The 143,408-nt window shown below is 42.3% G+C and overlaps 3 protein-coding genes and 1 long non-coding RNA gene across 12 annotated transcripts; 2 read left to right on the top strand and 2 right to left on the bottom strand.

Moving 5' to 3' along the window:
• Positions 1-15,085: 15,085 nt before the first annotated feature.
• SPRYD3 (SPRY domain containing 3) lies at positions 15,086-37,408 on the top strand. The gene is made up of 11 exons (XM_074270291.1): positions 15,086-15,200; positions 21,341-21,490; positions 22,390-22,465; positions 22,871-22,995; positions 23,376-23,511; positions 24,514-24,702; positions 33,726-33,875; positions 34,292-34,349; positions 35,387-35,506; positions 35,588-35,760; positions 36,049-37,408. Exons 2-11 carry the CDS (start codon positions 21,363-21,365, stop codon positions 36,181-36,183), a joined length of 1,290 nt encoding a protein of 429 aa, XP_074126392.1. The 5' UTR covers positions 15,086-15,200; positions 21,341-21,362; the 3' UTR covers positions 36,184-37,408.
• Positions 37,409-37,674: 266 nt separating this feature from the next.
• TNS2 (tensin 2) lies at positions 37,675-65,858 on the bottom strand. 6 transcript variants are annotated; one of them, XM_074270280.1, is made up of 29 exons: positions 64,268-65,858; positions 51,689-51,797; positions 50,861-50,898; positions 49,919-49,957; positions 49,644-49,682; positions 49,457-49,506; positions 48,658-48,829; positions 47,944-47,994; positions 46,837-46,959; positions 46,672-46,736; positions 46,415-46,498; positions 45,158-45,270; positions 45,017-45,077; positions 44,677-44,752; positions 44,402-44,531; positions 44,168-44,233; positions 43,925-44,041; positions 41,310-42,521; positions 40,969-41,125; positions 40,230-40,822; positions 39,939-40,028; positions 39,699-39,824; positions 39,489-39,581; positions 39,269-39,346; positions 39,044-39,121; positions 38,791-38,959; positions 38,641-38,709; positions 38,488-38,517; positions 37,675-38,288 (listed from the first exon to the last, which is right to left on the bottom strand). In XM_074270280.1, the coding sequence occupies exons 1-29, from the start codon at positions 64,322-64,324 to the stop codon at positions 38,150-38,152; spliced, it is 4,224 nt and encodes a 1,407-aa protein (XP_074126381.1). In that variant the 5' UTR covers positions 64,325-65,858; the 3' UTR covers positions 37,675-38,149. The 6 variants fall into 6 exon arrangements, with proteins under 6 accessions (XP_074126381.1, XP_074126385.1, XP_074126380.1 ...); XM_074270284.1 differs by lacking the exon at positions 64,268-65,858 and adding an exon at positions 58,640-58,746; XM_074270279.1 differs by lacking the exon at positions 64,268-65,858 and adding an exon at positions 58,262-58,551.
• On the top strand, positions 55,294-60,141 carry LOC141544290 (uncharacterized). The gene is made up of 2 exons (XR_012482575.1): positions 55,294-55,377; positions 58,971-60,141. It is a non-coding gene; the product is annotated as an uncharacterized LOC141544290 (long non-coding RNA).
• Positions 65,859-65,861: 3 nt separating the features above from the next.
• On the bottom strand, positions 65,862-102,919 carry EIF4B (eukaryotic translation initiation factor 4B). 4 transcript variants are annotated; one of them, XM_074270286.1, is made up of 15 exons: positions 102,720-102,919; positions 91,832-91,972; positions 87,343-87,551; positions 85,241-85,357; positions 83,571-83,625; positions 82,659-82,799; positions 77,646-77,759; positions 77,198-77,371; positions 71,777-72,005; positions 71,484-71,575; positions 70,612-70,831; positions 69,980-70,041; positions 69,407-69,512; positions 68,779-68,851; positions 65,862-68,014 (listed from the first exon to the last, which is right to left on the bottom strand). In XM_074270286.1, the coding sequence occupies exons 1-15, from the start codon at positions 102,730-102,732 to the stop codon at positions 67,934-67,936; spliced, it is 1,827 nt and encodes a 608-aa protein (XP_074126387.1). In that variant the 5' UTR covers positions 102,733-102,919; the 3' UTR covers positions 65,862-67,933. The 4 variants fall into 4 exon arrangements, with proteins under 4 accessions (XP_074126387.1, XP_074126386.1, XP_074126390.1 ...); XM_074270285.1 differs by having other exon boundaries at positions 69,407-69,515; XM_074270289.1 differs by lacking the exons at positions 91,832-91,972; positions 102,720-102,919 and adding an exon at positions 91,026-91,241.
• Between the last annotated feature and the right edge of the window lie 40,489 nt (positions 102,920-143,408).

Below are 143,408 nucleotides of genomic sequence, written 5' to 3' on the forward strand. Positions count from 1 at the left end.
TTTCACCAACAATGCATCAGTGTCCCAGTTTTCCCATAGCCCCTCCAATATTAGTCCAATATCTTTTCCTGTCATCTTACCCAGTCTGAGAGATGAGTATCTCAGAGTTGTCTTAATTTGCATTTCTCTGATCAATAATGATTTGGAACACCTTTTCATATGAGTAGAAAAAGTTTCAATTTCTTCATCCAGAAATTGTCTGTTCATATCCTTTGACCATTTATCAACTGGAGAATGGCTTGATTTCTTATAAATGAGAGTCAATTTTTTATATATTTTGAAAATGAGGCCTTTATCAGAATCTTTAACTGTAAAAATGTTTTCCCAGTTTATTGCTTCCCTTCTAATCTTGTCTGTATTAATTTTGTTTGTACAAAAGCTTTTTAACTTAATATAGTCAAAATTTTCTATTTTGTGATTAATAATGATCTCTAGTTCTTCTTTGGTCACAAATTTATTTCTCTTCCACAGGTCTGAGAGATAAACTATCCTATGTTCCTCTAATTTATAATCTCATTCTTTATGCTTAGATCATGAACCCAGTTTGATTTTATCTTCGTGTATGGTGTTAAGTGTGGGTCAATGCCTAGTTTCTGCCATACTAATTTCCAGTTTTCCTAGCAATTTTTGTCAAACAGTGAATTCTTAATGCCAACAGCTGGGGTCTTTGGGTTTGTCAAACACTAGATTTCTATAGTTATTGACTATTTTATCCTGTGAACCTAACCTATTCCACTGATCAACTAATCTATTTCTTAGCAAATACCAAATGGTTTTGGTAACTGCTGCTTAGCAGCTTTTATATTAAAAAAAATTGAAAGGTTTGGAATATGATATTCCAGAGAGCAAAGAAGCTAAGATTATAACCAAGAATCACCTATAATTTTTCATGGAGAAGGGGTGAAGAGCCATCTATTGAAGTAAAGTTTCAAACATTCCTGATGAAAAGACCAGAGTTGAATAGAAAATCTTATTTTCTTATATAAGACTCATGTTTACCATCAAAAGGTAAACATGAAAGAGAACTCATAAGGAAGTCAATATGGTTCAAATGTTTACATTCCTATATGGAAAAATGACATATGTAATTCTTAAGAACCTTATCCTTGTTAGGATAGTTAGAAGGAGTATATATAGTCAGAGGGCAGTTGTGAGACATATGTGAGTTGACTCTGATGTAATGCTATTAAAAAAAAATCAAAATTAAGGGGTAAGAAACAAATATGTCAGCAGAACAGGGAAGTAAGAAGTAGAATGGGATAAGTTATCTCAAATAAGAGGCATGAAAGAGCTTTTATAATGGAGGGGGAGATAGTAGGTGGGGTGGAGAGTAATGCTTGAAACTTATTCTCATCAGAATTGTCTGAAAGTCACTGGGAAATGAATGTAAACTGTTATTTTTACCTTCTGAATCCAATTCTTCCTGTGCAACAAAAAATTCGGTTCTACACACATATATTGTATCTAAATTATACTGTAATATATTTAACATATATAAGACTGCTTGCCATCTGGGGGAGGGGGTTGGGGGAGGAAGGGAAAAAATCTGAATAGAAGTAAGTGCAAGGGATAATGTTGTAAAAAATTACCCATGCATATGTACTGTCAAAAAATGTTATAATTATAAAATAAAATAAAAAACTAAAAAATAAATAAATTAATTAATTAATTAAAAAAAAAAAAAGAATTGTCTGAAAGTGGGAATAACACACACTTAGCTATAGAAATCTATCTTTCCCTTTGGGGAAGTAGGAGGGAATGGAGTTTAGAGAAGAAGAGGGCAAATAAAAAGGTAAGCAGATTGAGAGAGGCAGTGATCAGAAACAAAATACTTGAGGAGGGATGGCGAGAGAAAGAGAAGAATCAACAGAGGAAAAACAGGATAGAGGGATATATAGAACTGGTAATCATAGCTGTGAATGCAAATAGGATGAACTTACTCATAAAACAAGCAAAATAGCAGAGTAAATCAGAGTAAATTAAAAACCAGAAGCCCCACAATATGTTATTTACAAGAAACATTCTTGAACCAGAGATATTTATATATACAGAGAAAAAGGTAAGGGGACAAAGCAGAATCTATTGTGCTTCAGCTCAAAGTAAGAAAAGTAGAAGTAATGATCATGATCTCAGAAAAAGCAAAAACAAAAATAAATGTAATTAAAAGAGATAAGTGGGGGCAGCTAGGTGGTGCAGTGGATAGAGCACCAGCCCTGAATTCAGGAGGACTGGAGTTCAAATCTGCACTCAGACACTTAACACTTCCTAGTTGGGTGACCCTGGGCAAGTCACTTAACCCCAGCCTGGGGGAGGGAGGGGAAGAGAGATAAGCAAGGAAATTATATCTTGAGGAAAGTTCCATAGGCAATGAAGACACATCAACACTAAACATATATGTGCCAACTGATATCATCCAAATTCTCTTTTCCCCTCAATAGTATTTTATTTTCCCAAATATGTAAAGATAGTTTTCAATATTTATCTTGTAAGACTTTGTCTTCCAAATTTTCCCCCTCCTTCCTGTACCTCTCCCCTCCCCAAGAGAGCAAGCAATCTGATATAAGCTAAACACATCCTTTTAAATATATTTCCATATTTGTCATACCATTCAAATTCTTAAAGGAAAAGTTAAAGGAGTTATCGGAAGAAATAAACAATAAAACTATAGTAGTGGGGGGAACCTCAACTTTCCCCTCTCAGAACTAGATAAATCTAACCAAAAATAAGCAAAAAAAAGAAGTTGAAAAAAATGAACAGAATTTTTAAAAGTTAGAGATGATAGATCTCTGGAGAAAATTTAATGGGAATAAAAAAGAATATGCCTTTTTCTTAACAATATATGGTACTTACACAAAAATTACCATATAGTACAGCATAAAAAATTCACAACCAAATGCAGAAAATAGAAATGTTAAATATATCCTTTTTAAATCACAATGCAATACAAACAACATTTAAAAAAGGGCTGACAAAACAGAGATTGAAAATCAATTGAAAATAAAATAATCTAATCCTAAAGAATGAGTGGGTAAAAGAACAATTCATGAAGATTTGGATAGCACAATACTTTGTTTCCTAAAAAACTCAGTAACAGATTCAAGTACATTCAACTGTTTCTTCAGTAGTAATAGCTGGTTCAAAAATATACTTCACTACATATTAATTATTAACAGATACAATTGTAATGGAAAATTATGTAATTTTCCAAATGATCTTAAATGAAACTTACTTATTATTCAAAGCTTAATTCGCAGATATTTTTACTTTGGCTGGAAGAGGTCCAGTTCCTTAGATTACAGTGCTACAGTTTCACAAAATGTTGCCATGTCAGTAAAACTGTTAAGTTTATATCTCTCACACAGATATCATAAGAGGATTTTGCTACTCTTTTCTCACAACAGTGAGTTAACATTATTTTCTAATTTAAATAAAATATACCTCTTATACAATTAGCAGTTTTCAAACATATATAACAGATATAGTTATAATATAACAATATTCAGTTTAAAAGCGTAAGTAACTTGCCTTAACAACTTTTCTCAGCTTTCATCATACTAGAAAAAATTTTGATATGCAATAAATTATCTTACAGAGAAAATAGTTCATTCTAAGAGCATTTTGCAAAATTCAATTATGTGCTTCTCCAAACAACCTGGGAGGTAGGTAAAAATGTTTATTATTCCCTTTTATATCCAAATATTGACTAAATTCTCTAATGTATTACAATTATAATGTAAGTTTCAAAACAAAAATTTTGACCAAATCAAATCTTGATTTATAATTACTACACTGGTAATACTTAAACCTCATTTTTCTCAAGGGTTCACTGTTTTAGTTAGCTCAAGTTAAAAGAAATGTCACTTATTCCTAATTGTCTTGCCCCTTCTCCCTTCTCTGACATTTCCTTCTCCCCTCTCTCCCCAGGCAGTAAATGCTCTTGCTCTGAGAGATCTAATCTCACTCTTTAATTCTCCAACATAAAACTTTAAGCAAATACATTCCACTTAAAGCTCTGAATTGTCAAATTATTTAAACCCACAGGAGTTTTTTTTTTACTCTAATTTCTCCCATACTATTTTACCTTTTCATGGTTGTGAGAAGGTTTGCCTGAAGATGATGTTGAATCACAGAGATAGATAATAGGTCTTCCACAGGTGCAGACTTAGCTGCATCCTCACAGGCATTTCCAAGAGAAATAGGATCAGTTCCATTATATGAGCAGAGCACTGTACAAGATCAAGTGCTCTGTGCAATTTTACAGCAGAAAAAGATCTCTAAGTCAAAATGGGCAATTACTTTTCCAGGGAAAGTCAAAAATCCTTTTTGTAATCACAACATGCTAATTGCATGGCGTACTCCAAAAGTATGACAAGAGTCAGTATACATGGTGACAAACCAGCAGCAAGGCAACAAATCTGACTGAGAGCAATCCTGGAGACCTTATATCATCAGTTCAGTGTCCTGGGCACTAAGGTGGGAAGCAAGTGAGGCTGTGTGTGAGTACTCTGTGATCAGAAACAATATCAGTTCCTATAAAGAGGGCCAAATCTGGATTATCTAAAGGGATATTAATACGGTTACTATAAGACTTTTCAGCCAAGTCACAACTGAGGCACAGTCAGGTTTCCCTGAGGTAGGAAGATCAGAGAATAATGTTGCAGGGTTTAAGGACAGAGAACCTTCTAATGGGGACATTTTCCCTTCCAAGTAATTTAGCAAGCTTTTGGTCAGAAAAAGCTTGAGTGTGATGATATAGCACTAAGGCCTCAACTTTGTGAGGGCACTGAATGATTAAGGGATTTCCCACGGCCATAGCAGAAGCCTTATCTACTAAGAGGATAGTGGTGGTGAACCAGCAACCATACCACCCAGTTGAGCTAAAAATAAGCTATGGAAGGACAGCTAGTTGGTTTTACTTAGTGGATAGAGCACGGGCCCTGAAGTTAGGAGGATCGGAGTTCAAATCTGGCCTCAGACACTTCATCCTTCCTGGCTGTGTGAGACTTGGGGCAAATCATAACCCCAATTGCCCTCAGGAAAAAAGAAAAAAAAAAAAAAAGCTACGGGAGTGTGTGATGGTTGCCAATGACAGTATGAGGACAGCCAAATCTACCTCCCTTTGTTCTTGTACAAAAGAGTGAAGGGCTTACTATAATCTTCGAAGTCCTAGAGCCAGAGCAGACACCAATACTTTCTTAAATTCTATAACAGCAAGTAAGATGCTCAGACTCAAGATGTAGAGGTTGAGGAATTTGTTTTTTGCTCTGAGTAATGAGAGGTTTAGTTATTTTACCAAATGATGGAATCCATTGAAGGCAATATCCAATGGCAACTAAAATGGCGCAAACCTGCTTCCTTGTCTTTGGAATTGGCAGGTATCAAATTGCTTATATGCGTTTCTGAGAGACAGAATGTGTTCCAGCAGATAGAACAAACTCAACATGCTCTACCTGAGGCTTGCATCCCCTATACCTTTGACCTGGAGATCTTGCATCTACAGTAGTAAAGCTGGAAGAGAAGATGACTATCCTTTTGGCACATGCTAAAACTAAGTAAGGCTAATAGAAGATCATAATATTGGACTAAAACTGTGAAGAAAATGGAGGCTAAATCTTGCTATAAAAATTGAGAGAACAGAGTAGGAGACTCACTAATACTTTGAGGCAAAGGAGTCCAAATCCAATGTTGATTATTCTAAGTAGATATAAGCAAGTATCTGGATTCTGAACTTAGAACAATGCTTAAACAAAACAAAACAAAAAAACCCAACAACATGGCAAACAGATCTGTATTATTGCTGCTATTATCTGTACAGATATTATTATCTGAATTATTACCATTACTGTAAATCTTCATGAGGAAAAGAAGAAACAACTGTGTCAAGGCTGAGCACCACAGGATGCTTTGCTGTAGCATATGCTTAATGACATAAATCTTGAACAGCCTAGTAAACAGGTTTTCTATAGGGCATGATCTAGGTTTCTTTCTTCTTTTTTAGATTAGTTTTTTTTTTCTATTTACATGTAAAGATAGTTTTCAACATTCATTTTTATAATTTTTTGAGTTCCAAATTTTTTCCCTTTCTTCTTTCCCTCCCCATGGAAAAAAATCTGATATAAATCATGTTAAATATATTTCCATATTAGTCATGCTGTGAAAGAAGAATACAGATGGCGGTGGGCCCACTTTGGTAGTAATGGTGGCTCCTATGAAGACTTTTAAAAGCCCACATCAGTGGAAGAAATAATGGACAAACAAGTTGGGACATCCTGGAGAACACCGGGTCTATTACTATTCCCTGCCTCTCTCCCCACACCTTCATGCACCAAGATTTCCTTTTGTTCATATTCTGGATCCACACCCACCCGTCACTTCAATTAAAGACTGCCTGAATCTGATCTTCTTTGGTAGAGCATAATCTTGCCTGGGAGGCCATTTTAGATCTCTTCCCTGGGTTCTAGTAACCCAAGGACCCCTATGTGACATGTACTGGTCATATACTTGAGAAATTGAGAAAGTAATTCTTGTTTTTAGACAATGACTGAGAAAAGCTGAATTAATATCCTTGCATCCCATTGATTTAGGGGACTTACTATAGCACAATGATTTCCTCTCTTCGTTGTTGTTCTTAATTCTCGAAGAGGACCAGAATGACATCACTTTGTTAGAGTCAAGTTGCAGTGTGTCTCCGGCTGATATATTGTTATGATTTCCACTCTTAACATAATATATGGGATATATGTAAGAATCATAGGATTCTCATTGCTTTCCTGAATGGTCTCCTGAAATTTACTGAAATTATCTGTTCTCTCTGCCAAAAGTTTCATATCTCCAAGTTGGGCATCTCTCGTGTGTTATAGCTAGGCAACTGTTGCAGGTTGGTTAAAATCCCAGTGGAGATCTTATGATGGCCTGGTTCCTTGACTTCATAGACCCACAATTTGTTTGTCTGTAACTTGAAATAACACTTGCTCTTTCTCCTGAAGATAACAGGGTCTCCATGAGATCAGTCATGTTACCCCATGCTGGGTTATACATATATGAAAGATAGCTTTAAATCTAGGTATATCTTTCCTCCAGTTAGAGAAATCTGATGATCTAAAAGGATGATGCTCTTTAATAGATTTATTAAGGCTTTCCCCCTGCTGTTTGGTGTATTTTATTTATAAGAAGAAAAACAGGAGACGCTGTTCTTCACCAGCAGAAGATGCAGAAAGACAGAGGAAGAATAAAGAAGACAAAGTTTTGGTAAAGCTCCATGGATAAGGGTTGCTTGCCTTTAGACGGAGCTTCTTAGAAATACCAATAATTCACCTGCCTTACACTAGTTTAAGGAGATTAAAATTCTGTAACTCTAAAAGTAGAAATAGTCAAAAGTTCTATACTTTTGCCAGAATCATTCCCCTAAACCCTTTGTAGTTTCATACCAAATCTTACATAGCTTAATAGCTTTTCCCCTTGTCATCCTCTGTTGGAGGAGACCATTCTTATTTCATGCCTAAATGAGGATCCTATAAGATAGTTTCAACTTGACTCCAACTCTCCTGTGGGCATCCCTGAATAGGAGTACTGCTCCTTGGAGGAACTTCTCCTGAATGAACTAGATTTCCAAAGGTTCACGCCTTTTGTCTTATTCTGTCTGAGAAGTTCCCCACTGAAGGCACTAGAGATGACACTGCCCCCTCCTGTTATGGATCACAGGGGGCAATCTTCTACTCATCTAAGTCCTATCTATATGAATGTAATTTCCACAGCTAACACTCCAATAGTCTAGGGCTGTTTTGGCAAATTTCTCAAATACTGCTTTTAATTTTAGGGCCAAACCTCTCAAGCTTTAAAATGTTTAGGTCATTTAGGGCCCAAAGGTTCTTTGTTAGTGACTAGAACCAGGTAGTTGGTGTCAGGAAACTCCGATGTGAAGCTAAACTGCTCCCTATATCTTTAAGGAATCATAAAGGTCAATTCCCTTCAACCTTTATGAAAGCTTTCTGGAGATAGTCACATACTTGATGTCCAAACTTATGAAACTAAGAGGCCCTAACTGGGAACTCTCCTGGTTATTTATGGCTGTAAATGGTGTTAGGACTGATCACCCTTGCTTTCAAAGCCACTATCAATAAGAACTGCTTGTGTTTCACTATCAGCCCTTGCTTTCTATAGTTGGAATGATAGTGCTTCTCCTCCAGTCCCAGGTACAATTGCCAGCAATAATGCCCTTTCTCTTTCATGTTATGCTCATCTGTACTGAAGAGATCGAGAGACTAAGCTTACAAACTATCTTTAGTTTAGATCCAATTATACTTCAATAAAATTGATGTCAATTTCTCAGAGGAAAAACTTCTAAATATACAGTTTTATTTACCAGTAGCAGCTTAAAAAGAAAATCTATTTCAACTCTCCTGAAAAAGAAAGCCTGTTAGCTAGTTGGCTAAGAAATAAAAAAGGAATAAACTCACTGTTGACTTCATTGAGCAGAGTTTCTTTTAGCAAAATGAAGAAAGTAAAGAAAAATTAGGAAGGAAAAAACCAGTTTAAGTTTTAAAAAGTAAGATTATGACCATGAGATACTTTATTTTTAAAAAGCTTTTTATTTTCAAAACATAAGCATGGATAATTTTTCAACTTTGACCCCTGCAAAACCTTCACTTCCTTCCTCCTACCACCTCCCCTAGATGGCAAGCAATCCAATATATGTTAAACATGGTAAAAAAAATATATATGTTAAATCCAATATATGCATACATATTTATACAATTATCCTGCTACACAAGAAAAATCAGATCAAAAAGGAAAAAATGAGAAAGAAAATAAAATGCAAGCAAAAAACAACAAAAAGAGTGAAAATTTTATATTCACACTCAGTTCCCACAGTCCTCTAGCTGGGTGAAGATGGGTCTCTTCATCACAAGACCATTGGAACTGACTTGAATCATCTCACTGTTGAAAAGAGCCACACTATCAGAACTAACCATTGTATAATCTTGTTGTTGCCATGTATAATGATCTCCTGGTTCTGCTCATTTTACTTAGTATCAGTTCATGTAAGTCTCTTTAGGCCTTTCTGAAATCATCCTTCTGATTGTTTCTTATAGAACAATAACATTCCCATAACATTCATATGCCCTAACTTATTCAGCCCCTCTCCAACTAACGGGCATCCACTCACTTTCCAGTTTCTGGCCACTACAAAGAAGTCTGCCATAAACATTTTTGCACGTGGGTCCCTTTCCCTATTTTATGATCTCTTTGGGATATAAGCCCAGTAGAAACACTGCTGGATCAAAGGGTTTGCACATTTTGATAGCCCTTTGGACATAGTTTCAAATTGCTCTCCAGAATGATTGGATCAGTCACAAGATACTTTTAAGTGCTCTGGAGATTATACATTAAAACAAATCAATCATAAATTTGAACTGTCCTTTTTAACTTAATTAGCAATCTTACTTAAAAGATAAGAATTTGGAAATAAATCAAGGCAAACTCACCAATCCATGACTTTTTTTTTCATTACCTCAGGCTTGAAGAATATAGGTGTGAACAGCAAAAGGAATCCAACCTTACAGAGCTTGAATTTATCATGGAGCCAAAAGTGAACATTCCTCTGACGACATGCTATCTTTTAGGTCCCTTCCAGGTAGGAAAGAATGTAGAGATAACACCCAAATTACAAAAAGAGAAACTGAGGCAGAGCTTCAAGCTAATAGCACTTTATTAAAGGGACTAAGTCCCCTCTAATTAAGTGGACCTTTCTTGTGGTCTAGTCCCCAGGATGTTGTTTTTATAGGGTTTTATACCAAGTTCAACACTTAAACACTCTGAAGGAGCTGAATACAGAATACAGAATCCCATTGGTTGATAGACCTTGCTTCAAGGGCCAAAAATGATTCATTAGTTAGAAATGGTATTTTGGGGGATAGGCATCATGAATTTGGTGAAATATGGAATATCTCCACTGGCTGATTATAAAATGGATGAGCTCTTCAGATTGAACAAGAGGAGAGGCTACAATTGAAAGAAATGGAGGCTTTTCTGTATCACATTCTCCATGCTTCTCTTGGTTATGAAATTTGAGCAAAGCAGAAGATATCTTTATTGGCACCACCCTGCTAGAGTCCTCAGGCCTCAGACACTTAACACTTCTTAGCTGTGTGATCCTGGGCAATTCACTTAACCCCAATTGCCTCAGCAAAAAAACAAAAAAACCTCATTGGTTATATTATTCAATGTTGCTCATTTGTGTAAGGACAAAGTTGAATCGATCTTTTTCCCATCTCTAACCAACTCTGCTCTCAACTAAGTGTCTGAGGCCAGATTTGAACTTAGGTCCTTCTGAATTTAGGGCCAGTGCTCTATCCAACATGCTACCTAGCTGCCCAATATTGTCCTTTAAAAAAAAAAATGAAGTATGTTTATTCCATTGGTAAAGTATTTGAAATGGTTAAGGAAGTCTTAAATATGGTTTTCTTTGCTTTTCTGAAACCAACTAAAAGATTTTGCAGTGAAAAGATTTTTTTAAAAAAGGGAAGGAAAAGTACTCTAGCAGGGTGGGGACCAAAACTAGCAGGGATAAGAAGGAGGATCAAGAAAACAGAAGGAAAGGAGCAGAAAGAGCCAGAAAAGTCTTTGAAAGTCATTGCAAAAAGTGAACTGAGCAGATAAGAAGTTTCAGTGCTATGGGGATTTCCTCAAGGCCTTTGGGTTTACAATAAAGATATTTAGCCTGAAATAGAGACCTCATGGAGTGCTTCCTAAAACTCTTGAGAAGGGATCTCCTGGGAAGGAGAGAGAATCATTAGCTTTTACTTCGAGCATTTTTCCCTCCCTATTCCCATCCTGCCCCCCACTTTGTCCATAGGAACATCTAGGGAGCCAAAATGGGTTTAGAGGGTTTTTGCCTTCTTATCTTTGAAAAGGAAATCAATGAATATTGATTTCTTTCATTTTTAGTTTGATTATAGGATTAAGCTTCTCTCTTTTGCTGTCAGAGTCTTTATTTATTTATTCATTTTTATTACAGCTTTTTATTTTCAGAACATATGCAAGGAAAATTTTTCAACATTGATCCTTACAAAACCTTGTCTAAGCAACACAAACACCACATAAAATACTTCCAGCAATCAGTAGCTGTGAATGGCTACCTGTGTTTTCCTGGTTTTGGCTTACTTTCCTCTTGTTACCATATATGTATTTGTGGAAGATCTGTCACAGATTATTATGGGAAGATGTTTTATAACAGTTGCTCTTACTGAACTACCTAAGTAAATGTTTATTTGTTTTTCAGTTATATCTGACAATTTGTGACCCCATTTGGAGTTTTCTTGGCAAAGATATCGAAATTATTATTGCCTTTGCCATTTCCTTCTTTAGCTCATTTTACAGATGAGGAAACTGAGGCAAATATAGGTAAAGGAACTTGTTCAGGGTCACACAACTAGTGTCTGAGGCCTAGATATGAAGTCAGGGAGATGAGGCTTCTCTGTATATGGCACTCCATATACTTCATCATCTAACTTTCCACCTTAGTGAAATTCTCAACTGATAATCTTGGATGGAAGCATACTGGTGGGGACTTGAATCAATGACATTGTTACCAAAAAAAATCAACAACTAATGACATGTGCCTACTTTCTCATTTTTACAAAATCTTAATGAGAATAGTTTATACACATATTAGGGAGATCCTTATGAAACTATGAGAAGTAAATAGATTATACAGATTTTTTTTTTTGGCAGCAGAACACATCTTTACAGTTACCCAATTGACTAAAAGTTACAGAGAAAAAAAAGTGTATATCAAGCAATTTTAAAAGCTTTCCCTCAATTAAGTTTTTCCTATGCATATATTAAAATATTATCCACAAAGATAATTCAATAATTGTCTCATCATTCCTTCATAAAAATAAAATGAATATAAAAACTATATAAGAAAAGTGACTAAAATGTAAAATGTTCATACCATTTAACCCAATAATTCCATTACTTGGCCTTAAGCTCCACAAAAACCAAAGATGAAAAGAATACTTGATTTATACTAAAATATTCATAGTTAGGGATAGTTTGGGGTAGTATAAAAGCTGGAAATAATGAGGGTATCTATTAACTGGTGTGGACAGAGGGTTGAGCTTGGAGCTAAGAAGACCTGATTCAAAATACTGCCTTAGACCTTTACTACTCATGTGACACTGAACAAACTTAACCTTCCTATGCTTAACCTTCCCATTGGTTACATCATCTGTATATAGCAGATGAGTTAGACCTCCTCTATCAAATCTTACTTGAAATGGCATGTTGGATCCCCTGAGGGTGGTTACCATGCATCCCCTTGGAGTTCTAGGGGTAACCCTGAGGGGTTAGGGGTATATTTCTAATGCTATATAACATAAGCTCCTGTCATTGTGCTCCCCTCAGTGTTTATCAATTCATGTCAATTAGTCAGCCACACTAAATTAGCCTTTAGAAAGGACTTTATACTAAGATGATAAAGAATGGTTGATCCAAAACAACTTTATCCCCAAGTCTGTGACACACTCTTCCACAAGTACAGAGTCTGGGAGAAAGTTGGTTCAACTTTAAGGACCATGCTACAAAGGAGTAAATTAATTTATAATCCCTGGAAGTCATTTTGTTGGAGTCCTCAAAAATGTTTCTCTTTGATACAATGTAGCTTTCTACTGAAACTTCTTTTCTTTTTTTCTTTTGCTCATTGTTACATGAGTAGTAAGGATCTTTTTCTTTTCCCCCTTTTTTTCTTTTCTTTCTCAGACTGAATGTAAATACCAGTCATTTCTGCTTTGACCAAAAGGTCTTCTCCTGCCAGATTTATTTTATTTAGATTTTCTTTTTGGACTAGGTGAAAGAGGAGATTCTTTGTCTCAGTTGCTATCCAGCCTTAATCACTGAATGGGTGCAGCCTCAGTCAAATTGGAACCTTTTGAAGACCTTAGCTTAAAAAGGTTTCATCCAGAGCAATATCCAGTCATCTTGATCTATATCTGGCCACTGAACCCAGATGACTCTGGAGGGGAAAGTGAGACAGGTGACTTCGCCCGGCTCTCCCTCACTTCAATCCAATTCACTTACATGTCATGGCCTCCCCTCCATGATGTCATGGTCCTCTTTGAGAATGAAGGACAAGTCTCTTTTAGGCTGCCATAAAAGTCATGTTGCAAAATAAGATCTTACCCCCCCCAAAAAAAAATCTCTGAAGAAAAAAAAATGCTTCTGTCTGTGTTCAGACACAATCAGTTTTCTCTGAGTATGGATAATATTTTTCATCATAAGCCATATAGTCCTTCAGAATGGTCATGAATCATTGTGTTGCTGAGAATAGCAAAGTCATTCATGGCTGAGCATCCCAGCTGTTCTGTACACAGTACATTTCACTTTGCTTGAGCTTATGGAGAACTTTCCAGGTTTTTCTTAGAGCCTCCTGCTCATCATTTCTTATAGAAAATATTCCATCATAATCACATATCACAATTTATTCAGCCATTCCCTAATTGATAGGGCATCTCCTAGATTTCCAATTATTTGCCCTGAGAGAAGAGCTGCTATAAATTTTTCTGTAATCTAGGTTCTTTCCCCTTTTTTTTAAAAAAATAAAACTTATTTTAAACTCAAGTAAGGTATAAAGCAAGATACATATACTTACTAAACATTTGCCATTTTCACGGAAGAAGTGCAATGCAGGGGGTATTCCCTATAAATGTCATAATTCTTCTTGGTGATGATATTGAGCTAACTGCAAATCAAATCCTTGAGATTTTTCTCAATGAGATTCACAGCTACTCAAGAGATATTGGCGGACAGCTAGGTGGCGCAGTGGATAGAGCACCAGCCCTGAAGTCAGGAGGAACCGAGTTCAAATGTGGTCTCAGACACTTAACACTTCCTAGCTGTGTGACCCTGGGCCAGTCACTTAACCCCAGCCTCAGGGGGAAAAAGAGAGAGAGAGATTGACCTAGTAATCCACACAGGGAAAAGCAAGTGGGTGAAGACTAAACCTTGGCTAGATACATAGTAATTAGGAGTATTCCTTCCACCGAGGACATTAACAAAAACACGGACATGTTTCTGAACAGCAAGAGCAAATGGCAAAGCTTTTTCATCACATGCAAGCATACCCTTAACGCGAAAATCTGCCTTTAAAATAGTCTTATTGATGTCTATTGTTTTTACAGAACAGATCATTGTCTGTGGCGCCATTACTTCTCTGGGCTGCCCTGGAATTAAACTGTCCCTCTGTTTTTAAACAAAGGAAGACAGTTAAGTGAAAACAATCAATAACCAACCGTATCTGAGAAATGCTTGCAATATTCTACCGGCAGGAGGGAAATGTGTTCTTCAGGATCAATACTAGGAATCATCAAGTATGCGTTTATTAGTAACGATAAGCGCCGGCCTCGCGCTGGGGAGCCTCCGCTCCCGCGCTCAGAGCTGGTCTCACACACGCCGTGTGCCCAGGGCCCGGCACTGAACCCCGCTGCCTCAACTACCTCGTTTATAAAACGGGCTGGAGAAGGAAACGGCAAACGTTTTGCCAGAAAGCCTCCAATGGCGTCAGGAAGAGTTGGAGGAAACCGAAAAATGCTTTTTAAAAAAAATTCCCGCCTTCATTTCCCCCCAAAAGGGTGATCAGGAGGGGACTCGGACAAGGCCACAGTGCCCGTTTGGACACCAGAGAGTGGGGGTGGGGTGTAGGAAGGAGCACGTGCCAGGCGGGACTGGAGCGGGATGGGCCGGAAGGAGCTTGATAGCAGGCCTTACAGACGCAGGGGATGGGAGTAATGTAGAGAGTGGGTTTGTCCCCGATCCCCCTTGCCCGGGGGCCGCGCCCCTGCTACCTCCTCCCGCATAGCCAAGTGAGCTAGCAAGAAAACCCAGGCCGTGACGTCACCTCACACCCGTCCTGCCAGTCCCGCATCACGTGATAAAGACTCCCCCTAACTCGTTCTAGCGACCGGTGCTCGAGCTCAAGACCCCGCCTTTGCCTCCCGCCCCTTGCACTCTTGACTCTTGGATTGGTCGCTTCTGGCGCCTGTCAGCGCGGCATCGCTGATTGGCTAAGGTGGGCGGGCTGGGGGCGGGCCAAGTGCCTGGCCCAGTAGGAAGGGTGGGGACCCGGATGTCGGTTTTGGAGGCCTGTAGCCGAGCCGCGGCGAGGGTCTGGCAGGCCCATGGAGGAGGACGAGGCTGCTGGGGTAGGCGGGGATCAGGGGGCGGGCTGCCTGCGGGACTGGTGGGCGGGTACTCAGCACCCCCGGCCCTGGACCGGGTTCCTGCGGTCTGGGCGAGGGAGAAACTGCTGTTGGCGCTGGGGGCCCTGCTGAGAGAGTGAGGGAGCTCGGGCAGCTGCCCAGGCCCGGAGGGGGGAGGTGCGGCCCAGGGGCTGGGGCCCTCCCTCTGGAGTAGGGGTCCCGGAGGCCCGCGTGGGGGAGCCTGCGTCTGAAACCGGAGTCAGGGTGTGGGGGTCCCGAGACCCAACGTGGGGGAGCCTCCGTCTGAAATAGGGGTCAGGATGCTGAGGTCCTGGGGTCCCCATGTGGGGGAGGGGAGGGTGTGGAACCCTGCAGCGGCCCAGATGTGGGGGAAGTCCAGGTGCAGCTGAAGGCCCGGGTCCAGATGTGGGGGAGCCTCCATCTGAAATAGGAGTCAGGGTGTGGGGGTCCCGAGACCCAGATATGGGGGAGCCTCCATCTGTATTAGGGATCCTGGAGGCCCATGGCTGGGAGCCTCTATCTGTAATAGGAGTCAGGGTGCTGAGGCCCAGATGTGGGAAAGCCTCTACCTGTAATAGGAGTCAGGGTGCTGAGGCCCAGATGTGGGAAAGTCTCTACCTGTAATAGGAGTCAGGGCGCTGAGGCCCAGATGTGGGAAAGCCTCTACCTGTAATAGGAGTCAGGGCGCTGAGGCCCAGATGTGGGAAAGCCTCTACCTGTAATAGGAGTCAGGGCGCTGAGGCCCAGATGTGGGAAAGCCTCTACCTGTAATAGGAGTCAGGGTGCTGAGGCCCAGATGTGGGAAAGCCTCTACCTGTAATAGGAGTCAGGGCGCTGAGGCCCAGATGTGGGAAAGCCTCTACCTGTAATAGGAGTCAGGGCGCTGAGGCCCAGATGTGGGAAAGCCTCTACCTGTAATAGGAGTCAGGGTGCTGAGTTCCAGATGTGGGGGAGCCTCATTGCCTCCATCTGTACTAGGGATCCTAGGGGCCCATGTGGGAAAGCCTCTACCTGTAATAGGAGTCAGGGTGCTGAGTTCCAGATGTGGGGGAGCCTCCATTGCCTCCATCTGTACTAGGGATCCTGGGGGCCCATGTGGGAAAGCCTCTACCTGTAATAGGAGTCAGGGTGCTGAGGCCCAGATGTGGGAAAGCCTCTATCTGTAATAGGAGTCAGGGCGCTGAGGCCCAGATGTGGGAAAGCCTCTACCTGTAATAGGAGTCAGGGTGCTGAGTTCCAGATGTGGGGGAGCCTCCATTGCCTCCATCTGTACTAGGGATCCTGGGGGCCCATGTGGGAAAGCCTCTACTTGTAATAGGCGTCAGGGTGCTGAGGCCCAGATGTGGGAAAGCCTCTATCTGTAATAGGAGTCAGGGTGCTGAGGCCCAGATGTGGGGGAGCCTCCATCTGAAATAGGAGTCAGGGTGCTGAGTTCCAGATGTGGGGGAGCCTCATTGCCTCCATCTGTACTAGGGATCCTGGGGGCCCATGTTGAAAGCCTCTACTTGTAATAGGAGTCAGGGCGCTGAGGCCCAGATATGGGAAAGCCTCTACCTGTAATAGGAGTCAGGGTGCTGAGTTCCAGATGTGGGGGAGCCTCCATTGCCTCTATCTGTACTAGGGATCCTAGGGGCCCATGTGGGAAAGCCTCTACCTGTAATAGGAGTCAGGGTGCTGAGGCCCAGATGTGGGAAAGCCTCTATCTGTAATAGGAGTCAGGGTGCTGAGGCCCAGATGTGGGGGAGCCTCCATCTGAAATAGGAGTCAGGGTGCTGAGTTCCAGATGTGGGGGAGCCTCCATTGCCTCCATCTGTACTAGGGATCCTGGGGGCCCATGTTGGAAAGCCTCTACCTGTAATAGGAGTCAGGGTGCTGAGGCCCAGATGTGGGAAAGCCTCTATCTGTAATAGGAGTCAGGGTGCTGAGGCCCAGATGTGGGGGAGCCTCCATCTGAAATAGGAGTCAGGGTGCTGAGTTCCAGATGTGGGGGAGCCTCCATTGCCTCCATCTGTACTAGGGATCCTAGGGGCCCATGTGGGAAAGCCTCTACCTGTAATAGGAGTCAGGGTGCTGAGGCCCAGATGTGGGAAAGCCTCTATCTGTAATAGGAGTCAGGGTGCTGAGGCCCAGATGTGGGGGAGCCTCCATCTGAAATAGGAGTCAGGGTGCTGAGTTCCAGATGTGGGGGAGCCTCCATTGCCTCCATCTGTACTAGGGATCCTGGGGGCCCATGTTGGAAAGCCTCTACCTGTAATAGGAGTCAGGGTGCTGAGGCCCAGATGTGGGAAAGCCTCTATCTGTAATAGGAGTCAGGGTGCTGAGGCCCAGATGTGGGGGAGCCTCCATCTGAAATAGGAGTCAGGGTGCTGAGTTCCAGATGTGGGGGAGCCTCCATTGCCTCCATCTGTACTAGGGATCCTAGGGGCCCATGTGGGAAAGCCTCTACCTGTAATAGGAGTCAGGGTGCTGAGGCCCAGATGTGGGAAAGCCTCTATCTGTAATAGGAGTCAGGGTGCTGAGGCCCAGATGTGGGAAAGCCTCTACCTGTAATAGGAGTCAGGGTGCTGAGGCCCAGATGTGGGAAAGCCTCTACCTGTAATAGGAGTCAGGGCGCTGAGGCCCAGATGTGGGAAAGCCTCTACCTGTAATAGGAGTCAGGGTGCTGAGTTCCAGATGTGGGGGAGCCTCATTGCCTCCATCTGTACTAGGGATCCTAGGGGCCCATGTGGGAAAGCCTCTACCTGTAATAGGAGTCAGGGTGCTGAGTTCCAGATGTGGGGGAGCCTCCATTGCCTCCATCTGTACTAGGGATCCTGGGGGCCCATGTGGGAAAGCCTCTACCTGTAATAGGAGTCAGGGTGCTGAGGCCCAGATGTGGGAAAGCCTCTATCTGTAATAGGAGTCAGGGCGCTGAGGCCCAGATGTGGGAAAGCCTCTACCTGTAATAGGAGTCAGGGTGCTGAGTTCCAGATGTGGGGGAGCCTCCATTGCCTCCATCTGTACTAGGGATCCTGGGGGCCCATGTGGGAAAGCCTCTACTTGTAATAGGCGTCAGGGTGCTGAGGCCCAGATGTGGGAAAGCCTCTATCTGTAATAGGAGTCAGGGTGCTGAGGCCCAGATGTGGGGGAGCCTCCATCTGAAATAGGAGTCAGGGTGCTGAGTTCCAGATTAGGGGGAGCCTCATTGCCTCCATCTGTACTAGGGATCCTGGGGGCCCATGTTGAAAGCCTCTACTTGTAATAGGAGTCAGGGCGCTGAGGCCCAGATGTGGGAAAGCCTCTACCTGTAATAGGAGTCAGGGTGCTGAGTTCCAGATGTGGGGGAGCCTCCATTGCCTCCATCTGTACTAGGGATCCTAGGGAAAAGCCTCTACCTGTAATAGGAGTCAGGGTGCTGAGGCCCAGATGTGGGAAAGCCTCTATCTGTAATAGGAGTCAGGGTGCTGAGGCCCAGATGTGGGGGAGCCTCCATCTGAAATAGGAGTCAGGGTGCTGAGTTCCAGATGTGGGGGAGCCTCCATTGCCTCCATCTGTACTAGGGATCCTGGGGGCCCATGTTGGAAAGCCTCTACCTGTAATAGGAGTCAGGGTGCTGAGGCCCAGATGTGGGAAAGCCTCTATCTGTAATAGGAGTGAGGGTGCTGAGGCCCAGATGTGGGGGAGCCTCCATCTGAAATAGGAGTCAGGGTGCTGAGTTCCAGATGTGGGGGAGCCTCCATTGCCTCCATCTGTACTAGGGATCCTAGGGGCCCATGTGGGAAAGCCTCTACCTGTAATAGGAGTCAGGGTGCTGAGGCCCAGATGTGGGAAAGCCTCTATCTGTAATAGGAGTCAGGGTGCTGAGGCCCAGATGTGGGGGAGCCTCCATCTGAAATAGGAGTCAGGGTGCTGAGTTCCAGATGTGGGGGAGCCTCCATTGCCTCCATCTGTACTAGGGATCCTGGGGGCCCATGTTGGAAAGCCTCTACCTGTAATAGGAGTCAGGGTGCTGAGGCCCAGATGTGGGGGAGCCTCCATTGCCTCCATCTGTACTAGGGATCCTGGGGGCCCATGTTGGAAAGCCTCTATCTGTAATAGGAGTCAGGGTGCTGAGATCCAGATGTGGGGGAGCCTCATTGCCTCCATCTGTACTAGGGATCCTGGGGGCCCATGTTGGAAAGCCTCTACCTGTAATAGGAGTCAGGGTGCTGAGGCCCAGATGTGGGGGAGCCTCCATTGCCTCCATCTGTACTAGGGATCCTGGGGGCCCATGTTGGAAAGCCTCTACCTGTAATAGGAGTCAGGGTGCTGAGGCCCAGATGTGGGGGAGCCTCCATTGCCTCCATCTGTACTAGGGATCCTGGGGGCCCATGTTGGAAAGCCTCTATCTGTAATTGGAGTCAGTGTGCTGAGGTCCAGATGTGGGGGAGCCCCATTGCCTCCATCTGTACTAGGGATCCTGGGGGCCCATGTTGGAAAGCCTCTATCTGTAATAGGAGTCAGTGTGCTGAGGTCCAGATGTGGGGGAGCCCCATTGCCTCCATCTGTACTAGGGATCCTGGGGGCCCATGTTGGAAAGCCTCTACCTGTAATAGGAGTCAGGGTGCTGAGGCCCAGATGTGGGGGAGCCTCCATTGCCTCCATCTGTACTAGGGATCCTGGGGGCCCATGTGGGAAAGCCTCTACTTGTAATAGGAGTCAGGGTGCTGAGGCCCAGATGTGGGAAAGCCTCTATCTGTAGTAGGAGTCAGGGTGCTGAGTTCTAGATGTGGGGGAGCCTCCATTGCCTCCATCTGTACTAGGGATCCTGGGGGCCCATGTGGGAAAGCCTCTACTTGTAATAGGAGTCAGGGTGCTGAGGCCCAGATGTGGGGGAGCCTCCATCTGAAATAGGAGTCAGGGTGCTGAGGTCCAGATGTGGGGGAGCCTCATTGCCTCCATCTGTACTAGGGATCCTGGGGGCCCATGTTGGAAAGCCTCTACCTGTAATAGGAGTCAGGGTGCTGAGGCCCAGATGTGGGGGAGTCTCCATTGCCTCCATCTGTACTAGGGATCCTGGGGGCCCATGTTGGAAAGCCTCTATCTGTAATAGGAGTCAGGGTGCTGAGGTCCAGATGTGGGGGAGCCTCATTGCCTCCATCTGTACTAGGGATCCTGGGGGCCCATGTTGGAAAGCCTCTACCTGTAATAGGAGTCAGGTTGCTGAGTTCCAGATGTGGGGGAACCTCCATTGCCTCCATCTGTACTAGGGATCCTGGGGGCCCATGTTGGAAAGCCTCTACCTGTAATAGGAGTCAGGTTGCTGAGTTCCAGATGTGGGGGAACCTCCATTGCCTCCATCTGTACTAGGGATCCTGGGGGCCCATGTTGGAAAGCCTCTACCTGTAATAGGAGTCAGGGTGCTGAGGCCCAGATGTGGGGGAGCCTCCATTGCCTCCATCTGTACTAGGGATCCTGGGGGCCCATGTTGGAAAGCCTCTATCTGTAATAGGAGTCAGGGTGCTGAGGTCCAGATGTGGGGGAGCCTCATTGCCTCCATCTGTATTAGGCATCCTGGGGGCCCATGTTGGAAAGTCTCTACCTGTAATAGGAGTCAGGGTGCTGAGGCCCAGATGTAGGGGAGCCTCCATCTAAAATAGGAGTCAGCGTGCTGAGGTCCAGATGTGGGGGAGCCTCCCTCTGTAATGAGGATCAGGGCCCTGCAGCGTTCCAGTTTGGGGCCAGATTTTTACCAGAGCCTTACCTAGTACCAAGTCCTAGGATTCACAGCTCCCCAGTAGTTTGGGAAGAGCGTTTAAGAGATCATTCAGGAAGTTGCCTCTTTGTTTTACAGATGGGGGTGCTGGGGATTTTTGCGGTCAGCCCTGACCACACTCTTTAGTGGTTTGGGACATGAGGAACAAGATAACTTCCCCTTTTTCCTCCCTTCACTGATAGAACATGGTAGTTTGCTGTTGGGGTTTAACCGTTATGGGACCCAGGGAGCACGGCTCATTCCAGGAATGGAGCAAACCTGCATGCCGGCTTATGCCACTGTGCCTTGGGCAGAGGGAGGGCTCCTGCCTCGGGCCTTAGAGAGGCGGCCTTCCTTTTGCCGCCTCCTCTCTGAGTCCCTGCTGAGGTAGATTGTTCGTTATCCACAGCAGGCCGGCTCACCCAAACAAGATGGATGACCTCAACCTGCACTACCGGTTCTTGAATTGGCGGCGGCGGATAAGAGAGATTCGAGAGGTTCGGGCTGTCCGCTACCAGGAGAGATTCAAGCACATCTTGGTAGAGGGAGACACGTTGAGGTGGGTGTGAGCAAGGGCTTTCATACCTTCTTCTTGCCTGGGTTCTGGGAATGGGCAGGAAACGGGGGTGTCTGCTTTCAGGGAGTGGGACATCAGCGGATCATGCCCTTGGCTGGGCTTCGTGGTTACTTTGGACTGGGTCCCTGCCCGGTCTGTGCCAGGAGAGCTGGTGGCGGGCAGAACCCACTTTTTCTCTGAGTCTCCCTCTGCCAGTGCTCAGGGGACAGGGTGGATGAGGTTGTTCCTGCCTTTCTATAGGTACCCAGAAGATGTTGTTGAGTAGAACTGAAAGGTATTCTGCCCCCTCCCCGTGTCTTTCTTTCAGCCTCTGCTCTCGTGTATTTGTATATGCTTTCTCTCTTTCCCTGCTTGAGTCCCTTCCGTATCCCTTTTCCCAGCCCTAAGTTCTCTCCTAAAGTTGTCGCTGAAGGGGGAAGGAAATAGGGTTATTTAGCCTGGAGAAGAGAAGGCTGAGGAGAGGGGACTGAATAACCATCTTCAGACCAACGAAGGGCTTTGGTACAGAGGATAGAGACGAGCCGTTCTCCAGATCTACTGAGGACAGAGCCAGAGGAAAAGGGCTGAAGCCACAACATGAGGGATTGAGGTTAGACAGGGTTGTGAGATTCCACCGGGGCTGCTAAGGGAGGCTTCACATTGTGCTCCCCTGGAAACAGAAGAAGCCAGACCTCTGTGTGGTCTGGGTTAAAGCTTGGAAAGGGGAGGGCTGGGATGGCCTCTTAAGTATCTTGTAGTATACATCATGATACATATGATTCAGAACTACGGGGCTGGTTTTTCAGTTCTTTCCCCTTTTCCTTGTGCCTGCCCCTTCAGGGTGCTGAACTCTCCTATCCTGGAGAGCTGGGTCAGTTAACTAATTTATTTTCCCTCCACAGTTACCATGGCAATTCTGGTGAAGTTGGCTGCTATGTGGCTCCCCGACCTCTGACAAAGGACAGCAATTACTTTGAGGTGATGGAGACAGTGGGTAGGGGTTGGTTGACCTTCAGTGGATTCCTTTTATCAAGTTCCAGGCCTAGTCCTACTAGACTATTGTTTCAGGTCCCAGGCTGTTGTGGTCCCTAAATCTGAGAAGAAGGTGACCTGGGTTCTTGCCATTTTTTCTCTTTTGACCCTCTGCTTCCCTTCCTCAGCCAAGCATATCATATCTTGATCTCCCTCGCCTCCCATCTTATTTTCAACCCATCTCTTGGTACCCCTACATAGTGGATCATGTCTCTTTCTTAACCCTTACACTTCCATTTCTTCTCACCTAAACTCCTGTTGAGCCCCTGATGCTTTTACTCACCTTGCATCTAGTTCTTCTTACCCTTGGGTGTCTTCAGCACCTGCTGATTATGCTTCTTTTCCCCTTAGGTGTCAATTGTGGACAGTGGGGTGCGGGGCACCATTGCTGTGGGGCTGGTTCCTCAGTACTACAGCCTAGACCACCAGCCTGGCTGGCTGCCTGACTCAGTTGCCTACCATGCTGATGATGGCAAGTGAGTAGCTTGCTTGGGCCATCAGACCTCTCTGCTAGGAACAGGGGTAGTGGGGGTTTTGTGTTACAGGAAATGGCTGAGGTGGATGCGTCCTAGAACATTGTAGCAGGAGACTTCCTCTCTCTCAAATACTGAGGGCTCACTAGAAGGGGGTGGAGAAGAGATAGGATTTCTTCCTACTGGGCACTGCCAGTGTGGAGAGAGAGACAGGACACTGAAGGTTACCGAGATGAACATGGAAAGGAGTGACTGCTGGACCCAGCAGGGCTGTGGCATGGGGAGGATTAGGTTTAGTGGACAGAGGACGAATCCAGGAAGGGACCCCCCTTGCTCCATGTCTCAGCTTTTGCCTTTCTATTTATTTATCCATCTGTCTGTAGGCTGTATAGTGGCCGAGCCAAAGGCCGCCAGTTTGGGACGAAATGTAGCTCTGGGGACCGGATTGGCTGTGGCATCGAGCCCGTCTCCTTTGATGTGCAGACAGCTCAGATCTTCTTTACTAAGAATGGGAAGCGGGTGAGTGAGGGTCAGTGCCCTGTGAGAGGAGCTAGCCAGGGCTTACAGGCTTCCCAAGGGGGGACGGGACCATACCATGGTCACAAGTGCAGCCACAAGTCAGCCTTTTTCAATGACCCTTGGGACAGCACTGAGGGAATTGTTTAGCCCCACTGCATCATCAGTACCATATCTGCACCCTGTCTTTAGCTTTAGGGTGAAATCAAGATAGAGAAGGTGTAGTCTCAGCCATCAGAAAGCTCCCAATGTGCAGAGAGAGAAGGCCCTGAGTTGCCTCCCAGGGCACTAGCCTGACCAGAGCCTTCACATCTAGGGATGGTGAGAAGTAGAGGGCATCCCTGAGGACAGAGGGAGCAGAGTGTGCTGTGGCCACTGAAGGGATATAAGGTGCCCTTCTTGGACTTTTAGACTTGAAATATCTTTGTGGCTTCTATCCTTTGTACAACATTTTGTCTGATATTCCTTTGCCTCCATTCGGACTTGTCATCCCTTCAGAGAAGGGCTTATAGTGAGGGTTTAGGGCAGACAGGCAGAGCTCTCAATCTCTAGATATGTTTCCCAAAGTCTAGGATTGCTTCAGGACCCCAGGCCCAGATGCTGAGCCTCAGTTTTAGTCCCAATTTAGAGGTGCCCATTTCTATCATTAATTTTGAGCAAGACATTGAGCCTTCTTATCCCTCATCTGTGAAGTGCAGATGATATGTCTTTAACCCATTTTGTGGGGGTGCTGAGATGTGTTTGGAGATATAGTGGGTGATGTCAAGGAAATAGTGCTTGATTTAATGTCAGTAGATCTGAGCTTGAATGGCCTTTGATGCTTACTTACCATGTGATCTCTCTGAGCCTCATCTTCATTAGTAAAGTGAGCACTTGCCCTACCCCCCCTTTATACAGTTATTGTAAAGAAAGTGTTTTGTAAACCTTTGAGCATTAAAGAAATGGGACTTACTAATATTTCCTATATAAATAAGGATCCTGTGAATCCGTTCTCTTGTCTTACAGGTGGGCTCTACCATTATGCCTGTGTCCCCAGATGGGCTCTTCCCTGCAGTGGGCATGCATTCCCTGGGGGAAGAAGTGCGGTTACACCTGAATGCTGAACTGGGTAGTGAGGAGGATGACAGTGTGATGATGGTGGACAGTTATGAGGATGAATGGGGACGATTGCACGATGTCAAAGTATGTGGAACGGTGAGTTGGGAACTGCCTTTGAGGATGCAGTATGGAGCAGTGGAATTGGGAAGATGGCAAGATTTATAGTGGTAGTGGGACCACCACAATTTGATTCCCCAATTTTATCTTCCATACCCCTCTCTGTTAACCCTTCTTTCTATCAGTCCCTAGTCCTTGTATGTCTGATAGATGTGAATGAATGTCTCTAGCCTGAAAGATCAGAAAGATCTCCTTAATAAACTGAAGCTTTGGATGATAAGGAGATTAATGCCAATCCTTTTGTGTCCCAAGATGTAATTCCCTAAGCTGTATTCTCTACCTCTTTCTTAATTTGGGAGCAGGGTGATTGTAGTAACTGCATTGAATTCTTTGGTCCTTGAAACCAGTACTTTTTCTTTTTGTGTGTCTTCCTTGATGCTTTTAACTTCAGGTTACCGAAGGTTCCCTACATTCATCTTGTTTGTTTAGAGGAACATGTCTTATTTAGAGGCAGAATACCTGAATTCCATTTTGTTTAATGTTTTAATACTGCTGGTTTTGGCTATCCCTACTTAGCTTTGTAAGACTATATGACATAAAAATGTAGATTTAAAGTAAATTTGTATGGTTTGTAAATCATTCTTATTTCCACCATTCTCTGGGCTTCAGATCCAGTACAAATCAGTACATTTTTTCTTTCTATCTAGCTGCAATCCTTTTTGCTGGGTTGAGAGTAAACAAAGATTGAGCCCACTGTTCCAGGTCCTAAGGTGGCTACTCAGGATTTCCCTGGTCTACTGCCTGATCTTGGTGGGTGGATGTGACCTTTTGCCCATGCCAGTCTCACCAGAAACTCTCTCAGAAACCATGATATTCTCAAGATAATGTTCTGTGATTGAAAATACAATGGTAGCCAGGTGGGGTGTCCAGTGTAAGAAAAGTCCCTTGCAAACTGGAATTTTGGGTGAGTCGGGCCTAGGACAGATGAGGAGAGGAGGGTGCACCCTTGCTACAGTGGGAATGGTGCTACCCATCCTGTGTTGGGGTTTGAGGACTAGAGATTTTGTGTTGTCTTCTAAGACACCCATCCCTTTGACCCTCACCATTTTCCCTTTTTTCCTTCCCTTCCCATCATCATTTTGACAGCATCTGCAAAAATGAACTTAGTATAAAACCAGGAAGATATTTCAGTTTTCAAGTTTGCATCTCTGACCTTTCCTTAGGGAGTTTTTTCCTGGCATTCTCTTGCTGCCCTCTCCTGCCTGGACCTGTCCTTGCTCCCCTCCCAAAGTACTCCAGCTCCTCCCAACCAATCCTTTCTAATTGATGGAAGGTCCTGTCCACATTTATAGTCTTCCCTCCTTCCTGCCTCCACTCCCTTCCTTTCTCTGGGCCCCCTCCCCAACACCCCTGCAGGCTCAGGAACGCTTTCCTTCTGTTGTGAGCTGTTGAGCTTGGCTCTTCTCTCCTATTCCCATCCTTTCTTTGGGAACAGCGTTGCAGGAATCCTATTCCTGAGTAATTTTTTTCTCTCTGGCACTCACTCACACCTAAGGCATCTCTCCCCAGGGCCTTGGGCCACCATATCAACTGTGTCTTGAATTGAGGGGAAACTTCACTATCCTTGTTTATTTTTTCCCTAGTCCCAAATATGATCATTTTCTTTCCTTTTAACTTCTACCACAGTTTTATCATCCATCTCTAAAGAGTTGTTAGTCTATAAGGACCTGGGAGGAGTCATCTTGGCATATTCTTGCCTCCTGTTTCTAAGGCTTTCAGAAAGAGAATACCATCGTTAGTTTGCCTGTCTTTTGTAATTTTCACTGTTGATAAATTCTTACCGATGTCACCTCTAGAAGAAATGTTTTTTGAAGCTTTATTGCCTTGTGCTCTTGGTGGAAATGGAGGGCAAACAGAACCTTTCCTCTGTCAAATATCCTTTTAAAACAGAGGTTCTTAACCTGAGAGCCCCTGGTACCCAAGAGGTACATGGACAGATTTCAGGGAGACCTGAAACGTGTGTGTGTGTGTGTGTGTGTGTGTGTGTGTGTGTGTGTGTGTGTTCTGGTGGTATTTTATTTTTCCAAATACATGTAAAGATAGTTTTCAACATTCATCTTTGTAAGATTGTGTTCTACATCATTTTTCTCCTTTCCTTACTTCCTCCCTCAAGACAGCAAACAATCTGATATAGATTCAGTATGTGCATATTTAATTAATAATTATGTATTCATATATAATTAAATTGTATAATGATTAAATAATTAAATATTCCATATTTGTTATGTTGTGCAAGAAAAATCAGATTAAAAAAAAACAACACAGAAACAAAAATGGTAAAAACCACAATGCTTCAATATACATTCAATTTCACAGTTCTCTCTCTGGGTGTGATTGGCATTTTCCATCCCAAGTCTATATGGAATTGCCTTGAATCACTGCATTGTTGAGAAGAGCCAAGTCCATTACAGTTGATCATCATATAATCTTCTTATTACTGTATACGATTTACTCAGCATAAGTTCATGTAAGTCCTTCTAGGATTTTCTGAAATCAGACTGCACATCATTTCTTAATAGAGCCAATAATATTCTGTTACATTCATATATCATAACTTAACCAGTCATTCCCTAACTGATGGGCATTCACTCAATTTCCAGTTCCTTGCCACTACGAAAAGGACTGCTACAAATGTTTTTGCATACATGGGTCCTTTTCCCTTTTTTATGATCTCTCTGGGATACAGGCCCAGTAGACACTGCTGAATCAAAGGGTACACAGTTTGGTAGTCCTTTGGGCATAGTTCCAAGTTGCTTTCCAGAATGGTTGGATTCCACCAATTCTGCCAACAGTGCATCAGTGTTGGAATTTAGTTTTTAAAATATTTTGGGAGGCAGCTAGGTAATGCTGGATTGAACACTGACCCAGAAGTCAGGAGGACTTGAGTTCAAATCTGGCCTTAAATACTTGACACTTTCTAGCTATGTGACCCTGAAGAAGTCACTTAACTCTGATCGCCTCATCAAAAAATAAATAAATACAATTACTTCAATGTAATTTGTTTCCTTTGTGATCCTATGTATTTTATGCCTTCAAAAATATGATTCTGAGAAGGTCCATAGGTTTTACCAGACCATGGAAGAGAAGCCCTATGTTTGAAATCATGGAATAGGAAAGGAGCTTGGAGCTTAGGAGAAAGTGGGACTTGGCCAGAGTTCCATAGAGCCGGACAGAGCTAGGAAGAGCATCCAGCCCTGGCTTCCCCTGTCAGATTTGGAGCTCGTGATTTGGGAACCTATAGTGTTAACATTTCAATTCCAAGACATTATGTGTACAGAGCACTGTTAGACTGTTGCTTCTGCCTCCGGTTTCTATTCAGCTTTTTTTTCCCTCTTCTTCCTAAGATAAAGCTCGAATCCTTGAACTTAGCTTTCCTTTCTGGCAGCCCCTGCCCCGCTCCTTTTGGCACTTGAGTTCACGTGAGTGCCTCCACATTCTCTCTTCCCTCCAGCTCATTTTTGGGGGCTCCTCCTAAAAGAATCTGAAACATTCCTCCCTCTCTTTTTCCCTGCCCAGTTTTGTTTTAATAATCCTTCAATTGATGGGTACCCACTTTGTTTCCAATTCTTTGCACCCACAACTAGTGTTGCTATGAATTTTTTGGCATACAGTGATCATTCCTTTCTGTCTTGAAGAAGTAGTGAGGCTGCCAGGTCAAAGGGAATGGTTAGACAATTTCGGCTCCTTTCTTGCTTAATTCTAAATTGCTCTCTGGAAGAGTTCCATGAATTAGTGTGTGTTTCTTCCTTCAACTCCAACATTGACTGTTTCCAGTTTTTGTCCTTTTAACCAGATTGTGTGGTGAGAAAGCTGAAAGCTTGGAGTTGGTTTAAATTGCATTTCTTTTACTGTTTGTGATCTGACCCATGGCTTCTTCGGGTGGGTCTGGGAAGTGAGTCTGGTATTTGTTCAGATCTTTTGCTTATTTGGTGATTCTTGATCCCTGCGATGGATTTCACTTTTTTCTTCTACAAAACCATGCCCCTGAGCTCTAACTTTCTCTGAGAATTGCTAAATGGTAGTGAACACACCTGCCTTCTCCTTGCCTCCAGGCTTAGTGCTATGAGGTAATGCTTGGGGAGGGGAGGGCAGCTCTGGGGGATTAGACTAATTTCATTCTTTATTCCTGTTGGAAACTCCTTTTGACAACTCCTTAGAGACAGGGCAACAGCTTCCATATACAAAGTGGAGTGAGCTCTGGCCCCCACCCTGGGGTTATGGGGTGGGGGAGGGGCCCTCCAGGAGACCCACCCCTGAAGGAAACCGTGTTGAAGCCTGACCTGTTCACGTTCATGTTTTCTGTGCAGCTGTTGGGGAGGAAAGGGGGGAGAAGAGGGCAGAGGACCCTGGGGCGCTGCACCTTTGCTTACTCTTGTCACAGGGGATTAGGGTCTGGGTTGGTAAACTGAGAGGGCAGGTGCCAATAGGGGAAAGGAAAGCAGGGAAGGTGGTGATGGATTGGGGGCAAGGGGCGTGGGAAAGGGAGCAGGTTTCTGGAGGCACTTCTCAGTTCTACTGCTCTGTAGCATCGGGCCTCTGTTTGTCTTTCCTGGTCCTCCAGGGCTTTCTTAGAGAAGGATTGCTAAACTGGTCCCCAAGCCCTTTATATTGGAGGCCTTAGTGGTATAGAGCCCAAAAGGGAAGATTTACTGGGATTAAGCAAATAGTTTACTGGACAGTGGAATAAATTTGGGATTATACAGGAAGAGCTAGCAACCAGTGATTGGGGAGCCAGGTAGGTGGGAGATGATGGTAGAAAGGAAAGAGAGCGGCTCTGAGCACCTTCAGTGGCCATACGATCTAGAGAGACTCCTGAGGGCCTGGCATCTCTAATTCTGGGTAGTACGTTACAGGGACTGCTGACAGCCCTCTTCAAGAAAAATGCAGTGTATGCATTGGTTTTTCTGAATCATTTTTTTCCCCTCTCTTTTATAAGAAATCTCTTTTTTGGGGTGGGAGGAGAGCAGAGAAGAGGAATATTTGGGAAAATTGAGATGATATAAAAACAAAATAAATCAATGAAATCTAAATAAACTATAGCACCCATCCTATCACATTATAGACTCTATTCAGTTCAGTTCAACTAAGTAGAAGATAGCCCCTTGAAGAATCAGACTAGGGGCACCCAGAGGCAATAGAAGTATGTCTGGCGGGCAGAAGGAGGTGGCAGCATCAGCCCACAAATGTTTACTAGCATCAGTTAGGAAAGTGAAGCTAACAAAAGGGAAGGGTTCCTACCTTCAAAGAACCTTCATCTTTCTGGGGACAGGGACAATATCGGTGCATACATAGTCAGTGCAAAGTGTAACTTTAGTAAGGACATTGGGAGAGACCTCCTGGAGAGGTGTCCTGTGAGCTGAAGCTCCACATTCTCAGAGGCAGAGAGGAAGAAGGCATGCTGCTCAGGCTTGGCAGGTGGCCCATGCAAAAGCACCCAAGTGTTGTGGATGAGAAACACATTGGACAGTTTGGCTGCAGCTTGGGATATGTGAAGAGGAGGACTATGTAATATGCTAGCAACTGTCTGTCCAACTGATGAGTGAGTGTTTTATCCCAGGATTTAGAGAGTCATGGGGGTATTGAGCAAGGAAATGACATGAGAAAGCCAGTGAATTAGGGAAATTGCTTTTGCAGCTGTGTGTCTTTATAGAGAGAATATTGAGGTGGGGAGATCTTTAGGAGGCTCTTGGGTCCATGGGAGAAGTGGGAAGGGCCTGAATTAGAGGGGGAGTTTGTGTCCTTGGAGAAAAGACACTGTATTACCAGTGGTGACGCGAATTTATCCCATTCAGCAGGAAGGGCAACATTAAGACTTGGTACACCTGGCAGAGAATAACCAAAGCATTTATAAGTGGTTTTTGTATACCAGGTGCTGGGCTAAACTCTGGGAATGCAAATACAAAATCAAGGATCCCCGAGAGGTGTTTCTGGGTAACAGAGGAATAATGTGTGAAGACTTAAGGGATTTGATTACACGCCCTCTCCAGAAGCTGTGGTGGTGCTGGTTTGATGTTAGCTCCTAGAGCAAAAAATGAAAAGGGCAGGAGATGGGACTGGCCTATCTGAGCAGACCTGCACCACCCCAGGATAGGAGCTCCAACAGCATTAGCTGAGTAGGATGACTTGAGGCCAAGGAGTGTATGGGCAGCTCAATCCTACCCTCCTCAGCCACACAGGAGCAAGCCAAAGGAAGGCCTGCAGGGTGGTCGGTAACTCTTCTGGGGAGGCTGTCAACCAACTTGGACAAAACTCATAGAGGATGACAGGGCGTGGGTAGATTACAGTGTGTGCTAGAGAGTTTCCAAACTGGTGAAGTAGAGTAGTGTGTCAAAATGAAATCTTTCATTGTCTGTGGAGACCCATAAGATACCATGAGAGAGAACAGAAACAGAGAGAGGGAGGGAAAGGAGAGAAAATGATTTATTATAGTCATCTGTGCTTATCAAGCCTCTGAAAAAGTAGGAACAGTATTTCTCTGAGTGCTTCTCAGTCTCCTCGTATTATCCTCTCACAAGAGGAGATCCATTCTGGGTTAGATTTCCAGCAGCCACTGTCAGGTGGCTCCCATGTATTCCAACACAGCTTCTGTCTTTTCTCAGTTTCTGGATATTGCATAGAACAGGGTGAAAGGTATCAAAAGAGAATCCTGCCTTGTCTATTCCTATCACCACAGTGATACTCCTTCCTGAGGAAGCAGAACAGATTCGATTAGAACAGAAGATTGAGTTTTTTTATGCTTTTCCATTCTTCACCTTCCCCACCCACACATACAATTTTTCTCATCCATCTGAACTGGTTGAAGAAGGATTGATTTTAAGGTACCATAGAGACTTGAGAAGAAGTTGGGTTTTTTCTGGGATAGGAGAAAGCTGAAAGTACAGGACAAAAAGTTCTGTAGTGGAAGACACGACTAGGTTTCCAGGACTTAGGAGGGATTTATGCAGAATACTCATCTCTCCTATATTACTACATTCCAGATACATCTAGAGACCTTTTGATTTCCCCCATTTCCTGGCTTTTGGAATTTCCTTAGCTCTTCTAGTCCATAAAGCCTCATGTTCCTTGGATAGAGCTACAACAGCTGCCCTCCCTAGGGCTGGGGCAGAGGGGAATTTTGAAGCATGTTTTTCTGAGGGATCGAGGTCTGGACTAGATGTCTCTTGGCCTGGGACTGGGGAACGTTGTGTTTCCTACATTGGGGCCAATTGGATAGTGTGGGTTAAGGGCAGCTGTGGTGTGGGGTCCCCTACTCCCATTCCCTATGCTGCAGTATTGGAAGGAAATGATAAGCTGGGAGCTGTTCTTGAAAGATGAAAATAGCACTCTTTATCCTGCCCTTCCTCCTTTTCTCCTGGCCCCACAAAGCCTAGAAGAAGGGGACATTGAGCCCAGTTGATGGGAAAGATGAGGCCTTGTGTGAGATGGAGGGAGGAAAGGAAGGACAGGGGAATACCACATAGGCCATTCATGCTGAAGAGATGGAGTAAAGGAATGAGTAGCCTTAGGAGAAGACCCGCTGGAGGATAAGAGAGTAGAGTCAGCTGGGAAGGTGAGGAGCAGAGCTGTTGCTGTGGGAGTCTCTGCCTGTAAGAGGCTATCTGACAACTACTGCTGTGACATGGGAGGAAGGGAGAGCTCGTGGGGAACAGCAGGCTTTTCCCAAACTCTGCCTGCCTCCTCCGGTCTCACAGCACCTCTTCTCCAGGGAGGCTGAGCAGCCAGGTTTGAGGTAGTGGAGCTTTGAGAACAGAAAGCCAAGGGAAAATTGTGCTCCCTCCTTCCTTCATCTCTGAGGGGTTAGGAGAAGGGCCGAGAATAACTTTTTGGGTGTGTTGCGTTAGGGGTCAGAGTAGGCAGGAGATCCCCCTGTCATGGAAGCTAGGGGACAGTAAAAGGATTCCAGAGGGTTTTAGAAATCCTAAGAGGTGGGAGGATTGGTGATTTTCCTGAGCACATTTTTTTTTTTTTTGAGGGGAGGTGGATCTCAGGGGGTAGTTCTGGCTAATTAAAAAGGGATTAAGGAATCCCAGGTGATATTGGAAGAAGGGAGTGAGTCATAGTCCTCTGTTACCATGGCATCTGATAAATAAACACACCCAAGGTAGGGGGTGTTCAATCATGCCCAAGGAGTGCCATTGTGGGAGTAAGGAGCCCCAAGAATCCACAAGCCTGCTTCCCTTAGCAATTTAAAGAGGGATGGAGGCTAGGAAGAGGAGTTTTAATTCCAAACTTGAAGATGAAGTGAGGGAAGGGACCCCTGAATGAAAAGGAGGATGCCAGAAGTATCTTGGATTTGACCTCTCTCTTTCTCTGCCTTAAATTTGAGTGAAACCAGGAGTCCCGGGGCCTACATTCCCTTGGCTTTTTCCTGGCTCATTGGCAAGTAGAAGACCCTGAAAAATTGTGTTGATCCCAACCCAGACAGAAGGCTCTTGGTCTTCTTCCTCCAGCATCTGGAGTTCCTCTTTCCCCTATCCCCTGTCCTCCTTCTGGCCTTCTCAGGCCAGACTAGCATCATACCTAAATTGCCCTTAGTGCATTGCCTGGTTTCCTGTACAACTTCCCTGCTTCTCTGTCCCTTAAAAGTTAAGGCTCCTTTTAGACATGGAGAAGCCCACCACACTGGCTGGAAGGTGGTGACATGGGCAGGGTAGACGTGGCAGCCTCTTGATGAAGATTCCTCTGGGCAGCTCAGCCTCTAACCTTGGTTTTTGTGCTATTCCTCACTTTTAACCCAGTTAAGACAAGAAAAATGTTGACCAACCCCAAGAAGACTCTAGCTCAGGGAACAAGCTGGGGAGCAGTGGGGAGGAAGTGATTCCAGTCCTGGTTAGCCACATCTAGTACCGTTTCCTAAATCTGCTCCTAAACATTCAAGCAGATTGTACCTCTAGCAGCCACCCTCTACTCAGAGAAGACTTAAGTTTGGCACTGGACTCTGGGAAGTTTGGGGTGGGTTTTTTAGCATCAACCACCCTACCATTACCTGTTTCCCTCCCCAGTTGCTGGAGTACGTGGGGAAGGGCAAGAGCATCATTGATGTGGGGCTGGCCCAAGCCCGCCACCCGCTCAGCACTCGAAGTCACTACTTTGAGGTGGAGATTGTAGACCCCGGGGAAAAGTGCTACATTGCCTTGGGGCTGGCAAGAAAGGTGAGAGGGTAGATCTAAAATGGAGCGGGAGGGCTAGGGTGGGCCCTGTGGCTATGAGAGGGAAGAAGGGGGGGTACCGAGCCACAGCTGGAGGCTGGGTTTCCCTGAGAAGCTGGAAGAGCTTCCTTTTGCATACATGTGCACACTCATACATATACCTTCTCAGGCCTACCTACATAGAGTCACAGACTCAAGGACTTGGTGCCCAAAGAGTACCAGCTCTTGTGCTTTGGTCCTTTGGCATTTGAGTACCCTGTCATTTCCCCTAACACTCACTCTCACCTGGGGAAGTTTTGGCTGGGGTGGAGGTGGGTGATTGGCATTTTTTATAAGATTCAAATGTGGGTGGAGAAAGCTTGGGGAGGGCCTTTCCCCTTTCCCAGTACCCCAGACCTCTCTCTTCCTGCCTTGGCCAGGATTATCCCAAGAATAGGCATCCTGGCTGGAGTAGAGGTTCCGTGGCATATCATGCAGGTAATTGGAGGGACCTGGGTCCTTGGGTTGGGGGTGAGGGCCTTTTCCTCCCTCCCTTGGTCTATCTTGGAGGAAGCCAGGGGGTGGGGGTGGGGAATGATGTAGGGACATGATATGGAGGAAAAACCTTCTGTTTCTGTGTGTCAGTCCCGTGCCCCTCACCCCCACCCTACCTCTGAGCCTGCTTTTCTTCCCTCCCTTCTACCCTGAGTGTTCTGCCTTATTTCTGTTCCACTTCTCTGAGCACTTGGGTATTTTTCCTTCCAGCCCTAGGAGCAAGACGGAAGGGGGGGACCTGGGGGCCAAGCTCTGGGACATTCCAGGGCTCTGAGTTGGCTTTCTCCCCACCCCACCCCTGCAGATTCCTTTTTTATTCCTTGTGTTTTGTTCCCTTTAAACACTTTTTTCCAAACTAAATTTTTCTTTTGAATGTTTTCTTTTTTGGTATTACAAACCTGACAAGCATCAGAACAGAAAATGAGGATTCTATGAGAGACATGACTCCCTCCTGAGCTTATTTATTTCTTAAAGTCCATGTTACATTTAACCTGGTAGTCCCAGCACTCACTGCTTTACTTCAGTGATCCACTGTTACTCCTTCTACTCCCTTCAGGGTCTTTTTAAATGTGTCATTTGGAGTCCCCATGAGGGGCCACATTCTCCCTGTCTCCTCTTCACTGCTTATTTTGGGCCATTTATCCTTTAGGCCAATTCCCCGGAGCTCTCCATTTTCCAATCCCTCAGATGACCAGTCTGAAGTAGACTTGAAGCTGGAAATTGTGGATTTCAGGTCCCTATTTGACCTCTGACAAGCTGTGTGATTAAGCAAATGACTTTTAACTTCTCTGACCCCATGTCCTCATGAATAAGAGGAGGACCATAAAGCTTGCACATTCCGCAGGATCCTCGAAGGGTTTTTTGTAAAGTTGAAATGATGTCTATGGGATCTCTTCAGAAACGCATTAAAGTAACAGCTAAACCTCGGCCCACCTCCCCACAAATGAGTCTGTTTCTCTCCCTCCGCCTCTCTTAACTAGATGATGGCAAGATCTTCCATGGCAGCGGTGTAGGGGACCCTTTTGGGCCGCGCTGTTATAAAGGAGATATCATGGGCTGTGGGATCATGTTTCCCAGAGATTATATTCTGGACAGTGAAGGTGAGTAGGTGGGAGGGAGGAAGCGGGGCGAGGCACAGACCTTGGGGATAGGACCCCAGCCCCTGCTCCTTGCTCTTCTAGGAGACAGTGATGACAGTTGTGACACGGTGATCCTGTCTCCCACTCCTCGAGCTGTCCGAAATGTAATGTACCTGCACCAGGAGGGGGAGGAAGAAGAGGAGGAGGAGGAGGAGGAAGAGGAGGAAGAAGATGGGGAAGAGATGGAGCAAGAGCACGAGGGCAAAAAGGTGGTGGTAAGTGTGGGCAGCTGAGTATTTTGAGGGAGGTGATAGGAGGGCCTTTGGGGGACACTAAGATGTCAGGGAGCTGGGCTGGGGCTTGGAGGAAGCCACAGGAGAGTGGCCCTGGGTCCGCCCTGGGCCCGGATGTTCTGGGTGGCTGGCCCCAGCACGCCCCCTCGTGGATGCTTTGTGCTGTTGGCCCCCGGTTTGCCTCCTCCCTGTGGGGGCGTGGGGAAAGCTGGATACCTGAGCCCCTTGGCCCAGAGCGCTTCAGACGCAGCCCACTTCCTGTCCCCACAGGTGTTCTTCACTCGAAACGGCAAGATCATCGGCAAGAAGGATGCCCTTGTGCCCCCCGGAGGCTTCTTCCCCACCATTGGGATGCTGAGTAGTGGGGAGAAGGTCAAAGTGGACCTGCACCCTCTGAGCGGCTAGGGCTCCTGCGGCGCTCCCTCTCTCTCTCCTTCCCAGGACCGTACGCCCAGTTCGTGGCCGCTCTCCCTGCCCTCTTCCTTCCCCTGGCCCCTGCCCTCCTCCTCCGGGTTTGAGGAGGGCTGGATTCTGTCTCTTGCCCTGGCTTGGTTGAGTACCAGGCCGAGCCTGCCGGGCCAGGCGGTTCTCCAGCATCGGCCTCTCCGGTCCTGGTGTCCCCTTCCTCACCATTCCTTAGGGCTGAGGCCGCAATACTACAGGGATGTACCAACAGGACCACGCTGCCCTTGGGCTGCCCTTTTGCCGATGGCTCCGAGGCCCTCTCCCTTCCCGGGCCCCGATCGCTGGCCTAATAGGGCCAGGTGTGTGCCTCGGTGTAAAGCTACAATCTCCTTCCCTTGACCCAAGGGCTGGACACTGCACAGAGCAACTAGCAGTTTTTAAAATGCCAGCTTTGCCTAAACCTGGGGCAGTTCTCCGAGGTGGGACTGGAGAACCAGACCATTCCAGGTGGTCTTGCTCCAAGATCTCTGCTTCCTTCCATCTCTTTGTCTACTGAATGTCTGTGATATTTGCTGCTTTGGTCTGTCCCTCTTCCCGCCCCTGCTGGCAGGGCTTGGGGTGAGGCTCTTTGCTTGTACTGACTCTTGCCCCAGGTAGTCTAGGGACGCCCTCTTGTTGTACCATTGACCCACGGAGAAACCCCTCCATTTCTCCAGCCTCCCCAAACAACTCGGTGCCAAGTGCTGGGGAGATGCGGCTCCTTGGCTCACTCTGGAGCTTCTTCCTGGTGCCAGCCCCAGGACAGGTGTGGGGGAGTGCAGTGACCCGAGAGCCCTTGCTCTAGGCCCTCCCTCCCTTCCCCTGTGTCCCCCTCCCCACTTTTCCTCTTGGGGGAGTGGGATGTCTGCTTGCTGCTTGTTCACGTTGCCCAATTTGCGTCAGTGTTTGATTCCGACTCTTATGCTCTCTCCCCTACTCCCACTCTGGGCTCTCCCGTTCCCCTTTCTCCTCTCCGTGACAGGAGACGGGAGCTCCTCGTCCTGGTTGGCACAGAAGGAATGGGGCCTCTAGGGGAAAGGAGGGGCTGAGCTGCTGTGCTGCTGGGGGACCTAGACCTCTGGCCTCCCCCACCCCCACCTTCCCTGCACTATGATGTATGAAATGTATGTACAGACCAGAGATGTTTATACAGCCAATAAAGATGGAGTTTCCATATTTATCAGTACGGCTGGGACGCCCACATCCTTGGTGGGAGACGTTGGCTTTGCAGTGTACTGGGGCACAGGGACCTGACGGCTCTTGGTAACGGGCTAGCACTGGGGACACGAGGAGGTCAGCTGTGCACAGTTGTGTACTTAGGTGCAATCACTGGAAAAGGGGAGGCACATGCATGATCCTACAGCCAGGCAGGGAGAGGGAGGTGGAGGAGACAAAAGCAAGTAACTGGTCCCCCTCGGCCCTCTGCAGCTTCAGTACATCACCAGCTCTCGCTAAAGCTCATAGAAATTCTTTATTAGACAAAAATAGACTCTTTTCTTTTTCTTCATATAATTCCCATCCTGCTCTCTCTGTTTCGTGGGAGTAAATAGGGGGAGGGATGCAGTCCTCTCCCCTTCCCATTCTGCCTCTGCTCCGGCCCGCAGCTGGCTGCAGCCCCCCCAGGCCAGGGTCCTCTCCGGCAGACCCCTCTGTGGCTTAGCTCCTGACACCACCCCCTCCTGTGCCCTAGCTCTCCCCTTCCCCTCTGCTCACCTACAGTCGCCATCGCTTACGCTCATCTGGTCTGTGTGGCAGGCTGGGGGACGTGGTGGGGGTGAGGAGTGGGGAGTGTCACAGGGAAGCCCCTTGCTTGTGCTTGGGGGTGAGGGCTGCGGCCTTTTCCTTAGTCCACGTGAGGGGAAAGGTCAGTGGGAGGGGGCCGGGAGAAGGGGACGTTAATTCGGGATTGGACTTCATCATCCCCTCTTCACTTTCTCTGGCCCAGCAGAACTTTGGTGATGAAAGTGACAATGGCCACTGCGGGCTGGTCGGGATCAAGCTCCGAGAAGAGATGACATACATTTTCCCAGGGGCTGCCTGGCTTCCTGGCCACAAAGCCAAAGATCCTGGGAGAGGAACAGGCAGAGATTGAGGGTGGACGGGTCCACGTTAGACATCGGGCTGAGGCTGTCTGGGGGCTCTCGGGTAGGGGGAGGGGGAATGGAGGAGGAGGATGCCCGGCTGCTCGGCTAGGGAGGGGAGCAGCGTGGGAAACGCCCTGCGGGACAGGGTGGGCTCGGGTTTCAGGGGGAGCAGGGAACTTACTTGGAGGTGGTTCCGTCCGTGTTGGTCCATCTGCAGTGGAAGAATAACTCGGTTAGGGGCCTGATGTAGTAACACTGAGGGCGGGGAAGGTCCCCAACTTCCTTCTAGGAGGGACTGGGGGCACAAAGCCTTGGCAGGGGGAGGGGCCGTTACCTTCGGTCCTGAGGGTCCGTGCTACAGAAGGTGATGCTGCTCACTGGGTAGTGTCTCCGGAAGAAGAGCCTGGAAATGGGATATCCCGTCAGCCTGGGGGGCCTTGGGTCAGAGTGAGAGAAATCGGGGGCTGGGCCCACCAGAACTCACTTTCGGTGGTTGTCGGTCAGCGTGATGCCTTGGGCCGACACCTTGAAGTGGACCGTGACCGGCGCGGGGCTGGGGCTGCAGCTCAGGGCGGCCGAGCTGGCCCGAGCCACCGCCTGGGGGCCCGTCAGGGACTCGGTCTCCACGGAGGTCAGATACAGCACGCTGCAGGCTGGAGGCGGGAGGGCGGTGAGGGGCCGGCAGAGACAGCTGCGGGCCCCCGCCCAGCTCCCTGCAAGGGGAGGGGGGTTCCTACCTGCTCCCTGCCGCAAGAGGTCGGAAGCCGTGCTCATGTTGGTGTGCACCGAGACCTCGGGGGTCTTGTCCAGGGGATCTAGCAGGGAGGGGCCGGAACAAAGGATGGAGTCAGGAGCGAGGCGCTCCAGAATCCCGGCTGCCTCCCTCTCGGGGGCAGGAGTCAAGGGGCTTCCGGCCAGGTCCCTGCAGTCACCCGCGGGGGGGGGGGGGTCGGGGTACCCACCTTTACTGGGGATTCGGAGGCAGCAGGGAAGGGAGATGGGGGCGATGGAGTGCTGGGAGACCAGCGCTGACAGGCTGCCTGCGGGCGGAGAAGGGCGTTAGGACCCCGGTTTCTCCTCCCGTCCTCACCAGCCGTGCGCCCCACATTTCCCGCTGTGCCATCCTTAAATCAGTTCTTGCCCCCCTTTCCCAACGGTCTAAACCATCTCCGGCCTCCTCACCAAAGTGGGGCTCACTGGGGCACCCCTTGATTTTCACTCCTTTGGGCCCTGTCTCAATGAGGAAATGACGGACCAGCTGTTCCAAGGGGTCACCTAAGAAAGGGAGGGCAGGAGACGCTTTTACTCCAGAATTCCCGCCTTTGGCTGGTTTCCCTGGGGAAAAGGTCCTTTTCCCCCCTCCTCCTGTGGCGAGCCCCCAAGCCCCGTCACCTTTGCAGGCCTGGGCGCCGGGAGGGGGCGTGGCCACTTTGAGGGCCAGCCCGTAGGCCCCCTGGAAGGAGTGGCTGTCTCGGATCAGGAACGCGCCGGGCTCCTCGTCCTTCAGCAGGGAGATGGCTGGGAAGCAGGAGGGAGAGCTTGCAGCCGCTGCGCACTCCCCGCAGAGAGCCCGCCCGGCCCAGGACGGGCAAGCGGGCCGGGGCGGGGCAGAGCCTGAGGGACCCGGCTTACCTTGGTCTCGGGACAGGTGCGGTTTGTACCAGAACTTGGACGTGTCCTGCACAAACTTGACGTTGCTCTGGCTCTCCTGGGGAGGGGGATCTAGACACAGCGGGACAGTGGTGAGATCTGCCCTCCCTCTCTAGCCACCCCCCCACAAAAAGGGCTTTGTCAAAGTCAAAATCCTTGTCCGGCGTCCAGCGGCATTCAGGGCCTGCTGTGCGCCAGGCACTGCTTTAGGCTAACCCAGCCCTCCTCTGGAGCCCCCCCTCTCTGTTGCCATCCCAGTGCCCACGGGGATACCTGGAGAACCGGGGTCATCCTCCGGAAGCAGGGGAGCAAAGGTGACGTGGTGGGCGGCCCCTCGGCCCGGTGGAGACGCGCGCTCCCCTCCCCACAGTCGGCCGCCCTGCTGCCCCCCTGCTGGGGGGTGCCGTTTCTCAGGCAACGGGGGCTGGGCAGTGCCGTTGGAATCATAGGAAGCGGCCAGAGGGAAGGCGGGCGTGGGTGAACACTGTGGGGGCTCGGGGGCGGGCACGAGCCAAGGCATCTGGGCAGGCACGGGGGTGAGGGGCGACCCGTCGGGGCTGTCGGAGGGAACGCGGGGACCCTGCCAGGCGGCGTGGCGCAGGCCGGGCAGTGTGGTGGGCACCGGCGTCCGGGGGTGGGCACTGCCAGGGTACACGCCCTGGCTCCTCTCCTGAGCCCAGTCCCTGGGGGGGCTGGAAGGGGAGGCCGAGCGGAAGGGGCTGGAGGCTGGGGGGTCCTTCCCGGTTGTGGAAGGCAGCTCGGGAGGCTTTTCTGCGTTCCCCTGGGGGGCGGGGAGAGCTCCGTCTGCGGGGGTCAGTCTCAGGGCAGCTGCCAGGTTAGGGGATCCATTCCCTTGGTTCCGAGGGCTGTGCAGAAATGGACGGAGGGACTAAATCAACATGGAGACCCTCAGTTTCTCATCACCTCCTAGAAACTGAGGGGCAGAGCTCGGATGACGCTGACCTTTGGGCTAGGCCCTTCCCGGGGTCCCCAGTGCCCGTGGCTTGTGTACCTTTCTTTTCCCTGGACGGGGCTGCTGGTATGGAGAGGGGTGGGGGAGCCCGACAGATCGGACGGGGCGCTCTCCACACCCTGCGCGTTTTGGGCTGGCCGGGGAATGGCAATGTGCCCACCGGGGCCCTCCTGCCATAAGCCTGGTTCCGGGGAATCTGTAGAAAGGAGGGCACAAGTGAAAGAAAGTAAAATGGGGACAAAAGACTCCATCTCCCCGGGGCCGGGATCCATGTTTAGTTTCCCAACCTCCACCCCATTCATCAAAGGCCCCCCTGCTCTCCCGGGACCCCCCGCTTTGCCCTGGCACCTTCCCCCACCTCCAACCACAAGGCTACTCACCTGTAGGTGCCAAGCTGCCTGTCTGAGCCAGGTGCCCCGGCAGTGGGTACCCATCCCCTCCCTCCTCTGGAGGGATCTCGTAACTCAGCTTGCTGGATGGTGGGTAGGAGGGGTTTCCTGGCAAGACGGAGCCAGGACAGGGAGAGTGGACTCCAGGGCTGGGATACCCTCTGCTCTCACTGGGTGACACATAACCCCGGGCCGGCCGCCCGTATGAGGGGCAGTACCCGGGCATCGCTCCCCCACTGCCGTATGCCACCAGGGTGGGGTACCCTGGGTGCCCGTACCTTCCTTCAGGGCAGAGAGCATAGGGGTACCCCTCGTGCCCATCCTCTCCGGCCTTAGGCTGCTTCAGGCAGTTGTAGTCGGGCACTGCTGCATGGTGGTGTCCATAAGTGGGCATCAGCAGGGGGACCGGGTGCCTGCTCCGCAGAGGGTGCAAGAGGGGCTTTCCCGGCTCTCCTGCCCAGCCCTCCCCCGCCTCCCTCTCCAGGCGCAGGCCGTACAGGGCGGCTGTGGGCAGCAGCTTCTCTTCACAGGCCGGGCAGGAGCACAACGTGGGCAGACCCCCGTCCTCCAGGATCACTAGGTCTCGGTAGCCTGGCAGGCGGTAGCCAAACTCCCCGTTGGGCTGCTTGCCCAGCTTCGGCGGGTAAGGGTACGGTCCCTCGGACAGGGATCGGCAGAGCGGCCTCTTCTCCAGGGGGACCTCCCCGTAGGCCTGAGGGAGGGCCTCGTACGCCCCGTAGGCCAGCCGCCTTCTCTCTAAAGTCCCCTCCGGCCTGTAGTAGCCACCTCCATTGGGAGCCCCGCAGGGCTCCCTATAGCCATGGCGACAGGAGCAGTGTCGACTCAGGCCGGGCCGCTGGCCCTGGTAGACTCCGAGTGGGGCGCCACTCCCTGGGAGCAGCTGGTCCTCCTCATCCAAAATGGCGGTCTCCCGGCCCACTCCCCGGCTCACCCCACTTATTCCACAGCCTCCCAGGAGCCGCTCCAGCTCCTGACGCTCCGCGGGAGTAGGGGGAGGTCGAGAGGGAGAGTCAGCTAGGGGCTCTGTGGTCAGGGTAGAAGAATGGCCTGAGTCGCTGCTGACGGAGAGGAGCGGAGGCGGGGGGTGCTCTGGGGGGGGCCTCGGCGGGGAGGGCCGGGGGGCCCGCCGTACCTGGGCATAGGGGCTGCCATCCAGAGGGCCCCGAGTGTGGGATGGGGAACCTGCAGAGGGAAAGACAAGTGGGCAGGGCTGGCAGACAGAGGAGGGCCCTCACAAGATGCAGAATGAGACAGACAGTTTAGAAATAGCCAAAGTGGGAATTAGCTTTGCTTGACGAAGTTACACAGGCTTTGTTTTTTCTAACTGAGGGATGGGATAAGAGGAGATAATGGGGAAAAAGGAAGGAAGGGAATGAAGGAAAGGAATAAAAGGAAGAAGGAAGGGGAAGACAAGGAAGGAAGGGAAGGAAGAAAGCAAATAGAACAAACGAATGAACAAAGGAAGAAAGGAAGGGAGGGAATGAAGGAAGAAAAAAGGAAGGAAAGGAAAGAAGTGAAAGGGGAAGACAAGGAAGGAAGAGAAAGAAGGAAGGAAGGGAGGGAGGGAGGGAGGGAGGGAGGGAAGAGGAGGGAGGGAGGAAAGGAGGGAGAAAGGAAAGGAGGGAGGGAGGGAAGGGGAGGGAGGGAGAAAAGGAGGGAGGAAGGGAGAGAGGAAGGGAGGGAGGGAGGCAGGGAGGGAGGAAGGGAGGGAGGGAGGGAGGGAGGAAGAAGAGAGGGAGGGAGGGAGGGAGGAAGAAGAGAGGGAGGGAGGGAGGGAGGAAGGAAGAAAAAAGGAAGGAAAGGAAAGAAGTGAAAGGGGAAGACAAGGAAGGAAGAGAAAGAAGGAAGGAAGGGAGGGAGGGAAGGAGGGAGGGAGGGAGGGAGGGAGGGAAGAGGAGGGAGGGAGGGAGGGAGGAAAGGAGGGAGGGAAGAGGAGGGAGGGAGGAAAGGAGGGAGGGAGGGAAGGGGAGGGAAGGAGGGAAGGGGAGGGAGGGAGAAAAGGAGGGAGGAAGGGAAGGGGAGGGAGGGAGGGAGGGAGGCAGGGAGGGAGGAGGGGAGGCAGGGAGGGAGGAGGGGAGGGAGGGAGGGAGGAAGGGAGGGAGGGAGGGAGGAAGGGAGGGAGGGAGGAGGGGAGGGAGGAGATAGGAAAAGCTGAGGAATGGAGGCATCCCTTTAAGAAATCAGAAGAGAATAGGAGGAAATTCGAAAGAAGCATAGACAATCAGGACAGCTTTGAAAACTACAGGATGAATTTATTATGTGCTTTAAAAAGAAAAGTAAAGTATACATAATAGAGATCTTCAGATTTGTGTACAATTTCCTTTTCCCTGCCTACTCTGTAGGTGGAAATATATCATTTTGTTTGGCATTTCAGAATCTTCTTTAAAACAAACAAACAAACAAACACAAAAACAAAGAGCACCTGTCAGTATAAAGGAAGAGCTAGGAGAAATCAAAAAGAAGAGAATGAGAGCACAAAAAAAGGTGGTCACGGGGGCCAGAGGATCATCAGGGACGCTGGAATGATCTCACACCACCTCGTCCTTCCCCTCGGACCATCCCCACTCTTCTCCTGCCCCTCATACCATCCCCACTGTCCTCATGGTGTTGGTTAAAGTTTTCATAGGAGTCCCAGCGAACAGCTGAATCTGTGGTGTTGTAGTCAACAGAAACAGATGCGTCATTTCGTGGGGGTTCCCGACCTAAAAGAGGGGGAACAGTAAGTACTCGTTTCAAAGGGTGGGCAGGCAGGAGACCCAGAAGAGGGAAATGGGAACTGGGGAAACACGGACAGCAGGACAGACTGAAGCACCAGACTTGGGTCTCACCTTTTATCTTCTCAGGGCCAGAGGAGAAAACAAATTCCACCGAGGCTTGGAAGGGGAATCTTTCATCTGGGGAAGGAGGAAGACGAGAAGCCTGAGCAGAAGGACCTTGGAGATCACCCCAAGACCCTCAGCCACTTCTGCGTCTGAGTCCCTCCCCTTACGGTCAGCATGAACATGATGTCTTTCCCAGGTGTTCCCCCATCCCAGTTCCCTGCTCCCAACACACACACTCACCAGTCCAGGCCTCATCCAGTTGGTCTTTGGAGAAGGTGAGGTGGGATCCATGAATGGTACACGTGTGGAACTGAACCCGGAACACCAGGGTCCGCTCTGACTCCCGGCCCCCCTTATGATAGCATGTCACCTATTTGGGGCAGAGAGAGGAAAGGGCCTTTAGGCAGTCAGCTACCATCTTTGCTCGCCCACAGAGAACATCTTCTGGAGACCCCCTCCCCTGCTTCAGAGTCTGAATACTCTTCTCAATGCCCCCAAGATCTTCCTGTTCTTACCAGGACATCACCTTTGAGGAGAAGGGCAGGCTCCAGGCTGATGCAAAGCTGTTGGGGTCCTGGGTTTGAGATGTGACTTAGGGGAAAAGGAGAGGAAAGGCAAGAATGAGACAGAAGGCTGACTGTCTTTGTGTCTAATGAGATGGGACCCAGATGCCTAGGGAGCTACGCCCCAGAACCTTCTGGGGAGGATGAGACTGAGGCTTTGGGGGGTAATTTGGGAGAATCAGGATAGAATAGGGAATGAGGTTTCTCAACTGGGGACAGAGCCTCTAAAAAGGCAAGGGATTGAGGGTAGGAAATAGGTATGTGGGGGAAGTAGGGGTGGATGACAACTCACTAGACTCCAGATGTATAGACTAGCTGCATGGACTGATAGATCTTGAGGAATGGTTGATAGCCTGATGGGGAGAAGAAGGGGGTGAGGAAGAACCAGAAAAAGTCCTGCCCCTCCCTGAGCCCGCACCTTCGTGGGACCCACCTGTGCCTGGCTCAAAGGCAGGTAGGACGGGCATGAGCACGTGGTGGAGGAACAGGGGGCTGCTATTCATTCTGATGGAGCCAGACAGGAGACCACTGAAGTAGCTGATGTACCTGGATGGGTCAAGTCAATTCACATGTAATTCAGGGAAGGCACTGGGCAAGGCAATGAGAGGGAGGAAAAGTGCTAGACTAGTAGGGAAGGTGGTTTGGGCACACAGGTCATGAGGTTACAAAACAAAAGTGCACGAGATGGGGGAGAAAAGTTTCATGAGGACCGAGCACGGAATGAACATTTCTAACTGGAGTCAACACGGCTTCCCAGCAGAGGTGGCTGTTTCAGAGAAGGGAACTATACTCCTCTCTCTCTATTCTATACCAAGCTTCAGTTCTTAATCTTGTTGTTTTTTGTTGTTGTTGTTGTTGTTGTTTTTTTTCAATCATAAAAACCTGTGGCAGCCCCCTTCCCTGAATCACAGCTTGTTGTTTCTGTTTTATTTTGGCTTTTTAAAAATTCACAATTGAAATGCTGAATTTTGATTAGAGGTTAATAAGATAAAAATGTATGTTTTTTTGTCCCCCCCCCCCCCATCTAAGTGCATCCTCTGAAATCTATTCACAGCTCTCTTCGGGATTTGCGGACTGACTCCATGTTAAGAATGCCTGTCCTGAATATGTTAAAAACCAATTTACATATATAACCTACATCAGATGGCTTGCTAGCATGGGAAGGAGGGAGTAAGGGACAGAGGAAGAAAAAAAATTGGAACTCAAAATCTTACAAAAATGAATGTTGAAAATCATCTTGACATGTAATTGGAAAAATAATATACCACTAAGACAACTTTTTTTTAAAGATCTATAACTGGAAGATCATCATGAACAATAACTGCAATGCTGTAATGATGATCAATTAATTGTGAGTTTTGGCTACTCCAATTGGATCAATACAATCCAAGACAATTCCAAAAGATTCATGATGAAAAAATGCTATCTTCCTCCAGAGAGAGAAATGAGAAATTCTTATAAATTTGACACAGTTCTTTATGTATTTTATAAATGAGACCTTTACCAGCTTTGTTCAAAACGGATTAAAGTAGAATTTTTTCACTTTAAGAAAAAGAATTTGTGTCTTGGATCATTCCAAAGAGCTCTTTTCCTAGCATCGAATCCTGCTTCACTTGGGGCCCTAGCTTCCCAGCAGCCAGGCCCACATTCACCTCCGGCCACCATTCCCTCCCTGGGGGTCCTCTCTCACCTTCTCTGAGAGGGCTGGAATTCGGAGGCCACCTTGTCTTCACAGAACTTGCGCATGGTGAGAGTGGCCAAAGCCTGGTCTTCGCTGGAAAGAGAGGGATGCCGGAGAGTTACGGAGAGATAGTCTGAACGAGCATCCCGACCCGTTTCCCAGTGAGCCCCACAAGGGCTCCCCAGCAGGGAGACGAGGCGAGGTGACCATAAGGGGGTGGCGGTGAGGCTGTCTGCAGCAAGCTTCCCGGGCCCCCACCCCAATACCTGGCTGAGATCTTGCTGTAATGCATGTAGGCCGCCACAATGACGCCCAGCTTGGCCTTGTTTCCCTGAGGCGGGGAGAGACAGGGAGAGGGCTGGTACCCCAGATGGAGCCCGCATCCCCGCGGCTTTCAGCCCTCCCAGCCCTCACCCTCCCGCTGGCTGTACCTTGCAGTAGAGAACCACCACGTGCTGGGAGCTGGAGCTAAGCCAGTTTTCCATGGCTTTGCAAATCGAGCACAGCTTGTCCAGGGGTGGTGCATGTAAGTCTGGCCAGCCAAAGTCCTGGACCTGCAGGAATCAATCAGTCAACAGGCATTTATTAAATTCTAACTATAGGACAGGAACTGTACGAAGGGCTATTATTGTTGTTTGTCTTTCGTTCTGGAAAGGGGACTATGACATCAGGAAGGAGATGTCGTTTCCCACAAGTTGTGAGGTGGGGCTGCAGAGTCAGCAGCTTCAGTCTCTCCTCCGGAGCCATCTGGGTCCAGGGGCAAGATACAGATCAGGGTGACTGGAGGCGGCCCCAGATGCAGTGGGCGACCTTGACCTTGTTGAGTAAGGTCCTTCCCAGGCTGTTTGTCTCAGGCAACGCCCAGAAAAACACTATACAGATATTATATTAGATTGTTCACTAGTGTGGGGAGGGGGAGACAAGGAAAGGAAGGAGGGAGAAAAAAAATTGAAACTCAAAGTTGTATAAAAATGAAAGTTGAAAACCATCTTTACAAGTAATTGGAAAAATGTATTATTAAAATATTTTTTTAAAGGATAGGTGTAAATGACTGGAGTTCTTGGGGGTGTCATATAGAGTGACGAGTGTGAACTGCTGGAGGGTGGGAGAGAAGAGATCCTGGGATCTTCTTTGATGGTCTGTGCTAACCTTAGATCCCAGAGAATCATAAAGGTGGAAATATCCTTAAAGATGACCTCAAGGTCGGCTAGGACAAACCCCCACTTTTCAGATAAGGAAACTGAGGCCCCAGAGAAGTCAACTGAGTAGACCAAAGTCAGATAGGCAGTAAATGGTGGAGGGGGCCTTTCCTCTGTATTTCCTGTAGCCTGGAGCCCAGCTCTCTGGCCCATCTCCTCCCTCACGGCCCCTGAATCTGTTCTCTCTGGCAGATCACAGCAACCCTGCTGTCAGAGTATATTGGAGGGCTGGGGAGGTCCCCCGAGAGCCCAGCTTCTGCAGGCGCTGTACAGGGAAGGGGCAGGCTGGGCAGGTTTCCTCCAGCTGGAGGCAGAGTGCCGCCGTCCACACTGTCCTACCTTGGGGTTCAGTCGGTTCAAGTCATGCCGTTTCTCTGACAGGTTGAAGAGCTGCAAAAGATAGGGACAGAAGAAGGGTTGGATTTGTGATTTCATTGATATAGGGAATTCCCAGGGTCACAAAATACACCTCTGTTCTGCAACTTGCAGTCTTCAAAGAGAGCTGCTAAGTGACTTCCCAAGTCATACAGCCAGTATCTATCAAGCCATCTAAGTATTTATTAAGCACCTACTATATGCCAGAATATAGTATATATAGTAATATGTATTAAGTGCTGGAGATACAACTACATATAAAAAATGAAATAGAGAAGGAGTAAGCATTTTTTTTATAGTACTTTCCATTTCCGTTATCTCATTTGATCCTCATAACAACCTGGGAAGTATCAGGTGCTATTATGAACCCCATTTGAGGAAACTGAGGCAGAAGTAAAGTTATTTTCCCAGGGTCACAAGCTAGGACATGTCTGAGGCTGGATTTCAATTCGGGTGTTCCTGATTCCATACCCAGTACTCTATTGAGCTACTTCAAGGTCTTGAAACTCTATTCTCATTTTATAGCAGAAAGAGGGCTTGAATCCAGATTTTAAAATTACAAATCAAGCTTTTGGGTCACTCCACCATGGGGCAGCCCGAAGCCATTAGCCTTGGAGCTCGTGCCCAGCCAGGCCGGGCCCTCCTCCTGGTCTCCTGGGTACCGCCTCTGTCTCTCACCAGGTAGTTGTCTCGGTGCTTGGACTGCAGCACATGGGCCAGCTCCCGAAGGTGGCCCCGGTGCCTCTGCTCATCGAACCTCCCCGGGAAGGCGGCGGCCAGGATCCGCTCGGTCACATAGGTCAGATCCAGGTCCCAGCGGCGCTCCATGAGTGGGTCCAGGCTAAAGCTCCTAACAGTTACAGAGGAGGGATGCAGGAAGTTATATAGTGGTAGAGGAAAGTTATAAAGGAATTCTCTAGGAGGAATGACAGTTAAAAGGGCAAAGACGTGGGGTTGATCTCAAAGCCCTTGGGAGGAAGGCGTTCTAGGAAGAATTTCCCTCTCATCGGCATGTTGTGAGGGCTCTATCGCTCCGAATAGAAAGGGCTTCTCCCTGGAGCTTCCACTCCTCTAAAATGATGGAGGAGTTCGGGTGGTCATGGGTACTGGGGAGTCAATGGCAGATGTCACAGTGGGGGAAGGATACCAGTGACAGAATTTAGAGCTAGAAAGAGACCATGTAGCCCAACTTCTTTATTTTATAGAGAAGAAATCTCCTAAACGATTTATCTGAAATCACACAAGCTATAAGTCCCGGTTAGCTGGCATTGGAATCTAGATCAACAAATTGATCGATCAATATTTATCTGACTCCAGCATCCTTTCCACTGCATCATGCTGGACGTTGTGCAGGGCTGGGAGACAGATGGCTAAGGGACAGGAATTGCTCACCCCCAGCTGGGCAAGCAGGTATTGTCTACTCAGAGTTGGGAACTGAAGGGGGTCAGACCACCCCCCACCCTCCTCACCCCCCTACCTAGGCAAGGTGCTCCTCTGCTTGGAATGATTCAAAGACTTAGTGGATCCCTGGTGAGGAGAAAAACTCTGATGGGTCTCCCGGCCCTCCCCTCCTCTCCCACCTCCCTACCAGCCCCTTTGTAGGTTCGAAGGCCATTGTTTCCCTCAGTAACTCCCTTCCTCATTCCTTCTTACTGCCATCTTACCAGGTGCTCGATGCGTCTGACCGGGGCAGTGTTTCTCCGCTAGGAGGGAAAAGAGGCATTGGGGGAATTAGTGGGGGGAGCGGTCCGAGATAGTATCCAGGCAGCTAGAAAACTCTATGCCAGGAGAATGAGACAGAATACGGATGGGCACCAAGATGCCAACTGCTCCCTGAATGTGCCTACAACCAATATTCAAGGGTGATCCAGAGGACTCAACCCACCCATCCTATCTTGTACGGCCAGAGACTCTATTGGGCGTCTTTGTCCATACTCACCAGCTCCACAGGAGGCAGGGCCTGGCAAGCCGTGGTCACCTGGAAGGAGGCCTTAGTGAAAGGGGTACCTATGCCACCGACGCCCACTCCCTGGAATGGGGGTGATTGGAGTCCCCCCCGTTCAAGGTGAGATGCTGAAGGGCTGTGGGCACTGGCTGAGCACCGACTCTATATAACGGAGCTCTTACAGTCTCCCCTCCGGCCTCTCGGCCTCCCACCCCCCAGACCCCTTGCTTGTTGCTCTTGGCTCCCCGCCCCCTCCCCACACAGACCCCCATTCATCCCAGCCTAGGGCCGAGGAGCTATATATAGCACAGCACAGGCGGGCAGTGGCTGAGTAGGGACACTGGTGTCTTTCATGGGGGAGAACCCGCCTCTAGGCAGCGCTCCCCCCTCCTGCTGAGTCCCTCCCCCTTCTCCACACCCTCCATCCCCAAAGAGGTGACATTGCTAGGTGGTGGGGCTCTCTTTCCACGAGGCTGGGGGGCCTGGGACTGGAGGTCTGATGACCAGCACTGCTCTAGCTCTGGGGGCCACTCTGGTGTCCAGAGGCTTCTTTCGGAAGGTGAGGAGAAAGCTGAGCTATCACCTGGAGCCCCACGCTCGGCTCGGCTCCCCTTCCTCCCCGCCGGGCTCACCACCCCCTCTGCCCCCCTTCTCTACTGCCGTCCTCAGTCCAGCTGCAGCCTGGGCACATCACCAAGACAAACTCCCAATTCCCCCCTCCACCCAGCTCGTGACACCCCCTGGAGGTGGAGCCTGGCAGCTCTTAAAGGGACAAACAGCACCCTCCCCCTGACCAGTGTGCAAGTGGGGGTACCGAGGCAGGGCACGAGAGGGGAGAGGACAGGGCGCTCCCTGGTGCCAGGCTGGGGGAAGCCTGGAGGGTCAGCTAAGCCCAGGGGTATCCCTGGGTGCCAGGCCGAGGGGCAGGGGACTTACCTTGGTCTCGCATTTCCGGTGCGCCGCTGCTTTGCAGACTGAGGGGGAGAAGGATGGAGAGAAAAAGGAGGGAATAAGAAGAAAAGCGATGGCTTTGGGCCAGGGCCTTTCTCCTTGACCCTGGAAGGGAAAACCTAGGGATGCAGCGGGATCGAGCCTACCGGGAACACAGGGAGGAAACAGGGTTTCCTCAACAGCGGATGTTGACAGGGATGAAAAAGGGAAGAGGGATGGTGGGTCTGTAAGTGGAGAGTAAGGAAGAGGAAAACTAGGGCTTGAATATCATGGGCTGGGGCTTAGGAGATTTTAGAAGGGAGAACAAGGCTGGGAATGGCGTGTGAGGGGCAGGGAGGAAGGGGCTGCTGGTGCTGGGAGTCGTCTGAGTGATAAAGAACATTGACTAACAGCCTCTCTCTTTTCATTTTATATATCTTAGTCCTGGGGGTTGTCTGAGTGATGAGGGACAGTGAGTTTTGTTGGCTAGTTCTGGAGTGAGGCTGGTTTTGAGAGAGAGGGGCTCCCAACATGACTCATAAAGAAATGTGTATAACATACATGTATAAGCAGAAAAAAACCCAAATTTTTTAATAAAAAGAGAGAAGCTATTAGGCTCTGGAGTGAGGGGGGAGAGGACGATGAGGGGTCATCAGTGAGGTCTGATGGATTTGGAGGAACAGGACTGTTTCTAAGGGGCAGCTGAGAGAAAGAGGGAGTAGGGGTGGGAGAAAACTCCTGGAAGAGGACAGCGTGGGAATATGGGGAGGGGGCTGCCCAGTGTGAATGGGGGTGGGGAACGTCCGAGTGAGGGAGGAGGCCGGGGGCTCTCACCTCGACACACCAGCCCGGTCCCTTCAACTGTCACCTTACACGCGGTACAGGCTGGTGGCTTCTTCCGGAAAACCTTCTCCCTAAAGCTGTGTGGCTCAGCCTTCCCGGGCTGGGGACACAGAAATGGACAGATATTCATTACAGTTTGGATGGGATGCTGTCCCCAGAGCCCAGGCCTTGAGCCCTTCCCCCTCCCCTATCTCTCTATCAGGGCTGGGTTTGTCAACCGGAAATTATAAAGGGCTACAATACACATTTCTTTCCTTTCCCGCCCCCCCATCTCTCAGCTCTCCAAACCTCTAGCCCTAGCTCCCTGCCTGGAAGGCATACAGACCCCCCTGGGAAGCCGCTAATTCTGGGGAGGAGCCCGGCCCGGGGCTTTCAGTCTCTCCCCTCTCTCCTCCCCGGGGAGGTGGAATGTGCTTGGAATCTGCTTCCTTTCCTAACCCGGGTCGGACATCTCGGGCTCCTCCCAGGGTCACACTTGTGTACATCACGTGGGCATCAATGGTACAGTGCCCTCGCGCTCCCTGCCTACCTGGCCAAGCTGGAACGCGGGCACCAAGCCCGGGGAGGGGCCAAGAGCCGGTTACCTAGATCTAAGCCTGAAAATCAATCTCCAGGGCTCCCTCCAAGGGGCTCAGGGGCCGCCTCAGCTCTCTGACCCCGTCTCCATTTCCTCTGCCCCAGGGAGGCCTTCTTTCCCTTCTTTTCAGCCTCAGCAGTTCCTGGGAAAGTCACCCGAATTCAGCAGACGGGCCTCCTGTGGTGCTCCTGACTCTAAGGTTTGGGACATCTGGATCTCATCTGGCCCTCATTAGAGTGGCCTGAGCTGGGGATTTCCCTCCGCAGTCCTTGTCGCCCCTCAGACTGGCATGCCCCCTTACACCGGACAGCCCTCCTCTCTCCCCTTCCCGGGGCACTACCAGCTGCTTGCTTAGCCAGGTTTGCTCACTGACTGGCTCTAAGAGTGAGAAAAAAGAAGGAAGGAAAAATCGGGGTAGTACAGAGCCAGAAACACTGCTGAACATCCTAATGGCGCCTACCTCGGGGCTGTGCATCTGTAGTACAGGAGACTTACACTTTGTCAATGTTAGTGGTTATTATTACGTAGGCCTAGGACGCAGCCTGGAGCTTCTCGGGTTGGACGGATGCCTCCGAGTCTGAGAGACTACACTCGTATTCCAGGACTCTCCTTCCCATGACAAAAACTCAGAAATTTTGTTCTGTGACCTGAGGCCTCGTTCGTAAAATGAAGGGGTCGGGTTCCCCGAGACTTTCCTTGCTTTGCTTTTTGGGCTCAACATCCCTCTCCTCAGTGTATGGACTTAGGATCACAGACAAATCAGTGTTGTAACTGATGACATCTTCAACCCTCTCCCAATAACCCAACAACCAAAAACAAAACAAAAACCCAAAACCCTCTTGTCCCAAATTCAGTCTGTTCTAATATGACTAGCTCTACCCCACCCCATCCCCCGAAATATCTTTCACTAATTTAGAGCTTGAAGGGACCTGACGGAGAGGTCATTTAGTCCAGCCCTTTCTCATTTGACAGATTGGGAAACTGAGACCTGAGAAACTGGTCACACTGATACCAGGGCTGGAATTTTAACTTGATATCTGGTTCTTTCTACGACACTGATCTGCCTTTTCCACAACTAAATTTCCGTTTTAGGTCATAGCCCCAGCCCACCCATACTGACAAAGATCACTTCCTGTTAAACAGTTCAGGTTTAGAGAAATGTCGGTGCTTCAGTTTTCCCTGTCATTTGAGCTGTATGGCCTCCTCCTGTCCTCCCAAGGACAGGGGATCCTCCCATATCCAGGCTTACGGGATTGGAGGCAAATCGCTCTTTCCACAGTCCCACCATGGTTTGGAGGGGTCTGGGATGAAGGACTGGGGGAGGCAGGTCTTGCTTTCTAATTCCCCGCCCCACCAGTCTCACTACTGCCTGATCCATCGTGTTCCCAACTCCTGCCGCAACAGCCTCCCCTTTTACCCTCTTTTGCAATCCCCTAAAATGCTGGATGGAATCTAGGAGGAGTTTTTCCACGCTGGGTCAACTCAACCAAACCTATGGGTTTTCCCAGAAACCCAGGCAGGATCAGAGAATGTTGGTACATTTTGACATTTAAGATGCAAACGCACATAAAAGTGAGAGCTGATTATGTCCTCGGCAAGAGCACAAATTCTAACCTAGCCCAGGTTCCTATTCCATATCCTGGGGCAAGAAAACTGCATCCTAACTCCAGTAAATTTCTCACTTCCATAGAGTCCTCTAAGAGGGAGCTGGGAGGAAAGGGTCGCTCCTGTCCAGCCTTCCACCTTAAGTGGAGGCCGACCAGGGAAGCAGAAAACAGTCCCAAAGAACCCGGGGCTTAAAAGCTGAGGGACAAACTCAGCGCCCCCAGCCCCAAGCTAGGGGGAGTGGGAGTCCGGGGGTTGTGCCATTGCTTTCTCCCCGCTGGGGAGTCACTCCCCCTCCCGGTTTCTGTAGACTCCAAGCACCCCCTGCTTTGTCCGCAGATGGATTGAGAAAGTGGCTAGTTTAACAGGAAAATTAAAAGGTAAAGAGGACCTGGGAGGGACCAGGTCAAAGAGTTTCAATACCCATTTCTCAATACCCATATCTTCTCTCCCATTCCACCCTCTGCCAGGGGACCATGCCCTAAAGAGAAATCCCCGCTCCCTCATTCTGCTTCTGTGGGATTCTCCCCTTCTTCCCAACCGGTCCTCCAAGCTCAGTCCCACTTAGGACCCCTGCTCCCCCCCATCCCGCCGTGCCTGTCCCCTCCTACCCTGCACACAGCCCGGGCGCTGTCCCTCCTCCCCAGGGCTCGGAGCAGCCTCTCCACTGGGCTGCTGGACTTCATGTTTCCCCGGGAGGCCAAAGGCCACCCAGGCTGGGATATCTGGGGCAGTGCTGGGTGGACACTGGGTGTCCGGCTGGGCGGGGGAGCCGGGAACAATGAAATGACCGGGCCTGGGGCTTCCTGGAAGCCGCAGGATGGAGGCGGCTGCTTCCCTTGGGCGGGGGCTCGGACTAGAAGGGGGGGAGGGTGGGTCTGGCTTGTGTGAGATCTGGAGGTCCACCCCTGCCTGGAGGTGGAGGGGAGTGCAAAGTGGGAGGGGGCACAGCTAGGCTTCAGGAAGTGGGGAGGGCAAGAGAGGATGAGGAGAGGGGGTGGGGACAATATCAGATTATATTCCCAAAATCTATTCCACTGGGTCAGTTCAAGGATCCAATTGGATCATATCCTTCCCATCTAACGGATGGCGGCTGTTTCTAGGGAATCTATCTCACGGGGAGGGGCGGACAGATGGAAGGGGAAGTCCCAGGAGCTCATAGTTGGGGTTTGCCTATGTCCGATCCTTGTCAATCTCTTGGGATCTGGAGCTGGTCCCCCTGACCAGGATCCAGATGTCAGGGAGTTCGTGAATAACGTGGAGGCAAAGGAAGAAGTGGGGACAGAGTGTCCTGCTTAGCCTAGCTTGTTCTGAACATTTTGTGCCCCCAGGGACTTCCTGGCCCCTCCCTCCATAGGCAGGAAGGCCCTGGGAGCCACCTTCGCTTCTTATCACCTTCCCCTGCCTCCCCCTCCTCCCTACTCCGCTGTAGTCTGGCAGGAACCTAGGAATGGGATGGTTGCAGGACCCCTGGACACCTGAATCCTTCTCTGGGGAGGTGGGTAAGAGGGGTACCTTTGATCTGCTTGTGCCAGCTGGCCATGCTATGGGGGCTGGGGGGTAGTTTTCTGACCCGAGGGACCCTTAGCCCAGATCACCAAAGAGCCCTCCTCTGGGAACAATCTTTTTGACCCCCGAGTTCTTCCTAGTGCCATTGTAACCATAGCCCTTAAGCATCCCGATTCGTCTCCCATTGGCTGACTGGTTCAAGTCCTGGTTTCTTCTCCTCCCCACGCCACCCCGGCTTCATCCTCGCTCCCCAATTCACAGTGACAGGAGATGAGAGCCTAAAGGTGGCCTGAGGGGACAACCCCTCACCTCAAGCCCATTTCAACCTCTTCCCAGCACTCCGAGCCCTCCTACCCACTCCTATTCCACCCCATCAACCCTACTCCACTCCCTCTCGTCACCTTCATGGTTGCCCTTGAATTGCTCCCCTCTCTTCACCCAGCTCAGCTGCAAGAGTCCAGGAGGACAGGACCAGAGTCTCTCCCCCTCCTTCCCACCCTCCTCTTCTCTCCCCTCCCTACCACAGGCCTCCGGCCTCCTGGGAATTCAGCCAGCTTCCTGTCTCAGGAATGGGGTGGAGGTGGGGGGTAGAAGGGGAGAACGAAGGAAACCCTAAGTTTGTCCTTGAATACAAGGGGTTCAAGACCTGGATTTCCAGGATTAACTGTTTAGTTGCCCTAACCCCGACCTGAAAGCTTTGAACTCCCAGGACCTGAGCAATCACTCAGAAAGAATGTGCCACCCCCTCATTCATTTGCATCTAGTTTGCATGGTATTTACTGAAGGTCAGCCTCTGCCCAGGCTGTCTGCCCAAGCCCTCCTTTCAGACTGTATCTGTCCTACCTCTGATTCCTCCCGTCCCTGCCCTCTCTCCCCTGAAATTCCTCACCCGCCCCCTCCATGCTTGATCCCAAGCCCCATGTGGGGGAGGCCCTGAGTTTGTATATAGAATGTTATAGACTGGAAAAGATCTTAGGGTCCATTTAGTTTACTAAATTGTAAACACCGAGAAGGCAGACACCTTGACTTATCTAAACTGTCTCCCCCAGAAGTTAACAGTGTTCTTCTTTCAGTAGATACTTAAAAAATCTTTGTTGAGTTAAATTGTTGGAGTAGGCCTGGAGAAGGGAAAAGGATTTGCTTGCCCCGGCACTCCTCGCTTCCCTGTTTGGACTGGCCCATGCTGAAAAGTATCTTGGTCCTAGGCCCATCCTTCTCCTGCCCAGCTGTCCCCTTTCGTGTCCTAGAAAACCATTGGGATACTAACCTCAGAGAGCTAGGAAACCCCCACCAAAAATCTTGATCTTTTCTATTTTTATCTCCTCCAATTCCTAACTGAATTGAGGGGGTGGGTGCTGCTAAATCAAGCCAGAGCCTCCTAATGTCTCTTGCTTCAGGCAGTATCCGTCCAACTGTGCCCCTTCCAGAGAGGATGTCGATGAAGAAGTGGGAATGAGGAATGAGGACTGAAACATCCAAAGAAGTTATGTGCTCTGCACTGAAATTCAAAAGGGGAAGGCACTGGATCTTGGGGCCCCTTATCCTTCCAAAATCCTCCCCTCAGTTTTCAGTTACCTCCCCGTGTTCCCCGTGTTCTGTGCCGGGACAGACCTCCTCAGGGCCTCAGTTACCTCCCCGTGTTCTGTGCTGGGACAGACATAAGGCACTATATCCTAGAAGTGATTGGGGTCAGTGGGATGCCCCGGACTGGGATCTGGAGAGAGATCGGTCTACTTTCCCTGCCATATTGTATGGTGAGAAAACTCACCTTGACGTGGCTACCTAAGGGTTAAGGGAGGAGGACAGCTAGAATATTCGCCCCCTAGCCCACAAGAAGCTCGGTTCTCAGCTGGACTATCGCTCTCCCACTGCTCCCTCCTGTCTAACCATCCTTGCTGGGCACATTCCAGTGTTTGCCTGCCTCCTCCTTCCCCTGATTTGGCCCCCTCATATGCTGGGCCAGGAAGTCTTTGGTTTGTTTGGAGAAGCCCCCTCCACCCCTTGCTCCCCCCCTCCTGGAAATAGCTGTGGTTGGATACGGAGGCTGGAAGCCCAGGCCTGGCTGGAGGGGAGGGGGAAAGGGTGAAAGGGCCAAGGAAAGAGGAAAGAAGGATCCAGGCCTTCATCGGGATGGGTGGGGGTAGTGGTGCTGCTGAGGGCGGGAGCATTAGAGAGGCCAGATAACTGGGGAGGGGGAATCAATCGAGAGGAGGGACTGGGGGGACTGGGACAGAAGCATGACAAAGAATGTACGATTTCAGCTTTCGCTTTGGCCTTCCCCTGCCTCAGTTTCCCCAAACATGAAGGGGGAGGGGGAGAAAGCAGTCCCATCCCCTGCCAAAGACCTCCAGACATCTTGGGTCCAGAGTAACTTTCCTGGGGCTGCGGGACTCCCGGCGCCGCTGAGTGCGTCTGGGAGGCTTACGTGCCGCCAGGTAGCAGTCAGTAAGAGGCTGCCCCTGGGGACGTGCGCTCACTCGAGCGCCCCAGAGGGCTTGGCAGGACGCGTCCCGGGACGTGGGGTGAAGGTGGGTGTGCTGGTGGGCAGGCGTGCGTGGAAGGGGGTGTGCGCGTATATCTGCTGTGTACGTGAGTCGGTATCCCCGAAAGCCCTGCCTCCCGAGGTCGGAGTTTGAACGTCGTTGCGGAAGAACAAACTTTCCAAGTCCCGAGCTAGTAGAAACGGGGGTGGAAAGAGGGGCTGACCCCCCAAGTTGGGCTGCGAAGCAGGGTTCCCCTCCCCCACCAGCCCCCCTCCGCGGGGCTCCCTGTCTCCCAGGCCTCGCCCCGGGCGCCGCCCTCCTCCCCTCTTCTCCTCCTCCTCTTCCTCCTTGGCCCGGCGACCAACCGTGACGCAGCCGCCGCCCACTCACCTTGGGGGGCCGTCCTGCGGGGCGGGAACGCGGGGGGCAGCAGCAGGGGGAGCCCCCCGCCCAGCCCATCCCGCCGCCGGGGCGGAGAGCGAGGGATGGAGGGAGGAGGGACCCGCAGCCGCCGCCACCGCAGGAGCCACCTCGGGCCCAGAGCTTCCAAGGGCAGCTCCGCTCGCCGCCCGCCTCAGCCCGCGCCCTGGGTTCCCACTCGCTCCGCCGCCCGGCCCGGCTGCGCTGGGTCCGGCCGCTCTCTGCCCTCCTGCGCTCCCTCTTTTCCTCCCTCCCTCTTTTCCTCCCTTGCTCCCTCCTTCCCTCGCTTCAGCTCCAATCCCCACTTCCCGCCCCGCTCCCCGCCCCCTAGTCCTCTTTTCTCCCCACCTTCTCCCGAAGACTAAACGAGACCCAGACTGGAGAGAGGGGATGGGGAGAGACCCCGAGACTCTGCCAGGCCTCCTCCGGGCGGTCAGGGAAGTGGGGGCGCCCCGGCCTGGCCTCTCCCTCCTACTCGCAGCTGAGGCCTGGGGGTGGGGGGGTTGGGACCCAGCCATTAGGTTCTAGGGTCCTTGTGGTCACCCCCTTCCCCCGGCCCACCCAGGGACGCTCCCAGGCCCCGCGTCGGTGCACTTGGGCTCGGGGTCAGGCCTAGACGGCCTCTGGCTTCCTGTTTCCCAAGCACTTGGACACACACTTCTCCCCCCCTCTTTCCCAGCCGGGCCTGGCACGCAACCAGAGGCGATATGCAGAGGACGGATCAACAGCCTCCTGTCCTAGTTATTGACGTCGGTGGCGCTCCCGAAAGGAAAAGTACTTCAGAGGGCTGGGGCTGGGAAGCCTCTAGCTTTCCATCCCGGGACGTAGCAAGAGTCAAGCGCACAGTGTTAGCGCCGGGTCTGTGCTGAGAACAGTGTGCTAGGTGGGCCCTTGGGCCTGGAGTTTTAACTATGTATTCCCTGCCCCAGGGAGCTTGCAGCCCAGTACTGGTATCAGATACAAACTCGCAACTATGGTAGCAAATAAAGTACGTGCCCGAGGTGAGCAGTAGCTTGTAGGCGGCAGGGAAGACCTGACCGAGGAGGAGTAAGTTTGGCTTGGCCCTTAAAGATTAAGCAGGCGCTTCTTAAAGAATATGCCTTGGAAGGCAGTCAAAAGACGGAATATACCAATGTATGCAGGAGAGCAGAGACACTGGTACATTGCTGGAGGAGCTGTAGATACTATTGGAAGGCAATTTGAACTGTCTTCACAGTTACTAAAGTAGTAATCTCCCATAATCTCAGGGTGATACTGATACTAGTATAACTCCCCAAAGAGATGAGCACCTACAAACTCAAAAATATTGATAGAATATCTTTTTTTGTAGTAGCCCCAATTGAAATTAAGAGGATGTCATCCTGTTCAGAAACAGCCCGACAAACTGAATGTAATGGAATGTTGTTCTGTCATGAGAAATCACAAAAGGGACAGTTTCAAAGGAAATTGGAAAGACATGTATGAACCGATGCGGTGTGAAGAGAGCCAAACCAGAGCGACTTGTACAATGATAACAGCATAGGGGGGAAAACCACTTAGAAAACCTTTAGAATTCTGATCAATGCAATGATAAACCCTAAATCCAAAAGAATGAGGATAAAACATCTTCCTCAGAAAGCTTAAAATAAAGAAAAATACATTTTTAGACATGTTCATTCAACGTGAAAATTTGTTTTGCTGGATTAGGCACTGAGGGCTTGATTTTTCATTACTTTTTTTTTTATTTGCTCGAATGGGGAAGTAGAGGGCCATATTAATAGATTTTTTTCTTGAAAATGTGAGTATATGAATGTAATTGAATCATATCATGCAGTGAGAAATGCCAAATAAAATGTAAGTCCTCAAGCATAGGTCTGATCATGTCATTGGTCAAAGGTGGAAAGCATACACACAAACACACAGAGTTGAGGACAGAAATACATTTCAGTCAACATAGAAAGAAGGAAAAGAAGAGAAGAGAAAGGGAGTGCATTTCTGGTGGGATTAGTTCTAAGCAAAATAAACTCTAAGGATGTACCAAAAAATCTATAGTTCTTTTTGAGATGGTAAAGAATGGCAATCTGTAGGGGTCTCATAAATTAGGGAATAGATGAACAAATGATGGTATATAAATAAGATGAAATATTATTGTGCTATATAACAAATGGCAAAGGTAATTTTAGAGAAATTTGCAAAGATTTATATGAATAGAGGCAGAAGGAAGTGAACAGAAGTAGGAGAATAATTTATACAATGAAAACAATATGGCAAAGGCAAATGACTCTGAATGTCAGGTTTGGAACTCTAATTGGTTTAATGACCAATCATAATCCCAGAGGATTAATGATGAAACATTTAACCATCTGCTGACTGAGAGATGAAGAACTCAAAGTGAAGGATGAGCTACATAAATTCTTTTGGATATGGACAATGTAGAAATTTTATTTGCTCAGTTATACATGTTTGTAACAAGAGTTTTGTTTTTCTTTCATTCAGCAGGATGGGGGAAGTGTTGGATGGGAAAAAGAAAAGATGGAGTTTTGTTGTTTAAAAAATTTATTGTAAAAATAAAAATGAAATTGAACATGAAGTAATGGAAAAACTAATGAAGGATAAAGAAACAGAGAGATTGCTCTTATAGTAAAAAGGTTGTGGGGACTATTAAGATGGAATATTGCATAAGTTATCCATCTGTATCAGATCTTTTCCTTTATTTTGGTCATAAGGGAGAGCTTTATATGGATCTGGTGGGTGGAAGGAGACTAGTGTTAAGACAAAGGACAAAAAGCATTAATAAAATATATATGTAAATACTTAAATATGTATATATTTCCTACACATATATTTGCATATTTATTTTAATATTTGTATATGTACATATTTGAATGCCAGCATGGGTAGGAATACAACAAATGGATAAACTCAAGGTTAGGGAACAGAGAAGGAGAAAACATTTAAAGCCTAAGGATTATTATTTAGGAGAGTACATAATAGAAGGTTGGAAAGTGATTCTAGATTGTGGAGGGCCTTGAATGCTGGTCTTGTCAGTCAGTGTCTTTCAGGCTGAGGTGAGCAGGAGCCAGCTTTAATTGGCTCTAGGCTTTTCTCAGTTTTCATTGTGGGCATTTATACCTCAGAAACCAGCAAATACTCCAAATTGAGGCTTGTTTTATTGTTTCTTTTTTTGATTGTCTAGATTTAAAAAAGTAATTGAGAAAATTACAATAAGGTAGATTAAACTTTATAGTGTGTCTTATATTCTCTCCCCCATCTCCAAGTAAAACATATACCACTATTTTGCTGCTTTTAGGTCAAGTCAAATCATGTTGCTGAATTGAATTGAGTTGAAACAGAGATGAGGACCCAGGAAGAGATTTACTTTTTCCTCTCCTTCGCCAGGATGTTTCCCACTTTTCCCATCAGTTCTTATCAGGAAGGAAAATTTATTATTTTTTAAAAAGGCCCAGGGAAAGGACATGCTAAGGGAAAAAATCTAGAGATCATTTCATCTCTCTCCATCTGAGCAGGGCTATTATCCTGCCTCCTTCCAATCACTGGACAATCTCTTATTTTTAAAGATTCCTTCCTAACCTTTGTCTTTTCCCTCCCCCATTCCACAAAAAGGCTCAAATCTAATAAACACTACATATACTAGACACTTCGACGCTCTTCAGATATAAAGACAAAAGTAGCCTCCAGGAAGGCAAGATGTAAATAACTAGGTGCTGGGGTATCTGGGTGGCACAGTGGATAGAGCACCTGGTGTCAGGAGGACCCGAATTCAATTGTGACTTCTGACACTAACCAGCTAAGGGCAAGTCATTTAACCCCAACTGCCTCCAAAAAAATAAACAAAAAAATCAAATAACTAAGCACATATAAGTTACATACAGTGTAAAACCAAAAGGTAATCTCACAGGAAGAAAGGCTCTAGTAGTTGTGGGTGGGGACCCAAGATTTCCTGCAGAACTGAGTATTAAAGGATACCAGGAACCAGGAGGTGAGGGAGTGGGGAGAAGGGAGGCATTCTGGACAAGGGATAGAAAATGCCAAGCCACAGGGTCCATATATGGGAGAATCCTTGTGCAAACAAGATTGGAGTAGCTGGATCCTTGAGGACAAGATGGAAGAGATGAAGGAGAGAATATGAGGTTTGGCTGGGGGGGGGGGGAGGGAGGAGGTGGGGGGAAAGCCCAAGCAAAAAGCAGAATTGTGAATTAGGTTGTTTTGTGAGAAACAGTGAGAATTGGTGTGGAATCATGGGTGAGAAGACTGGAAGAACTTTAACTGCCAAACACGGGACTTTGATCCCGGAGGTTACTGAGTATGAGGATGACTAGAGCTTTAGGCATCTGGACTGAGGATCGATGGTTGAGAGGAGAGTTGTTGGGCAGAGATTATTGCAATAATCCAGATAAGAGGTGAGGGGCTGGACTAGGATGTGAGACAAAAATGCCTAGTATCTAACCTGGTTTTTTGTCATTACAGATGACTGGAGGCAGATTAATAGGCTGTGTGTGTGTGTGTGTGTGTGTGTGTGTGTGTGTGTGTGTGTATTTGAGCTACACCAAACCCTGTTCAGAATAACTGTCTCGTCCCAAAGTTCAGTACCCATCATTGTTCCCAGGTTCTCTTGCCTTCCTTATTTGCTGTTAATTCTCCCTACCTTCCATGATGAAGGCAAAAGTGAGACTGTGTGTATGGAGAAATGGACATTGACAGATGAATGCCCAGTGAAGAGAAAGCCCCTAACAGTTCCAAGGGCTGCCTATCTGGCCATCCTTGCCTCTATTCTGTCATTTTCTTTCCTACCTCATTTTGTCTTTGGCAGGGACTGAAAAATCTGGTCTTGCTTATGAAGGGGTGGGTCTACAGGGCCAAGCCAATTGGGCCTGAGAGTCCCTGACTCAGAGCTGGATTGGGGGAACATGCTGCAGAGGTCACCCCTGAGGCCTTAGGAGAGGAGTTTATGGGTGTGGCTGGGACCTAGGGACCCTTGATTCTCATTATTCCTCAAGGAGAGGGGCCCAAGAAAATATGGTCATGCATTTTGGTCAGTCTTTGGAGAAGGGAAAGGCTGAGGGGAAAGGATGGGGGAGAACAAGAAAGGGGGAGAAAGCCTGGATAGAGGGAGCAGCGGTTGGGAGGATATCCAAGAGAAGCTGAGCAGTAAGGACAAAGCATGTGGCAGGTCTGGGGCTGTCCTTTTTCTGCTCTTGCTAAGAGCCTGCTATTGCAGTGGATTAAGTCCTGGGCATGGGGATTAACTAAAACCTCTTGAAATCCTACCTCCTTTACTACCTGGGACTGACTTTGATTGAGGCAGCCTCTCTGGGCCTCCAAGTTTCCTTTTAGCTCTTCCTAGACATAGGAAGACTTGAGGTAAGTTACCTGATACTATCTGCTCACTAATTAGCTGGCTGTGTGGTCTTGAATAAGTCACTTCTCATAAGGTTTCAGTAAAACAGAGAACTTTCAGCACTAAGAATTTATAAGGCAGGAATGTTTATTGATTGAATTGGACTCATTCTTCAGGGACACATTAACATTTCTCGAAAGCATGCTATCCCAGACCCCATCAGGAAATTCATTTATTCAACATCTCCTCAAGGACCAAACACTCTGTGCCAGTCACTAGGGCTAGCTCTAGGTTGGGATAACGATACCCTGACCTTCCAAAGAGAATCTAGTGGATATGGGATAAAGTCACCAGGAATCTGGGCCAAGATGGTGACAAGAGGTATAGCTTTAGCTTGGAGGAGGCTGCAGGGAGGAAGAATGGGGGTGAAAGTGGGTGGGGGGCAGAGATGACATAAAGAGTGCTATAAGTGAGAGGAGGTAGTGGAGTGGTGGAGGTGAGGAGTGACTTGGCACTCTGGAATTCAGCTCAGAGCTGAGCCAGGGCAGGGGCAGGCAGTTGAATGGATGCTGATGAGCTGATGCAGCCCATGAGGGGGGATTCAGGGGCCATCCCATCCCCATCCAATCTATGCTCACCTTTATTCCACAGAGGGCAGCCCACCTTGTCATAGCAGGAACATCCCCCGCTTCCATGATCTGGAGTAGGCACCTATTTCCCTGCAAGCACTTGTCTTGTTTTTCCAAAGACTGGTGAGGATCCCTGGTTCCACTGGCTGAGATGGGGAGAGTTCAGCAGAGTTGCTGAGAGGGAAACTGGGAAGTGGAGGGGAAGGGACTGAGCTGGCTCCAAGGGCGGATCTCCAAACTGAAGACAAAGGCTGCATTGTCTGAAGGAAGAGTGTCCAGCTTGGCAGGTGGAGAGCAACACGGCTACATCCTCTCCATCTCTTCATCTCCTGAATCTGAGATCTAGAGTAAGGAAGGTGGAGTCTCGCCACCCCACCCCCAGCTCTATGGGCCATATTGTTGCTAGGAGACAAAATTTATTTGGCAAACACACTTTTTAGGAGCAGATGTGCAACCCTAGCAGCGCCCTGGGAAACCAGATGCTGTTGGCTGATGGAGTTAAGACAACGCCCCCAACTTCATGCTCTGGGGGACCATTGTGTCCTGGACATAAATTTTTTGGAAGGGAAGATGACCATCCAAGTGGGAAAGAATGTAGTCGATTGGCCCAAAGACATAACACCTTTATTAAGATTGCTCTATTCCTATGACATTCATTCTGAGAACAAAATCTGAAGCTCTGTAGGGCCTTAGAAGCTAAACATCTACAGACCCATAGATTGTGACTTTCCCAGACACATAGGCACTTAAGTAGCTGATCTGGGACCAGGACCAGGGATAATAGCTCCAAACTGGCTTATTTTTCATTTCTACCCATTATCAACCCAATTCCTAACCAGGCCAATATAGCTAAGGCTACAGAAAGACATTTATAAGTAGCTAAGGCTGGATTTAAGAGAGGTAGAAAGGTAGTGTTCTCCCTACTCATAACTTCAGGCTAGCCCTAAGCAGGAGCTCCCCTGGCTGGGGACACCACTGACCCTCTTAGAAGGGAAGTAACCACAAATGTCAGCAAGCCAAATGAAATCCATGGCTCCAGTCCCATCGCCCCAGCTCTGATGCCTGAGGTTTTCAATATTCCTTTCTTCCTCAGAATTATTTGTTCCTAACCTATCTTTGCCTCATTAGGTCACAAATGATGCAGTTAACTGCAGTCTTGAATCTTGGCTTTTTATATGCAGACTGTCAACCTCTGGTTTCTATTGCAAGTGAGAGGGGAGAAAGTACCCCTTTTTTTCAGGTATTTGAAGATAAAAATGAAAATATGGAGAAAAAGAAGTTATGACTATGCTGATCACACACTCTCAAGAACTCCTGAGACTGAAATGGGCTGGAATAACCTTAGAAAAGATATTCAAGGGCAACACCATGGGAAATAGGCAGAGACCAGTATTTAAATACTCTCAATTCCTAGTCTGCATTCTGAGATGCTGCTTACAGTGGTCCTCTTCAAAGAACAGCATCCATTTGTAAGCTATGAGAATATGAACTTTCAGTAACTCAGGGGGGGAGGGGAAGAGGGGCGGGGGGGTAGTAGGATGCCCATGTACCAAAAATTTATAAGCACTAAATGTGCAAATAAAAGAATTTCAGCATTAAAAAGGAACTTTAAAGATTAGGTTTATTTGGAGAAAACAAAACAAAACAAAACAAAAAACCCGGAAAAAAAAAAAAAAAACACCACCAAATCCCACAGCCCAAAGGATGGGGATTTTACATCATAAGACATCTCCCAGGTAGTAAGTCTACAGATTACAAATCATTTTCATAGAAGATATCTTTGTACAAATTTTACATGTCTTCAGGTGCTGGACGCAAATCAATCCTTGTACCTGGTCTAACAGAGGGAGCAAGAAGGGAAGTGGAGAGAACAGCTTCTTGGATACAACTATTTGGAAGGAGAGTAGAAATGAAGAGGGCAATCCCTACCTTATCAACACCTATGGCAGATGGGCGGTAACTGCCTAAGTCTGGATATGCCTTCTAAATGTCCACTTCCTAGCTAATGGCCAATCCATACCAATTACTCGTACTTAGTAATTTATTCAATTTGTCTACCTTTTATTTCCACCTTATAAAATGATTCAATATACCCACTGCTGCAGCCGCACAAACACCAGCCCGCCAACTTGGCTGGGCTGGGAACAATCTAAGACTGCCTGGAGAAGAATTGTGCGAGTATTAGAGACTGGGGTGGCATCCTCCTCTCATAGTTGCTAATATTTGGTGAAGGGGAAGAAAGTATCGACACTGAGCTGACCCTCACAAAGTTGCACATAAAATCAAGTACAATGGTCTTTTGTGTCGCAACAGAAACCAATGCCCTGTTGAGTAGTTCTCTTACAATCATCATTTATTCTCTCAGGGGAAGATAAAAAGCCACACACTGGTCTAGGCCACATAATAAATCTGAATATTAGTGTGGGGTTCCAGTGGAGAGAAGGACAAGTCCTAAAAACAACAATCATCAAAAGGAATGGAGAAAATGGCAGGGCAAAGACTATCAATTTAATAGCCTCTATCAATCCATTCCTTGTTCACCTGCTAAGATCACCTCTTCCAGTTTGCTGGTGCTCACAAGGGATCAAGGAAGCTGGTGCTGTCACAGACCAGGGTGAGGAACAAGGAATAGCAAGAGGGGTCAAAAGGGAGCAATGGGTGGCTCTTTGCTTTAATTGCAATTCAATTCCTCACCTGACAGCTCCCTGGTATCTGAGGCCCAAGAAATGACCTGTTACATGACATAAACAGAAGATGTTAGTTGGGAGACTGCAGAAAAGGGGAGTGGGTAGTAAGGAAGTACATAAGACTTTAACTGTACTTAAGGCCTGAAATTCCTAAGATTCAGGATTTGCAACAGTTTATGGATGAATCTAGAAGTTCCCACACCTATGTTCCAAGAAATAATTGCTTATCTGTTTCCTGGAGATTCTAACCTTTCACTGTTATCTGGTCCAAAAGGATTTACATCACCCTCAGAGCCAGATTTCCCTCCCCACTGCATCTGGTCACCAAGCAGTATGTCTTGTCCTCTCGGCACCAATTCCCAACCACCCCCTTGGGGGGTAAAACTGGACTGACATTTCCCTCTGTTACTGGCCCCCAACAGCTTGGGATAAAATGAGAGGAGGGGGCTGGCAGCCTCCTGGAGACTAAAATAACCTCAGAGACTAGTTATCCTACCTTCAAGGATGGAAGTTTTATTCAGATAATGTTTCAGAATTCATATATGCCATAATAAGATAGCAAGAATTAAGAGGGAGAAAACCCACCTCCTTCCTTGTATCTGTCCTATCGCCCAACCAGCTTTCAGAAACCAACACATTAATATTATTAACGTTTCTGCTAAAAGGAGGACCTTAGGCACTAATCATACAGGCAGTTATATGGTGCTGCTAAAACACATCAGAACTTTTCCTTTAAAAAGCTGTACTTCTTTCTCTCTCTCTGGCTACACTGGTTGGAAATTCTCCAGTTAGTTTAATACTTTAAAGGCTGCAGCAGCATGCAAAAGAATTTCATTTTGTTTTCCTTTTTTTTCCTTAAAAAAAAAAAGTTAAGAAAGGTCTCCAGGAGATGGTGAGTTTTATTTTGTCTTGTCTGGATAGAGGTTTGATTTGCTCTCGAATGTTGCAGGTTGGTGAGAGACGGGGAGAAAGCACAAGATGTGGAGGTTTATTCGTTGTAGTCTTCGCCCTCGTTTTCATCCTCACCATCAACAGAGAGAGCTGCGTACTTGCTTGCAGAACTGAATTTCTATAAAGAATCAAGAGTGATCATTTTTTTTTGGGGGGGGGGATCTGATTTTTTTCTTGTGCAGCATAAAATGTGGAAATATGTTTAGAAGAATAACACATATTTAACCTATATTGGATTACTTAATGTCCAGGGGAGGAGGGATGGGGAAAGAGGGAGAAAAAAAAAAAATTGGAAAACAAGGTTTTGCAAGGGTGAATGTTCAAAACTATCTTTCCATGTATTCTGAAAAATCAAACATTATAAAAAAGACTCAAAGTGATGGTGTGGATGTATCACATGACACGTGCTTTATGTAGGGACTAAGAGATTTTTCAATCATATCTCACTATCATTGGGATCATCTTAACACAAAAAATTAGTGAAATTCTGCCTTTATATCTCAAAAGGTTATTTGTACTGTAAAATATAGGCCTTGGCTAGTCAGATAGTGTCTGCTATCCTTTCCCTCTGTGTCTTTTGCCTTTTAGTATTACTGCCAATTTTTCTTTCTTTCTTTTTAAAAGCTTTTTTCCCCATCTCAGAGGGTGGGAAAAGGGTTAAATATATTAAGCACTTTTAGTGTTCCTCATTCTATCCTCAATAAGACTCAGAAACGTCAGTTCCAACAATAAAAAACAAAATAAAACAAAACACCAAATCCACTCCCATTTACTTTTATCATGGGTAAGCTAACTCAATTGAAAGTTATAAGGTCCCAAAGAAGTAAAATTTAAGAAAGATGCAAGCAAACAAAAACTAAAAATTAACACACTAATACTTACAGAAGCCGGATTTTCTTCAGGTTTCTTTGGCTCAGATGCAGGTCTTGAGTCTTGATCTTTTCTGCCATCTTTCCTGCAAAAGGAAATGAAGGGGGGGGGGGGATAGAAATGAACATCCTCTTTTAGATACCTGTTATCCTCATTCCTGTACATTCTGAAATTTCTAATCTAAACCTGAAGTTGCCTAGTACAGATGTTACCGAATTTAGCAAAAATTTATCCATGGGATCCTAGACTCATGGATGCTTAACTTTGGCAGTTACAATCTGAGACAGCAAAAGAGGCCACATTTGGACAGGCATGATTGAAAACACAAAATAAAAGTGGGCTCAAAATCTCTACGCTTGGACAAGTTATCTTCCTGGTGTCTCAGTTTTCTCATCTGTAAGGTCAGAATTGAACTAAATGATCTTAACCGTCCTAAATCCTACAGTGGGATAAAATTAAGGTTTGTGTTGGGAATTATGGTTTCTTTGCTACAAAGCCATTCATTTATTTTTTTGTGTGATGTCAGACAAATTCATGACAGAAAGGAAGCTGATTTTTTTGGGGGGTGGGGGTGGGGAAGGAGGTGTATGTTTCTGAGAAAGAGAGGAGAGAGAGAAAACACAGGAGAACGCAACTATACCTATCAGACTCCTTCCAATGGTCTTTGCTTCCTCCTTCCACTGGACCACGGTTGGAGTTCCCACTTTGGCCTTTCAGCATGCTCACCCCATCTACCTTATTCTCATCTGCTAGAATAGAAATTACAAAATTATTGAAGAGAAGTAATCACTCACCCTATTTCTAAAGGCTTGGGTGAAGGGGAAAAAGTGGTTTAGAATGGACATGACCCCCTTAAATCAATACTTGAATGGATTAATTAAAGGTTCCTTCTCACTCTCTTTCAAAAAAAGCCATGACATTTTAAAGTGACCTTGGCTTTGGTCTTTCAATTCTGACTGAGAATGTTCATTTCCTTCCCTTTGTTTTTTCTTCCTCCCTCAGAGATGAATGTTCTACCAGGAAAGGGCAGGGCCCTGGACTGTCTCAAGAGAGCTTTCCTGCCCTCTAGTGTCAAGCAAAAGGCACTGACCAGGCATCAATCAGTAAAGCCTTAGGGGATAGGGAGGCATTTTATGTAGGTTAAAGCTAAAGATTTATTTATTTATTTAAATTTAAACTAGTTAAAGAACTATTTCCAGCAAATATACCTTACCTTTCCTTGAAATATTAGTTGGTCCTTCCTCAGACTGCTGGGATGTTACTTTTCCTCCACCACTAGAAAAAAACAGACATTAAAGATTTATCAAAATTGTCCAAGAAGACCTATGTGGTAAAATTTAGAAATATGGTGAACATTACAACGAATATCATGATATTTAAAAGAAAAGGGAAGTTAACATGGTAATCATTGCTAATGTTTTATCAGGGGCAGTTGGTGACACAATGGATATAAGTGTTTGAACTCAAATCTAGCCTAAGACACTTCCTAGTTTGTCTAAGCCCAGGAAAGTCTGTTTTCTATTGTAAAAGCAGCTGTTTCAGAAAGATCAATCAGGATATTTGTAAGGCGCTTAATATATAGTCCCAGTCCCAAAATGCTTTTATCCTCTCCTGTTTTCCCCCCTTTTGTGAGGCACTTGGGGTTAAGTGACTTGCCCAAGGTCACACAGCTATAAGTATTATGGATCTAAGATTGGATCTGAATTCCAGGGCTAGTACTCTATCCACTGCACCATCTAGCTACCACTACATTTTTACTGGTAATCTTAAATCTGTGGTATTATAGCATCAATAAAATAGCCATCATCAAGGAGACCCCAATCCCCACAGCTGAGCCAGACTCGCCTTGTGGGAGACTGCTGCTCTGAAGAATCTGAGCTCTGAGACCGCGCAGGAGGGTTGGAGCTCCGCTTCACCCAGGCATTTTCCTTTGGTGGGGGTGCGGGCATCACCTTTAAGGGAAGCTGATCTGATTTAGAAGGCTTGGAGGTTGGAGACTGAGAGTCCTCTTCTTTGTTGAATGTTTCATTGTCTAGGGATTTCTCACTCTCCCTCCTTCGTGTGTCTGTAGGGACAGTATGATATTAACCCATCAACAAAAAGGGTACAAGCTCATCACAGTGACTTTGTTTCCTTTCTATCTATTAATGTTACAGCAGGATGATAAATACTTCACAATCAATTTCAATTTTTTCTCATTACTGTTTCCAAGAATATTGTCAATGTAAAAATATTTAAAAGAATAAATAATAAGTAGTAAGGTACTACTTAGTATTGGTAAGCCACTATGATTACTGGCCTTATTTTATAGATGACATACACTCTGACCTATAAAACTAGGGTTTATATCTGAAAAAGAAGCTATTTTTAAAAAGAACATACTTCTAGCAAACTCCGACAATATGCATAAAATATTGACATACAACTTCAGCTTTGAGGCCTGTTTTATATATTCCCAAATATGAAACATTTAGATGGAGAAACTTAAACATGGTATATATAGACTTGGGAAAGAAAGCACTGCAATACATTAAACTCAATAACTGAAAAAGTTTATTCTAAATAAGCTCTAGTATTTGGGAATACTAATTAAAACATGTTCTTTGGATAATCTGTATAGATTTCAGTTCTGCATGCTATTCCTGGCTTCAAAAAATACAGAAAACCAAGTTGGTCACAAGGTACATTTTCCTTCTTTTTATCTGGTTTTAACTTACTTCTGCCAGAAGGAGCTGTATTTCCAGTCTGTGAAGACTCACTTCCTGTCCTTGATCGTTCCTGAGTTTCTTCACTTCGCCAACTTGGGTGTCTATGTGAGAGAAGAGGATGCAATATCAGTACCTACTGTCCAAATGACAGGAGCTTGGACTTTCTGGAGTCATTTAGTACCACCACTTGATTTCAGTTTAATTACACATGGATGAGGGCAGGAGCAGACTAATTTTTTTCTGAAAAAGATGATCAAACATAGTCCGAACAGGGAATTCCTAGTATGTATTTCCCACCTCACCTCTCCCGGGGCCGTCTTTCTAGTTTTGGCTCCTCCAACTGACGCTGCAGTTTCTCTTGCTCCTTTTGTAGCCGCTCCTCTACTTCTCGTTCCCTAGCAGCTGTATCCACTGGCTTTGCTCCTCCAAAGATGGAGGCAGCTCGGCTAGACTGTGATGTGCTAGCTGATGAATCTTCGTCCTTGGGGGCACTCCGGGGCTTCAGATTCAGTTTGGGTCTCTGGGGGGGACCTGAATTAAAGAAAACCCTAGTAAGGTCTCCTCAAATCTATTTACTACAGGCTCATTTAAAACTAGATTCTCAAACACAAGCATCTGCTCCAGATTCTAACCCAATGACTGGCCCACCCAATTCAATATCATCTTTTAAAAATGGCAACAGTATGAGCTGTTCTCCAGAGCTTTCTTCCATTCAGATCAGCTTCTTTTCCCATACTTGATCCTTCTAAGTTTCCTTAAGCTAATTAACTAGAATCTTTTTTGTTTCATATCCAAACCCTACTGAAAAAGTCACTTACACTTATTGTCTCCATTTTCTGTCTGCTTTCACTCATTTCTCAAACATCTGCAATCTGATTTCCAACCTCATCACAACCAAAACTACCTCTTCCAAGATCAATGACTGATTTCTCCTCCTACTTACTTGACTGCTGCCACTCAGAGTACTTTGTTGGATCTTTATTCACAACTCACTCCAGTGCCCTAAAAGTTTTCCTCTGGCCCATCTTTTCTTGCTGTACACCTTCCTTTTGATCCTCTTTATCAGGTCTCATGGGTTTTATCACCTCTAACTAGATGGCAACCTAAACTAGATAGCTAGCCCCGAGTATCTCCATAGCTCACTCTAGCACTGCTCTGCTGATTGCCTATCTGTCAAATTTCTTCAAATAGATATATCTCCTGGCTATCTCTAACACACCTAAGTAGACACTTCCTATTTCCCTCTAAACCTACCAAACTAATAGGTATACAAATCAAACATTTACTGTCATAATCCCACATTATATTATAAGACCCCATATGACATCTGTGAATCAGTTTAAGAAACTGGGTTCTAGACACACTGGTTTCCCTAAACTTAGTATGCCATCATCTAGCTCTGGGAAGAAAACAAAACCTGCTCTGCTGCAGAGTCCCCTCAATTTTTTCCAGGTTCAGTTCATATGGCATTTCCTATAGAAAGCTGTTTCTGATCCCCTCAGTGAGCTCTCTTTTTAAAAGAGCTTTTTAGCGGCAATCTGGCTGACATTTATTGCAGCTTGGGTCCACAGCCATCTCATTTAACTTGTTTCTTTAACTGTAACATGGGGGTTATAGCAGCACCTTCCCCTCAGAATTGTTGAGAATCAAATAAAAGAACATTACTCAAGTACTTTGCTTGCACTAAATAAATGCTAACTATCATTAAGTATGCTATAATATATACATGTTTATGTTACATCTATCAGTTGAATGTTAAGTTCCTTAATGGCAAAGCTCACTTTTCGTTTTTGTAATCCAGGAGCTTTGCACATTTAGGCAAGTAGTTAAATATTCCCTTATTTTGTAGTCCCTTTGCTTTTATGCGAAGATCAAAGTTGAAAAAAAAACTACCAAAGCAAAAAATAGTTACAATGTGTTCTTTGAAAAGACAGAAAGAGGACTTAGTTTCTGAATATTTAAGTATACAATGTTTTGGAGTTTCTTACGTCTCTGCTATATGAACCACATACTACTTACATATTTATGAAAGACATTATGGGGCTTCATGAATGATTATACTAGAGTGAATAACCTACCCCAATAAATCACTAGCATATTCTAACATTAGAGAAATATAAGTAGAAACCATAAAACCACTTTCTGTGACAGAAAGGTCTTACACATACTACAAAAGTCAGGGCTTTATTCTTTATGGTAGCAAAAAAATTAGAAACAAAGGAGTTGATCTCCTTTATAGGGATACAAAGAACAAATTTCTGTGACATAAAAACCACCACACCAATGAATATTAGGGATATAGAGAAAGATGGGAAGATTTGAATTAAATGGCAAAACTGAAGAAAATAAAACCTAAATCTTAGTGTAGTGAGCAAAGGAAATATATAGTTGCTTTTTTAGGCTCTACTTAACTATTTCTCTTCATTAATAAGGCTGACTGAAAGGATGATGGGGGACAAGACAGAGCAATACTTAATAAAAAGAAAAAAATTCTATGCAAGCAAAACCAAACCCTGTTAAGAAAAACTAGTATAAGGAAAATTTAATATCCTTGAATAAGAGTTGCTCTCAACAACTGGATCTGGAGAAGGAGGGCCTTTTTCTGGCAGGGTTGTGAAGGAGGCCTACAAGCAGTCTGAGGTAAGTTAGAACTTTGGAAGAATAAGACAGTTCTGATACTGTTAGACAATAAGTTTTGTACTTACTTAAAAGGGAATCTTGGCATAATTTCTGACTCTCCCTCCTTTCCATCCCACTCCTAACCAATCAGGGATTTTGTCATCAACCCAGTCATCTCCTTTTCACTTCTAGCCCATACTCTAGGAGCCCTGGCCCCCATTGATTGCTTTTCTTTTAAAAAGATGGTTTATTAATAATTCTAATTCACTCTTGATGAATTTCCCGTCTCTAACCTGCTTTCCCCAATGTTCTCTCTGTCACTCACTTTCCTATAGTCCATTCTAGTTAACCTGGAGTACTATCTGTTCCACTTTCTTTGCATTCTGTTCTTTACCTCCTTATACTGTGATCAGCTGTACTCTAGGCCAGAAATTCAGCTCATCCATTCTCTGCTTTTCAGAATCCTTATCTTCCCCCTCAAGGTCCAGTTCAAAGGATATTTTTTCAATGGAGCTTTCTTTGATTTTCACAATTATTACTGTTTTCTTCACCATCTCCATTTACATTACATTTACATTGTGTATTCCTAATAGAATTTAAACTTTCTGAAGGCAGGAATGCTTCTTTTTTTTGAGGGAAGAGAAGGGGAAATTTTTAATCACCAATCCATAATAATGCATTGCATATTAAATGGCTGGGGGGGGGGGGAGAGAGAGAGAAGAGGAGGAAGCCTAATGAAACAAAAGAGGGCTGTGGCAGTCATTGCTAGCTTGAATACTAGAGGAACAAAGGAAATCCCAATGGAAGGGAGAGCAGTCAGGACACTTAATGCTGCCCAATCCTAAATAGAATAAAAACTCTGCACTATCAAACTCCATAATCTCTCTTTTCTAGGAGCACTAGTAAAAGCAACCACCAAATGGCCCTTCTTTTTGGGACAGACATATGACATGAAGGGCTTTAGAAGTAAAATTGGCCAGTCTTGAATGAGGTGCAGGACAACAGTAAAACAACTGTTGGGGCAGTTTGATCCTGTTTAAAATTAAACTACCTGAAACAATACAGAAGTTTACTGAGGGAAAGAAATCACACTTTTCCCACAACTATGGAAAACATCTAGGCCAAAACTTTACATGTTGTATGGAAGGGTCAGATAGATCTTCCCTCCCTCCCCCCAGATTCAAGAGACAAATTGTGTAAGTTTTGGAGAACTAGAAGTTAAGTCTTTAATAAGATTTTTAAACATTTATTTTTTTAAAGAGTCTTTTTTTGGATAAAGGAAAGAATCCCTCCACAGTTTTAGAGGAAGAGGTATCAAGTCAAAATGAGAGGTATACATTTCTCTAACTCACCCTCCTAAGGGACTTTTTTATTCCAAGAAGTTAAAAAAAAAATGTTTTCAATTACTATATTATTAATTGCACATAGAGAAAATTTAGGAGATATCTTAGTACCTACCTGTATTAACACTTTATAATCAGACCTTTAGAATGAAAGCAGGTGGTGCAAATCACTTGGGGTAAGCAATAATTTTGACGTAAGTCTCATATTTGTGAATAATGTGTGGTTCTATTGTCATCTGGGTGACTCTGACCTAGACCAGATGAAACTGGATTGAACTGATTTCTCTACTTTTTAGTTAGTTCTCTTTTAATTCTGTTGGCTTTCCCCACATTGCTCTTTTGCTAAGTATTAAATTGTTAAATTTTGAAATTTTAAATTCTTCAAAGAATGTATATCCCTTGATTACTGCCCAAGGAAATATTTGATGGTTGTAGCTCTTAAAGAACACAAAGACTTTCAAAGAGGGCAGGGTTTAGTGATGTGGGGAAATCAAGAACAGTAAAGATCACTTTAAGCCCACAATGAAGTAGAATCAATGGCACAGAAGATGTGAAAAACAAGATTTTTAGAGAACTTGGCACCTAGCTTATACCTAGGTTGTTACTGAAGCTAACCATTGGTAGAAAAAACTTGTCATGGGCAAAAAAATAAAAAGACCAGAATTCCATTACTAAAATCCAAAGCCTGCTAAACCTGGGCATCAGACTGTGAAAAAAATATTTTGTGATTTTCTGTGGAAATCTTGTTCTTCAATGGTGAATTAGGACAAATAATACTAAGGTAATGAAAAACAGAATTGTTCTGTGTTTACAAAAATTCCCAAGTGGAGACGGAATACTGAAACATTATGCTATAGGTTATATGTAACAAGTTTATCTAACGAATAGAGAAGTCAACTCAATGAAAGATTCCATTGAAAACCTATCATCTATAATCAAGGCTAGATTTGGAAAAACAGGCTACTTAAAGTATGCCTAATAACTAATGTTTGGTTCCATAATGAAGAACTAAAGAAATGTGCCAAAATCTTAATAATAGCAGCAAAAAGCTTTTTTTAAAAGATGTAAAAATTTGTAAGATTTATTGTATTGTCAATAAATTTATTTTACTGAGTTCCAATTAGTTTGCACAGAACTGTAAAAGGACCTTAAGATCAACTAGTACACAAATCTCACACTTAACAGATGATTAAATTCAGGCCCACAGAATTTAATCGACTTCCCCTGATTTGTACAGTAACATGTATGAGACTAGAATTCAGATCTCTTCAGACCATGTGGTTCTCTAATGTGTATAAATCCATTTATGTCCATTTCATTGGACTTTCTAATCATAGTAGGTATGTGTCTAAATAAAGTAACTCACAACTTGATGGTAAGAATAAAATTTAAGATGACTGTAATACATATTTATGCCCAATGGTAGTCTTCTCTAGGGTAGGGTAAGGAAGGAGGGAGAAAAAAGTACACAGGCAAAGAATAAAAGAAAATTTAGAAGCACAGAAAAGGATGGTAGTTTTGAAAATGTGTACTATTTATAGGTTTATTATTATTATTATGAAATGGAAATCCATGATTTTATATGGATCTTATTTTTATGTTGTTCTGTGTACCCAGAACTGTTCTTTTTTTGGTCTTTTTGCTTTGTTTCCAAAGGTGGCTTCTGACTGGATATCTTTTAAATGTTTTTACATTATTCATTCTCTAATTAAATTTTCTTTAGCTGCCTTGCCCTGAAAAAAAGTAAAATGAGTAAGTTACCTCTGTCTTCACGCCTAAAATCATCTCGGCTGTAATCATCTCTCGAATTCCATGACCGATCATCTCGTCTATCGTATCTGTCTTCATAGCGATCTCCTCCTCCTCTGTAATCATCATCTCGACGATACCCACTACCAAATGCTCTTCTACCACTGCCTATCCTAGAATCAAAGCCTGTGGAACAAGAGAATAGCACTGACAAAAAGATATGACTGTCCTAAAATGAAAATGACTATGTTAGTGGAAAGGATGCTTGGAAGAAAAGAAAATGCCAATGAACTCTTCAATAAGATCACAAAGTAAGTAAGCTTGCAATATTGTATAGAAACCCTTCCTAATATTGGCACAAAGCCTGAGGTCACCAGAAATTACAATAATTAAAACAATCTTAACAGGATTAAAATCTTTTATTTTCTTTCAATCTATTCCTTATGAGCAATCCACATACCTCTATCATAGTCTCTGCTGCCCCTGTCATCATAACGATCCCGGCCTCCATATCGGTCCATGTCCCGTCGTGGACCATCACGATACCGGTCTGAATCATAACGATCACGATACTCTAGGGAAAAACATGGATGTAACAATACTGATGACAGAACTCAATACCTTTGGATCATTTAGATGCTATTACTAAATGGAAATTCTGAAGTTTTATCCTAAAACATTAACACAATTTCAAAATTAAATTATATTAAATACTTACTATGCATAAACCACTGAATTCTATAAAAATACACGAAGCTAAATAAATTATCACCATAACATGCCATCATCTGCTTTCAAAAAGTTTATGATCAAACAATGAAAATGTGTGATAGATACAAATTAGATAATTACAAATGAGGTGGCATTTAAATTGGGCCTTCCAAGAACTCGAAATGGAGTAGATGCCCATCAGTTAAGGAATGGCTGAATAAGTTATGGTATGTGAATGTATGTAATGGAATATTATTTTTCTATAAGAAACAATCAGCAGGATGATTTCAGAAAGGTCTGGAGAGATTTAGATGAACTGATGCTAAGTGACATGAGTAGAACCAAGAGAACATTGTACAATACAACAATAAGATTGTGTGATGACCAACTGTGATGGACTTGGCTCTTTTCAACAATGAGGTGGCTGATTCAGGCCTATTCCAATAAACTTGTAATGTAATGGAAAGATCATTTGCATCCGAAAGAGGACTAGAAGTGAATGGGGATTACAACATAGTACTTTCACCTTTGTTGTTGTTTGCTTGCTTGTTTTTTTCTTTCTCACCTCCCCCTTTTGATCTGACTTCTTGTGAAACATGATGAATGTAAAAAAAAGTTTAGAAGAATCTACATCAGATCACTTGCTGTCTAGGGGAAGGGAGAAAAATTTGGAATACAAGGTTCTGCAAAGGTGGATGTTATCTTTGAATATATTTTTTAAAAATAAAAAGCTATTATGAAAAACAAAACAAAACAAAATGGGCCCTAAAGGATGGGAAGGATTTCAACAAGTAGAGACTAAAAGGGACAAAAAGTGGAACAAGACAGAAATGGAAAGCCCAGTCTAATTTGAACATTGACCAGTGGTTAATAATGCCACTAGGTCAAACATGAGATTAAAGAGAGAGCTCTGACCAGATTACAATCCGTGAGTACCAAGATAACTTACTACAGTGAAAGGTTAATATGAAGGCCCAATTTTTTTTCAAATAGGGAATAATATAGTCAGATCTAGAAATTAGGGTAATTTATGCTGACAAAAGAGCATAGAGCAAATTTAAATGAAGAGATGGGATACTATTTCAACAGTCTAGTTATGAAGCACTTAAACTTAGACTTCAACAGTCTAGTTATGAAGGACTTAAAGCCTGAGTGGCTGACAGAAATATTAGAAAGAGGAAATAAAAATTAAAGAGGTAAGACCTAAATGGAACTTGGTAATTGGCTGGATTGAGCTGTATGAAGAGTGAGAGATTTGAAAATGATTAATCCTCTAAGCTCGGAGTATTTTTGATACCATTAAAAGTGCTCAGGGATATGAAGAGTTCTCAAAAGAATTAAAAACTTAAACCATATCAAAGATTGTTCCAAATTGCTAATAAGAAAAATGCTGGGAAAAATAGAAAAGTCTTGGCAGCAAGGATTAGATGGAACACTTTCATACCATATAATACATTCTAAATATAGGACTTTAATATTAAAGTTCATATAATAAAAAATTAGAAAGGAAAATAATTTTTCATAACTATTAATAAATATATTTTTAACCAAAGGATAGAAGCAATTATAAAAATAAAACAGATTACAAGAAATCAAAAAGCTCTGCACAAACCAAAATGTATTAGAATAATTAATACAGGCATGCATACAAGCATGTAGCCAGTAGCCAAAAACCATTCTTCAATCAATAAATGGTCGAAGGATATGAGCAGTTTTCAAAAGAACTATTAACAACTGCAAGAAAGAATGCTCCAAATCATTAATTGATAAGAAATAAAATCAAAACAACCCTAAGGTTTCACCTAATATAGCTATGGGAAGACAGGTTAACATATTGTGGGAACTGTGAAGTAATAAAATTTGAAATGCAATTTGTTTGTAAGTAAAACAAAGTGAGTGGAAAGAATGTGTTACTACCCTCAGACTCCTTGGTTTACATTTTAATGAGGCCACTGACAAAGAAGGATCCACCTTAAGGAATTGGAAATTGAGTAGATGCCCATCAATTAGGGAATAGTTGAATAAGTTATGGTATGTGAACATACTGAAATATTATTATTCTGTAAGAAATGACAAGCAGGTTGATTTCAGAAAAACCTTACATGAATTAATGCTGAGTGAAGTAAGCAGAACCAAAACACAGTACACAGCAAAAGCAAGATTATATGATGATCAACTATGATAGATTCAGCTCTTCTCAGCAATATGGCAATCCAAGACAATCCCAATAGACTTGGTCTGGAAAATGCCCCCTGCAACCAGAGAAAGAACTATGGAGGATTGAATGCAGATCGAAGCACACTATTTTCACCTTTTAAAATTTGCTTTTCCCCCCACTATCTTATAGTTTTCCCTTTCTATTCTGATTTTTCTTTCACAACATGACTGATCTAGAAATAAATTTACAATGACTGCACATGTGTAATTTATATCATGTTGCTTGCTGTCTGGGGTTGGGGGAAAATATAACCTATATCAGATTGCTTGCTATCTGGGAAGGAAGGGTAAGGGAAAGAATGAGGAAGAAAAGCAAATTTGGAGCTCAAAATCTTTCAAAAAATGTTGAAAATTATCTTGGAAAAATTAAATTATCAATTAAAATATGGGGCAGCTAGGTGGTGCAGTGGATAGAGCACCAGCCCTGAATTCAGGAGGACCCGAGTTCAAATCTGGTCTCAGACACTTAACACTTCCTAGCTGTGTGACCCTGGGCAAGTCACTTAACCTGAGCATCAGGGGGGGGAAAATCAAAAATCCACCTGTATAAAAATATTTATAGCAGTATTTTTTTTTATGACAGTAGAGAATTAGAACAAAGTAGATTCTTATTATTTAAGGAATTAAATATAGTAAATGAACATAATGGAATACTACTGTGCTATAAGAAATGGTGAATGTGATATATAAAAAAGATCCAAGATAATAAAAGATTATATTTATTTAGCTGGAAAAGAACCATTAGTAAAAAATTTAAATCAAATGTTAACAAGGTAAGAACAATTATGGACTTGCAAAGAAAAGAGATGTGAGATATCTCCTTTTCCTTTCCATAGTTGGAGAGTCCATGAATTTTATATTGTGCACATTTCAGACTTTTTATTGATTGAATTTGCAGATTTTCCCTCTTCTTCCCTTTTTTCTTCCTCTCCCCCCCCCCGAAATTTCACGCTACATACATTAAACTTGTTTAGATATTGATTGACAAGAACATTTGATGCTTTAATTATTATAGAAAGCAATTTGGAACTATTCCAAATAAATTAACGAATATGTATGTATGTATGTATGTATGTACGTATGTAAGTGAAAACCCTTTGGCCTAGAGATTTCATTGATAGGCACATACCCCCAAGTGAGTCACTGACAAAAAAGGAAGAGTCTCTATGTACACTAAAATATTCACAGGAACACTATTCATCATAGTAAAGAAATGAAAAAGTGGATGGATGCCTTTCAGTTAGTCAAACAAATCGTGATTCTCAAATGTAATCAAATATGCTTTATAAGAAATGATGAACACAATGAATACAGAAACATGGAAACAGTCACATGAACAAATACAAAGCAAAGTAAGCAGAAAAAATTACCCATGCATGTTTTATAAATAAAAAGATATAATAATTAAAAAAAAAAAAAAAAAAAAAAAAAGAAAAAAAGAAAAAACCTACTGCTAGTCAAGAAATATATTTTTTCCCTTCTGTCAATCATGGACAATTTAATTTTTATAAAATGTTTTTCATAAGATGTGTAAAAACAAAAAATTATCAATAGCATTTTTTTTGGTTAAAAATGTTTGCACAATAATATGAATGGAAAGACAACACAGAACTTTATTTTTGTTGCTAGTAATTTGATACTAATTTTCCCAATAAAACTTTAGGAGGCGCAAGTGAAAATTTTGTGTGTTTTAGGATAGTGAAAAATCAAATTAATGTAGAAGAGTACCTTTTAAATCAGAGGACTTAAATTTAAATTCTGGCTCTGGGAATCACTACTTTGGCTATTCCATTGTCATGACTGCTTATTTCATCATGACATTCCCCAAACCATATTTATTCATCTAGAGATTACATAGAATAAAGTAGATTAATCTCAATTACAGATAGACTCATCTTTCCTCAAAAAGATCATAACCAGATAACACCGTTCTCTTTTTCCATGGGCTAATTTCAAGGCTTCAGACAAGAAATAATTCCTTGATGAAAATTTTCTCAATCCTCAAGCTAGTCAATAACTTAGAAAATCATCCTTAGCTGCTTGAAACAATTTGCATTTTATAATTTCAATTCCTATTTCTTCTTTACCTTTGCCTAAAATAAACCATATTTAATGATAGATATTAAGGAATTCAGATGAAGCCTATGGAGACGTTTCCTCAGAATGTTTTTAAACACAAAATAAAATATGTAGGATTATAAAAGAAATCAATGGTGTTGACAGCAAAATATTTAAAATCAACGATCTCTTCTACTAGAAACTCATTTTTTAAAAAAGCCTTTATGGCAATATTTCTCAAAACTGATGTTCATGAGGCAACTTAAGGGCCAATTTACACTCCTCTCTTTTTTAGGCTTGACTTTCCCCTTCATAGCTATTATCACAGTTAAATATATATATACAATCACAATCCTTTATCCTTACCATCCCAAGCTGCATTGAAGTTAGGATGCATTAACAGAATTTTAAATACTTATGGGATATGGTCATACTTCTAAATAGGTCTCTGATTTGCAAAAGGTCACTTGTTAGAATATGAACTTACTATCTCCAAAGCTATCATCACCCCTTCGTGGAGGGTAGTCATCAAAGTTGTCTGTGGCAGGGCGGGCCCTCCAGTCTGTGTCAGTTTTGTCAGAATCCCGATTTCGATCCCGATCACGGCCAAAGGAACGATCATCTCGGTCTAAAGATCAACAATCAAGATTATTCTAGTCCACAAAGAAAAGATAATTGCTTCTCAGTGCTCAAATGACATCCCCCTACCCCATTATTTCTACCTGAGCCATTTATTTATGCACAGTTGAACTAAATTCTGAGATGCTAGGAAGAACTGTAAAGTCTAGCAAGCATAAACTCTTATTATGGGCCTAGAGTCAATAGATCTGAGTTCAAATTCAACTTTGGGCTCTTACTAGAGAGTTCTGTGAATCTGAGTAAATCACTTAATTTGTCTGCCTCAGTTTATTCAACTGTAAAATGGGGATAACAGCATCTACTTCCTAGAATTCTTGTGAGCATTAAATGAGATAGTAATTGTAAAAGCCTAGCACATAGAAGGTGCTTAATAACTGTCTCTTCCTTTCTATAGTAAGCATTTGACTATAACAGTAGATAGAGATAGTAAATGTAATATCATGATTTTACTGGAACTAATTTCCTTCTACCCAACCTGCCCCAGATGCACAGAAAATCCTCATTCCTGCCTGCCAAAACACATCTGTCATCACCTAATAATGTAATGCTAGCACCTTCTTCCCCAAAATCTTGTCAATCTATTTATTCTTCAAACCAATTCAGTTAGTTGATGACTGTTATTTAAAACAAGGCCAGCCATGCCTACCATGTTGGATAAAACAGAATCCCTTTATTTAAAACTTTCAGGGAATCAACAAAAGCCTTAGTTGGAATTCCAGATACTTGACAAACACTTGAATTTTTTCATTGGCTCTCTTACCTTTATCCTGTGCTTGATCAGCAACGTCCACTCGTATTCTTCTGTTGCCTATAGACTAAGAGCACATAACTATGTTAACCACCTTTCCACACCAGAATGTATGTCTGAGAGGCTTATAGCAAAGATTCCTTGACTGCTGGAACTAGCCATAATATGAAAGTTCAGGTAATACCTACCATGATTCCCACAACTATATTACAATTCTCTGGTTAAGCTTATAATATCATAGAGTTCTCTATTACTTACTTGAAAATGGGACAAATTCAGAGAAGAAATAAATTTTTGTTCTGAGAGACATACTCCTATCAAATATTGTCATTGGAAAAAACTAATCAATGAAAATCTAGTTGACAGAATTTCTAAACTTTGGGTTTCTAAGCTAATTTCCTAATGGCAAAGCTAATAAGGAGTTCAAGCATTCAGCAATAAAGGAGAATTAACCCATATAATATTCCTTTTCCTGTACATGCAACATTCTTGTTAATTAGCAAATATTACAAGTTTTATATATCCCTAACAAGTAACTTCTCTATAAGCTATTATTTCTTCCCAAACATATTATGACCCATGCTTAGTTTCTACCTCTAAACTCATGTCACTCTATGTGTTACAGCAAAAATGCATATAAAAGGCCATGGTGGGTTTGAGATTGCAAAGGGAGCAACCTTGATTCAGAAGAGAAATTTGCATGGAGAAAAAAAATTGTTCTATTAGCACTAATAAGGCTATTCTAAGACTTGTCTAATTCTAGCTCACTCTGTAGCATTTCTTTCTATTCCAACCTTATCAATGAGGCTCACTTTAATGTTTCTGACTTTTCGCTATACTTTTATTTAACAGGGAAGATTACTCGGCTTCTCCTTAAATTATCTCCTGACAGTGAACTCACTAACTTACATTGAGAGTATTCTAAACTATTAAAAACAAAATCAAACCAAACCCAATATTGACTGAAAAATTGTTCTTATGGTGAATTGAAATCTGGTTTCCTATCTTCCATCTACCAGTTCTGAACCAAATAGAACAAACCAAATTCTGGTTCCACAAAACAATTCTTTATATGAAGTTGGGCAAACATCACTCTTTCCTCCCAACTTGCATAAAAATGTCTTTATTAATTATGATTCAGTTAAAAAGTTTTCTGTATATGTTCAGCTGCTCTTCTCTCAAGAACTGCTAAGAGAATGTCTTGGTCTATAATTATATCAAAAAATAAAGCTTTATATTTCTTAGTTAGGAACCCTTTGATTATACCACAATATAGATATATTATCTATCCCTACATAAAGATATATATACATGTCTCCATACACACAATTTACTAAAATCCTGCTAATCTCTATTGAATCATTCAACTGAGGAATATGTTCTCTACAGCCCCAAGTCAAACAGGACTTTGCAAGCCTAGTTTACAGTCTAGGATAACAAAACTATTTCTGAAAGTCTTTCCTGACAGACAGTGACCCTGTCTGATGTGGAAGAGGGAAAAACAGATTTGCTAAGGTGAGACAGGTTTCCTCCACAACTCCTGACAAGTCCCATACTAACTGAACTTATGGGACTGCCTTTTCCTCATGTTTGATAGTCACTGCCAGTCTCAGGGAAAGGGTGCCTAGTGTCCAGGAACATCTTACTCAGGTTGCCAGCAAACAAGCTCTAATGACACTTACCTCTTCATTCAGGCTCAAAGCACTGAGCAGCGAGTCCAAGTCCTCAAACTCGGCGTAACCAAAACCTTTCAACCTTTCTGGATTGCTGGGTTCCCGTGGCAAACGTACTGCACTGATCTAGAAGAAACAAAACAGGCATCTTCATTTAAAAGCATATGGTTCAAAAAAAAAAAAAAAAAAAAGCTTATAGTTCTTTACCCTGTTTCAATAAGCTTGGCTAACACCCTCACAGAACTAATAACAGATCAAAAATTATTTATTAAATACCCACCATGTATCAGCAACTGTCCTGGGGAATACAAAAACAAAAATGAAAACTCCCAATTCTATCTACTCCCCAACTCCACACTAATTCCTTTTTTTATCACCAGGACCAAAGTGAACACCTATTTAACATTCAAAGCCTTCTTTACAACCTAGTCTCACCAGATCTTTCTAGCCTTCTTATCGATTACTTCTCTCCATGCATTCTAGTACAGCCACACTTGGTTCTTGCTAATCCTCAGACCCTCTATCTTCTTTGTGCTCATTATAAGCCCCACAAACTGTATTCTCAGTTTTTCTTCAAGTCTCAATTTAGCATCTACTTTCTCATAAAATCCTTCCTGATTCCTCTACCTGCTAGTTATGCATTCATACATGCATAACTCCCCATTAAAATTTAAGCTTCAGGTAAGGATTCTCTCTTCTATGGTTGACAGTGGAGGCACTTAATGCTTGTTGATTACCGATTAAAAAAAATCCCTTAATCTTAACTAAAAATATACCTAGTTCAAAAAATTAATTCTCTCATTTAAATATCTGCATACCTACTATATATAGGCAAGACAGTTTGCTTTGTGCTGAGTATTAAAGCTTAGCATTTACTTCAGTTAAATGAAGTAAAGTAATTTTCCTGGGGATAGCTAGGTGACAATGGATAGAGCACCAGCCCTGAAGTCAGGAGGACCTGAACAAATCTGGTTTCAGACACTTAACACTTCCTAGCTGTGTGACCCTGGGCAAGTCACATAAGCCCAATTGTCTCAGCAATACAAACTAATAAATAAATGAAAATTAAAAGTTATTTTCCTTTTGTCCACAAATCAATATATTTATCTTAATGGGATACTACTGTCAGATCTTTCTCATTAAGAAATATGTCCTACTTATATCTTACATTTCTTAGAATCCATGGTTTATCTTAGGCTAGTGTTAGGTTGGAGATAATTGATTACTGAAGAATCCCCACATTATTTAGGCTTTGCACACATCCTAATTTTTAAAATTTACTTATTCACCTAGTTTTTTCTCAATAAATCACAACTCACCTGTAAGTATGATAGTACAGGAATTTAAATGGCATCCTATTATAACAAAGGAAGAACTGACTTTCATTACCCAATGTGTTTTCTTTAGAGAATGTGCTTGTCTGCCATCTCATGTTCAGATTTACTGTTTTCCCCCTTTTCTGCATTTCCAAAAGCCTCAGAAAGTCAAGCAAAAACTACGGACAAATACCCAGCTCCATTAACTCAATTATCATGAGACCCTGTGTACCTCTGTAAAACAAAAGAAAAACTATTTTTTGACATGAAACTCTAAAATCTAAACAAGTTAAAGCATAGAGAAAAGACAAAATGAATAGTTTCTCTATGACCATCAACATTTAGATTAATGTATAAAAATAGGTATTTCTATCTAGTCAGACTTCTTAATGATCTATGTATTATGTAGCATAGTATCTTACCAATTCTATTCAATTTATTCTCTTATAGACATAAAAATGGAATCAGTAAAATTGGATTCTGACTAACAAATCTAATCAATTCCTAAAGTTTAAGTGCACAGCATCATTCCATTTAGAACTAGAGGAGCATCTTCCCACTGATTTTTATAACCAATGATGGATAACTATTTAAATTAATATAGCTTCTTGTGAAATAAGAGTTCAAGATCCATTTCTTAATACAACTGAGCCACTAAAATCCACATGAAATAAAAGAATTTGGAGTTTTCAAGCACCACAATACTGGACACAGTCTGAGTCGGAAACTGAAAGCATTTAAATACTCTAACCAAGCATTTTTAAAAAACAAAAAACAAACCAACAAAACACATACATTTAATCCTCTAAAGAACTCCTTGATGGAATCCTCTGTCACATCATAGGGCAGGTTCCCTAGAAAAGCAGTGTAGGGTGGCGACTTGGGAAGACGGCTCCGATCAATATTGGGTTCCCGAGCAGCCCGTGGAGCAGTGGGCAGTATGGAACGGTCAATTGGAGGTGCCCTGTACACGTCGTCTTCATTACTGTGCCAAGTGGTGGAAACTAGAAGACAAAAGTTATTTCCATAGAATCAAAAAGATGAAACCCAGCTCCCACCCCATTAACATTTTCAGATCTAGGAATGCCAAATTTAATCATTAAAATCACTAGAGTCCAAAATAAAATGACAAAAATGTTATTAAAAAAAAAAAAGAAAGAAAGAAAGAAAGAAAGAAAAGAAAAGAAAAGAAAAAAAGAAAAAAATCATTTTGAAGGTTTGTCATTTGTTTTGAAGTGTGCTATTCAATGTATAAATCAAGTCAGTCTACAAGATCCTTTATGATTTGGACCCACTTATTTGAGGTGCCCTATTCCTATTTTCAACATACAACCTCCATCTTAAATCTATGGGATCTTAAGAAACAGATCTCTATGGACACTTTACAGTGTGTGAAGTTCTTTCAAGATATTATATAAAATCAAATTTTCCCAAACTGCTGATAAAACCTCATACTTAAAAAGCCTCCAGTCTGACTATTCTGAGACATGCTGTTATATTGCAAAGGCTTCAACAGGTCATCAGAGAACATTGTTCCACAAGGATGGCTTGAGAGGCTCTTTTATTCCTGTTCCCAAAACAGAGATACAGAGGTATTTCTTTACTACTTTATACCACCTCACACCTCACCAATTCTTGGCTTCATCATAGATGTGCCCAAACCTTTTTCTTAGGACTAGGTTTACCTTCACAAGACAGCAGGGAAATTAACTTTGCCAATAAGAATGATACTGACCAGGCAGATTTTGGTTAATTTTTATTAAATTCTCCCCCATTTAGAAGCTTCCTTTTTATGCAGCTACTTGGGTGAATAAAAAAAAAATTCAATCAATGGATGAAAAATGTGATATACTTTATCTAATTTTGAGAGAAAAATATGGGAAAGGGAAAGTTAATTTACTACATAACAATCAAATCAGAGGTTAAGTGAAAATAATACAAATGAAACCATTAAATGTGACATATAGTAATCCAGATCAAAGGAGGTATTTTGCTCATACCCTGCACTGAATTAGACTTTTTACCTAGAATCTAGTGCTGGGTTATGAGACAGACTTAAGTATATTCAAAAGATGGATGGTAAGAAGAGTATTGCTATGTTTTTTAAAATCCCATCTTATATATCAGGTACATTAGTTTCTAAGATACATTTTACACAGTGTCATTTAATCCTAACTATGTCATGAAGTAGACTTCCCAGTTATTGCTCTCCTTTTAAGGTGAAGGAATCAGAAATGAAGAGGTTAATTGATTTGAGGGCACATGACTTTAAGGGACTACTTCTTTGGTAATAGTATTTTTAACTATATTAAACCAAACTTTTCAACACGAAAAAGAATCCCAGGTCTGGACAGCTTTCAAAATACATAAAAAGCTATGATTAAACTTAAGCACATGCAGATTTGAATTCAATAGAAAGAACCTGAAAGACAATATGCTTCCTAATTCTACTAGGAAAGGTCACTGTATTCTGATCACTGATATTCACTGGCTGTGTGACAACCAAGTCATACAACCTCTTTAAATCTCAAGTTTCCGCCTCTGCAAAATGAGGGTGACTGGGGCATTTCCCTAAAAATTGTTGTGATGATTAAATGAAATGATGCACATAAAATGCTTTTTAAAAATTACCAAAATAATATAGTTTTCTGCTTTAATTAATGCTAGTAAACTAGAAGAAACTGGATTTGTTAAGGATGTGAAAGAAGAAAAGGAAAAATTAGACTGTTGCTAAGGTCTTTTCCAATTTTGAGACTTTAGGTCCAACATAGGGTCAAAATATCTCTTCAAGGTAATTTCTTCAAACATATTCCACTTTAAAAAAATCAAGACAAAGTGCAGGAAAGTGTCCATTTCCCCTAATTTATCTTTTAAAAAAAAAAATCAGGATTCATCAAGTATCCTCAACATTATGGAATTAAAAAAAAAAAAAAGTGTGGTTTCATTTTCAAAATCAGAGCCTACAGGTTAAGAAAACTAATCAGCCCAAAGGATGCAGTATAATAAGGAATAGAGGAATAGAGATGAGGCTTGAGTTAACCCTAGAAAGATGGATGAGATTTTGATAAGCTAGATGGGACTTTTCAGGTGGCAACAATCATGATTCATGTGATTAATTCACACATTCACCCCTGCCCATCATTTGTCTCCTCTCAACTTTGCAGAGAAATAGTGGACATAAAACTGAAAGAATAAAGTAGGACCAAATGATAGAATCTTCAAAGTATCATTTATAGCAGGGGTTCTCAAACTACAGCCGTTGGGCCAGATGCCACTGAGGACGTTTATGCGGCCTGCCAGGTTATGGCATATGGGCTGAGGGACGGAGAAAGAGTATGAGCTTTTGTTTTTACTTATAGTCCGGCCCTCCAACAGTCTGATAACAGTCCCCTATTTGAAAAGTTTGAGGACCACTGATTTGTAATTTTCAGGTACTAAGAACAATACTAAAGAGACTGTGGAGCCTTTGTAGGCTTTGGGCTGAGGTGATTTGTCTAAACATCTGAAGAACTGTCACATAAGTGAAAGGCCAATAAAATCCTGGACCCTGATACACTTCTTTCTCTTGGTTAAAAATGACAATCTACAGAGAGTAGTTTTCAGCAAGGAGTAAGGAAAAAATTTTAAAAAATTAAAGAATTTAAAAAAAAAAAAAAAAAAAAAGACTGTACTGCCTCAAGAAGTGGAATGTTTGCTAACACTGCAGGGCTTTCAGTAGGAATTGGATAATTTTATTTTTTAGGTATTCTGTTGAACTGCCCCAGGTTTCAGGTTGGGGGAAAGGTTTCATAGATGATTTGAGATTTCTCTTCAATGATGGGAGTCTATGAAGGTAAATAGGTACTCTTAAAATAAGAACTGAATGTTTTAAGCCCTCTAATAGTAACTGCCCATTGCCCAAGTCAATTACCCTGCAGTCAGTTCTCCTTCCATAGGTGTGGCCTTCCTCACTTTATAGATAGAATGGTTGGTTTTTCAATAAAGTTGACTGCAAAAGGGGGAAGAGAATTCAGGATGCAGCGTAAATAACCCAGGTTTGGTTCAAATCCAGGCTCTGACACTTATTACTCTATGTCCATAATAAGTGATTTAAGTTCTCTTTTGGCTTCAAGTTTCCCTATCTATATAAAGCCTTATGAAGCAGGGGATCATCTGTAATACTTCTTTTAGTACTAAATCTAAGTAATGAGTTAATCTTCCCTAAGAAAGGGGAGGGAAAAAATTCTTCCTATTCCCACCAGATTTGTTTAATGAAAATAAAACAAAACAAAACAGGGTGAGGGTTAGGGAAGGGTGGGGGGAACAATGATGACAATAAACACTTGGGAGGTTTTCTACTGCAGATTTCTTTGTTACACCCAACTGAACCTTGTCTTTCTCTCTTAGAGTGAAGCTATTATATATTCTAAAGATTCCTTCTACTTTCAAGATTCTACACCCTCTATCACCACCACTACTTCCCCTGCCCCTTATAATACCTGATAATTTCTCCCATGTCCAGGGATTTAGGGGCATCGTGGCAGAGTGGATAATGTGTTGAATTTGGAGTCAGAAGACCCGAGTTCGAATCCTGGCTCCACCACCTCCTATCTGTATGGCCTTCGGCAAGTCATTTAACTTCTCTGAGAGCCTGAATTTCCTCATCTGCAAAATGAGGGGGTTGGGCTAGATGACCTCTAAGGTCCCTTCCAACTCTAAAGACAATAAAACAAGGCAGCAATATCACACCTTGGTCACAGTTGGCATACTACGTAATAGAAAGTTATTGGATTTTTAATAAAAATCCCTTATTTTACAGGTGAGCATAACTGAAGCCCAAAGAGTTGACTTAATTAAGGCAACAGTGGCAAAGTGGAGAAGTTCTATAACATGGAAAGATTGGACCAGATTGGTTATCTTCCTTTTGTCTTTTCTTGATGCCCTTTCCTTAATACCTCAGTTCAGTGCTCTTTCCACTTATGATACATTCGATTATTATACATTGTTTTACGTTCAAAGCTTCAGGTTACCTCTAATAGAATCAATGCCCTAACTGATCAATTCTATGGGCATGAAAATCTATAAAATGAATCTGTTACATTATAGATACCTGTAATCTAATTACTTCACATCCCATGTTCATTTTTCACTTGATCAGCACTTATTGGGCTACTTGCCATTGTGCTGGGCTTGATAAATAACAGGTATGATTTAAGGCCCACTCTTGAAAGAAAGAATTCTGATTTAAATGATTAGGGAGCAGTTTTTATCTACATGATATTAAGAAAAAAGAATAGAAAATTACCATCCCCTTCCAGGTCATCAGTTTCATCAGCCCAGCTGACTGGTTTGGGCACAAAGGTGCTTCCTCCACCACCGGTGCCACCATCCTCAGCAAGGAAGTCTGTCAAGGTGAGGGTCTTCCCCTTCTTATTCTTCTTTTTAGCTGTCCAAAATTAAAGGGAATCAATTCAAATCAACTTTTTATTCAAAAGATTTAATAGTATAATTTTAAAGAGCTTATCTTCCCTAAGATCTAATATTTATTCTAAGATTCTGCTAATTGCTATTTAAGTACTAAGGGCAGTAATACAAAGGCATGTTAAGAGTTAAATATCATGCACATGGAAAGATTTGACCAGATTAGTTATCTTCCTCTTGGTCTTTTCTTGATGCCCTTTCCGTAATACCTTGCACAATTGTTTTTAGAAAACTACATGACATCCTGTCACTATAAAACATTTAGATAACAGGGTAAACACTTTAAAAATTTGGATTCAAACACAGGATTTTTAATTTTCAGTCTAGTGCTGTTGTACCATATAATAGTTTTTGAAGTTTTAATGGATGCTGTAAAATGCACAATATTCATTTTAAATTCTATATTGGTCACCTGACATCAAAATCAAGGCTTACCATTACTGATTAAAGTTTAATTTTAGAACAAGCATGAGGTTTTTCTTGACTAAGTAATCTCTTTCAGGTACTAGAAATGAAACCCTACTCTGCAGTTACTCTACTAAGTATATTTATTACTGCTATCTCTGGATAATTGGAGAAGATAAGCTCTAAAACTGATGTTGGCAGGAGCTAAAGTATGTGTTCTTGATGTGATCAGAAAAAAACCAATAGTTTCACAGAAGAAAACTTTATCTTTATTGCTCCATCTTTTTCTTGAGTTCAATAACTCCTCCTTTATAACCATTTGCCTAGTATTCCTTACTTAACTTAGACTGCAAGTCATGTCACTTTTATTTTGGCTCAAGATACAATCTCTTTTTCCTTATCTTCATCATTAAAGGTTACTCTGGTGCTAAGGACTTTGAATTCAAAGTCTAGTCCTCCAGAAGTTTACATTTTAATGTAGGAGACAACATGCAAACAACTATATACATACAAGATACTTACAAGATACAGTATAAATGGAAGGTAATCTTAGAGGGAAGCTGGAAAGACACAAACTATAAGGGGGATACCAGAGCGGAAAACAACTAGAAAAGAACTTTTGACAAAATCGGAATCTTAAAAGCCAAGGTGTGATTGGAGAAAGGAAAATATGTGCAGATAGAAATGATAAGACTTATTTACATAATGGCTATAAAGTTGGTATAAATGAGTTGAGTTGACACTAGATTACAAGCCTTAAATTTCTGTCATCCACAGTAATAAGGAAATCTGGAAGAATGAAAAGATACAAAGAATTCTGGTTTGGATACAATGAGATTAAAGTGGCTGTGGGGGGAAAAAAAAACAACAAAAACAAACTACCGGTCAGAAGGTTAGAAGTGGATCAATAAAACTGATCTTGGGGGCGGCTAGGTGCAGTGGATAGAGCACCAGCCTTGAATTCAGGAGGACGAGAGTTCAAATCTGGTCTCAGACACTTAACACTTCCTAGCTGTGTGACTTTGGGCAAGTCACTTAACTCTAGCCTCAAAAAAACAAACAAACAAACAAAAAAAAAAAAACAACAACAACAAAAACAAAACAAAAAAAAAAAAAACTGAGAATCTTCTTCATGGAGATATATGAGCTCCATGAGAGCTTATGAGGTCACCAGGTGAATTAATATTGGAAGGAGAGGGGCATGGACAGACCCCTAAGGTACATTCATGGTTAGTGGCCACTGCCTAGAGGAAAATCCTGACACTGAGAAAGAATAGGAACAAAGAAAACCGATAACAATCATAAACCTAGACAGAGATCCATCCAGGAGATCTGTAACCTCAAATGTTGAGAATAATGAAAAAGTCAAAAGATTCCATTTGCCTTCTAGCTTGGCATCTGTCTTTCTGAAAATCTTCCTTTTTAATTCTAGCACTATTGTGGAGAATTTTCTATTACAAAATTTTAAGATAGCATAACTGAAGCCCCCAAATCCTCCAGAGGGATATAAGTACAATACTTTGAATATGAGATTCCCTTGCAGGAAATTTAATATCACTACAATAGTAGGACTGGTTTCATATTAAGAGAAAAGACAAGACAACTTTCTAATGAAAAGTCATAGATTGTTATATGCTTTGTTAGTCCTAACTGCTCCACAGAGCCACAGCAACACTCATAGTAGTAGCCAAGCAGATCAGGTCAAAAGTGCAAGAGAAGCAAAATAAAACTTTGAGCAACAGAATATATTCTTGGCTCATACATTACAAGCCTTAAATTTCTGTCATCCACAGTAATAAGGAAATCTGGAAGAATGAAAAGATACAAAGAATTCTGGTTTGGATACAATGAGATTAAAGTGGCTGTGGGGGAAAAAAAACAACAACAAAAACAAACTACAAGTCAGAAGGTTAGAAGTGGATCAGTAATCCTTTATGAGACAGAGGGAAAGAGACTTTTTGGTAATCCAGATATGAGGTATCATTCAGAGGTGGTAAATTTGGTCTTTGTGTCAATTTTGGTAATTTTAACTTTTTAAATGTTCTGATGCCACTTAATACCAGAAAAAAGATCTTAAAATATTCTGTACAGTTGTTCAGATTGTGAAATAAAGCCTGTGGGGGCAGCTAGGTGGAGCAGTGGATAGAGCACCAGCCTTGAAGTCTGGAGGACCTGAGTTCAAATCGGATCTCAGACACTTAACACTTCCTAGCTATGTGACCCTGGGCAAGTCACTTAACCCCAGCCTGGGGGTGGGGGGTGGGGAGAGAGAAATGAAATAAAGCCTGTGATACAATAATAATTAATATTAATTCACATATGTTTTCAACCTATTTATTTAATAACAACATGTGTGAAACACTGTGCTACTTAAGTTTGAGGGACACTAAGATGGATAACACTTGTAAGAACCACTTCAAAGGGTTGTTGGTAGGGTCCAATGAGATGATATATAAACTAATTTACAAACTTTAAAACTTTATATAAACAAATGTCATTTCCTGGTTTTTGATCTTCAATCAATTGAAATAAAGTTGTGTACATACTTATGTAGTTTAATACTTTAATAAACACACACACTAAAAAGGCTTTAACTCTTTTAAACAAATGGAAAGTGAATTTTGACCCTAAGAACTTTCCAAATAAATATAAGCCTTATAGTTTACAGTCTCATATAGTTTTGAAATTGAATCATAAGATCAAGTTAGAAGGTACTTTAGAATTGACCTGCTTCACAATTTTTTTTTTTTAAATAGCTAAGGGTAAATAACCTGGCCCCAAACACAAAAGCAACCAAGAGATCTAGGAGCCCCTCCCCATATTGGATGAACTATTGCAAAATCTGAGAGGATATGGAAAAGAGAAGGTACTTCCCACCCACATGAGATCCCAATATTAACAGATTAATCCATTGAAAATATACTTATAACTTAATATATCAATGAAAGCACTCATAAGGTACCTATTATGTGCTAGGCTCTTGGAATAAAGAGACTTAAATAAAGCCAGTCTAACTTTAAGGAGCTTTCATTGTACTGGAGGGATAGAACACATTCACTGATAAGACATATTTAACACACACATACATGACACATACAAAACAAATATGAAGTAATTTCAAAGAGCTAGAGAGGAGAGAGAATAGAAGGGAATAATAAATAATAAACAGGTTAAGACCTCTTGAAGAAAGGAGAACTTTAGTTGAGCCTTGAAGAGCTACAGGTTCTAAAAAGTAAGAACATCCCAGGGATGACTGTGTGTATGGTGCCAAAAAAAAGAAGCAATGCCCAATGAACATCTCCAACTGTATATGTACCATGGACATTTTAAATTCAGCACGACCAAAATAAAAATTATCCCTCCCAAACTTTCCCCTTATCAACTTCTTTATTGTTCAGGGTTCCACCATCCTTCCAGTCACCCACCTCTCAAATTAGGTGACTCCTGCTCCCATAACCAATCTGTGGTCCAAGACTGGTGATGCTATCTTGAGAGAACGTTCTCTTGTACCTATCCCCTCTTTCACATGATTGTCAACCACTTTGGTGAGAAGACCCTCATCACCTCATGAGCACTGCAATAATATGCATTTTTAATTCAATATGCTCAATACTGAACTCATCTCTCTCCCAATCCCTCATCACTTAATTTACCTATTGCCAAAAATACTACCAATCCTCCTTATCATTCAGGATAGTAACCTAAATGCCATTCTACATTTCTTATCCAATCTGTTGCCAAGGCCTATGATTTTACCTTTGGAACTTTCTCTTCAGAACCTCTCCCATCCTGGTACAGTGTCTCAATAGCCTATATTACTCCAAAAATCTGCTAGCTGATCTCCCTGCCTCATTTCTCCCCATTCTGCCTTCCACTAAGATGTCAAAGTAGCTTTCTTAAAATCCAAGTGTGGCCATGCCACACACATACTCCTTCCTTACAAAAAAACAAAAAAAACACCCCCCCCAAAACACAAAACTTTTTAATCTAACCCTTTTCTTTCTAGTCTACCCCTCCATGTAATCTGAAATCCAGGGACACTAATCTTCTTAAACAAAACATTCCATCTCTGGATTTGATGAATTTCCCCTGACTTCTCCCTTGCCTCTCTTCATTCTCAGGTTGCCCAGCCTCTTTGAAGTCCTATCTAACATCTCTCATCACCTTCAAGAAGCCTTTCCCAATTCTTTGTAATTCCAATGTCTTTTCGTGGTTGGTTATCTCCAATTTATCTTTTCTATATCTTGCTTGTATATATTTGTTTGCATCTTTCCCAAAATGTAAGCTCCTCAACAGTATAAGTTGTCTTTTTTGGCTTTGATTCTTGTTGACCAACAAAAAATATAATATATAGAAGACAGGAAATAAATCAATTTGATGGAATTAAGAGCACATAAAAGGGAGTAATGTGTAATCAGTCTTGAAAGGTAGATGAAGGACAGATTATGAAGACCATGAAATGTCAAACATGGAATTTTAATTGGTTTTTGTCTTAAAGGGAATGTAATGCCACTGGGATGGTATGCTTTTTGAGCAGGAGAGTGAGGTGGCCAGACCCATGTGAAGGATATATTGGAAAGTAGAGAAAGCAATTAGGATATTATAAAAACAAATAGTCTAGATCGAGTGCCCAATTTTGGGAAAGTGAATGAAAGAAAATGCATTTTTTTCAAGTGTCTTGGCAAAGATCAGGAGAAACAAATTCTAAAGACAGACAGTACTAGTTCTTAAGGAATTCATATTTAGCAATGGAATAGCATTGTTCTCCAAGAAATGACCAGCAGGTTGATTTCAGAAAAGTCTGGAAAGATTTACATGAACTGATGCTAAGTGAAGTAGAATCAACAGAACATTATACACACTAACAAAAAGATTGAGATGATTAACTGTGATGAACCTACCTCTTCAACAATTTATTAGTTCAATGTAATTCCATTAGACAATGAATCAAAGCATGGCTATTTTCTCCTTTTGTCTGCTTTCATCTGTTTTTTCCCTTTTAGTCTGATTTTTCTTGTACAACATGATTTGTCATGGAAAATGTTAAAAATGATTGTACATGTATAACTTGTATCAGATTACTTGCTCTGTTGGGGAGGGAAGAGGTAAGGGAAGAAGGAGGAGAAAAATCTGGATCATCAAAAATAAAATACTATTGAAAAAAATTTTTTAAAGGAATTTGCATTCTAAAGGAGAGACTTAAGGAAGGAAGTTTTAGTTTGGGTTACCTCATAACAAGGGAGTAGAATCTGGAGAGCAGGACATAGGTTTCCAGTGGCAAAGGGAGAATTGAGTTGATTAAGTTAACTATAGTCTCTAGCATTAGTAATCTACTAGTTTTTGCACAACAAAACAAGTGTCTACTTGTAATGAAAGGCAGAGGCACCCTGAGGTAGCTAGCATTCTCTAATCAAGTGAGGAAGGGAGAATAGTCACACAAAGAAACACTTTATAGATATTTTTTTGAAACCAGACAATCCGAATATATCTTGATCTGAATAAATCAGGCATGGGCTTATTATATTTAAAACCATCTAGAAAAAAAAAAGAAACATTTTTTACAAATATATATGTATATATTGCAATATGCCTATAACTTTAACTGCCTCCATAAACAGCTCTAATTGAGGCACATTTATAATTGAAGGATCTACAATTAAAGTAGTTGGCTTTTTTGAGAAAAAATGTTTTTTGAAACTTTACTATTAAGTAATTTCCTTAATAATTTTTAAAATCCTCAATATAGGAGTCAACATATTTGTGTGAAAATTGAGGGCTGTGTTAATTATGCTATCTAGAAGAGTGTGTGTATACCTTTCTTATCAGCTAGCCAGTTCAAAGGGTCAACTTATACAGGAAAAGATAGATCCCAGAATTCTAAAATTAGCATGCTTAAAACAAAACCTCCTAACACAAAAACCAAACTTGGAACAAATAAATCAAATACTTTAAGAGGAAAGATCAATGAATGAAAACAACCTTTTCTACAAAAATGGCTTAGTTATGCATCATAGAACTTCATGTTCAGCAAGAATCATTTAAAGAAATTAATCTAAATCAAGCACTAGAATTTTAGATTCAAATGAAAAAAATATCAGTTTCTATTAACAACCATGCCAGGTCAACCACTTATCTGCCTTTCTGAATAAGCTAGCATCCCTCTAGCGAAGAAAGTCAGAAATTAAATCCTGTTTAAACACTACTCTGTGGGCCTAGGATTATTCAATAAATGCAAAATATAGACCTCCATTTAAAAATATGAGTACAGAAAATTATACCGATGTGTAGTCTAACATAGTATGCTTAATTGGATAAAATAGTAATAGTAAGATAGCTTATTTTCACCTTCCTATTAAGTCTTATGAACTGGAGTCAGGATACTTATGATCTTCTTCACTCCTTGCTCTTAAGTTACCTGACCTCTCTGTGACCAAGTTCTCCAACTGGAAATTGAGGACTTTTTTTTCCTTTTCCTTTTCAGGGTAATTGAGAGGATGGATGTGGTCAGCATCAAACTATATATCAAGTTCTTAACACAGGTGACGTCATGCTACATATCAAAGGTTTGAGATCTTCAGAAGTGATTAAAGTGCAAAGTATTAATATTATGATTCCTTTTACTGAGGAATACAACATTATCTTATACTAAATCAAAAATAAACAAGTAAAGTCCTACCTACTCTGACTTTGGGGGGGGGGGGGGAAGTCTCCACTCCCAAGCAGTTTATATTCTAATATGGGAGACAAAGACATAAGCATACGTAAATATGAAGAGAAACACCAAGTGGAAAAAAGAGAGGATATGGGGTAGTCAGTGAAAAAGGCAGGGTCAGGAGAGTGTCAGGAAAGCTAAGTAGAACACATGAAAGGAGTAAAACATAAGACTGAAAAAATAGGAAGGGGCCAGATTATGAAAAGATTTTTGTAAAGCTAATCAGTTTGTTTATTTCTGACTCCAGTGGTCATTGGGATTGCACTGACAAAGCAAAGTGGAAGGTGGACAGAAATAAAGGGAGACTTGACAATAGGACCAATTAAGTGATGAAGGGAATGAATGAGTCAGATAAAAAGGTGAGGAATTCAATGGCCCAAAGTTATGAACTATATGACAGAAGAAACAGAAATTTGGAAGGGATGCCTTTGGAAGGGAAAACTGCACAGGTTATGTTTGATAAATTTCAGAATATTCTATTTAAAACGTACAGACATTATGTGTGCAGCAGAGCAGAAAAAAGAACCAGGGTAACCTCAGGCAAGAATAGTATTCTTATTTCTCCTCATTTTCCCCTTACTGTGGTGGGAGATAAAAGTTGAAAGGATAGTTAAATATGCAATTCTAATTTTTTAAGATAAATTTAGGCCAAAAAAACATCAAGATAGCTTTCAAACTAAAACCTTGAACACCAAATCAAAAAGGATATAGTACCTGGTTTTTTGGGGGGATGTTATTCTTGCTTAGGATATTTTAGAAAATGTTATTTGGCATCTTTTATCTACTTATCTGTGCACAGGTTTTTCCCAAGAGAAGACTCTAAGCCAGAAATTGTTCTGGTTCTGTTTTTCTATCCCTAGCCAATTTGTGAATGGCACACGTTAGCCCTTAAAGGGGTTTTAATAATGTAAAATATGCTACCAAAAAATAACTCCTCTGCAATCTTTTAAACCTGTGATTTATGCTAGATTTGCAACTGTTCCAGGTTTCAGAGAAACTCAGGTCTCAAACCACTATGTTGCAACCCTTAAAATAGAAAGAACCTCATGCACAGCAAATAACAGTAGCAGATTTAAAAGAACACTAGATTAAATCCAGAATTTCTGGCTCACAGCTTATAACTTGTAAAATCACAGGAATTTAGTCTTGAGATCAAGATAAGTAAAATGACTTGTTCTGGGTCTTGAGATGGCTTTTGAATATATATCTCCTTGATTATTTACCAGTCTATATTCATGAAGTCAAGCAAGTTACTTAACCTCTCTAGGTCTCAGTTTCCTTATCTGTAAAACCAAAGGACTGCCTAGATGCCCAGCTGATAAACAAAATCTGATAAATCTATCACAAAGAAAAATTTTAAAGAAAGAATAGCCCAAATTTTGAAGAAGAGTCTTTCTGAGGTGTCAATCAAGAAAATAACAGTCCTGGTTACTTGGCTCGGGAGGAATCTAGATCTTCATAAAACAGTCTGCCCTAGCATACTTCCACAATTCTTGAAGGTCATTACTAGGTCACAATTTAAAACAGTATTGTTTCACTAAGTTTCTAAATGGCTACAACTGGTTGTGAAGTCATCCTTAAGCACTTCCACAAGGACCAGTTTAAAGTTTCCTTAAAAAACAAAAAACAAAAACACCAACAAAAAAGGCAGGTGGGCACCAAAATGCTGCAAACTGTCCCTAGCTTTCTTAGTTCATCTGTCAGGGACTGGGGACCAGAATATAGCATTCTGCTTTGTGAAGCTTATTCATCTGGACTCAAGACAGATAAGACAAAACAGAATATGAGAGAAATATATAGTCATTAAGTAATCTCAGTCAAAATGGACATTAGTTTCCTCATTTGCAAAATAAGGGTACAAGAGAATTTTGGAGATACAATATTGAAGATCATTGAGGATCATATGAATGGATGATGTGGAAGATTCCTTTGGGTGTAAAATGATAGTTTACAAAGCAATTAGATACACTCAACAATTTCTGGGATTACTGGCATTTTTTTTGACCTTCAATTAGGTTAATTATAAGTAAAACTCAAACTAGTAATTTTACAATAAGAGCTAATAGAAATGATGGGCTAGTGTAATGGCTTTAACAGGGAAAGCCCTTAATGGTTGTAATAATAACCTATGCCCTTTTCACTATCCATTTCAAAATCAACAATAGGCTTTATTAATTATGGTTTGTTTCCAGTAGGGCAATTTATAGATAATGTAAAATTCAGTAACGTTTAAAACATGTGCAAGAAGAGCTATTAAGCCCTTGGTATCTAATCACAAAGGAACAAATAATTCTTATATGTTATGAATACCACAAAAACAGCCAGAATCCCAATGTCTTATTCCTTAACAACTTTTTTGGAACTGAACAAAAAACGGACTCTAGATAAATGGAACCACAATAGAAAGGCTTAACTTTTTTTGATCAGGCGAAACCTGATTTTTTTTGACTCAGGTGAAACCTACAGATTCCTATCTCAATATGTTGTCAGATGAATACGCAGTATTACAGAGCTGGGGGTTAAAAATTCCTAATCTAGAGGATTAAGCACACCAAGAGATGTGACAGAAAACTCCAGCAAGCAGACTGCTGGGAAATGGTGCAAAGCCACATGCCGATCAGAGGCGCAGTAGTTGCTGGGCCAGGGTGGACCTATCCACAGATAAAGAGGCGACCAAACCAATGAATACTGTCACACCACTTTCAATTGCACACAGCGCTTTTAACTCTTCCAGAACCCAGAAGGACAAGAGCAATGAAGGCTTATGGGTGCAGGAAGGGAGCGTGGAGGAAAGCCGAACCCCACCCCGCCGCTTAGCTTCCTCTTCCTAGCCTCTGCCCGCGTGCTGGCCCCACACGTGGGCGCTGCACTCTAGGGCTTCAGACCAACTCCGAGTCACCCCTCCAGCTTTCGCCTCCCCCCAGCACATGCGCGGTCGGTCATGGTAGAGACAGGGACAGTCGGTGAAAAGAGACAGAAAGGGGGGGAAGAAGGGAAAGAGGAGGGGAACCCAGACCGCGTAGAGCTCCCCATCTGGGCACCGGCGCGCGTGCGCGAACGTCGCCGCCTCCACTCCTCCGCTTCCCGCGCACGCGCGCCGCTCCCTCTTCCCCCCCTCACCCCCTGCAACCGGCTCTCGAGCTAGCATTCTAACCGCTCCCCGCGATGTCCCCACCATCTCAACGGCCTCGCGCCCCGCAGACCTAGTATGGAGCACGCCCAGCGGCGCGCCCACCGACTCCTCCTTCCCCGCACGCGCACGGTGTCTGGCGCTTATGGGGGCAGGAGGGGTGGTTCTCGCGCCTCCCGCGAATTCTTTCCGCCCTCTCCCCACTCCAGTTCGCGCCGCAGCCCGTCCCCGCCCCCACTCCAGCCTCGAGCTGACGGGGTAAAAAGGGTGTGAGGGGTAAGGAAGGACACCTTTCCCCCCATCCCCGATAGGAGGCCCTGAAAGGGCTGAGCCGCCTGCCAGGCGCAGCCTCAAACCTCAGAGGTCGGCGGCAGCGCCGGCTCCCCAGCCCAAGGGAACCAGCGGGTTGGGCCCAAAGCGGGGTTTTGGGGCCCGGTCGTCCGCGGTACTCCGGCGCTCACTCACCTGAAGCCGCCATGTTGGGAGAGGGAGAGAGAACGCAAAGGACCCGGATGAGGCAGTCACGTGATTATAGCGAGCGCGTCGGGCAGGGAGACGCGAAGCTGGGCGGGGGGGCCTGGTGAGGGGGAGGGGAGACAGGGGGACCAGGCAGTGCTGAGCTGGGCGCATCTACGTAGCGCGAGGGCGGCTGGGTTGCGTCAGGCAAAGGGACGGAGCACAACGTGTGGGACAGAGGGCGTGACTTGCCTGGCGCGTAGGGATGGCGTGACGCGGAGCGTATGGGGCGGGGCCTATCATGGGGGTGGGGCCAGTTGATTCTTGGGTTCTCCCGCCCAAAGGAAAGGTGGAAAAGGGGCAGACGGGAGAGCTTTGCAGCAGTCTCCATTGACTCCCAAACCAGGGAATGTGAAAATAACGAATGGAACCATAGGAGAACTAGGAAGAGACATCAGAGGTTATGTAGTCCAAACTCTCGATTTGTTAAAATGAGGAAACTGAGTAAAACGACATACCCAAGATTACCATTATTTATTAGTAAATAATAAAAACAAGATAAATCCCATTTCTGTTGACTGCAGTCAGTGCGATTTCTGCTACATTGGCCTCATTGATTTATAAAAGTAGTCCAAACACTTTTTTCATTATATTGAATTTTGAAAACAATTTAAATTATGTGTTGGATTTGTTTTCTAGCAAATTAAATATTTTAAAGCTTAAAAATTTTAAATGCCCCAACTACGTTGGCCCGTTTGTTTTTCCCACAAACCAATCCATGCCTTTCACTTCCTGGAAGGCTCTTCCTGTTCCCTGGTCTTCCTCCAAGGCCACCTGCTTTAGAAGCCTTTGCAGCCCTCCTCCAGCTCTGGCTCCCTCTCAGATGACTTCCAGTTCCTCCTGTCTGTATCTTGTTTGCATGTTGTCTCTCCTTTAGAACTGTGAGTAGGAATTTTTTTTTGCCGTTTTGTTTTCAGTGGAGAAAGGTTACAAAAAACGGACTTGCCCTGGTGGCCTAATAAGAAGTGGACCTTGAAGCCAGAGTGGTTTTATAGCCGCTGGGCAAGATAGATGCCACTGAGGTTGTGTGCTATTTTCAGAGGAAATAGGGACAAAGCAGTCTGGGACATTTCCCAGGGTAAGAGTGGAAGTCGGTTGATGTTGATGCACAGTTCAGGACTCTGTCATCTAATGCGGCCTCTCTAAAATGTGCTACCAAAAGCTGAAGCCCATTGCCTAATACAGAACTGATGGATTAGGCTGGCTTTGATCACTGTTGTTTTGAGTTCTGACTCAGTGACCCTGGCTAAGCCACTGGCTTTCCCTCCTCTGACTGACTCCTGCTGACCTCCTGACTTCTTTTATGTTCCCACTAAAATCCCACCTTCTAGAGGAAATGGTTCCCAATTCCTTTATTCTAGTGCTTTCCTTTTGGATGTTCTCTCCCCTACTAGATTGTAAGTTCCTTGAGGACAAGGACTTTTTCTTATTTGTATTCCCCAGCGCTTAGAACAATGGCTGGCCCTTTTGTAGTACTGTTGTTGTATAGTGATCCTCACTCCAGGCCTGGCGCTCTGCCCTGCTTGGCACAAAATCAACAACTAATAAATTTGATTGATCTATTAACTTAACCTCTCTCATCTATAGTTTCTTTATCTGTAAAATGAGAATAGCTCTTGCTCCACAAGGATATTGTAAAGAACAAAGAAGACAACATTTAAAATGTTTGACAAACAATAAAATGCATTAAAAATGTTAGGTATTATCATTGTAGTAAGTGGACGGACAACTTTTGCTCATGGCCCCTATCAATATATAGGATTGTGATTATTCACCTAAAGCATCATCATTCCTATCTAGTTTCATAGCAATCTCTTAAACAGTATACAAATTGACTTATATAATAACTGTGATATGGCAATATCACATTACAGGGTACATTTCCTGTAGCAAAAAGAAAGTCTCCATTGTCTGAGGCCCACTTGTAAAAGGTATCTGGAGATTACATTGAAAGGTATTCCAGTTGCTACGTGAAATTGGATGTAAGATTCTCCTTTCTGTACACTGACATGGTTCTGTTACAGTGACCAGGTCACAGTCTTTCCAAGGAGGCCAGTGTTGCTGAATGGTTTGTTATTTACTGTTTGATGAATCAATTGTACATTTTTAAGCCTTGAACTGAAGGGATCTGATAAGTATGCAGAAATACTGGAGGAAAAATTGCCAACTTGAGCACACAGAGCATTGTCTCCAAAGAAACAGGAATCTGTGTTTGTGTGACAACAGAAGAAATGAGGTTTGCAGAAGACTTGGTTCTCAGAAAATGTTCACACAGCAGAATGCTCGCAATTAAGGATAGAACTGATATCTGTGATATTAATTCAGATACCTTTTTCATAGGATAAGGATACTAGTATACAGACACAAAGTCTTTAAATCTACCCAAGATGAAGAAAAATAAATCTTCAAGTGGGAGGAAAATGAGCTACAAGAGAGGACCATCTATGAATAATGTTTATTTAGGTCTCTGAAACCCAAGGCTGCAGTTCTCTAGAAATGAGAGTCAATGTTGACATTGCAGAAAACTTCCTTCTCTCAACCACTTTGTAGCAGCTTCTCTGAGCATAGCCAGAAGAAACAAATTATCCTAAAACATAAGATAGAACTCTGAGGTGGAGTATAGTTTTTAGTTGTGGTCTTGAAAAGTGGCCCAGGTTATTGACAATTTGTAAACAAGACTGAGACAAAATAAATGTCAGGGTCATAACCCATAATACCACAGATGTGAAGGCAAGCTCTATGGTTTCGAATAAAGTGCAGAGAATTTGGTGTCTGTTTTTACCAGTATTATTGAAATTTGTGTGGGATGGAGGGTGTTTCTGGGTGTGGAAAGGATCCCTAGCTAAATTTTGTGTCTTGCCTATAGGATTAAGCAGCAGTACAATAATGATCACTCCCTTTTATATGGTGCTTTATACTTTATAAAGACTAGAACCCTGTAGAGGTAGGCAATATAAATATTCTTGTCACCTTTTAGGGGTAAGGAAAACTCAATGAATGACTTGGTTCAGACCCTAGTTTGGGCATTCATTAGCTGTATGACCTTGCAATGGAATCACTTAACTTCTGTGAGCCTCAGTTTCCTCAGATGTTTAAAAAAAAGGGAAGGGCATTTGGATGGAGTGTTAGACCAGCGACAAGAGTATCTTAGTTTAAATCCAGCCTTAGATACTTATTAGTTGTATGACACTGGGCAAGTCACTTAATCCTGTTTGCCTCAGTTTTTGCCTCTATAAAATGAGCTGGAAAAGGAAATGGCAAACCATTCCTATATCCTTGTCAAGAAAAGCCCAAATGGGGCCGCAAAAAGTCAGACACAATCGAACTATTAAACAGCAACAGCGTCCATGTCATATGGTTGTTGTGAGGAAAGAACTTTGTAAATCATAAAGCATTACCTAAATATGCGTTAATCAGTCCATGGCTTTCAAGTAGAATAGCAGAAATTTCTGACTCCAATTCCAGGCCTCGTTCTGTATGTCTCAATAATAGAGGTAATGAGTAGTGTTTAAAAAGTGAGGCTAGTCCTCTCTCCACTTTGTTTTCTTGTCATTATTCAGCACTCAAGTCAAATGACATGGGCACCCAGCCATTTCCTTCCATAATAAATGCTATAATAAGTTTCATTGCCAAGAGTAAGCAATTCAAGAAATGTATGTGGATTGATGATGTTATAAAGAGAGCTAGAGCAGTGGACTAGGAAATATTTCTTAAGCACCTGGATTCATCAGAGTCTATTGAAATTATAACACAGTTTTCAAACAAGTCATTTTTCCTTGCAGGTGAAAAGCCAATCTTTTCTTCCTTTGTTGTAATTCATCCTAATTTGAGAAATCATTTCATGGCATTTGGAAAATGTAGGAAAACTTCCTTCCTCTCTCTTTCTTTCTCTCCCCCCTCCTTTTCTCCCTTTTCTCTCTCCTCCTTTTTTCCCTCCCTCCTTTCTTTCTTCCTTCCTCCTTTTTTCAGTTTTTGAGCAACAAAGTGAAAATAATTGTCTAATGTGTATCTGAGGTTTCTTGTGTTAGTGTGCTTGAAATCATTTTTAAAAATTATAATAAATATAATTTTTTATGGAAGCAGCAGATCATTGGCCCTGGAGTCAGGAGGACTTGAGTTCAAAAATGACTTCAGATACTTAATACTTAATAACTTTGGGACCCTGAGAGAGTCACTTAACCCCAATTCCCACACACACACACACACACACACACACACAATCTATTTCTAGATTGCATATATTTAATCTATAGTGTAAGAAACAAAATATCTTGTAAAGAATTTCACTGACTCATAGATGAATGCAGGAAAATTTTATTTACATTCTTGCAAGAATGGATACCTAGCTGACTAGATACATCTTTGAAACTCCAAAAGCAGCATTTTACTTCCTATCCTGAAACACAAGTCCCTCCCCTGATTTCATTAATTGAATATTTCAGAAATTGTATAACATGAATCTTCACCCCATGTTACATAGCCAATCCCTGCCTCCAAAGGAGCTTCCATTCTAGAAGGGGGAAGGGTAACAGAGGAGGGCTAAGGGCAGAAAACAAAATATTCTTTTCCAATCTCAAGGCACCACTCTTCATTACAAAATTAAGTCCCTGCCCCTATGAAATGTACATTCTTTTGATTATTTCTTGATATTCTTCTAATTTAATTTTCTTTTCTCCAATTTAATTTTAACTCTGGAAAACAAATATCCATCCATTGCTCACAATTTCCTTTTTTTTTCTTTTTAATAATTTGATTTCCACATCATTTTCAAATCCCACAGATTAAGCTAATTTTTGCATCTTACTTCATAATAAGTCTATTAACCCCTGTACAGATCTCCTTACACAGGATGGATAATTCTTGAATTCTCTGCTAACTCTTCTGACAGGGTTGTACTAGAGTTGAGGTTGGGAAGGGACCCCAAAAGGTTGAGAGTCACTGACTGGGGTCCTGAAGTGTCTCAAAAGAATTTTCAGACCCATATCCAAATCAAGGGGCAAAGTTTATTGTAATTGTATTGTCAATTGAAGTGGGCTAATTTTCTTTCTTTCTTTCTTTTTTTGTTTGTTTTTGTTTTTTGCTGAAGCAGTTGGGGTTAAGTGACTTGCCCAGGGTCACACAGCTACAAAGTGTTAAATATCTGAGATGGGATTTGAACTCAGGTCCTTCTGACTAGAAGGCTGGTACTCTATCCATTGTGTTACCTAGCTGTCCTAAAGTGGACTAACTTTCAAAAGAATTTAACAAAGAACCTGAAGCAAGGAGACAAATTAATGCAATTAATGTCATTGATGTGCTAATTTTATGGCCTAAAGGTAGAACTGAGGAGTGGTCTCAAGAATTTGGTTATTTCTAACCAGCACATCTAGGACTTTAGAATCATTGACAGATAGTTATGATGTGAATTGCGTCCCTTTTAACCTTTGGGGGGATGTCTTGAAACTGTGTCCCCTTTAATCTATGAGAGAAGGATGACTCTAGGGTCTCAAGCCCTTCCCTGGGAGGGACACACTCTGTGTCCATAAGGGAAACTCCCAAGATAAGTAATCTCTTTTCAATTGGAAATCAAGGCCTGGGGCATAGACAAGATAGAGTGGCTCAAACTCTCAATTAAGTGATCTCCTTCAACTGGAAATCTCTTAGTCAATAGTACTCTGTTGAGTGCACAAAGTACTCCCCAGATCCCAGACCAAAGTGTATCCCATAAAACCAAGGGTTGGTTAAACCTATCTTCCCAGACATCCTAACAGGACCTTGCCCACTGTTGAAGATAACTTTCTTCTCAGTATAATCCACCTTTACTATATTTCTTACTGCTAAGAAGTCTGTCTTCCTAGCAAGCTGGCTTCTTAATGTTAATAAATCCATCCTTTGCCACAAATCTCGTGCCTGTATTCATTGGGGTTTGCAAATTCTTGCCATGGCCAAGGGGATCTCATTTCTGTTAGGGGATCTCTTTCCTCTATTCTCACATCTCATCATTCGTACCTCATTAGTTAGAACTATAGCATTTTAAGGTCTGAGGGCCTCAGGATCATTATGTATCTTCCCTAAAATCTAAGAGAAGAAATATTATATTTCTAGACCTGAGGACTTTTGCAATCATTGATGGACAGATTGCCAGAATAATTGCACTCCAAGGTTGGAAAGGGGGGAGAACCTCCCTAGTGCTGTCTCTCCTGGAGACATTCATTTCCTCTCTCAAGCAGTTTGAACTCCCAAATTAATTTGGGACAAAGGGACCTGATCACATCTTCTGAAGCTGCTTCATGCTAAGAAGGGGTATAGAGCTGTCCCTGCCTTGTAGGGGCCAAACTAAGTCAGGGAGGGATATAACTTGAAGATGGTGGCAGGAGCATTCAAGGGGTGCTGAGTGTCAAAATCAGTTAGCTGATGGTATTCAGGATGAACAAATAGTTAGAAGTTCATAGCTTGGAGTCTGGAGGAAACAAATCTCACAAGTAGGTTAAAAATACAGGGGCCAAATATGAGCAAAACAAAAAGAATAATTAAAAGTGGAGTTAGTATGGAGGTTACTAGAGACAGTAACCAGCAATCCCACTGATGATGATGATAAAGACTCATCATCCAGACAACTTTTCCTAGGGTAAATACCAAAGAACATTTCCCCAAATCCCTGCTTTTGTTTCCTCAAAGGAGTAGGGATAATGGGTAGAATAGTGGCATTGTACATAGTGAAACAAGTGTTCAGGTGGCCTAGGGTACAAGCACCATAATGTTTAAAGAACATTAAGCATTGAGTAGAGGGGATGACATGCAGAGTAGAGTTAATAATCTTTAGCAGAAACTTCCAAGCCTTTTCAGACTTACAAGGCTTTTACCTAATTAGTAAAGGTAACAATAGAAACCAAAAGTAGTTTGAAGCCCCTGAGAGGGGGGCATATGTGTAAAATGTATCCTCTAGTCCTACCTCTTGGTAGGCTTCATGAGATGGAGGGGAGGGAGTTTAAAAGCCTTTTTAGGATTCACTTGGGCACAAACTGAGCATGGCTGACAGACCTGTTTAATTGTTTCTCCTAGCTTGTGACCAGTGAAAATAGGTCTTATAAGGTGTTGGAGAGCATTTTTTCCAAATGAGTAGTTTGGTTTAGACCCAAAGAGAAGTTTTCACAGACTGGCGTCTCGGATTAAAAATTGACCTGAAGAGGTTTGAAACCATTCCAGAGGGGAAAAGGGTATATATACCCTCTTTCTTTAGCAAGGGCTTGTTCTTGAGAGCTATATAAGAGAGTATAGGAGTTGGGGAATTAAAGGTATCATGGTAAAGGGCAGCTGAATTTGCAAGCCTCTTTCTCTTGGCCTGAAGTGAATCCCCTTTCTGGTGTCCTTTACAAAACAAGACAGAAACTTCTCTAGGTCCACAGACAGCTTGCCATAATTGTTTTGCTGTCAAAAATCCTCTTTCTTTCCATATAGCCCCATGATCCTGCAAAATATGAAAAGCATATTTAGAGTCAGTATAGATGTTCCCTCTCATTACTTTCCCCAATTCTAAAACTCTGGGAGGTCAAAATTGTTCTGAACCTGGGATAAGGGGGGGAGGAGTTAGAGCCTTCAATGGTTGGCCTAGGGTGAGCTTAGATACTTCCTCAATTAGAAGGACTTATGGCAATTAGCTCTAAGACAGGAAGATCACCCAAAAACCACCAACTTTATTTGAGAAGTAAGCAAGAGGTCTAGAACAGGGTTCCAGATGCTGAGATGAGACTGCTAGGATCTGGCCCTGCCTTCCATCAATGCACAGTGTAAAAGGCTTTAGGTAGAGTTAAGGCTAGGGCAAGAGATTAGTTTAGCTTTCAGAGTCTTAACAGACTGATGGCCTATGCCTTTAGACAAATAAAATTCATAGTCCTGGATGGGGGTAGGGGGCTTGGAAGTTAAAGGTTTTTATAAAGGCTGCAGGCAGAGAAGCCTTTCTGGTAGGCCTGCAGATCAAAATGTCATTTACATATGAGATAATCAATACCTGTCCAAAAATGTGGGGGCTGTCACAGAAGCCTTGGGCTACCTCCATATTATGGACATATGGGTCCATGTTAATTGGTGGGGGATGACGATCCCTGGATTTGCCCCTTCAAAGGGCAAAAGGAAATAGTGAATCTTTATGCAATGATATGCAAAAAAAAAAAAAAAAAAAAAAAAATTATCTTTAAAATCTAAGGTAGAAAATCATTGTGTTTCTGGGATACTTTTTTTTACTCACCATTTGCTCTGATTATAGAAATGTGCTATAAGAGGAAAAAGCAGGGACATGATTATAATAGTATCAAAACAGGTCCTTCAGGCTTCAGCCTGAGAGCACAATCAATCATGCAGTAACAATTCCACCTCATAGCCAGGAATCAATCAGGAATAATCAGGTGGGAAACAAAGAAACAGAACTGGGGAACTGAGTCAAAAGGATCCCACCTTAAGCCAAGGCTAAGGTTGTCCTCCCAGCTCTAAGAGATAAGACGTCCACCTATGACAATTCAGGAAGACATTCCTTTGAATAATTTATGGCAGTTCTCTGGAATGGTGGGTTCTTGGCTTAATGATTAGGCAATCAAATTCAAGATTCAAAAAAATATCAGTTATAGTCCCAAGAGATTTTATCTCTCTAATAGCAAAATCTAATTGCAGCTTAAGACTATTTATATTATTTTAAAAGTTTACCAGGACTTACACACACAGGAGATTTTGTTTAACATGTTTTATATGTTTAAACTTATTTATGCTTGTATAAAGGGACATTCAATGGCAATCATTATACAAGCTTATAGATTCTTTTTTTTTTTTTTTCCTAAGATAATTGGGGTTAAGTTACTTGCCCAGGGGTCACACAGCTAGGAAGTATTAAATCTGAAGCCATATTTGAACTCAGATCTTCCTGACTTCAGGACTGGTGCTCTATCTACTGCTCCACCTAGCTGTCCCGAAACTTATAAATTCTTAGTAAACATATTCTTTTTTAGGAAATATAAATCCTAAACATGCTCAATTTCTCAGGGCCAATGACCTTGCTTACCCTGATGGTCTCAAGAAAACTGGCAAGATTACAAATTTAGGGGAGTTGACAGAAACCCCAGAGAAGGAACTGAGCTTGCTGTTGTTCCCCCTAACTATTCTTAGTATTTTCTTGGGCTGTGTTATTTGATACCTTCCTCCAATCTGTGAAGAGGGAAAAAAGTGTTACGCACCTCATACTTGTAGGTGAATTTATAAGGCTTTCACCTCATCCCTCTTGTTCCACACATAGTAATTACCCATTTTAGGTTTAACATGATGACAATAATTCCAAATTACTTAGTTAACAATTTTAGAATTTTTCTACATAATAGCCAAATAGTCCTAGCTATAATTTCTATTCCCTTGAATAAGTTTCCCTTTTGTTTTAAAGAGAAAATAAGACAATTCTTAAAATTGAGATAGAATAGATTTTAAAATTGACTTAACTTTAGTTATTGAGATTCCCTAAATTCTGATTAAATATTCCAGATAAACTGAATTTCCATTTGGTTATTTTCCAATTCACTCAACTCATTTTCCTTTTGTGAGTCAGCAAAAGGGTTAAAGGTACCAGTTTTTAGTGACAGATTCCTCAGAAGTATGACTCTACATAACTTAAAAGCAGGCTGTTTGTTGCCAGTCTTTAAAGTAGTAGCAAACTGCTTTTCTATTTTCCTAAAGGTCCCAAAGGCTTAAATTTTCTGGTAACACTATCAGTGCAAATAGATTACAATTTACATATCCCTTTAGGGGCTTTAATTAGCATATCTTTAAAATTACTTTTACTATTATATCTCAAATAACAAATTTCCAAATTACTTTACACACACACATGAATAATTAATCTGTTGGTCATATCTAAAAACCTATGAAGTTATCAAATATGAAGCAAATGATATCCAACAAAGCAGCTGACATTCATATATCATGTTTTATGGTAAGCAATTTTGCAATCATATGATCTTCACAACAACTATTATTTCTCTTTACAAATCAGAAAACTTAGCAGAGATAAAACAATTTGCCATAAGTTACATAATTAATACATATCCACAACTGAAACAGAGAATTGTGGACTTAGGAAATGAAGAAGCCAATTGGTTTTCTCTCTTCACACTGCTGGGTGGCATCAGGGGTGCCCAGGTCCTTCCCAGGCAGTTGCTGGACAGAACCTTCTCAAGGCTGAGGTGACTCATGCCAATATCTCTTCAGGTGCTAGAACTCAGGGAATGCTGACCATGGATTCTGACCCTCATTCCATTCCCATTCCCCCAAGCTAGATTGGGAAAGTGTTTGGGCAAGATTGTGTGGGGTCCCCACAATAGGTTGTGACTTCCCCTATTTCTATGGATGAAACAGAATTTGAGTTTCCCTCCAATACTTTAGCATTTTCTTTTCTTAATCTGAGGTGAGATGATAAAAGTTAGCAAGCAAGGGACTTGGGCTCTATTGATCTTGTTAGCAATCCCCATAACTGAGATACACTCAGGACTTTGGGGAGTGGAGTGGAGAAGGTCCCTTAATATCTTCTGGAGTGCTTTCCCAAATGGACAGAAAGAGACTCCAGATAAGAGTCAAGGAAGGGTTAGCCAAAAGTTGCTGTTTACCTTTGTTTTTTCCTTTTTCTTTTCTTTCAGAATTTGGTAAATTCCTGGAATTATCCCCAATGTTTCAGGAATTTTTCTTGTCATCTTAAAATGACGAATTGCCAAACATATTAATCATTGCTCTCAAAAATTTTTGAATCTGCTAAGATGTTATTTTAATTTTAATTAGCTAACTTTATTTCTGAAGGTCCCCAGCTTGGCCAGAGCTGAAGTCCATAGGAAAAATTAGGCTTTTAGGAATCAAGGATGCTAAGAAATCTTCCCAGGTAACAAAATCTAGCTCATAGAACTAACATGGCACAGACACAGACAAAAACGACATGAAAGAAGATTGTCCCATCTTTGCCAAAAGCCATAAAATTTTGCCAAAAGCCATCCTATAGTGTTTTGTCTCCTCTGGCATCACAGAGAAGGTGACAAGGTGGCAAAAATTCCCTAGGAACTTTGCCAAAAATTGTAAAAATTTCCAAGTCTGGGCATCTCCAGTCAAGGAAAATTTGCTGAATGTGGAGCTCATGATGACCCAGACAAGACTTCTCCCAGTAACTTGGGATGTCCCAGTTATAGATTGAGGGAGAAAAAAATGGAGGAGGCTTAATCTTGACAATGAAGGAATCAAGCCAGTGAAGGCCAGACTCTCTCCATATGGGCCACTAAATGTTGAGGTTGGGTAGGGTCCCCAAAAGGTTGGGTTGCAGACTAGTGTGTTTCAAAAAATTGACAGGCTTGAATCCATATCCAAGTCAACAGGCAAAATTTATTGTAATTGTAACCCCAATTGAAGTGGGCTAAATTCGAAAAGAATTTAACAAAGAAGCTGGACATGGAGACAAATTAATCCAGTTCATCTCATTGATATGCTAATTTTATGGCTTAGAGATAGAGCTGAGGAGTGGTCTCATGAATTTGATTATCACTGATTAGCAGATCTAGGACTATCCTAAAGCCAGAAGACTTTAGAATCATTGACAGACAGATATTTAGAACAATAGTATTTTAAGGTCAGAGGGCCTCAGGATCATTAATGTATCTTCCCTAAAATCTAAGGGAAGAAATATTATATTCCTAGGCCAGAAGACTTTTACAATCATTGAAGGCACAGATTGCCAGAACAATAGTACTCCAAGGTTTTGTGGGGGGAACCCCCCTAGTGTTGTCTCCCCTAGAAGCCATATTCCTTCACTAGGAATGAAACTACTTTCTTTTTTTTTTTTTTTTTTTCCCCTGAGGCTGGGGTTAAGTGACTTGCCCAGGGTCACACAGCTAGGAAGTGTTAAGTGTCCTCCTGAATTCAGGGCTGGTGCTCTAAAACTGCGCCACCTAGCTGCCCCTGAAACTACTTTCAATTGTAACACCAATTGTTCCTCCTCTTCCTGCCAATATGTTATGGGAGCAACCTGCTAGTGGCTGCTGAGTGTTGTGAGAGCCACTTGCTAGTAGCTGATGGGGAGCTTATTCTGACCACAGAATAGATTCCTTCATGTGAGAGGATGATAATAATACAAGGAGAATGAGAGGCAGTTGCATTCTCTGACCTTTCTCCTCTTCCCTTTTGCCTTCAATTTATTTAAGTCCCAGTCCACAAGCAATATTTGTGTCAGTAAAGGCTGCTTTGCAGTTCCTTCAAGTGTAGTATGATTCACAGCTGTGGGTCTTTCTGGAGAACTGACTTGCCCTTTCACACTTAGACGCAGTCCTTAACAATTCTCCATTTTTTATTTTATGGGAACATGGATATTTTTCCCACAACAGCATGGTCAGTAAGTTTGTCCAATGTTGTGAAGCAGCTATTATTTGAATCTTACACAGACCCCTGGGAGTAAAATAGCTATGGCTTCTATCTCCCCTCCTAAATTTTGTACTCTTTTCTATGAACTACTGTATTGGGAAGGGGGAGAGATTTTAAAGTGTAAAATAGATTTCTCTAGATTTCCCCAAGCCATGTGGAGATAGAACATACCTTTTTACAGAATCCAGAGTCCCTTGAGAAGAGTTTGGGGACTGGGAATTGGGGGGGGGGAATTGGAGGTAGGGAAAATAGGGACTCACATAGAGAGAAGCTGAGGCTTACTCCAGAGCATAGAGTTTTGAGAGAGTTTTTGGGAGAGGCTGGACTGGACATAAATCCATGCAATAGCTCTAGTCATTCCCTGTCCCTTCTAAGGAGAGAAGCTTGAAGCTTAAAAAAAATAAGGTTAATTTGTGTCAAAATGCTTTACAAGCATTTAAAAATTCTAAAATGACCACATTTTTTTCTTTGTAACTCAGCTGACTGAGAGAAATATAGAAGATAAAACACACACACACACAAACAAAACTGCTTTTAAATTCCTTTTTCTTTTTCTGTATAATACAAAGTTGTTCCTTCCCTACTTCCTGGAGGAGATCCTCTTCTCTTCCAGGCCCCATATCTTTACTTTTCACCTAAAGTTTCTTTTAAATTTCTCCTGTGTAGATCCTTTCTCACACCAGTGTAAAGATTTCCACATTCCAGTGATCCCAAATCACTAATATTTACTCAACTCTAGATTTCTTGTCTTCCTCTCTCTTTCAGGATTATATGAGAGTTATATATTAGGAATTTCCACTCCTTATTGTCATTATATTCTCCATCTTATTGACCTGTCTGACATTTCAGATCCTGTAAGATGACCCCAGCTACCAAAGGCAATACCACATCGTCCATGTCCTTACCTTTGGTCTATGCAGAGTTTGCCTGGCTACTGCATTCCTTCCTGATTCCTGGATTCATCAGTGACCTTACTTCCTGGTCCTGGAATCTATGTACAATCTATGGGGCTGTTGAAATCATCAGAACACATTTCTTTGTGCTTTGACTGGGCCACCATGAACTCATTATGTCTCCATCCCAGACAAGCCCCCATTTGTAAGAAACAAAATATTTTATCAAGAACTCCAATGACTCATTGATGAATGCAGGAAAGATTTATTTTACATTCTTGCAAGAGTGGGTTCCTAAGTGACTAGACACATCTTTGAATCTCCAAAGGCAGCATTTTATTTCCTATCCTGAAGCACAATCCTTCCCTTCATTCCCTATTAATTAAATATTTCAGAAGTTACATGACATTGATGTCATGTGATTTTGTGGTCTCCTGACCTTGGAAGGCTTCTATGTAATGGGTCAGTGGTTTTGAGTCTTTTGGCTTTGGAATCTACCTCAGGAAACTCCCAATCTATATGATTCTAACACTCCTTAGCCAGGTAGCTTCTGACTTCAGAAAACTCCTATGCCCAGTCTGATTCTGAATAGACTACTTCTCAGTTCATTGCTGACTGATGATCTGGTCAGTGATAATCAAATTTCAGAGACTACCCTCAATTTATCTGGAGATTACTCCTTAGTCTTAACCTTGAGCTATAGAATTAGCATATCTATGATTGAAAGCTGTATATGTTTTTCTCCTTGCTTCACTTTCTTTACTGGATTCCCTTAGAATTCAGATCACCTAGTAATGGCATACATTGCTTTCAATAAAATTTTGTCCCTTGACTAGGAGAGTTCAGGCCTACAAATTCTTTTGAGCTACCTCTTGACACTGATCTAGGCCTTTGGGGTACCTCTTTCCCAACCTCAACAACATGAATCTCTGCCTCACATTACATAGCCAGTCCCTGCCCCCAAAGAAGTTTCCATTTTAAAAGGTGAAAGGATAATAGAGGAGGGCTAAGGGCAGAGAACAAAAGATTTTTTCAAATCTCAAGCCATTACTGTTCATTATAAAAGTTAGTCTCATCTCCCAAGGAGTTTGCATTCTTTGGGGGAAAAATAAACTTCACCCTTGATAATTCCTTCATGTCCTAATGGGTTTCAGTTTTCTAATTTAATTTAATTTTTTTCAATTTAATTTTCATAACTATTGAAAATCAATGTCTATTCATTTCTTGAATAAGATTGCATGCTGTTTTGAGGGAGGGGGAGGCAAAGGATGGAGGCAGAAAAATTTAAAACACAAAGTTTTACAAAAGTGTATGTTGAAAACTATCTTCACATATATTTGTAAAAATACAATACTATTAAAAATTAAAAAAAATAAATTTGTAATCAAGATAACTAAAAATGATATAATTTTATGATCTTAATCCTAGTTGCTTTTTAATGTAGATTCAGAATACAAAAGCATTAGAATGGGAGCTCCTTGAGGGCAAGGGTATACAATCCTTGATGCTGTACTGAATGAGCTTAAATTTAATTAATGCTTGTTGACTTGATTGACATCTCAGGTAAGACAAATTAAGGGCCTCAGTTTTAACTTTAGAATGAGATGTTTAAATTAGATGATCTAACATTTTTTCCGGCTTTAAATTTTAAAGTGAGAGTTTTTTGCATATGTGATGAATGTCCTCATAAAGATGACAAATATTACTCAAATGTCATTTGAAGAAATGTGTCCCCATTAAGCAACACAAAAGAACCTATGTGAGACACAAAAGAACCTATGTGAGACGCAAAAGAAAAAAAAAAGACCCCTACCAAAAATGACTACTCAGAGTTCACTCAAAGTAAAAAGCAGAAAAGGTTTATTATAGCAGTCCTGCTTAGAGAACAAAGGGTGAAAATTCTCATAGAGGGGGGGCTAAAGAGTTAGTATGGACATACAATTTTATAGGTTTTGTTACAGACACCATAAATTAGAAAGCATTAAGAAGCATGTGATCTCCTAATGGAATATCTCTGTCAAAAAAAAATTGGGAATGGAATATTTCAGGTTCCCTAAAATTACCTATCTTGTAGGAAACTTTAAATCAGCAGATAACTGAGCTGACTGTTTAAACTAATAGGTTAAACAATGTCAGACATTGATGAATGCCACGAATTTAGGTTAAGTAAATGTGTCTGCAACTGGCCCCAAATTTAAGTAAATAGAGGATTACACATAGGTCATAAGGGGACACAGAAATAATGAAAAGAAAAAAAGAAAAAGCATTCACACATCCCTGTAAGTTCTTCATCTCATCTTTTCATTCCACACAAACCCCTGCCTATACAGGGCTTCTACTAGAGCTGGTTGAGAAAGATATTACAAAGTAAATTGAGACAGTGCATCAGAAAAGTACAAAACAGGCAGAAAAAGCACTGGTCTGGATTTCAGTTCTATATCTAACATTTTCATGTCTAATAGTCATGACATCTAAATCTCAGTTTCCTTAATTGTAAAATGGATCAAATAATATATTTGTATAGCCTCCTTCACAGGTTGATATCAGGAAATCAATGAGCTGTTGTGAGAAATAAGAAGAGGGAAAGATTATTTTTTTGTATGTTTAAACATGAATTGATAGTTCTCTTTCAGTTTATTTTAGTAGCTAAAATCCAATTAGCCCCTAAATTTCTTATATATGTTCTCAAGTCCCACAGAAACAGAATATCTGACTATTATAAAATGAAATGCATAGAATTTTCATAGAAATCTTGCTGGATGGTAGGATGCCATATTTAGAATCAAAAGCCCTGTCCAGGAATTCCCACTCCATCTTTGAAGTAACATGTTCTAGGGGGCAGCTAGGTGGCGCATTCATCTCTCTTGACCTTAGATTACTCTTCAGGAAAAGGAAAATATCTAAGCTCTTCACTTTGCCACAGATTAATTTACCTTGAGTGAACAGTTCTCTGAGCCTCAATTTCCTTATTTGTGAAAAATAGTATAATTTTACTTTTAATACTTAATTTACTAAATTAAATGAATTCATTTGGGACTCTTTCTTGGACTTCTTAGATATCTTGAATGGTGAGTGAATATGTTTTCCTCATTGTACTATGTCATCTGGCTATCCACCTTTGCAATATATCTTGGGATTTAGGAGTTTGATTTATTTTTCCTTGTCTATTTATTCTATCATTTTTTCCCCTCAAAAAAACAAAAAACCAAAAACCTGGGAGAGTTAGCCCTTTTTTCATATGTAATTTTCATTTATGCTTTCTTGAAATATAGTTCTGAAAAACCAGGCTTTAATAAAACCTATTGGAATTCAAATGGAGCTAAGCTACCTGACTACCTTTAAATCCAAAGCATTCTGGCTCTAAAGGATTGGCCAACAATGGGTCCCAGCCCAACCATCACTTGCTCATTTTTTAGATTTTGTTGGCTTAGAGTGTGTGTAAATAGTAATCCCATACAGTTTACAGCAGCAAATAAACATGATAACCCTACATTTGACAAATGTAGATTAAGATTTGGGGATAAATATTTATTATTTGGCTAAAAAATTGTTGGGAAAACTGGAAAGCAGTGTGGCAGAAACTGGACAAAGAACAATCAATATCTTATACTATTTACCAAGATTAGATCAAAAAAGATATAAGATCTAGATATAAAGAGAGATTTTTACAAAAAAATTAGAACATGGAACATATTACTTAGACTTATGAATAGGCAAATAATTTATGAATAAATAAGAGATAGAGCAAAGTTGAGGATAAAATGGATCATTTTGATTACATTAAATTAAAAAGGTTTTGGACAAATAAAACAAATGTAACCAAGATCAGAAGGAAAGCAGAATCATCAATTGAAAATGACTGAACAAATTGTGTTATATGAATATAATGTAATACTATTGTTCTATAAGAAATGATGAATAGATGGATTTCAGAAAGTCTTGGAAAGACTCACATGAACTGATACTAAGTAAAGTGAATCGACCCAGGAGAACATTGGATACAGTAACAGCAACATTGTATAATGATCAACTTGGAGGGATTTAGCTCTTCTTAGCAATACAATGATCCAAGACAATTCTGAAAGATTTATGTTGAAAAATGCCATCATATCCAGAGAGAGAACTATGGAGTTTGAGTGCATATTAAAGAGTATGATTTTAAATTGTTTTGTTTTTTCTTTCTCACGGTTTTCCCCTTTTGTTCTTCTCTTCTTTCACTACATAACTAATGTGGAAATATGTTTAACATGATTGTACATGTATAACATATATCAGATTTCTTGCTAACTTGGAGAAGAGGAATAAAAGGGAAAGAGACAAATTTGGAACTCAAAATCTTATAAAATTGAATTTGAAAACGATCTTTACATGTTATTGAAAAAGATACTATTAAGTACCAAAAAAAAGGAAAACAGAAAATTGGGGGAAAATTTTATTGACAGTTTGTCAGATAAAGATCTCATCTCTAAAATGCATAAAGAACTTTCCCAGATCTACAAGAATATGAGTCATTCCTCAGTTGATAAATGGTCAAAGAATGTGAACAGGCAATTTTCCAAAGAAGAAATCAAAACAACTTATTGTCATATGAAAAAGTACTCTATAAATCATTATTGATTAAATAAATTCAATCTAAAACAATCTTAAGAATCATTTTACACCTACTAGATTAACTAAAATGATAAAAGGGGAAAGTGACAAATGTTGGAGGGGATGTAGAAAAATTAGAACATTAATTCATTATTGGTAGAATTATTAACTGATTCAATCATTCTGAAGAGCAATGTGAAATTATGCCCAAAGAATTATTAAACTACCTTTTAATCCAGCAATACCACCACATGTTCTATTTCTGAAAGGTAGGAAAAAGAGAAAAAGGAAAAGATTCTATATGTTTAAAAATGTTCATAGCAGCTCTTTGTGGTGGCAAATAACTGGAAATTGCAGAGATGCCCATTAATTGGGGCATAGCTGACCTGAACAGGTGTGGCAAATGATTGTGATGGAATACTACTTCGTAATAAGAAATGATGAGCTCAATGCTTTTAGAAAAATATGGAAAGAGTTGCACAAAATAAAGAGCAAAATGAGCAGAACCAAGAGAATATTGTATACAGTAATAGCAATATTGTTTTAAGGGACTTTTGAGTGAATAAGTTATTTTGTCTATTTTAAATACCCAAATTAACTATAAAGGACATATGAAGAAAGACATTGTCTGAATTAAGAGAAAGAACTGATAAATAGAAGTAGGTATAAGATTAATTTTACATATATCTACATGTCTATATCTATATATCTGTGTGTAATGGTAGCCATTGGGAAGGGAGAGAGAAGAAAAAATGTACTTGATAATTTTGTGGTATATTTGAAAAGAATAAAAAATGGTATATGGGTTTACAATTTCATATGCGATCACTTTTTTTTTATTGTATTGTGTTATGGAAATGCTTATTTTATTCCATACTTAAAAATAAAATTTTAAAAATTGCAATTTTCTGTTCTGGTCAGAAACTTTGAGCATCTTCCCTTCCCAGACTGATTCTTTTGAGAAAGCAAACTAATATCAATAATTACCTAGTCTTTAATCCCTGAATGGATGTTTCATTTAGACAAACTGAAATCTGGGAAAAGAATTTATCTTTAAAAAACCAATCCCTGACCCAGCATCTGGGGCCAAATGGGGCCACTGGCTCTGGAGGAGAGAATGTCAGGCTGATGACTTTGTATCTCCCTGCTTCACTTAAATTCAATTCACTTTCAAGTCAAGACATTGTTCTCTTGATATCATTGGCTTTCTATAAAGAAGGACAAACAACAAACTTCAAAAACTGGTTACTGGCACATGCGTTATATTCACAATTTCTGTAATTGCCTAGAGCAGAAGTCCCAGTACTGATCACCAGTCCCTGATATATATTATATACCCTCAGAATATATTCTCAATGCCTACTCCGGTATTAAGTGCTTAATACTTCTTGGTTAATAACTATTTGAGTTAAGAATGTTTAGCCTTACTTTAAATAGGCATTAGGTTATACGAAACTATAAGACTGTGTACTTTGGTGAGGAGGAAAAAAGTTAAATTGAGCTCAGTGATTTAAACTGACCTCTTTTGCCCAGAACCTTAGAGTCCATGCTCTTATTTCAGAGTAAATCAGAAGGAATGTATTTTTTAAATTTTAAAATTTAGGGACCTGCAGCTGAGCCCTCAGAGCTAGGACATTATATTCACCCCTTCTCACTAAGTGGACATTTTGCTTGGGATCTCTGTGGTAGGATTTCCCAAATAGGCTAGGTTAGTTTTTCCTTAAAAGGAATTGAAACTCATCTCAAAACTTAATTGACTTGGGGAACAGAGGCTCTGGCCACTAGATGTAACTTTTTGATGGTCTAAGTACAAAGATCCCACATAAGAGGAATCAGCAGCTTTTCTTCAGCAGATGGTGGATATCCCTTAATTGCTGTGGCTGATCCAGCCATCTTTTGTTAACAGCTGGATATTCTATGTGAGCAACATTAGAGTCTCCAACATCAGGAGCCAGACTAGTGTGAAGCAGGACTGGCCCTGTTAGGATTCTTACAAGGTACTAAGTCAGTGGAATTGATAGAGACAATAATTATGCAATTTAGCATGGTTCAGTATGATTGATCTGATCCTACAAGGAGATGTTATGAGCCAGAACTTGAAACAAGATACTGAGTGGATTTGAGGAGACAATGGTTAAATCTAGTTTAGCATTGATTTAATCCTACAACAAATAATGGTTTTCTAGTGATATACTCAGTGATTGTGTATACTCAGTGTGGGGCATGTAAGCAAGAAGCTCTCAGGGCCAGACATACAAGCCCACACTCGGAGGTGGAGACAGATTCATTCCATTTTTCACCTTTGTGCTGGCTGGAGACATTTCGAGGAAGCTAGAGGCAAAAGCTGGAAGAGACAAAGGACTAGTGGCAAGAGCTCTTGGAACCAAGGAGAGAGATAGGCCTCTATTAAAGCTAACCAGGCCCCAGGAAAAGATTCAAGACTTTAAGGAGAAAATAAAGGATTTGGACTTTAACTCCTGGCTGTATTTGAGGTGAACTGAAACTAAGGCTACATCCAGAACCTCCCCAAGAAAACTGCTCCCAGAGAAGATTATATTTTAGAGAAGAATATTACAGGCCCAAACCATTGGTGTGCAGAAGTCACAGATTTGGTTCAGAGTGGCTTTTTGAATGTTTCTAAGAGCTGTGAAGAAGGCAGTATCCCAACATCCTGGCCTGGGTTGGGGAATAAACTAGGAACATTCAGCATTAATTAGAGTTAGGAGTAAATGTACTCTGTCATAAAGAACTGTGCCCTACAATAGGGTGTGAGGTTTTGTTTTTCTTTCTTTTTCATTGGGGGAATGAGAAGAAATTGGATTTTCTTTTATTTAAGATATAAACTTTAAGCAAATGGTATAAACCATTACTTGTCAGATCTTGATGATTTTTGCATTTAGAGGTGTTCTCGTGGTCCATCAGCTGTGTGAGGTAGGCCTGTCAGACTGGAGACTAATACTGAAATTATTTGAGAATTGCCCTATAGGAATTTCTGAGAGTTTCTTATATGTCATTTGGAAGACCATTGGAAAGTATGCTGTGTGGACTGTTGGGACATTTTAATGCAAGGCATAGGGAGATACTTGAAGAGACTATGCTTAATCTTCCCCGGCATCCCAGAACACTTTCTGGAATTGGACATATATATTAAATATGTGCCACTTAACTTGCTGGGAAGGAAATGAAGTGGGGGCTGCATCTTTTTTTAAAAAAAGAGATGGTTTCTTCCTCTCTACTCACAGTGAACTGTAACTCTTTCTCACTTTCTCACTTCCAATGAGGGGGTAGGTTAATTGCCTTTGTCAAGGGGATACTATGTAGGCTCAGAATGGAAAAGCAACAGCAGCATTTCTAGAAGCTCTCAGCCTGGCACAGGAGAATGGGTCAACAATCGGCTACACTGTCTGTGGCAGTAACTACTGTGTTGCTTGGCCCACCACAGAGGGACATCATTGATAGGCCATAGCACCACAGGGGAGGCAACAGTTGGTCCAGGAGAAGGGTCATTGTTATAGACAGCAACAAAGTCAGAGGGTCACTGATGGCTAGTTTAGGTTCAATATTGGGACATGTTCTTTACATGAATATGTGTATATTCAGCAGGCTAGGGAATTCTGATTTATGTGGTCTTCAGAAATACACCAAATTGAGGAGGCCCTAAATCCATGTGGCTAACCCAGACTTTTTATGCTCTTAGATGATCAGGAAGCTGCATGAAGGGAGGCAAGAGCCAATCAAGTCCGAAGGATAGCATTGTTGCCTTTTAGAGTTACTAATAATCCTTGTTGTGGGAAGCAAGGGAACTACAGGACCCCTCCATATTACTGTCAGTATAGTACTTTGTGATCCATTGGTCAACTCCTCAGGAAGGGCTTAGAGAGGACCAAAAGGTGTCATTGCTCAGAGATGGCTTTCTAGTGATGAGAAAAATGAAACTGTCTCCTTAACTCCTACAGAAAAAGGGTTACTCACTCAACAGAGGCCTCTAAACAGTCAGAGATTTGGCCTCTATTCTCCTTCTGATACAGGTCTAATGGTAGAGAATTGATATGAGAATTCCCTCTTTAGTCGGAGATGCAGGTCCAATGTGAAAGAATTCATGAACCCAAAATCTGAATGTGGCAAGAAAAGGGATTTTTATTGTTGGGACTGAGAAGCCAGCTTTGCTAGGAAGACTTCAGTATGCAAGAGGTCCTGGCAGAGAAATAACAAGAGGTTATCACTGAGAAGGTCTCTTCATAGCGGGCAGGAGTCCTGGTAGGCAGCTGTGCCAAGAGGAGAGGTCCCTTGGCAAAGCATACTACTTCAGACTTCTGCAGAGATTTGGAGTTCAAAATAGTCTTTTTATAAGAAGTCTGAGGCTTGGTTCCAGTTGAAAAGAGTCAATGGCCCCAGGCTTAGATATTTATCTTGGAGTTTCAAGCCACTCAATAGGAATGTCTGGCCCAGACCCAGAGTCTGAAATTTTCTGAAAGGGGATCTGGCTACCCGAAAAGATCACTGCGGGGTGATTTGCCCAAGATCTCCAATGGAATGATGCCACTTATCTTAGAAAAGGCCCATCTGGAAAGTATGCCCCCTCCCAGACTCTCTGGAGTCTGAGACCCCCAATCTCCCTTCTTTTACAGATCACATAGTGGTTGTTTTACAAATTAAAGAGACTCAGTTTCAGAGTTCACTCCATCACTTCCTTCCCCTCTGTCCCCATTAGGAGGATCCCAGGGAGGGAGGAGATCATATCTGGTGGGCCAGGGAACTCTGGTGGGGCTCTCGTTAGTGACACTATCACAGGGACAAGCTGTATACAAGAGGGCAATAATCTCTTGGCTGTCTTATTACAAAGGACCTTGACTAGTGATAAAAACAGGTGATTCAGCCAGATGTGTCATCCATCATTGCTATTGCTGGAACTCTGTCTTCCCAGAAATCAGCCGGAGTCAGGATCACTAAACATCTTTATTCTTGATCTTTTATGGTCAAGGTCAGGGGGTTAGGTCTAGCAATCTCACACACACCTTCCTCCCTCAAACACCACGAGAGACTAAGAGTCAGCGTCTCAATTTCCTCTTACTCCTCCTACTCCTCCCACACACATCACTTCCCCTCTTTGTCCCACCAATCAAGTCAGCACAGAATAGCTGGGGAGGGTCAACCTTCAAACAAGTTAATAGGGAACCTTCTAATTGGCAACTAGTCTCACGTGCTCCATTATCCAAATGCATTTGCTCAGTTCTAGCCCTTTACATCTATGACCCTGATCTTCCTAGTGCTCTCCTGCTAATCATCACCAGTTTTACTTTGGGAAACTTAATGTGAATCACCTAGGTTTGGCATAATACACCATGTGGACCACATTGTTAAGATCCAAGATTTGGGTCTTCCTGAAGGAAGAGGGAAAGTTTGGGGTTTCTAGTCTCTTTTCTTCCTCATCTTCTGATGTTCTTTCAGGAGGTCCTGACATTGCTTATTTTTTTGTTTGTTTTGCTTTTCTGTTAGTTTTTGGTTTTAGTTTTTAAACAAAAGCCGGACTTTTAGCAGGCTAACAAGGCTTTCATCTAATCAAGGAAGCTTCATCCAAATGAATCCATGCTACATCCTTAGTGAATATCCTTTCCTTGCTAAATAAACTTCCTTTGTTAAGTGTAAGATGCTTTATGAATGTTTCATAAAGTGACAATCTTGAACTTAAACAATCAGGTTGGTCTGAGTTAGGCCGGGCCTATAACACTTTGGATTTGTATACTTGGTTGAGCCCTGGAGGAACCCTGGCCTTTTTCCATGGGGGAATAGACCCCCCCCCTTTTTTTTTTACTCTTTTATTAAAGCTTTTTACTTATTTTACTAAAGCATATTCATGGATAATTTTTCCAATATTGACCCTTACATAATCTTTTGTTGCAAATTTTTCCCTCTTTTCCTCCTCTAATAGCTGGCAGCTATAGACTCCATTTTCTCACATTCTTCAGTTCTTTAAATTTCTATCTCAGCACTAAATGATAGAAGAGAAATACTAAAAGACTCAAAGTGACAATGACAGACTTAAAATAGTATCTATCTACTAATTCAATTTACAACTACTGGTGGGAAATTGATATTTAAATCTCTTCAGATTGGGGGATTGCTGAATAAGCAATTACTTTTCATCTTGATTTTGCACCATCCAAACAATTTCTGCTCAGTATCTTCTGGAAGAAAGAGCTACATCTGAACCCCTCCTCTTGTTGATGGTTGTCTTCTCTAAGGATACTGTGAATAGTTAGTTTCCAGGGTTTCTATTCAATTAAGACCAAACCCCGATCTTTTTTCATGTGTAAAATGAGAGCATTGGACCAGATCAGAATTTCTTAATCTGAAATCTGTGAATTGGTTTAAAAAAAAATATTTTGATTATGACTTCAATATAATGAGTTTTGCAATACTTTGTATTTTATATTTCACATTTGGAAACATGACTGTGAGATCATAGTTTTCATCAGACTGCCAAAGGCTTCATGACACACCAAAGAATCCCTGGATTAGTGCCTGTTCCAGATCAGTGATTTTATGCTTGGTTTCACTTAAGGCCTTATATATTTTCCAAACTCATAAGGTTAATTTCAGATTTGTACACATTGCCCTTAGGATGGCTAATTGTTCATTTGAGAGATGAAGTCTTAATATTTTTTTGTGTGTGACATGAGCCCCACTGACAGTCTGGTGAAGCCTGTGGAGCTTATCTCAGAATAGTGGTTTTTTTTTGGGTAGCTTTTTAAAAAAAATTTTATAATTATAACATTTTCTTTGACAGTACACATGTATAGGTAGTTTTTTTTTTTTTTTTTTTTTTTTTTTACAACATTATCCCTTGTACTCCCTTCTGTTCCGAGTTTTTCCCCTCCTTCCTTCCACCCCCTCCTCTAGATGGCAGGCATTCCCATACATATTAAATATCTTATAGTATATCTTAGGTACAATATATATGTGCAGAACCGAATTTTGTTGTTGTTGTTGCAAAGGAAGGATTGTATTCGCAAGGTAAAAATAATCTGGGAAGAGAAACAAAACAAAACAAAACAAAAAAAAACCCAATGCTCTCAGTTTACACTCATTTCCCAGTGTCCCTTTTCTGGGTGTAGCTGATTCTGTCCATCATTGGTCAATTGGAATTGGATTAGCTCTTCTCTGTGTTGAAGATATCCACTTCCATCAGAATACATCCTCATACAGTATCATTGTTGAAGTGTATAATGATCCCCTAGTTCTACTCGTTTCACTCAGCATGTAGAATTCTTTTCTAAAGAAAAATGCAAGGGCACCTTCAAGACTTGAAGTTAGGGGAAATCCTAATCTGGAAGCAGAACAAAAGATCATCTTCTTGGGGTTTCTTCTGTGTGCAGGAGATAGGGCCCACTCTTTCAAAATGCAATTTATTTCTGCCTTCAGTATTGTGGTTCTCATTTGCTGATCTCTTAGGAAAGACTTTGACCTGAGATTTCCCATTTAGCTTTTTGATCCAAAGCCTGACTCTGAAGCTAAGCAGGTTTTGTACTGTTGATTTTTTTTTAAATAAAAAAATTTATTATTATTTTTTACATCACCTACATTTTTTACTTTCTTCCTCCTCCTCAGAAAACCAGTATATTTAAAAATAATAAGACAAAGAAAAAAAAGTCCACAAAATTATAAAAAAAGATCTAAATTATATTTGGTGTTTCATACTTATGGCCTCTCAGCAAAGAAGCAAGGGGAAAATCTCTCATACTTCTTTGGGGCCAAGGTTGGTTATCATTATTTGGGACCATTCATATTAAATTGTTTTGCTGCTGTTCTTTCTCTTTGCACTATTATAATCAAGGAGTGTAATTTTTTTTTTTTTTTTTTTAGTTTAGTTTACTTCACTTTGGATAGGTTCATATTCATTTTTCCATGATTCACTATTCATTATGTTCATTCTTTTTTTTTTTTTTTTTTTTGAGGCTGGGGTTAAGTGACTTGCCCAGGGTCACACAGCTAGGAAGTGTTAAGTGTCTGAGACCAGAATTGAACTCGGGTCCTCCTGAATTCAAGGCTGGTGCTCTATTCACTGCGCCACCTAGTTGCCCCTCATTATGTTCATTCTTTATTTTAAAAAAGTTTGAACTGAAAAACCTAATAAGGAGAATCTCCATATAGAACACAGAATATAAAAAGAGGATTATATGTGAAATTATGAAGTATCCATACTTTAAAAAGTAGCATTCCTTTTAAAAATAGGAATATATTTTAAAATATTTTAAAAATATGTAATATATATTTAAAAAAACATATTTAAAAATATGTATATAATAAATTTCACAGATTACTTCCAAAATGATTCTGCTTTTCTGTGCTTCCTTCCAAACTTCTCTTTATTACTTTGTACTTTTAAAACATGCTTTAATGGTTTAAAAAATAATTTGATGGGGGAGGACATTATTATTTGTGACTCACCTTCTACCCAATTTCCCCTTAATTGAGCAAAGTAAATACATGGCCATTGACTCTCTGCATCTTGAATCTGTTACTTCTTGGATAGGAAGGGAATTAACTTTAATCACAGATTCTCTGGAAATATAGTCATTACTTTCATCAGACTTCAGTGTTTCAAAGTTTTTTTTTTTTGTTTTTTTTTTTTTGGTTTTGTTTTGTTTTTTTTAACAATGGTGTTGTAAAAACTCTCCTGATTGTACTTATTTCATTCTACATCAGTTCTTCCTAGGATTCTCTGAAGTTGTCTCATCATTTTTTATGATACAGTAATTTTGCATTATATTTATATGCCATAATTTGTTCATTCCTCAATTGATGTGCACTCCCCTAGATTTTAGTTTTTTGATCTTTATTTCTTTTAATACCTTCCCCCTTCTACCTTCCCAGCATCATGATCATGAAGTTGGTTTAGCTTATGACTATTCCCTCCTTAGTATTTTCTTTCCCTTTATTTCCTCTTTCATCCTCACTTGTTTCTCTGCTTGGAGTACTTTCACATGAAACTTGTTTATACCTCTGTTCAATCTACTTTTGTATATTTGATTGACTTTCCTTTGTACTTAAGTTCTTAAGAACTTTAGCTAGTTTGCCTCTGCTGACAGTGGATTCCTTGGAGATCCCCTTTCCTATTATCCTGGGCTTTTGACTGACTTTTTGTATGATTCTGGAGTGGAAGAATGTATCTCCTGTAATTTTTCATTGGATTTCTTGATTCTTTTAAAATTCTAGATCTTTCTCGTTATGGGAGCACCCTGCTAGTGGCTATTGGGTATCATGGGAACTACCTGCTAGTGGCTGCAGGGGATCTAATTCTGACCAGCAGAATAGATCCCTTCATGTGAGAGGATGATAACAATATAAGGAGATTGAGAGGCAGTTGCATTCTCGCAGGGGTTCTCAAACTATGGCCTGCGAGCCAGATGCGGCCCACTGAGGACATTTATGGGGCCCCCCGGGTTATGGCAAATGGACTGAGGGGCGGAGACAGTGTGAGTTTTTGTTTTTACTATAATCTGCCCTCCAACAGTCTGAAGGACAGTGAACTAGCCCCCTATTTACAAAGTTTGAGGACCACTGCAACCTCTCTCCTCTTCCCTCTTCTCTCTGATTTATTTCATTCCAAATTCATAAGCAACATCTGCCTCAGTAAAGACTGATTTGCAATTCCTTCAAGTGTGTTATGATTCATAGCTGTGGGGGTTTTGGAGAACAGTCCCCTTTATAGGCTTTCTGGATATCACACTTAGGTATGGTCCTCAACATTTGCTGTTGTGATATTTAAAAAGGTTTGAGAGACATAATTTCTGGGTAATTTAATCATTTTATTAATAATGCCAACATTTTAATAAAAAGTTGATTATTTGATCATCTTTTTCTTGGACCAAAGACAGTCCTGGAGACAGCCTTCTGGCTTTTATGTCCTTTTGGAAGAGAAGTATTCCCAAGAATGGCAATGAACTGATTGGTTAACAATTAATGAAAGGTAGACTTTACAAAAGAGAAGTGAGTTCACTCCAAGGAAAGGCTGTCACTCTTGGACAGAGACTATCTTCAGACCACCCCAGCCTTGAGCATCTTAGACAAAAAATCTATATTCCCCATTCAAGTCTGAACTAATTCAGTGGAGTTGCAATACTCAGAATGAGGAAAGTATTAATCCTATCTGTCCTTGAGAGACTGGACAAGAAAATAGCTCAGGGGAAAAAAAGCTTGTCTCTCCCTAATTGGCCATTAATATTAGAATGGTGGAGCTAAGCACGCTCAATTATTTCTCATAGCTCAGAAACATTCATTTGTAACGATTTTGAAAAATTAATATTTTGTTTTTCCTCGATTACATGTAAAAACAATTTTAACAATCTTTTCTTTCTCCAAATTTTGAATTCCAAATTTTCTTCCTCCTTCCTTCCCATATCCCTCATTGAGAAATCAAGCAATTTGACATAGGTTATCATTATCCTATCACTGGGTATCTATTGTTTCCAGTTTGTGGAGCTCAGGCACTTGTGCTTATTCTCCCCCTTGAGCTCTTGAGAGTTATTCTTGGAATAACTCTGAAGAGATGTGGAAGGGAGAGGGTTTCTAGTATTATCACTCCTGAGTTCATGTCTTATGGGTTCCATTCATCTCCTCAAATATCTTGATATTTGTATCCAGTTGTTATTCTCCCAATAATAATTAACTAATTAACATCAATTATCTGTTATACAGGAATACCCATTGTAAGGAGAGAAGTATACAAACATCCCCTCCTGCATAGAGGACATAGTTTCACCTGGGAGTCCCTGGGACAGTGAGCTCAGACTGAAAGTGTATGCCCAATTGAATATGGCATACAAATCGGATGTACTGCCAGATTGGCTCAGACCTGGGCTGAGGCAAGCAAATCAGTTCCCATGGCTAGCTTCTCACTGGATTCTGTTCCTCCTATTGTGGACTCTGCTTAGGGAACCTTTGATGGTTCTTACCTTTTGAAGCTTTCAAAATCATAACCTTAGTTTTGTTGTTTGACTTGCCTAAGATCAGGAAAGAATAAACACAACAGAGAGAAAAGAAATGGTGGCCTCTGTGACTTTATGGTCATATGTCCAAATGGGGAGATAGGCTATTTCTCCTACCATGGAGACCCTTGGTATTTTTTTCTTTTCTTCTTCTTACTCAAAAGCCAACAGGAAAGGGAAGCAAGAGTTTGTCTATTCAAAACTGCATGCACACTCAGTTCTGGGACAGTAGCCAAATAGTAGATTTTTCATCACCATAGAGTAAGCTGACAAGAAATAGTTATATGACAAATCCTCTGAATGGAGAGGGGAAGGGTGCTACCATTATGAAATCATGGAAGCAAAGTTCATTAGTCTTCAAGCACATTGACAGTATACAGATATTGCCCATGTTCTAAGGACTGAACCTCATTGTGGCCAGTATTTTCTAATGGGAGAATTGCTACCACATTTGCTACTACAAAAAGTGCTTCTGTAATTATTTTGGTGTATACCTTTCTTTTTTGTCATTGATATTATTCCTCATAATGAAGTCTCCTAATATGGGCATTTTAGCCACTTTAATTGCATAATACCAAATTGTTTTTAAGATTAGTTAGACTAATTTACAGCTCCACTATCTTGTGTAGCATCAACTTGATCTGTGTTAGGTGAAATGAGAGCTCCTTGTGGATTGTGAGAGAACAGGAGGCAACTGTCTTTCTGAGAATTTACTCTCATTCATTCATTTTTTCAACAAATATATTAATTCTGGGTAGGTTAGGCACCATGCTAAGCACTGGGGATATTATGACAAAAAAAAAAAAAAAAAAGAAACTGTTTATGATTTCAAGGATCTTTGAAAATTAAAAACAAAATGATTTCCTGAGGGGATAGCACCAGGAACTTGATCTGGACAGGTAGGGACAATATGTTATGGGCCAGAACTCTGAACTTGAAACAAAGGATTCTTACAAAGTGCTAAGTCAGTGTAATTGATAGAGACAATGGTTATTTAGCATGGTGCTTAACTCTAGTTCAGTACATGTACTTAGTATTTCCATAAGATTCACACCTATGATAAGAGAGCATATAAACTCAGACAAACTCAGCCAGAATCAGAACTAGGGAAGACAGAGACGTTGGTGATAGTCCTTCTGCCGCCCCCATAGAAACCAAGACATATTCTGGAGGACCTCAAGAAAGCTGGCCTGGGCCCCAGGCAAGGAGACAATAAAGGATTTGGACTTTAACACCTGGCTGTTATTGTGGTGAATACTGAACTGAAACGAAGGCTGCTCCCAACAACCCAGAGACCCCAAGAAAACTACCAGAGAACATTACAATCAATTAAGTAGAGCTTTGAAGAAAGCTATAGGAAGACTACATGAATCTAGATGAGGAGAGAGTACATCCTAGGCATTGAAAGCAGTCTATGCAAAGGCATAGAGGAGGAAATTGGGAACACTGCTGTGGTCAAGAAGCCACAAGTAGTACAGTCTAGTTACAATGTAGAAGTGCCATTACTGCAGCAGCCAGGTGGTGCAGTGGTTAGAGTGCTGGTCCTAGATTCAAGAAAACCTGAATTCATGAGTCAAGTTTGTAAAAAGCAAGTTGTTCTTCAATTGATAAATAGTCAAAGGATATGAACAATTTTCAAGAAATTGATACCATTTCTAGTCATATGAAAAGGTGTTCTAAATCACTATTGATGAGAAATACAAATTAAGACAACTCTGAGATGCCACCACACACCTCTCAGATTGGCTAAGATGACAGGAAAAAGATAATGATGAATGTTGGAGGGAATGTGGAAAAACTGGGACACTGATGCATTATTGGTGGAGTTGTGAACTTTTTCTTTCTTTTTTTTTTTTATTCATTTTTCCAAATTATCTCCTCCCTCCCTCCACTCCCTCCCCCCGATGGCAAGTAATCCCATACATTTTACATGTGTTACAATATAACCTAGATACAATATATGTGTGTAAATCCAATTTTCTTGTTGTTAAGTATTAGATTCCAAAGGTATAAGTAACCTGGGTAGATAGACAGTAGTGCTAACAATTTACATTCACTTCCCAGTGTTCCTTCTCTGGGTGTAGTTATTTCTGTCCATCATTGATCAACTGGAAGTGAGTTGGATCTTCTTTATGTTGAAAATATCCACTTCCATCAGAATACATCCTCATACAGTATTGTTGTTGAAGTGTATAGTGATCTTCTGGTTCTGCTCATTTCACTCAGCATCAGTTGATTTAAGTCTCTCCAAGCCTCTCTGTATTCCTCCTGCTGGTCATTTCTTACAGAGCAATAATATTCCATAACCTTCATATACCACAATTTACCCAACCATTCTCCAACTGATGGACATCCATTCAACTTCCAGTTTCTAGCTACAACAAAAAGAGCTGCCACAAACATTTTGGCACATACAGGTCCCTTTCCACTCTTTAGTATTTCTTTGGGATATAATCCCAATATCAGCAATGCTGGGTCAAAGGGTATGCACAGTTTGACAACTTTTTGGGCATAGTTCCAAATTGCTCTCCAGAATGGCTGGATTCTTGAGTTGTGAACTTTTTCAACCATTCTGGAGAGCAGTTTGGAACTATGCTCAAAGGATTATCAAAATGCTTATCCTTTGATCCAGCAGTGCTACTACTGGGCTTATATCCTAAGAGATCATAAAGGAGAGAAAGGGACCCATATGTGCAAAAATGTTTGTGGCAGCCCTTTTTGTGGTGGCAAGAAACTGGAAAATAAATGGATGCCCATCAGTTGGAGAATGGCTGAATAAGTTGTGATATATAAATGTTATGGAATCATTATATAAGAAATGATGAATAGAATGTTTCAGGGAGGACTGGAGAGATTTACATGAATTGATTCTAATTGAAGTGAACAGAACCAGGAGATCATTATACACAGCAATGCAAGATTATACAATAATCAATTCTGATGGATGTGGCTCTTCTCAACAATGAGACAATTCAGGCCAGTTCCAATTATCTCCTGATGATGAGGGCCATCTACACCCAGGAAGAAGACTGTGGGAACTGAGTGTGAATCACAACATAGTATTTTCACTTTTTTTATTGTTTTCTGTTTTGTTTTCTTTCTCATTTTTTTCCTTTTTGATCTAATTTTTCTTATGCAGCATGATAATTGTGGAAATATGTATAGAAGAATTGCACATGTTTAACATTGGATTAGTTGCCATCTATGGGAGGGAAAAAATTTGGAACACAAAGTTTTGTCAAGAGTAAATGGTTTTTTTTTAAATTAATTTTATAATTATAACTTTTTTGACAGTACATATGCATAGGTAATTTTTTTTTTTTTTTTACAACATTATCCCTTGTACTCCCTTCTGTTCCAAATTTTCTCCTCCTTCCCTCCACCCCCTCCCCTAGATGGCAGACATTCCCATACATAGTAAATATCTTATAGTATATCCTAGGTACAATATAGATGTGCAGAACCGAATTTTGTTGTTGTTGTTGCAAAGGAAGAATTGTATTCGGAAGGTGAAAATAATCTGGGAAGAAAAACAAAAAAGAGAAAAAAAAATGCTCACAGTTTACACTCATTTCCCAGTGTTCCTTCTCTTGGTGTAGCTGATTCTATCTATCATTGATCAACTGGAATTGGATTAGCTCTTCTCTATGTTGAAGATATCCACTTCCATCAGAATACATCCTCATACAGTATCATTGTTGAAGTGTATAATGATCTCCTGGTTCTGCTCGTTTCACTCAGCATCAGTTGATGTCTCTCCAAGCCTCTCTGTATTCCTCCTGTTGGTCATTTCTTACAGAACAATAATATTCCATAACATTCATATACCATAATTTACCCAACCATTCTCCAATTGATGGACATCCATTCATTTTCCAGTTTCTAGCCACTACAGAAAGGGCTGCCACAAACATTTTGGCACATATATGACTCTTTCCGCTTTTTAGTATTTCTTTGGGATATAATCCCAGTAGTAGTGCTGCTGGGTCAAAGGGTATGCACAGTTTGATAACTTTTTGGGCATAATTCCAGATTGCTCTCCAGAATGGCTGGATTCTTTCACAACTCCACCAACAATGCATCAATGTCAAGAGTGAATGTTGAAAATGATCTATATATGTGTTTTGAAAATAAAAAACTTTAATAAAAAAAGAGAAATGCAAATTAAAACAATTCTTGAAGTAACACCTCACAACTTTCAGATTATCTAAGATGACAGGAAAAGATTATGTATTAAATTGTATTATTAAAAGTTATGGTATATGAACGTAATGAAATATTATTGTGTTGTAAGAAATGATAAGCATATTGATTTCATAAAAACCTGGAAAGAGTTACATGAACTGATGCTGAGTAAGCAAAACAGTGTATACAGTAATAGCAAAGTTATGTGATGATTAAGTATAATAGACTTATCTTTTTACAGCAATCCAAAGAAATTCCATTAAACTTTGGATAGAAAATATTACTAGAGAGAGAACTATGGCGACTGAATGTGCATTGAAGTATACTATTTTCTCCTTTTTTTTTTTTTTTTTTTTGTTCTGATTTTTTCTCTCATGACCCATATGGAAATACATATAAATAAAAAATGAATGTTCATGTATAATCTAAAAAAAGAAAGAAGAAAAGAAAATGAGTTCAGATCTTAACAGATCTTAACAACCATGTGACCCTCTACCTGATTGGAAAGTAGAACCATGAACTCCAAAACTTCCATTCCGTATGGGGTCCAGCACAGATATCTCATTTCCCACCTGGCTGTACCACCTTGGCACTTCTCTAACTTCTCCAACTTGCCTCCTTTTTGGATACCTTTCCCTTTTTCCAATTCCTTGTGTGTGTGTGTGTGTGTGTGTGTGTGTGTGTGTGTGTGTGTGTGTGTGTGTTGTCTTCCCCCATTAGGTTGTAAACTTATAGAAGGTAGGGACTGTCATTCTTTTTTTTTTTTTTTTTTTTTTTTTTTTTTTTTTTTAAAGATTTGTGTCCTCAGTGCATAGCAGAGTGCCTGGGTATTGATTGTTGTCCCTGGACAATGTAGCAACTCTGGCTCCATTCCTCATCTGTAAAATGGTGATAATAATAACCCTACCTCCAAGGATAGTTCTCAGAATCAAATGATATAATTTTGGCTAGTATTTGGCAAACTTCAAAGCACTATAGAAATACTAGCTTTAATAGTTATATTTCGTATACCTGGAAAGATCAACTAGAGCCAGATTCTGAAAGATTTTGGGGAAAAAACTATATACCACTAAAATATAGGCATTTGTATTCTGTTAATTGGAGGTTCTAGTAGAGAAGACTAATGAGGAGGGAAGGAGCAGAGGAGGGAATAGAGAATAATTCACTCAGCTGATTAGCCACATTGGCAACAGATTAGAAATTTTAATCAAATACGTGAATGGGTAGTAAGTAATATTATTTTACACCATAGCCCAGTTAAGGTATAATTTAGGAAGGACCAAAGAGGAGCATGATTCAGGTTGTGCAAGAGATTAATGATAAATTCAGTGACCTCTAGTGTGACATGAATCATTGTAAAGTGAGCTAATATTGACAGCAGACTATAGACTATGGTCCCTAGACCATTTTCTTAGATATTAGACAGAGGAAGTGACATCAGGAACAGATGGAATCTCTTCCATTACAGAACTCACAATCTACCAGGAGAGATAAGAAAAATATGTCATTAAATCATCACTGGGAAGGGACCTGGGCAGCCTGTTTGTTTGTTTGTTTGTTTTTTTAATAAACTCAAGGATCTCAAGCAACTATGTATAAATAAGATATATTAGATATAAATTAGAGCTTCAAAAGCAGGAAGGCACTGACTTTAACAAGGATCTATAAAAATTTCCCATAGAAGAAAGAATTCTAACTGGGACTTGAAGGGAAGGCAGAAAACAAAGAAGAGAGAATTCTAGACACAAGGGACAAGGAGATGGAGGCTCATGTGGGAATATTAATAAGGAGGTCAGTGTCACTTGATCTAGGAGTATATGGGGGAAGTAAGGTCAAGTAAGATCAAGAATGGAAAGGTAGGAAGGGACCAGTTTATGAAACACATTAAAAACCAAACAAGGGAGTTGTCTATTTGATCCTGGTGATCTTGGAGAGCAAGTATTTTAAAGGGCATCATGTTGATTTGTTCTATCAGTCATTTATTCTCTAATTTTGGAGAAAAAGTTCAAAGCGGCAAAGCCAGACAACTGAATCTGGATGCCAGGAAAATCAGCTGAAAATGAAAGTTGCCTCTAAGTGATATGTGCTCTTCAAGAGGTGGGAGAGGTACCACATCCCTTCTTTCCCTGCCTTGGAGCAAAGGCTGAACAACTGTTGCCAGTTATATTATATCGAGGATTCCTATTGTATTATAGGTAGGACTGGAGAGAAGCTAAGAGGGCCCTTTGCTTTCTCAAAGTCTGATTTTGGAGAAGTGTGCTGTGTCTGGCAAAAGGAAAGGTTTCTTGAATGTATACAGGACCTTCTGGGCACGGGTTTCTGGAGGACCTGAGGCAAAATCTGTGTTGGCCACATCACCACAAGGCATTTCCAGATCTTTAGGAGCTCTTACTCTGACATTTCTTTGTCACCAGAAAGACCTGTGATAACAGTAAAATGGAGAAGCCATGTATGTCATGGCCTGCGAGAAGCCTGGGAATGAAGAGGTTTAGCCACTTGATGGTGCTATAATCCACCAAAACCATAAGTGTAGACTAAAAGGAACCTGTTTAGACAGGCTGCAGCAGCTCACAGGGAGGCAGAAGAAGGTTAGAGAACGGAGGAGGTCCTAGTAACAGAGCCAGCTGTCATCACCAGTGAACAATAGTCCCAGCTGTCATTCGATAAAAGATATTATATTGATGAAGGTTTAGAAGTGCTTAAACAGCCATAGATCAAATCCAATCCAGAGAAATATCTCCCAATCAAACTTGGTCATACAAGTGCTCCTGATAGGATAATCACAGGCTGCTTCAACAAGGTAGCAGTGGCTAGTCCTACCATTTGCTTCCACCAAATGGGCAAAGATTTGGTACTTCCTCAATACCCTCTCGATTTCTGAGTCTAATTGACTAAGGTATCTCCTTACTAAGGAGACAAGATTGAAAAAAGGCTGGCTGGTTGATGTATATAAAAATATATATAGCTTCTGTGTAAAATGATCGTGCTAGATCAGGCTTTCTTTTTTTCTGCTCAAGACTTCACCTGAGAGATTTTTACACACCCCAAAGGTATATATGTCTATAAAATAAGTATACAAATCAAATATTTACTGATAATGAATCATAATTTCACAGTCCCCACATGGGGTTGCAGTCCAGAGTTTAAGAAGTTTTGTGCTAGCTAGATGGTCTCAGAAGCTCCTTCTCCCATGGTATGTCCTGATGTTGTAAACCACAGGGCCCTTCCTCTTAATATCAGTTGAATACTTCTTTGTTATGAGTGATAATGATAATGAAAGCTTAATGCTTTATTTTCTTCCCTTCTACTTTCCCTTCTCAGGTTGAAGCCAGAAAATAATATGACAGAAAGAAAAAGAAATTCAGGAGAAAGATGAATAGTCAAAGGATTGGCACACAAAAAAAGGGGAGGCAGAAAGAACTACGTTTCAAGGGAGAGGATGGTAGCATAAGTGGGCAGCCTTTGAGTGGAGAAGCATTCACCCAAGAGTGAAGGGGAGGAGAATCTTGGCAGAGAAATGGCCTTATCTCCCTGACACAGAAGACCATACAGTTCCTAATAATTCCTCCTCCTTCAGTTCTTCCGAGTTTGCCTGCCCAGATCTGAGAGTCTGCTTTGACCAATGACAGCTCTCTACCTCTGTCCTAATCACTTTTGTAAAGATAGGTGGATGGGAAGACAGGGAGCTATATGTGATTCATTATCAATAAATATTTGATCCATATACCTATTTTATATACATATATACCTGGGGTGTATAAAAATCTCTCAGATGAAAAGAAGTCTCTAGTGAAAAATGTTTAAGAAGGCCTGATCTAGCATGACCTTTTCATTTTACACAGAAGGGAACCAAGATCAGCTCCCTATGGCCTCAGTCAAAGTAGTTAAGTTAAGGTGGTCTCCATTTTAAATATTAGAAGTCAGAAAGAATTTGTCCTTGGTTATGGGAGTGATGGAAGCAAAATAAAGGGGGAGGAATAAAGCAGGAACTAGGGATAGGAAAGGTAGACAACCCCCTCGGGTGTACAATGAGACATATTTTGTAACATGACTTTTCACAAATATTTGAATTGCTGGAATATATTCATGTTAATTTTGAATTAGTATTTATTTTGTGCTATGACCTCATTCTCTTTGTAGTCTCTTCTCTAGAGTAGACCAGTTCAAGTTTGCAATTATCTTCTAGTCTTGGATTCCTTGCCATCTTGTGCCATCTCTAGCTTGTGTCTTACTAATCTCCATCTATGTCATTGATCTCCCTTGAATGCTGCTGTCCCAGAGAGACACAAAACACTATGGATTCTTTATGTTATCTGGTTTCAGCTACTATGGGCATTCCTCTTAGTCTTCCCCTGATTTACTATCAGATTCTCCCCAATGGCTCTTCCAGTAAATTGTCAATAAACGTTTATTATATGCCTACTGTGTGTCAAGAATTAAGAAGTATAAAAGTGTGCTAGAATTAGAAATATGAAAAGAGAAAGAAAAAGGCCCAGCCTTTGAGGACTATCTAGTGGGGAAAGATCAAATGCAAAAGAAGGCTGAAAAGGTAGAGGCAAAATAGAAGTCAGAGAAACCCCAGAGAAGGGCAGCCAGATGAGAGATAAAAAGATGTCTGAGCTGAGCCATCCTTCAATGGAAGTTTGGAGTTCACATACCCCCCTTCCTGTCAGAGGGGCAGAATTAGGAGGAGGTAGAGTAAAAATGGGATCTTACAGGATATGAGGTTATTCCCATAATGTGCTCCTGAAGAAACAGGAGAGAAATCAATCAGAGAAGCCCCCCCCCCATACCACTAAATGAGAAATGATGGCCTTGTTCTCTCTTTAATCCTCTCATATCACCCCACAATAGAGAACTCTGCCTTTCAGTAATTTTCTGTGAGCTCCTTCTTCTTCCTTCAGTGTTCCACAAAACATCACCTTCCATCTTGGCTTTCAATCCCTGAGTCATCTCCTTGCGGGGGGTCTTTCTTTTTCCTTGAGTTTTTTCATCATTCTCTCCTTTTATCTCTTCCAAATATGCTGGCCCCTTTCCTGAAGGCTATAAACATACCTAGGTCTCGTTTCCATCCTTAAAAAGAAGACAAAAATCTAAATCTAATCCCCAATATCCTCCCGCCCGACACACTAAAAAAAAAAATCCTTTCTTGATCCTGCTATAGCACATTCTCTGGGGCAATCTCGACATTGGGTATTTATGGGCTGGGTTCTCCTCTAGGAATAGCTACACTGAGTCTAAGCTCTTAAAACTATAAGCCCTTATATAGTAACAATATAGGTGATTAATTATGTATTATATGTTTATTAATTAAATATATTGCATATATTTGGATATATATATATGTAGTATAGCCAGATTGTCAACATGTGCCATTCTCATAAGGTCATTGTTTTGGTTATTTAACTTAGCCGACAAGCTCCACAAATAACTATATGCAAGGAGGTGAGTATGTTAATTGGTAAAATTTTCCCATCAGTTTTGACCTTCAATGCAAGAATTTTTGGTTGTCCATTTCTATTCTCTCTAGGCCAAATCCATGGCCAACATCTACAAGCAAATGTAGGGTACTTAGATTATTTTGTTTATATTCTGAACTTAGACATGAAACAAAATTATGATTTTTATATGCAAAATAAAACCGAAAAAGAATTGTACATGAAACTGAATATCTATTGTATAGTTTGATTTTCCATTTAAGGATATAATAAATCTGTCTTGTTTATCCTTGTTTTCTTTTGGATTTCTCTCTGTTCACTTCTGTGTGTTTTAAAAAATGAGCTTCAGTGATTTTCTTTTCTTTTTTCTCAAAATAATCATATTGATAATCCTTTTCTCCCTTCTCTAACTGCTTCCTGACCTTTATTGGGAAAAAGAAAATAAAAACAAAAGACTTTCCAGCAAATATGCATCATTTAACAAAACAAATTCCTGCACTATGTCTCATTTTGTGCCTTGTACCAATCACCTTTGTCAGAAGGTAGATGATATGCTCTAGTATCCCTCTCTGGAATCTTATTTAGTTATTACATTGCTCAGAGTTGATAAAATTGTTTTTCTTCACAGTATTATTATATACTTTGTTTTTCAGTTCCTCCTTATTTCATTCTGCATCTCTTCATACAAATCTTCCTAGGTTTCTTTGAAGTTATCCCTTTTGTCATTTCTTATAGCACAATAATATTCTATTACATTAATATATAGTAATTTGTTATGATTCCTTTCTTGGATTCTAGGTCTTTGCTACGTATGACAAAAGGAATTGCCATGAATATTTTTGTATGCATGGATCCTTTCCCTTTTTCATTACCCTTTAGGGCAAAGGTCTAATAGGTAGAGACCTAATAGTGGTACCATTTGGTTAAAGTCAGAATTTAGTAATTTTGGTGGATTAGTTCCACATTGTTTTTCAGAATGATTGAACTAATTCAGAGTGGTACAAGGCATAGAGCCTTGATCCTGGAGTCAGGATGTTTTGGGGCAGCAAGATGATGCAATGAATAGTCAGAAAGAATCATCTATCAATAGTACATTCATTAGTGTAGTTCTATACTCACAGATCCTTCAACAACTCTCATTTTCCTTTTTTATTATTTTTGTTAATCTGATGAAGGATAAGCATCAGGGATTTAATTGGCATTTTTTCTAATTTTTAAAGATTGGGAGCATTTTTTCATAAGGTTGTTGAGAGCTTGGATTTCTTCTATATCTATTCATATTCTTTGATCATTTATCAATTAGAGAATGTTAGCTTCTGATCTTGTCATCAGGAAAATGTAAAGTCCCCTATTTCTTTGACCTGGAAGCCATAATATTGCTGGGAGTTTTTATTTGGAGGTGCTTTCAGAAGGTGACCGACGGATCTATTTTCATTTTGTTCCAAGGATTTGCCCCAGTTTTCTTTGGTGATTTCTTGAAATATAAGAATTTCCCCCACCTCCCCATTTTCCCTCCATCATGTCTTTCAGGTAGTTCAATGATTCTTAAATCTTTCCTTATTCCTTTTCCAGTTTAGTTGTTTTTGCTATGTTCCCTCTATTTTTCAACTTTTTGTTTTGTTTCAATATTTTTTATTGTTTCATGGCGGCATTACTTTCTATTTTGTCTTTCTTATTTTCAGGGAGTTTGCTTTTTGAATGAGGTTTTGTACCTTTTGTGCCAAATTGTTAATTCTCTTTCCAATTCTTTCTTTCCTAACTCTCGTTTCTTTTCTAATTTTTTTTCTCTCTAGCTCTTTCATTTGTAACAATATTTTTAAATACTCTTTTAAACTTTTGCTTTCTCTCTTCTAAGAATTCCAGTTGAATTTGTGCCCAAAGCTGTGTTTTTCTTTGAGACTTTTATTGCAGATATTTTGGCATTGTTCTCTCCCATTGGGTTTGTATATTGAGTACACTTGTCACCACAATTGTTCTTTATAATTGGAATTCCTTTTTTGTTTGTTTGTTTGTTTGCTCATTCTTCCAGCTTTATTTACTGATTTTTGGATTCTGTGGGAGAGCCACTTAATAGATAGCCTAGGGTCAAGGACCTCTTCCCTTGTATTGCCCCTTGCCTTGGACCATCACCTCTAGCTA

The sequence above is a fragment of the Sminthopsis crassicaudata genome, chromosome 5 (assembly GCF_048593235.1).
Source record: "Sminthopsis crassicaudata isolate SCR6 chromosome 5, ASM4859323v1, whole genome shotgun sequence".
Lineage (NCBI taxonomy): Eukaryota > Metazoa > Chordata > Mammalia > Dasyuromorphia > Dasyuridae > Sminthopsis > Sminthopsis crassicaudata.

Coding starts and splice junctions, on each gene's coding strand:
- SPRYD3 (XM_074270291.1), top strand. CDS start 21,363: ATGGATGACCTCAACCTGCACTACCGGTTCTTGAATTGGCGGCGGCGG. Junction 21,491..22,389: donor GTAGAGGGAGACACGTTGAG/GTGGGTGTGAGC, acceptor TTCCCTCCACAG/TTACCATGGCAATTCTGGTG. Junction 35,507..35,587: donor TTATATTCTGGACAGTGAAG/GTGAGTAGGTGG, acceptor TTGCTCTTCTAG/GAGACAGTGATGACAGTTGT.
- TNS2 (XM_074270282.1), bottom strand. CDS start 54,565: ATGAAGTCCAGCAGCCCAGTGGAGAGGCTGCTCCGAGCCCTGGGGAGG. Junction 49,507..49,643: donor TCAGACGCATCGAGCACCTG/GTAAGATGGCAG, acceptor TCTCCTCACCAG/GGATCCACTAAGTCTTTGAA. Junction 40,823..40,968: donor CCCGTCCAGGGAAAAGAAAG/GTACACAAGCCA, acceptor ATTTCTGCACAG/CCCTCGGAACCAAGGGAATG.
- EIF4B (XM_074270285.1), bottom strand. Junction 70,042..70,611: donor GAGCAGCAGTCTCCCACAAG/GCGAGTCTGGCT, acceptor GTTTTTTTCTAG/TGGTGGAGGAAAAGTAACAT. Junction 68,852..69,406: donor CATTGGAAGGAGTCTGATAG/GTATAGTTGCGT, acceptor TTCCTTTTGCAG/GAAAGATGGCAGAAAAGATC.